Source organism: Camelus ferus, chromosome 16 (assembly GCF_009834535.1).
Source record: "Camelus ferus isolate YT-003-E chromosome 16, BCGSAC_Cfer_1.0, whole genome shotgun sequence".
Classification (NCBI taxonomy): domain Eukaryota; kingdom Metazoa; phylum Chordata; class Mammalia; order Artiodactyla; family Camelidae; genus Camelus; species Camelus ferus.
Genome location: NC_045711.1, coordinates 33,868,165 through 34,006,422, shown reverse-complemented (window position 1 = coordinate 34,006,422; position 138,258 = coordinate 33,868,165). Strand labels below are relative to the sequence as shown.

General features: G+C 38.1%; 2 protein-coding genes, 2 non-coding genes and 1 pseudogene across 9 annotated transcripts; 3 read left to right on the top strand and 2 right to left on the bottom strand.

Moving 5' to 3' along the window:
* The first annotated feature begins 2,665 nt into the window (after positions 1-2,665).
* METTL2A (methyltransferase like 2A) lies at positions 2,666-12,512 on the top strand. Of its 2 annotated transcripts, XM_032457163.1 has the most exons (9): positions 2,667-2,820; positions 3,026-3,117; positions 4,835-5,184; positions 6,215-6,264; positions 6,614-6,674; positions 7,939-8,078; positions 9,590-9,696; positions 11,275-11,340; positions 11,919-12,512. In XM_032457163.1, exons 1-9 carry the CDS (start codon positions 2,711-2,713, stop codon positions 12,071-12,073), a joined length of 1,131 nt encoding a protein of 376 aa, XP_032313054.1. In that variant the 5' UTR covers positions 2,667-2,710; the 3' UTR covers positions 12,074-12,512. The 2 variants fall into 2 exon arrangements, with proteins under 2 accessions (XP_032313053.1, XP_032313054.1); XM_032457162.1 differs by having other exon boundaries at positions 2,666-2,820; positions 11,275-12,061.
* Positions 12,513-36,141: 23,629 nt separating this feature from the next.
* Positions 36,142-137,788, top strand: TLK2 (tousled like kinase 2). Of its 5 annotated transcripts, none has more exons than XM_032457155.1 (22): positions 36,142-36,501; positions 38,334-38,416; positions 71,545-71,616; positions 72,470-72,539; positions 73,541-73,584; positions 74,308-74,403; positions 83,572-83,739; positions 95,383-95,478; positions 96,902-96,994; positions 101,130-101,240; positions 102,372-102,508; positions 108,177-108,329; positions 112,220-112,286; positions 113,339-113,436; positions 115,062-115,143; positions 118,718-118,809; positions 123,543-123,632; positions 126,096-126,265; positions 127,458-127,596; positions 131,146-131,257; positions 132,726-132,833; positions 135,032-137,788. In XM_032457155.1, exons 2-22 carry the CDS (start codon positions 38,336-38,338, stop codon positions 135,203-135,205), a joined length of 2,253 nt encoding a protein of 750 aa, XP_032313046.1. In that variant the 5' UTR covers positions 36,142-36,501; positions 38,334-38,335; the 3' UTR covers positions 135,206-137,788. The 5 variants fall into 5 exon arrangements, with proteins under 5 accessions (XP_032313046.1, XP_032313045.1, XP_032313044.1 ...); XM_032457154.1 differs by having other exon boundaries at positions 38,331-38,416; XM_032457153.1 differs by lacking the exon at positions 74,308-74,403 and having other exon boundaries at positions 36,369-36,501; positions 38,331-38,416.
* On the bottom strand, positions 53,279-53,385 carry LOC116656939. The gene has a single exon (XR_004311942.1). It is a non-coding gene; the product is annotated as a U6 spliceosomal RNA (small nuclear RNA).
* TRNAA-GGC lies at positions 63,587-63,658 on the bottom strand. The gene has a single exon. It is a non-coding gene; the product is annotated as a tRNA-Ala (tRNA).
* Positions 95,848-96,002, top strand: LOC116656916 (annotated as a pseudogene).
* Positions 137,789-138,258: the final 470 nt, after the last annotated feature.

The window sequence follows — 138,258 nt, the reverse complement described above, 5'->3', positions numbered from 1 at the left end:
TGCTCTCACTTCACAGAGCTTAGTAATGGAGCTAATTATAGCCACTGACTCAGTACTTCCACTTCTAGAATTAATCTGAAAGAAATAATCATGAATGTACAAAATGATTTAGTTATAAAGATTTTTTTCTCATGGTGAATTTTTGACAGTAAGAAACTTAAAGTAGCCTAAATGTCCAACAAATCATGATGCAACTATACAAAACAATACCAGGGTCATTAACATGATGTTGTAAAAGGATATTTCAGACGAAATAATAATATTCACAATTACAACTTCTAAAAGGCATGAGAGAACTTTATGGGGTTATTCTAAAACTTAACTATGATGATGGTTGCACAAATACAGATTTTTATGAAAACTTCAATCTATACATTTTAAATGGATGAATTTAATTGTACATAAATTATCAATGAAACTAAAAAGTGGGGGCACAAAGCAGTTTGTTCTAAAACTCTTTTTTAAGTTAATAGTTATTTCTATAAGTAAATTAGGAAAAAAACACTGGAAGGATACAAACCAAAGTGTTTAGTGGGTTAAATTAAGGATGGGGTGGATGTTTTCTTTTTTTCTTTTGTCTTATCTAAATTTTCTTTTGTCTTATCTAAATCTTATAAGTGTTCTATAGAAAACATATTTATTTTACAATGAGAAAAAAACCACAAAAGCTGTTTTAAAATTAAAGTTGTTAAACCAGTTTATTCAATATCTAGGGCTACTACAAAGACTGTCCAAGTTCTATGACATCTTGAGGGCAAATTAAGACACCAGGATCCCTTCCCCAACCCTTCAGCTCCAGAGCACATGCTTACACATCCCAAAACTCCTATTGATTGAAACTGAAAGAAACGCATGAAACAATTAACTACCCCTGTCCAGGGTCAACACTCAAGGCAATAATCAGTCCAGACTGATAGTTCTTAACTTTTCCATGCGTTGAACCCATGCCACCGACTGAACTGGAAGAGTTCTCACTACTCACCAGCAGAGGGACCCTGAGCCCCTCTGAAATGTAGTGCTTGCTGAGTACAGGCCAGGCTAAAATCTGATGCCACAGAGGACTCACAGCTGTGTCTTCCAAATTCCTTCTGAAATATTTTAGGTGCTTCAAAAGTTGGAGAAAAATGAGTTGTACAGGTCAACCAAAGACAACTGTATAAAAGTTAAGTTTCAGATACTTTACCACATTTTATTGAAAGGCCCAAATTGCTTGATATTTTAAATGTCTCTAATTGGAACTAGGGGGGAGGGTATAGCTCAGTGGTACAGTACCTGCTTAGCATGCAAAAGGTCCTGGGTTCAATCCCCAGTACTTCCTCTAAAAATAAATAAGTAAGTAAGCCTAATTACCTCAACCACCTGCCCCCCAAAAATAAAGTTAAAAATAAAGGAAAGAATTTAAAAAAAAATTATTGGAACTGTTATAGCAAGTAAGCTCAAGTGAAGACAGAGAGCAAGCTATCTACAAAAAGATACACAGTGGGACTGCTGATTGGGACCAGAACAGCTTTTGGTGAGGGGGCTGTAGGATGAGAGAACAAGATGCCAAGAATAAATATAAACCAATCACCTTACCTGCAAACTGCTGGCCTTGAGAAAAGATCAAAATCCTTGTCCTTGTTTTTTGGAAAGGAACTTGTGTTCAAAATGTTTCAAAAAACCATGAGAATGGCAAAACTATTTTGTCTTCAAATAAAGTACAAGTTCCTTACTATCTTATCTTTTTGATTCACTCCTATATTCTTTTGTGTGGTTAGAGAGGGTTTAGGCTTGTTCTTATTTTTTTGGTGGGAAAGTTATAGAACCTGTCATTGCTCCCTGTAGTTTTGCCCATGGAAAGACTCAGCAATGGAGTAAACTATCACTGGTTACCAGTGTGCTTAGTACTACATTACTTAAGTAGCTAATTAACGCTTCTCTTCTTCCAAGTGGTTGTCATCACTCTTCTCCTGGAAGTCTTCTCAACTAACCTTATGTTGACAGCATACTTTATTCTTTTGAGAATCAATTTGTAGTAATTACTGAAATAGAAATGTAAGGATGAAAATGTATTAATATAACGAATTATATGTGTGTATGTGTTACAATCCTGATTGTGCGAATACGCTCCCATATGGATAATTCAAAAAGGTAGATGATTATAAAACCTTTTAAAAGTTTATCCTTGGATATTACATTTGATATGATGGAGAAAACTTGTGTTCTCAGAATTCACTTCGCATCTTCCTCCCGAAAAGTAGAGTGAGGATATATGTATATATACATTTTTCCCCCTTTCTGACGCTAGGAAAATCTGACTATAGAAGCTGGAAAACTGCCCTTTCCTCTTCCTGCTTCCTCAAGTATCCTGGCCATTAGCTCTACAGTGGAACTAAATACTGTTAATTCTTAAAGTGAGTCAAGATTTTTCCTGTCTTACAACTTAAGGGAAATTGGGGAACCTGGTAGAGGATTCCAGCACTGAAAGGCGGATCAAACGTAACGTCCCCCACTTTCTTACCGGCCTGCACGTGTGTCAGCTCCTCCTCCGGGGCGAAACTCCGCCCGCCGGTTCCCTACTCCGCAGAGCCCTGCCCCACGCAGCTGAGCCCAGGCACCGCCCCACCCGCCTCCGTCTTTTCCCGCCCAGACTCTGCGCCTTCCGGAAGGGGCGTGGCCCCGTAGGAAGTTCTCGCGTTAGGGGAAGGTAGAGATTTCCGCTTCCGGTGTCATGGACGGTTCCTGGTCTGAAGGTGTGCCCGCCGCCGTCGGCGGGAAGAGGCAGCAGTTCGGGAGCCGGTTCCTGAGCGATCCGGCGCGCGTCTTCCACCACAATGCCTGGTAACCGCCCTCCCCCTCGCCTGGCCTGCGGCTCGGCCTCTGTCCTGCGGCCGCGGGCGCTCCGAGAAGCCCCTGACTGCCAGCCACGAGTCCAGCTGCCCTGCTCGAGGCGCTCTCCTCTCACGGGAGAGGCCCTCCTGGGCCAGCAGCTCACCTTCCCCAGAGGGAACCTGAGGCCTCTAAGCTGCCCGTTTGATTTTCCCAGGGACAACGTGAAGTGGTCGGAAGAGCAGGCCGCGGCGGCCGAGAGTAGAGTCCAGGAGAACAGTACCCAGCGGGTGTGCCAGGAGAAGCAAGGTGCGCCTAGGTGGGCCCCGAATAGTATCGACAGCCAGCTTATTGCTGGACGCGCGTTCTCAGAGAGGCCAGAGAACCGAGGCTGCCAAGAGTCCTTGTTACTGAACTGATACAGAACTCGCGGGTAGAACGGGAGGGGGAGGGGATGGGCAACGATGGAAAAGGGCTACACCTTAAAATCTTGTTAGAACAGAGAGTGTTCTAGTTTTGGTGTTTTGCTTGGAAGAAGGTAACTGTATCTTGAAAGTTTTTTCCAGTGACTCAAGTTTTTGGTTATGTTAATTAGACATTAATACGGCTGACCTATGGCAACCGTGTGGTCACATGATTGTCTTAGAGGAGTACTTTCTACATTATTACACTTTGCCTGAGGAAATGTTGCCACTGAAGCTAGATATGAGTGATCAGATTGTAAATATTGGGGGGTTGGTGGCTAATGGCTGGTGAATTTACATCTTTTTCTTGTGTGATGGCTATGAGGATTTAGGGCTTCTGCCAAGGAAAGATGGATGAAGAAAAGTGGAAATAAGACTGGTCAAAGAAAAAGAGGCCTCTTCTGGAGAGGTGGATGCTTTCATTGCAAAATAACCCAAGTATAGCTAGGACTGGTTGGGCCTCTGTCCTAAATGACAATTGAAGGTAGGACTAGAAATTGAAGAGTAGTAACCACTAAAAGGGTTCTGTATAACAATGAGAAGATTCCAGTTACAAAATGTTCACCTTACATAGTTTGACAAAGACTAGGTCAAAGTAAGTTAAAGTTGAAAGGGATTTTGAAAATCATGTAGTCCAATATCCTCTTTTTACAGTTAAAGAAACTTGGACCACAGGACATTAATTGCCTCACCCAGAGGTAAGCAGTTAGTAGCAGTGGTGGAACTAAATCCAATTTCTTAGGTTTTTATTCATCCTCCTACACTAGTCAAGGCCTTGTGTTAGCAGAGAGCAGAAAGCTGAAATTAAGTTATAAACCATTGTTATCTCAATAAAAAAATAGTAATTTTTTAAAAAGAAAACAAATCTAAGACTGCCTTGATCATGTTAAACAACAACTTTCTTTTAAACAGTCCATACTTATTTAGTCTCTCCTGTACCCTATCATCAAATCTTCTCGTTTGAAGACATTTTTCCCTCTTGGCAGCATTGTCTATGTTCCTTTTAGCTTTGTGTCAATTTTTAGTGTCTATTAGTAGCATTGAATTCATTTTTGGGCTCCTCATTTTAAAGAACCACAGACAGGAAGCTTACTTTAAAGATGAGCAACATATATTGTAACCATTGAGTTCATATGGGGAGTAACTGAAGAACCTGGGACATCTAACTTGTAAAAGAGGATTTAGAAGGAGAAATAACTGCCCTCATACAAAAGAGTTGTTCTACATAGCTCTGAGAAATAGTAGGACCTTTTGACCAGAAGTGATTAGACAGATTTTTTTCTTAATGTTAGGATTTTCTAATAGATAAGGGCCATCCAAAGATGTGGGAGAACTGATAGGTAGTAAGTTGCCTGGCAGAGGTTGGACTCTGGAAGGACGAGATAGAGAGCAAATTCAGGTGTGGTAGGCAGTCAGACTAAACGACCTCCAGCTCTGAGACTGTGGCTCTACCTGAATATAACTTTCAGTATAAAACTCGGTGAAGCAAGATGCTGCTCGACATTAGATACAAGTAAAATATTGACAGGTGGATCTTACAGTTCTTTCTTAAATATTTACAGTTGATTATGAGATCAATGCCCACAAATACTGGAACGACTTCTACAAAATCCATGAAAATAGGTTTTTCAAGGATAGACATTGGCTTTTTACTGAATTCCCAGAGCTGGCACCTAGCCAAAACCAAAAGGATTTGCTCTCAGAGAACAAGAGGAGTGAAGTACCTGAATGTAGAAGAAGTGAGGATGGACCTGGTTTAACAACAGAACAGCACGGATGTTCTTCAGACAGCCTTGGTGGACATAAAACACAGCTGCCTCCTGTGGAGGAGAATGTAACTCAGACACTCAGTCACCTGGAAATCTGTGCTGATGAGTTTCCTGGAGCCTCAGCCACTTACCGAATACTCGAGGTAACCTCCCTTTATTGTCCTGATAGTGAGGTTAGTGAAGCTGTCGTATTATGCACATGGGGTGGCATAGAGAGGCTGACCATAAAAGTAACTTCTCTCTGATTAAGCTGGCTAGACTTGACCTTATCTTGGTCTGGAATCACCTCCATTTTTGAACTAATGGAATGCTCTAGATACAGGCCAGCTATGGTGGTCATGGTAAACAAAGCTCACCTGAGGTACTTCAGAAAGTTGTAGCATGGTGCGCTACCTGCCATCTGGAAAAGAGTCCCAGGTCACAAGACAACTTCTGTTACTTCTCTTCTAATACACTTGTAGAGGTTAGTTGACATGATGCTACTCAGGTGTGGGAGAAATCATGTCCTCTCAGTTTGCATGGTGGGGCAGAGGCGAGGCTAGGCCTGGAAAAACATCTAGGGTGGGCACTGTAGCAGAAGTTCACAAATAGTGACTGCACATGCCACTGGAAGCCAATTAGCTTTGGGGCTGACTGAGTCCTATAACATGACCTTTTACTAGTCCCTTACTCTCCCCAAGCAGAATGGGACTTCTCTACCTCTTTCTGCCTCATAGCTAGGGGTGTTAGTTGAGATAATGTATGTAAAATTGCTAAGGATAGTGTCTGGCACACAGTAAGCCCTTAGTAACAGTCACTGTTTTTGTTATTAGCACACCTAGCACTGTACTTAGGACAGTGTAACTATGGTCCCCTTTTCATGAATTTTTCCAATAACATTATAGCAGAGTTCAGTAAGAAGATAAGTTGTCTACAGGAGCATTTGTCAAAACGCAGAAAGTAAAAGCAACCCATGCCCTTTTTTCCAGACCAGCTTCCTCCTGCTAATGAAAACCCATGCTCTCATCCTTTATGGCTGACTCTTCAAGGGTTCCTGAGGTCAAGATCAGGGAATGTCATGGTACTATTTAGGAATATAATTAGGCAAGATTATCTATTGTTGATTATTTATCTAGCTTCAGGTAGTTTATTCCTTGGAAAGTTCTGTGATTAATAGTTCATTTCTGTCTACAGGTTGGTTGTGGTGTGGGAAACACAGTCTTTCCAATTTTACAAACTAACAAGTAAGTTTGTTGTGACGTTTGACTCTGACAGCAAAGAAGAGCGAAGTAGGGGGTTATTTCTCAAAACTCTTACTACATCAAACTGTTAACAGTGGTTTTTGGGAGCCAGACTGGTAACAGTGGTTATTGGGAGCTGTGGGTTACAGGAGATTAAATGTTTACGTCATCCATTTATGAATTGTTTTGATTTAATGTGATTTATAAGTTACTTTTGTCAGATAAATTAGTGGGTTTTAAACCTGTTACATTGTTAATATTTGATGCCTTTGATATTTTAACAGGAAAGAGAATAGACCTAATCCAGCTTGTAATCTTAATTGTTCTGCTGGTTTTTTTCTGCCCATTTCAGTGACCCAAGACTCTTTGTTTACTGTTGTGATTTTTCTTCCACAGCTGTAGAACTGGTCCAGGTAAGTGCAGTGGCTCCTATCATTGATTTTCACTGATTAAAGAGGAAAGGGTCTGCTAAAAATCAAGATCTCTAACTATCTTCTTATTGTACTTGGTCTAAAAGTAAAAGATGCACTGAAACAGCCTGGAGTAGAGGAAAGGGCCAGATGTGAACACAGAATTTGCCGCTTGCTTGCTGTGAAACTTTGGGAAGGTCTCTTGACCTCCCCAAACTCATGTTTTAAAGATTGAAATAACTCAGGGTTCTTTGAGTTACAAGTTAGAGAAACTTCTATAATTAAAGGGAATGTCATAGAACTCAAGAGAGTATTGTATATCCAGGACTAAAAGGCAGGCCTGAAAGGCCAGCTGGCTGGCTGGTGAGATGTTGCTGCCCCCTTCTATCACAGCACCTCCATCAAGTTCACAGTGTCTTGCCTCTCATTGCCCATTTACCTTTTGCTTTGTTTTTCCTTTGCAGACCAGCTTTCTCTAGTAGGTTTTTCCTGGTTTTGCACATGACTCCAACATACTTGCCCCTCCCAGTCCTTTACAAGTTCCCCTGTTCAGATGGTATCAGAACCTCCTATCCCAATTCCAAAATCTCCAGACAGTCAGGTTGACACAACCCAGCTAATAATCTACTTGCCCTCTTTAAATTAGGCCAGTGAGGAACAAAGTCATGTTTTTGGGAAAGAGAGATATGAATGTGTCTGTTACAATCACATATGGTGCTCCTAGCACAGGAGCTCGGAATTGGTAGCTTTGTCTTTCTGGAATTATTCTTATGAACCTACACCAGATGAATATTGAGGCTTATCTTTAGTTAATTTTATGATAATAAAACATAGGTTAAATCTTCTACATCTGAAGAAATAGAGTTCCCTGGAGAATTCTGTGATCTGTATAATGTGTTGTAGTTGGGAGTTGTTTTAAATCATTTGCTTTTCATTATGTTTTGTTTCTCTCATGAGGTTTCTCTTTTCCCTTTCTGTCATTTACCTTCCTGATTATTTTCTGGTCCTGGGATCTAACTATGTCAAAATAAAAACTAAAATTAGAGGAATCAGGAATGTTCCGTTTAAAAACTACCAGTTAGATTCCACAGGCTCTTCTCTGGAGTAATTCCTTATTCTTACTCCTTGGGTGAGAACGTTTGCCATTAATGGCAGGAACTGTATCCTTCAGTGGGAAGTAGCAGGGATTACATTTAAAGCAAGATAGCTTTTCCTGAGGCTCTCTAACCAGTGTCCTCTAACCAGTGTCCTCTCTTCCAATCTGCAGACAAATTCAGCATATGACCCTTCTCGGTGTTTTGCCTTTGTTCACGATCTGTGTGATGAAGAAAAGAGTTACCCAGTGCCCGGGAATAGTCTTGATGTCATCATCCTCATATTTGTTCTCTCGGCAATTGTTCCAGACAAGTAAATTTTAGATCCCTTAACTAGTAGCATAGCAAAAACAAAGCTTTGATCTCAGGAACCTTGATATCAGAGTTAGGCCCTAAATAAAAAGGATTTTATTAATGTTCTGATAGACAGGAAGAAGCCATTTCACCGTACGTGATAGGAGCTTCTCAATCATTTTTCTAAATTTGTTTTGAAGTCTAACTGCTGTTCCAGCCTCTTAAACTCTAAACCTTTGCTTGTTGACTGCAGCAGTTGGTTTTTCTTTTCGTTGCTATGGTTTAACATCCCCAAAGAATTGGGGGGGTCCTTCTTAGTGGGTATGTGGAGAAATTCCTCACTGATGATCGCATAGCATGGTGTTCTAGAATTGTGGGTGCCACAGCTGCATCCCTTTAATGGGCTTTTAAAATGCTTTAAATAAAACAGGCTTTATTAAAAGCACAAAATTTACAGTGAAGCATAACTCAGGTATTCTCTGATATTTAAGTTCTTTGGAAAACTGTAGTACAGGAGGATTCCGTAAAATCAAGAGTAGCTAAGGAAAGTCAATTTCTTTACCATAAAAGATACCACTAAAGCCTCTAGATATAGACACCAAGTCGTCCTGATGAAATACTGTCTCAAGGAAGCAATATCAGTCAGGAGGTGGCAGGGGTGGTGGGGATGATAGACTTTCTCTAGCTGGCATTTCCCCGGAATAGCATTGAGTCATTTGACCTGAGAGGGATAGTATGAGTGCGAAGTAAAGGCAGATGGAGGACGCCCAAACAGCCTGGCATGGTTTTAAACATTAATAACTACAGAAGTTTACATGCTGCAAACTTTAAAAAACTGATAGACTAAAACAAAATATTAAAAATTTATTATTAAATAATTAAATAAATAGACTCAGTATTTCAAATGGTTTTTGTAAGTTTGAAGCATATATACTTCTGCAGTGGTTAAAGCTGAAACCTGCACTGAGATTCTATATATGGAAAGTGCAGTTAGAAATGTAAAAGCACTCTGCCCATAGTACTTATTTGCATATAGACTGTATCACCATGTAAATTGTAAGTTCTTGAGGTTTGGTCTGCATTTAACAAATGGAAAGATAAAGTCTGCATTCAGAGAACTTGGGCCCAGTGGGACAGGCAGATGAGTCCACTAGCATACCCCACACTGGGTGGTCAGGGGTCCACTCAGGGATTCATGGGAGCCTGGGGCAGGGGTAGCTTCCCCACAAGGAGTGGAAAGTGAGCCAGGCAGAAAGCAGATAACCTCCCACACTGAAGACGCAGCTTATCTTTGGGCCTCTTCATACTGAAGGCACTGGATCAAAGCCACAGTTGTGAGCAGGCATTAGAAGACAGACACATCAGAGGCTTGGACATGGCTTGGGTTGTAACTGAAACAAAAGTAGAGGAGCTAAGATTTCAGGGCTCTGTGTCAGGGTTAGGAAGTCCACTGGCTTTTCAGCATATAATGCAGGGAGAAGGAACCCTGTCCTTAAAGAGACCTGATCTTCATTCCCTGCTGCCGCACAGGATGCAGAAGGCTATCAACAGGTTGAGCAAGCTTCTGAAGCCTGGAGGGGTGATGCTTCTGCGAGATTATGGCCGCTATGACATGGCTCAGCTTCGGTTTAAAAAAGGTATTTTCCCACTATAGTTGAAGCAGTGGCTTTGCCATCAGAGTAGTCATACAAATAAGTAGAACAAAACAGAAACTCTAGAATTAGATAACTCAATATATAAAGTCATTTAATACATAGTAAGGGTGGTATGCTTTTGGAGACTCATATAATCTATTAGGGAGATCTTTTTTAGAAAAAGTCATTTGATTACATAAATAGTTTTAAGTGTGGTATGGCAAAAGATACCATTAAAAAGTTAAAAGACAAATGATGGATTGAGGACAAGTACTTTCAGTTAATAGAACAGATGAAGACTTAATATCTATGCTCTTCAAACGGGGCTGTTGGCAAATTGATAAGGGGAAAGATCAGTGACCCACCCAAAAAACAGACAAGAAGTGCTTGAGTTGATTTACTGAAGCGCATATCCAGATGGCCAAAAACAAAACGTCAAGAAAATAATAGCAAGGAGATACTAGTTCTTAAACCTATTACTGGCTGATTCAAAGAAAGAGATACGTTCCTCTGTTATTGGTAGAAATAGGAACTGTTAATGCCCTTTTCTTAGCACCCTGGTGTTACCTATTCAGTTCAACAATCCTTTGGGGAATTATTCAAGAACCAACACATCATATGTGTATAATAAGCAAAAAACAAGCACTGCCTCTGGACAGGGCAATGTTGTGCATGTCGTGAGGTGGAGCCCATTCCATTGTTCTCTGAGGGGTTTCCATTCTATATCAGCAAGTGAGAAAAGCAATGTGCAGATCAGCATTTTAAACATAATCCTGTGTATAACAGTAGCTGGAGGAAAATAAGTAAAATTATTTTGATACTCAAAAGGTTTAGGGGGGTGGGTATAGCTCAAGCTGTAGAGCGCATGCTTAGCATGCACAAGGTCCTGGGTTCAATCCCCAGTACCTCCCCCAAATATAAATAAATAAACACAATTACCTACCACCCATAAAGAAAACAAAAATCATTTAAAAAAATTTTTAAAAAAACCAAAAAGATGTAGAAGGATTATGTCAGAATGTTAAATTGACAAGATCAAGGGGCTTAGCAGCAGAAGGGGAATTGTGGTCATGATAAAAACAGTATCCATGTGGTCATATTTATGAATGTGCATGTGGACACATGGAGAGACATGCAAAAGGACAATCACTGAAATGGGAATAGTGGCTGTCCTGGGTTCCTTAAACTTAGCTATATTCCTTTAAAAAACAAACAAACAAACATGTTTTTAAAGGGGGCAAAATGCTATTTAGAAAGTTTTTGGTTTTGCTTTTAAACAAAATATATGTATTGTATTTAATCCAGAAAGAAACAAGTTGTTTTTATCATGAAACAACTTTAGAACAGCGGCTGATAATTGCCTGTGTTCGCTAACACTGAAGTTTGATTATTCCCCTTGGGCTCCTCTTCTTCAAAGCACCATTCATTTGTAGGCAAGAAATTGCAGATTCCTACAAAGTGTAATCCATGAAAGGATCTGTTCTCTGCCCAAGAAATTGATATCTTGATGCATATTTGATTGGCAGTGAAATTTAAAGAAGTGCTTTTGAAGTGTCTCTGGTCTACCCCATCACCCTGCAGGTCAGTGTCTGTCTGAAAATTTCTATGTGAGAGGTGATGGCACCAGAGTTTACTTCTTCACGCAAGGTATGAAAGCCTCATCTTTGTTTATACTGACAGCCCCCACAACACCAGATAAATGTTGCTCAAGGTGCTTTCAGAGGAGAAATCATCTGACCCCTCCTACCTTTTGCAGCTTCTTCCCTTCCCCACCCCTCACCCCTACTCTCAGCCAACCTGAACCACTCACTGTTCTCCAGATAAGCTCAGCCTATCCAAGCCTTCTGCTCCCCACTTTGCTCTTCTGCTCGCTCCCCTTCCTCTCTGTCACTTTATCTAAAACAGGAAACCTGTCTATTTTGCAAGACTCCACTGCAGCTGTTTCAGCCTCTAAGCTGAGTTGTACCTTAGGTGCACCTGAGATAGCGTAAACTCATTGCTCCCATCAGCTGAGTCTTAGAGAAGCTCTCCCTGTGGATTCCAGCCCTTCACACACGGTTGGCCTTCCCCTACCTTGCTGTTACCAAGCTACTACTGCATTTATAACTAAACAATGCTGTCCAAGCCACTTAAACCCTATAAATAAGGACATAATCTCAGAGCCCTGTTTAACATGGCAGATGGTAGACACGGGAAAATATGTAAACATCTCTTTTCCAAACTAGATGAACTGGACACACTTTTCACTACTGCTGGACTGGAAAAGGTTCAGAACCTGGTGGATCGCCGGTTGCAAGTGAATCGGGGGAAACAACTGACAATGTACCGAGTTTGGATTCAGTGCAAATATCGCAAACCTGTTCTATCCAACACCAGCTGAGAGGCACCTGCTCCTGACATGCGGGTTCATTGAAGCTTTTTAAAAGAACATCTACAAACAGGCTTTGAACCTAGGAAAAAACGTTTTTTATCAAGAGTCTAACCATTTTGCTTCACATTTGTAAAGCCCTGTGTTACATACTTTTCTCAAGTTTTTTCTATCTTGGAGATCTCAAAGAATCTTGCCACTTTGTAATTTAATAAGTGAAACATTATTTATGGAAATCAGTTTCTTTCCATGCTTAAGTATTATATATGATAAAATAAATGACTAAGTTGCATTAAATTATTTGGGGATTCAAATACCTGGACTAATCAATTGATGCACACAAAGATGAACAAAGGTCTCGTGCAGTGGTTGGGGAAGCAAGTTGGGAAGAATCATCTGTATTTGGATGTTTTCCTGACTCAAAAAGAAAAAAAAAAGCATCAAAATATGGTGTCCTTGTTAATTATTTGGTCATGGTCTCCGCTTAACCTTAGTTCCATAGAATTATAAGCACTGTTCCCCTAAGTAACCCATGTCTAAAAAATTGAAAAGATCTTCCCTTTTAGCAAATTGTCTCTTTTTTTGTGTGCCATTAAATGCTTGACAAAAAAGGAATTGAGAGAAATTTTAGCCATTTCACTTCTGAATGTGATCATTTCATCAGTGTTAGTTTTTTGCTGTGATGGTCCACGAGTTATATGATGTATTCTTAATTTTTACCAAATTAAGAATTTTCATTTCTTCATTCCTACATGTTGAATTTTTTAATGCAAACTTAAATATTCTCATAATTGTTTCAGTTATGAGAATGTGATAAGACAAGCAATTTTTTTAATGATTCCAAACTTAACAGTGAAGTATAGTACCAGGAGTATTACAATAGTCAGCTTCTTTCTGAATCATTTTTAAGAGTAAGTTGCAATGTGATATCCCAACACTACTCTATATTTTATAATGTTAAATTCCTGTAGCTGAAGATGTTCTGTATCACCAAATATATGCACCAGAAGTAGAAATTTACATGGAAGCACTACCATCCACAGATAACCAAGTTTTCCCAACAGTCCCACTAATATACTTTGATCATTTGAAAAAAAACAAAAACAAAAACAAAAAACTCTTGTGCTGCACTTGGTAGTCATGTCCCAGTCTCCTTTAGTCTAAAACAATCCTTCAGGTTTGTTTTCATGACCTTGACATTTGAAGATTACAGGCTATTTTGCAGATTTTCCTCAAGTTGGGTTTGTTGATGCTTCATCATGATTTAGTTCAAGTTATGTATTTTGGGCAGGAATATCAGAAGTGATGCTGTCGCATCTTAACACAGTAGGTACATGAATTTGAAGTACCCTGTTGGTGGTGTTAACCTTAATCACTTAAAATTGAGATTGTGCCTCCTGGGTTTCTCCATTGGAAAGTTACTGAGAAGTATTCTGTAGGATAGTACTTTGAGACTAAATATCTCATTCTTCATTAAACTTCATCCTTAGTTTCAGCATCTTTTGCTGTTTCTTGGCCGAATTACTACCACAATGGTAGCCAAGTAGTGTTTTCAAATCCCACATTCCTTCTGCACTTACTGATTGGCATTCTGCCATAAGAAAGGCTTTTTTTTTTCTCCACATTTACTTAACTTAATTTGTATTCATGGAGTTCTGTTTTAATCAATGATTATAGTACATTACTCTCACTCTATATTTTGATGCTCATGTTGTCCCTGATTTGGCCAGTGGGAGTCCCTTCAAATGCTTCTGTGACCTTTTGACACATGCAGGGGCTCAGGCTTTATAACTAAGCCCAAAGCACAAGGCAGATGCTGGGAAGGGGAAGAAAAATTGTTCCTGTTGTGATGAATGCTTCAGAGATGCCAAAGGGAGGTCTTTTATGGGTCATTTAATGTATTTGTTCTTCATTTCAAAAGACAAATGAAATATTCCAGTACATAAAGCACAAGTTGTTCCAGGCTCGTCTTGTATGTTCTCTGCCCCAGTCTGAACTAGCCATTATCTCCCATAGGGTTCCAGTTCTTTTAGTGGAGAAAGGTATTTAGAAACCAGCGTAAGTGTGCTCATTGCCCTTGGGGTGTTCTGTTCCCAGTCCCCCTTAGTGGTTAGAACTCAGGGATATATGTATGTATATATAACTTGCATCTATATTTTTATACTTCAGTACATATTGAAAACCATCAGTTCAGACCAGTACCTTTCATTCCAACCCAATACCACAGGATTTATTCTAGTTTTTATTCTTTCTCTCTATACATGTTCCCTTTTCCAACAATCCCAAACTCCCATGATCCTCAATATATCAGGCCAGTCTCCTCATACATAACCATTCTTTTGTCACTACACATGGATGCCCTCTCACTTCTCTTGGGCTCTGACACCACACGCCTCCAGCCACTGTTTCCACCATTTCCTCACAAAAACACCCTCCTCACCCTGCCCTGGATCCGACACCCCACAGGGCTGCCACCACCCCCACCACTACCCCTCTGCCCCTGCACTAACACCTACCCTGCTTGGCTTCACCTGCTGAATTTTAAAAGGTGGGAGGGAAGGAGGAAGGGAGTTTCCATCTTTTCCTTGTAATGAATTTATTTAAATCTAAAAGACTGAGTCACTGAAATGTATTTCATTTGTCTTTTGAAATGGAGAACAGATACATTAAATGATCCACTAAAGACCTTCCTTTGACATCTCTGAAGCATTTCAAAGCAACAGAAACAGTCTATTCCATCTTCCTAGCATCTGCCTTGGGCTTTGGGCTTAGGTATGAAAGTTGAGCCTTTTCCTGCCCCCTGCTAAGCCCTGTGACTTTTTATCTGTCAAGTCAACTTGAACTCCGTTAAGGACTTGGATAATTTTTTCAGCCTTGAAATCAGTAATTATGGGCAATTAAACATGGTCCAGGTAGATTAAAGTATGACCTCGGCGCTGCTCATAAAACAAAGATTACCTGGACTATCAGTCTGACTCCAAATGGTATCTTTATACTCTTAATGCAAGAAGAGTGCTGTGCTGGCTGGGAAGGTAGTTCCACATGTGAAACTGCTCAGGAAGTTGTGTGGTTTAGATTGGAGTCTAATAGAGAACTGTTTCTGAAACTGACTGATCTTCCTAAGTGGTGTTAATTTGGCTGAGGAGATAAATTCAATGTTGTTTGAAAAATAAGAGGCAGTTTAATTTGAGACAGGTGCACTGGAGCTATTGGAGAGGAGCCGTGTTCCTGAAGGCGGTGGCCAGGGTCACAGTATAACTCTGTCACCTGGAAAGCATAGGTTCTTACACCTCGGAAGTGATTCACTTCTGGATTTTGTGTGCTTCATCTTGAGCCTGGCCTCTGTGAATGCTTCAAACTTATGCTTTGCAATGGGTCTGCTACCTGCCTTCACGTGAGTTCATACTCTCTTGGGCTCTGGCTGGGAAATTAGGGCCTTGGAAACTTAGTAGGAAAAGGAAAATCTAATGTACTAAGACATCCTGCTTTTCTCTAACTGATTTCCTCTCTTTGCTTAAAGACACTACTTTAGTAGTAGTGGGGACTTCTATCTGTGGCTTGAAAGATGAGCTCAGGACAAACAGCTTCTTTCACTCTATTCACAAAAGGCCTGTTCTTTGGTTTGTGGCTGCAGCTGCTATTTTCAGAGCTGGGCTGCATCGATGCGTTGCACATTTTTATGTGCTTCTTAATTTCATATGCAGGGTGATTTGGGAACCTGGGTTGAGAGGTGGAAGGAGTGCTGGTGAATTTTGCAAGTAAAAACACTGAAATGGTACATCACTGCCACCTCAGTTTATTCCAATGAATTTCTGTGTTCAAGATTGGACATCGTCTCTTTTTTTTAACTTTTTTTTTTAATTGAAGTCAGTTTACAACGTTGTATTGATTTCTGGTATACAGCATAATGTTTTAGTCATACATATACATATATTCTTTTTCATTATAGGTTACTACAAGATTTTGAAAATAGTTCCCTGTGCTATACAGAAGAAATTTTTTAAATCTATTTTATATATAGTAGTTAATATCTGCAAATCCCAAACTCTTAATTTATCCCTTTCCACCCTCTTCCCCACCACCCCCATCTCCACCCTCCTGGTAACCATAAGTTTGTTTTCTATGTCTTTGAGTCTGTTTCTGTTTCATAAATAAGTTCATTTATGTCTTTTTTCAGATTCCACATGTAAGTAATATGGTATTTTTCTTTCTCTTTCTGGCTTACTTCACTTGGAATGACAATTTCCAGGTCCATCCATGTTGCTGTAAATGGTATTATTTTATTTTTTTGTGTGGCTGAGTAGTATTCCATTGTAGAAACATACCACAATTTCTTCATCCAGTCATCTGTCGATGGACATTTAGATTGTTTCCATGTCTTGGCTATTGTAAATAGTGCTGCTATGAACATTGGGGTGTGTTTATCTTTTCGAGTTATAATTCCCTCTAGATGTATGCCCAGGAGTAGGATTGTTGGGTTATATGGTAACTCATTTTTAGTTTTTTGAGGAATCTCTATACTGTTTTCCATAGTAGCTGCACCAAACTATATTCCCACCAACAGCGTAGGAGGGTTCCCTTTTCTCCACACCCTTTCCAGCATTTAACCAGTTGTCTCTTGACTGTAGTCAGTGAAGTGCACTTCATGACCAAGTTACAGGACACATAGCCACAGTTAGATTCCATGCTCCACTGGGGGGACCCCAAGACATAGGAGCCAGGAGACTTGACCAGGGGTTCAACTTGTCATCTTCACCTTGAGGTAAGCCCCAAGTTGCATTCAATCATTGGTTCCCTGCCTTCCTGTATCTGAGTTTGAATTTCTCCATTAAAACTTAAAATATCCTTAGAAGGAGCCATACTGTAAAGCTTTATCAGCAATAGCATGTTAGAGAAACACCTCCGGGGGAGGAGAGGACTGGAGAAAGCCCTCCCATACCGTGCTGCCACGGAGCCCCCCTCGCCCTCCTTGGCCTTGCTTCCCATTACTCAACGTTTATTACATGATTAAGGCTGACGCTCAGTGGAGCTCACTAAATGATGAATTCCTTGGAGGAACTTTGTATTCTCAACATTTAGCAGAGTAGCAAGCACCTGGCCCATGGTTGTGCAAAGTACATGAGGACTGAATGGCTAAAGAGCTGCTTCCTGCTCTTCCCCTACCTCCAACAGGCACACACTGACACACAGTTTTATTTAACACCTGAAGGCTGTGATGTACAGGGCAAGTAGCAGCAGCTCAACCTGGCTTCAAGAAGAAAACTAATCGTGGAAGGACACAGAGTGTCTCATGGACCCCCAGGCAGCAATGTAGAGGGAAGGGGCCTCAGGGGAGGAGAGGGAAGTGTGTACTCACCAGCACTCCCCAGTCTGTCCAGGGACCTTCCCTGCTCCTTGGTCCACTTGTCTCTGTAATATGCGTGTGTGTGTGTGTACACATGCACGCACATTTAGGAGTGAACGGTGCCAGAATGGGTTTACAAACCAAGCAGAATTCCCAAAAGGCATCCACAGAGCACCATTAGAGGGGAGCAGGGAGGGGCCCTCTGAGATTCTGAGATTGGGTTAGGGGGCAGCAGAGAAGACCTGGAGGAAGTGAATCCTGTCATGGGTTGTCTAGAGGCAGAGCCTTCAAGGCAGAAGGAGCAGCCACTGCAAAGCCCTAGGACCACGGTAGACTCCCGTGCTCTCCACCCCAAAGCCTGGGCAACACTGCATCACAAACAGAAGCTTATGGGACCATTCGCTGCTCATTCATGTAATAAATGTATCTGCCTTTAGCACATTTTAATAAGAGTTATTACCCAAATGCACTCAAATTCATGAGTTAAGGATGATTACTTTCTCCTTCAGACCCTCAGGTTCAGGATTCAGATTCTTCTCGGTTCCTTTAGCAACTATCAAAATTATGAAGTCAGCCCAAAACACAAGAGTCTGGTACACAAACCAGTTATTGATCTGTGATCTGAGACATAACGGACAAGCCAAGGGGATCTCCCCAGGAAAGGAAGCTGCTTGAGAAACTGAAGATCAGAAGTTCTTAAGAATACACCAGAGCCTAGGAGTTGGGGGCACCAAGAGAGGCTTCTGTCAAGCCCTGTCTGCCTTGAGTCCCCCACCAGCACCAATGAAGCACCTGCTGAGCAGACCTGTAGTAACGCTACGTGGCATTTGTTTAGACCTTAATAAGGTATTTTAAAAAGCTTTTCATATGTTTAATCCTCACAGCACCCCTTTGAAGTATAATTATCTCCTTTTTACAGATGAGGAAATCTAAAGTTCAGGGTTTACCAAGGTCACACGTCTAGTGTTAATCGTAAGGTAATTAGCCTAAGATTAAGGAGGGGTGGTTTGATATAAATGATATTTGACATAATATAGGGGTTTAAACATGCTTGGCTCCAACTGTGCCTGCCCAGGGACACATCACACCTGCTCAGAGGTTAACCCTGAGGAAGACTGAGGGAGGCTCTGGTCCCACCCCAACCCCAAGCCTCCCAAGGGAAAAGAGAACACTGCAACTCTCAGAAGTGTATTATAGCTGTCAAAAGCCCATGAAATCAGCTACATAAATTCTGTTGGTTTTGCAACATTGTACAATTTGCAACATTTTTTATCAAAATATAAAATTTTAATCTACCACCTTTACCCTGTGTGTGGGTGTCCTGCCTGTGAGGCTCAGCTCAGCCTGGGGTGAAGAAAGGATCCAGATTCTACACCTCATCTTCCCAGAGTCTCTGCCAGGCTGGGGCCAGTGTCGTGGGCTGTGTCATGTTGAGTGGCACTGGGCCTGGCCCTCAGAAGGGCCCATGCCAGCTTCAATGTTCTGCTGTCCCCATCTTGAAATTCTTAACAATTTTTTAGCAAGGGGCCCCACAAATTGTGCAGCCAGTCCTGCTGCTGGCTTTTTCTCTCCTTCCTCCCTCTTTCTCCTTCCTTAGAAAAGCACTCTCTCTTGACTTACTTATCTCTTCCCATCTCAGCTGATCCTTGACTGCCCAGGCTTGGGCCTTCTCACCCAGGGCAGGACCCACTACCAGCCTGGGCTCTTCCTGTCTTTCCAAGCCCCTCTCCCTCTCCTGTCTGGAAGATGGGCCTTCCCGATGTGCCAAGACTGGACCCCTGATGACTCATGGCTCTTGCTGGAAGGGCCCTTCACATACCCAATTTCCTCGTGGCTTGCCTTGTCCTCATTCAAGGCTCCCCACTCTGAGACCCCTTTCCTGCTGATGCCCTTGACCAGTGTCACCACCGCCCCTCAGAGCCCTCCTACGCCCCCACTGACTCTTTATTATGCGGCTTTATCTTCTTTATGACATACGGAACTATTCTCACTTGTTTTTTGTCTGCCTTCTGCCTCTAGACTATAAGCTTCTTGGGTTCAAAAGACTCTGTCTACTTTGTTCACAGTTGTATCCTCAGTATCTAAAATGGTGTCTGGCTATTATTTGGTGCTCAATAAATACACACTGGGTGGGCGAGTACATAGAATGCCACCCAGGTGCTGGGTCCATGTAGAGATAAAGCATCAAAGTGAGGAAAAGTCAAGTTCTGGCATCTTATCAAGCAAGAAGTGGGGCTAGAAGTGGAAGCCCAAGCCAATAGCCCAGGGCCTGTGGAAGTTGCCCCCTAAGGGTTTCTCAGGAGCCATGCACAAGTGGGGAAGAGTAGGGAGTGAGAGCCCATAAGGGAGCAAAGCTGCCCAGCTCCCTGAAGGAGGAGGCCCCCTCAGGGCGGTTTCAAGGTGCAGAATGAGTTTGAGGGAAGCCAGAGCCTCACAGTATGAAGAGTTTGCAACAGAGGGAAAGAGCTGATTCACTTTGAATGTTTAAGTGCCACCCACACTTGGATAATTTCCAAATCCATGTCACGAGCTAAGGATCTCACTTAAGCCTTGAACTAGTTTATCTAAATACTTCCCAATGTCTCTCTCCCCTAGAAGGCCTGCAGGCACCTAAAACTCAGTCTGTGCAAACTAACTCCTGAGAGCAAAGACAGGGGTTAAAATCCTGGAGTCACCATTTCGTTTGTTCTTTGCATCATCTTGACCCCTACCAGAGTCCTCTGATTCTCAGTTTCCTTGACTATCCATTGTGTATAAACAAAATAATCCTGCAGCCCTAACAGCACCCATAAGTCAATCCTGACTCCTCGCACAGAACAGCTTTGAATGGCAATCTCTGGGGGCTACTCTGTATTTACAAGACTCATTTGTGTAAGACACACTTCATCATATGTTTGTTGCGTATTTAGCAGCTATATAGATGGCATGTCTCTTGGCAACTTCTTGCCTGGAGAGAGTAACCATGTGTTATTGAGTGAATCTTGATAAGACTGTAGTAGGAAGCACTAATTTGCATTTCTTCTCTAAGGTCTTAAAGAGCAGTGAAGGAAGATAAAACCTTTGGGCTTTCAGTGAGTTTCAGGTTGTTGCCTTTGGTCAAGGTCAGCTTCTCAATGAGGCACAGGGCACATTCTCCTTTGTGGTGCAGTGACTTGAGCCCTCAACACTTGAGGGACCCTTGAAAATGTTTTAATTTTGATTTATTTTAAAAGCAGGATAAAAAAGTGATCATGAAGGCAGCCTAGATTATATTTGTTTTCACACCAATGTTTGTTTAAAAAAAATTTTTTTTTTCTTTAATGGAGGAAAAAGCCCATGACCATGAAATCAAAAGTGGCCAGGGCCCATGCAAGTCACAGTGTGACCAGGCCTTTAGGAGGCAACAGCCTCCCAGATGGAGGGGCAGAGTTGATGGAGGTAGATGTGGGTGAACCCCTCACTCTATCTTCCCCCTCTGCCCAACTCACTCTGTCTCAGGGAAACATATTTGTGGAGACAATTGTGTCAAGTCTCTAGCATTTCTATATGCATCTAACTGGGACAAGTAGAAGTGGGTGAGGAGTTTGGAATGGTGGCATCTATAGCATTGAGAAACAAAACAGCATTTTTACATTTATCCTTATGGATATGATTTCTATACATTGCATTTTCCTGGAGCACAGAAAGGCAGGACTTGTCGGGAGGATGGCACAGAGTAGGTGACCCTCGGGCAGGGGCTTGGAAGGTGAAGAGTTTTACAAGCTGGATAGGGATGGGAATGATGGTGTCTGGCCAAAGGAATGAATTTCACAGACTCATTTACGGGGGAAGAGCAGCAAACGGACAGGATCCTGGTTGTTCTGGAAGAATGGTGCAAGGCACAGTTCTGAGTGTCTCGGGAGAATCAGAAATGTCTTCGTCAATTCCTCCCAGACAGCTTGGAGACCAGACCACAAATGCCATGCTGAGGAGTTGGGGCTTTATCTTGCGGGTAGCAGACGGCCAGTGCAGAAACTGAAAAGAGAAAAACAGAATAATTACATGGACATTTAAGAAAGTTTCCCCAGCAGATTATTCGGAGAGATAATCACAGAGCATAGAAGTGTGTAACTGGTCCGCCTTCCCAAGCCTCCAATTAGAAAGGGAACCAGTGCGGTGCCTGGCAGCCATGTTTCTGCTCATGTTCTCTGGCCACAGATGATTGGACGAGAGTGTGCACGTGACATCGGCTAAGCCAATCAGAGCCCCTCCCGGGAGGTTGCCTGGAGAGGGCGGTAGGAGCCCGGGGCGGTCTGCCGCCATGCCGGCGGAGGAGAGGGCAGCCATTGAGACCCAGGCAGAGGCGAGAGCCAGGACGAACAAAAGCCCTCAGGTGGGAAAGCCCCCGCTTCGAGGAGCTAAAGGGAAGCCAGGGTCTGGTCACTAGAAAGAATGGTGAGGAGCCTGGAGAGAGCCAGGGCTAGACCTCCAAGGCCTCATAAACCCTGCTGAGTTGGAATGTTTTCTCATTACAATGAGAAGCTGTTGGAGAGTTTTAAGAGAGGGAGTGGCCCGACCTGAATGACAATTTTAAAACATGAGCTCTGCTGGAAAATGGGCTGTAGGGGTGGGGCAAGGGTAATGAACAGTTTGGAGGCTCCGCGCTATGCAGGCCGCCCATTATGGACCAGAAGTCCGAGGAGGCAGGGAGGATGGAGGGAGCGGGAATCCAGACGGGACCCAGTGGTTGGGGGGGCTGGTGAGAGAAGGGTGGACTCAGGACAGATGGTAAGTGAGGGTAATACTGTTACTGAGACGGGAGAGAAGGGAAGACGTCAAGACCTTCTTTTGGACATAAGTTTGGGGTTGTTGAGGGCACGTCGCAGGGGAGATACTGAGAAGAACGCAATGGGTACATCAGTCTGGAGTTGGGGGGACAGTCTGGGATAGACAGCCTCGGGTGCTGGAAATGTGGGTAGCAGCGGCATGAAGATGGTGTTAAAGCCAGGGCCCCCGGTGAGACCACCTCCTGGGAGCTGGAGAGGAGGGGCCCAGCACAAAGGCCTGGGGTCCCTCAACATTCAGAGGACTTGTAGAGGGGAAGGAGGGAGGACACTGGACGTGTGGTGACCCAGAAGCCCAGAGGAGACTGCCCAGTGTGAGTCCCTGCTGAGGCCAGAGAAGGACCCCTTAGATTTGGTAATGAAGTCACCCTGCACTTGGACACACTGGGTAGACTGCTGGATCTGGAAGTTAAATTGGAGTGGGTATCTTCCTTGACTGAAACCTGGATTAAAAAGTATCTATGCAGGACCTTTGAGGGGCAAATGAGAAAATCTGAAAATGGACTTCAGATTATTGTATCAGCATTTAACTTCTTGGTGTGATGGTGCTCTGTGTTTATGGAAGAGAGAAGCCTGGTTCTTAGGTATTTAGGGGTGAAGGAGCAGGACGCCTGAAACTTTCCAGGGTTTCAACAACAGACTAAACATATGTACGTGCATATATTGATATATATAAAACATAAATATATCTATTTTGTATATATAAATTATATTGCTGTTGTATATAGGTGTGTATTAGAGATAGAGCATATGTAGCAAAATGCTAACTGGAAAATCTAGGTGGAGGGTATTTTAATACTTCTTCAACTTTTCTGCAGGCTCAAATTTTTCTCCCCAAAATGGGGAAAAAATTAGAATGAAGGGCAGGTGATGAGGAAATGGTAACAGCAAAGTTTTCAAGGAGGGAAATGGTAAAGTAGCTGGAGGGAAACATGAGGTCGAGGAAGGGTCGTATACAAAAATTTTTTAAAGAGAGCAAGTGTATATGTTCACAGGAATGTTCCCATGGAAAGGGAGAGGTTGATGAAGTAAGAAAGGGGTGAGAGGTGCGGGACGGAGTCCTTGAGAAGGCCTGTGGGTGGCCCTGGGCTTGGAGGGGACACTGCGCTGCGGTGCTGCACTGGGCCGTGGAGTCATGGGTTGGGGCATCCACGTCTGATGGCTTCCTTTTTCTTCACGAGGTAGCATCTGAGGCTCTTGGCTGACAAGAGTCAGGAGGGCAAGTAGTTGTTTCAAGCAGATTGGGGCACAGAGCCAAGAAAAAACTGGCAAATTTGTTGTTTTGTGTTTAAGATCTGAATGGAGATTATTCATCGGCTTAGGGAAGGAGCCAGCAGAGGAGAGCTTTAAGTCCTTACACCTCTGCTACTTGGTTTTTCCATCTGTAACATGAGGCTGTTGAACTGGGGGCTCTCAAAGGACCCTGCAAACTCCTGTTAACTCAGGGTCCTCATGACACTTGATGGGGAGCTTTTACTGAATAGCATGTGTTTGGTGGTTTAAGGATTAAAGATGGCTAGTAAAAGTTGGACTCTTGCCCAAGAGGTTTCTAATTGAGGGTAAAAACCAAAAGATACAGAGAGATACTTGAAAGGAAGACTGTTTAAGGCTTGAGGGCACCCCTGGGGGAGCAAGAGGGTGGCCCAGAGGTCACTGGGGCTCTGAGATGCCTTGACGATGACTGGGTAAACGCAGTACGAGATCCCTTTGAGAGAAAATTCTGCTGTCTCCCGGCTCTCACTGAAGCTGGCATCGCACAGCGTGAAATGAAACAGCACATTAATGTGATTAACACTGAATAAACCTCCATGTGTGAGCAAATATAGCATGAAGTGGGTTCAGGAATTTTAAAATATCTATTATTAAAGACAGCCTGCAGGGCTGCAGTGGCATCTGATGACAAGCCAGAGGCTGCTACCGGCATCTTACATCCCCGCAGTCCTTTCCTTGGGCAAAGTGCGTTTGCAGGCTTCTATGCTACTGCTCTCTCCTGATCCTTCCAGGGGGATTATCACCACTACCCGTTTCATAGATGAAGAAACTTAAGAGCTTTGTCACCAGTAGGTTTCTAAGATGGTTGAAGGAAGAGACCACGGGTATCACCATCAGCTCCCCAGTGGCTGGCAGAGCATCAGGGAAAGGGAACGAGCCTCTCAGCCCCTGAGAACCAGCCCGGCGAGCCACGTGTGCTGTGCTGGGACGTCCACGTCTGGCGTGCTTTTCAGCCAGGCGCTGTGCTGAAAGCTTTACGCAGATGGTCTCACTTAGTCTTGATGACAACCCTTGGCTGTTGGTATTATTAACCCCAAGAGGAAACTGAGGGCAGACAGGTTAAATAACTTGCCAGAGGTCACCCAGCAGAATCAGGACGCAAGCTCAAATTTGTCTGAACTGAAGCATGTGCTCCTGACTGCTGAGCTGGACGTTGTCTTCCAGGAGAGCACGTGTGCTCTTTTGGAATTGTTGCAGCCACTGTGCCTGAAAGTGGTTAGCACAGTGCTGAGCACAGGTAATAGGCCATCACCAATGTCGTGACTGTTGACTGAGGGGCTGACAGTCTGAACGGATGAATGAGTAGAGCTGTGAATTCCTGTCTTGTGGGGTCTTTCTCTTCAAATTGAAGATTTCCCCAAAGCTTATGAATGCTCAATCTAATTAAGGCAAAAAGGCATCAGAGAATTGCTGGGCCTTTCCTTTATTAACTGTCAAGTCCAATCTGTAGGCTGTTTACGTGCCAAGGTCAGAGATCAGTCTTTAGCTGCTCTCCTTTCATTCATCTGGCAAAGCCCAGAACATAAAGTTTATTGATGCAAAACTGATTGGCAGGCAGGGGTAATGAGGTGGCAGGGACAGGGAATATCAGAAGGAGTTCTAAGCCACTCGGGTCAGTCCTGCTCCTTTGCCGTGCTAACTTCCTGTGCTCCAGGTTGCTGGATCATAGCTCATAGCTTTCCACACCATGGTCAGGATGAGCAGCAAATGCCTGGACCTTGAGAAGTGTTCACAGAGCTCATCAAGATGGGGAGGAGAAGGAGTCCTTTCTCCTCGTTTTGTCTGTTAGTTTGGAAAGGAGAGAGAGAGAGAGAGACACACAGGAGGTTAGGTATGGATGGTCTTGAAACTTCACAGATCAAAGGAATTCCGGTGTAAGCCTCCATCAGACAGGCCTGGGAATTAGGAAGAGGGAGGTCATTGTTACACCTGCAGCCTTCGGCCAGCCCAGGACTAAGTGTCTTACTGTCTTTGGCAAGCTCCTGCCAGGGCCTCCTCAGTGCCCACCCGGGTAGAGAGGTGGGGAAGCACGCATGGGTCCACACCTGGCTCTACTTGGCAGCGTGCTCAGGATCAAACCAGGATGTAGGCAGTAAGTTCCAAAAGAGGGAGGTGGACCCAGGAGTTGTGGCTCATGTCATGTAAAATGGGGGAAGGTCCCAAATGTTACTCCTTTTTATCAGGACCAAACTGAATTCTGTCCAATGTGAGAAGCCCTGATGGCAGGTCATTTTAAATGCCTACTTAGCCTCTATAACTCAGAAATAGTGGTTTTCCACTGTAGTTAGCTATCTGGATGTAAACCCTGCCCCCCTACTCACACATCACAAAGTTAAATAGTCCATTTAGAAGCAAAAAAATAACAAAGTTAAACAAACCAAACCCCCAACCCTGATTTTATTTCCTTAGAAAACAGTCCAGGTTCAAGGTCTAGTCTGAGCAGAGAATGACGACTCTGCTGGTCTGTTTCTGGACAGGCAGCAGGGCAAAGTCCTTTTCCCTCTTTTCCGTGGCAGGGCTGGGCCCGGGTTGCACAGAACTCCAGAGAGAAATATCTACTGAGGAGCAGGACCAGACCCAGGGCTCCCGTGGCCGTGGCCCCCTTGAGTTCAGTGATGATTAATGAGCACTCGCTGCTGTCAGGCCCTGGGATAGGAGGGTGATGAGGAAAGGATCCCAGAGACCCACACACAAACCACTAACTGTAATAGAACATCACAAATACTGTCTTTGCAGTAGGAATAAGTGTTTTAGGTGTACAGAGAAGGGAGAGGGAAAGGCTTCAGTGGTTCTCAAAGTGGTCCCCAGACCTGCAGCAGCAGTGTCACCTGTCACCTGCGAAGTTGTTAGAAATGTAATGTAGGCCCCAGCCAAGACACACAGATTCAGAAACACTGGGGCTGGGGCCCAGCAATCTGGGTTGAAAGACGCCTCCCCAGATGATTCTGCTGTGACCTAAAATTTGAGAATCTTGCAGGGGCTGGCAAACTACTCTGCCTATTTAAATAAAGTTTAACTGGAACATGGCCAACATCTTTACTTACATATCAGCCGTGGCTACTCTCTGGCCATGCTGGCGGAGCTGAGTCCTCATAACAGAGACAGTATGGCCTGAAAAACCTAAAATATTTACTATCTGGCCTTTATGGGGAACAAGGAGTGGGGTTGGAGTGACCCCGAATCCCCCTTCTGTGGCCAGTGCTGCTAGGGCCTCTGGTAGCCATGCTTCGGTCAGCTTGGGGTGGACTCAGCTCTAGTTTGAGGACTTCCTGAAAACGCTAAAAAGTCAATTTTAAGCGTGATAAATCCAAATTAGTCAGCACGATTAGAAAGGTACATTTTTAAAAAGTCAAATGAGCAAAAGAAGTCATAATTCCAGGAAACCCTAGTTACTAGCTGCCTGTGCGGCTAAGGATTGTGCTTGATGCCTTAGGGAGCTAACTCTACCCTCTAAGATGGGCATGTATCCCCGTTTTACAGATGAGGAAGGTGAGGGTTGGAAGATGAAGTAATTAGCTCAATTCACAGAGTCCAGCAGAGTAGAGCTTGGACTGGACCCAGGATCAGCTTTGCTCTTAGGTCAGGCTCTCTGCCTCATACCCCACCTCTGTTTTCCCAGTTATAAGATGGAAACTCCTCCCGTGGACAACAGGGGCACCTCCAAGAATCTGTTAACATAACATGCACAATTTTCGTACTTTTACAGTGGAGAAGACGAGTCACCAGGGGCTGGAGCATCCAACCCAGGCCTATATCCTGGGTGTCCAATCCTGTGGGGAGCAGGGCGAGGGGAGGGCAGGAGATGTAGGGCCCACAAGGGTGCAGGACCAGCTCTCACCTGTTCTAGCTGAACGGGGCAGGTGAGACCATGCAAAGGCTGAATCAGTGCCAGTTGTGATACCAGCCTCTGGGCAGTGTGACCACCAAAGGCCTCCCAGTGCAGCCCCACAGCCCACAGGTCGTTCTGTCCAGCTCCTAGGTTGTCATTGTGGGGTATGTATAAGGGGCGCCCCAGGGCAGAAGGACTTGGTGACTTAGGTGAGTCTTGTGTTCCTGTGAGAGGAGAAAAGAGCCTATCAGGATACCTCCTGCTCTGATACAGGAGTGGAACCATCAGCTGATCAATAAGATGCTAATTATGTAATCAGGCTGGGGAACCTGTTACTGTGTGCTTGCACCATCAATGCTGGTGATTCAAAGAGCAAAAGTAAAATCTTGTCCTGCTACCATTTAAGAAAACTGGGGCTGAAACTGGGTGGCTAAAACAGTGACCAACAAAGTCCGTTCCCCACCCCTACACACAGTATCTATTTTGGCTTCCAGATATTTTGTTACAATAGGAAGACAAAAAAACATTCTTAACAAACAAAAGAACTTGGTATGCCAAACTAAAGTTAAAACCTCTGAAGAAAGCAAGCCTTTTGAGAAGACTAATGATAAATTGCTTTCTCTCATCATCAGTGCCCATTTAATTATTTTAAACAAGCATCATTGGAGTGTCTTCATGCCAGACACCACATGAATCCTGAATCTCGGTCACCTCATACCGTCCTCGCATCAGCTCTGAGGGGCAAGCCATATGAGCAGCCCCATTTTACAGGCGCAGCAGCTGGGGCTCTGGCGGGGGAAGGACACTTGGCTGAGCCTCACCAAGCATGCCTGGCGGAGCTGAGTTCTGAAGCCAGGACTTGTGACTCTGTGTCTTGTATTCCTTTCACAGAATCACATTTACTCTGCAACTAAATCTGGACTTAGGAGAGAGCACAGGGAGACCAGGGAAACAACAGCCAGAGTCTGTGGATAGCTTCACATTGAGATAGTATTTTTTGGGGCAGTGGTTCTTGGATCAAATGGACCCACCCTCCCAATGATAACGGATGCTGCATAGATAGGCAGTCGAGGCTGTAGATCATGTGCAGGGCCAGCTGTACTGTCCTCTCGTTCCCTGTTGCAACTGTTTTAAGGAAAACTTGCCTAAAACTTGCTTTAGGGAAAACAGGCTCAGTCTCAAACCTGAGCCCCTGCCAGGATACCTGCAAAAATGGAGATCAAAACTTGGAAGGCTCCACAGTGATGGAGGAGAGCAGCCACCTGCAAAGCAGCAGCACTGACTAAAAATGGGGGGGTCCAGATTTCTAAGAAAATGTCATCCTATACCATGTGGTTTCAGAAGAGGTGAGTCCGAGAGAGGGGAGCTTTTTAAAGCAGGGCTTTGGTGTCTTTCCATGAGAGAGACAGACCCAATGTCCTGTTCCTGTCCTTTTGGAAGATAGTGCCCTATTTCGAGGAATTGGGAACAGCAGCTGAGTACAGCTGCACACAGTGGAGCCATTAAGATTATCCCCTTTCTCCTTGCTCACTGAGGAGTCTTCCAGTTGTGATTCGCCTCCCTGAGTAGCTTTCCTGTGAGGAGAGTCTGCTGACCAGTGTTGCTACTTGGCAGTCACATTCCCCTTTTAAAATGGACAAATTGGCATCCAGGGTTGAATTCCGTTCTTGGTATTTTGATGATGTTCTTCCTGAATTGGATTAACTAGGGTAAGGGGAGCCTGAAGAACTGAGAACCAGATTCTGGGTGGTGATGAGTTTGGTAAGAGTCTGACCTAAGTTACTAACCAACTGCCCATGTCTAAGCCTTCAGAGGAAGCAGAAGCTAACTGCCAGGTAGGAAAGTTTTGGAACACAATAAATATGGGGTAATGAAGCAAGAAACCAGAACGAGATGACAGAATGTTAGAGTTAATTGACCAAACTAAAGGAGCAGGTGGAACTGGAGAGGACCAGGAGGGGCAGAATTGAGTCCTCGGTGCCCCTGACCCAGCCCAGCAGGGCAAAGGGCAGTGGCCCTGGAGCCGGACCACCTCTCAGAGAATTCCCCCAGCGGCCCACGAGCTGTGACACCACTGTGCTCCCTCCTCCTCTTCATCTGCCTGGTCGGCCGCCCTCCAGGTTGAAGGGATTAAATGTGATAATGAACATGCTCTTATTCCAGTGCCTGCCCCATAAATGCTCAATAAGTGCTTTTTGTTATAATCCTTACCCTTTGGGATTAGGCATTAAACACAGGCTCAAGACATTGAAACTCACTACAGCACAAAGCACCTTGTTATGCCGAAGCCCTGGTGAAACTCTGGTCTGCCTGTGTGCTCAGCTCTGCTCAGTGGCAGGCACTTTTCTCACCCTATCGTGCAAACCCCGCAGGCCCAGAAAGACCCTGCAGCTGTGCCTGGCAAGCCGGCCTCCTGCAAACACGTCAGTTCTGGCCCCAGGCCGTTTTCACTCACTGTTCTCTGCCTGGTAGGCTCTTCCCCACAACAGTGACAAGGTTTGCACCTTCATTTCATTTAGGTACTTGCTCAGATGCCACATAATCAGAGAGCAGCTACCCTCCCTTTATAAAGTAGCATCCCTGCCACCACTGGGGTCTAGCACTATGTGTATGCCCGGCTTCCTATTTCTCCATAGTACCCGTCACCTCTGATGTATAATTATGTGTTTATTGTTCATTTTTCTCACCAGCATACACATGAGAGCAAGGATTTGCTTTGGGGCTCTGCCCTTTCTTTTTATCTATTTTTATTTTGTTTTTTCCTTCCAGTTTTATTGAGATATGATTGATACACAGCACTGTATAAATTTAAGGTGTACACCATCCTAATCTGACTTACATCATGAAATGATTATCACAATAAGTTTACTGAACAGCCATCATCTCATATAGATACAAAATGAAAGAAACAGAAAAAAATGGGCTTTTCTTGTGATGAGATGCTCTCTTTTCGCACTGTCCTTCTCACTTTCTTCTGCTCAAAAGCCTAGCATGGTTCTCTTGAAAGAGCCTGGAGGTTCTTCTCACTCTATCACAGAAAGGCAGCTACTTGCCAGCTCTATACAGTTATCACACATATGCAGAAGATAGGACATACTTCATGCAATGTAATAACATGTGTCTGCACCTGCTAGGTATCTGGTGGCAAGTGTTCCTGGTAGAGAGATAGTAAGTGCAAAGGCCCTGAGTTTGGAGCAGGCCAGTGAGCCTGGAGTGGAGGCACTGGGGGTAGTAGTGTAAGAGAGGATAATTGCAGGGTTTTAATCTATGGAATGAAAGAATGGAATTGATATTTGTTAAAATCAGTCAGCTGCAAGGAGCAGGTTTTGGATGTAAGTTTTATGATGCTTTCAGGTTAGAAACACCTGCCATGAATCCAGCCAAGTGCTTTACATACATTACACGGATGAGGAAACTGAGGCTCCAGAATCATATATCCTTGGGTCTCAGAATGTTTATATAGAAGGGCTGGGATTTGAATCCAGGCCACTTCTCCAGGCGTTTATCACCCTGAGAAGCACTGGTCGCTGAAGAAAGAGCTGAGAGAGGACTTGCCTGAAGTTGGAAAAATCAAGACCATTTTGGATAAATCAGTGAACTCAGACCTTTCCAAATTCTGGGATACCAGGACACTGAAGCCCTTCTGTAGTTGGACTGACAAGTTTAAGGCAAATATAAGGAAGCACCACATCATAAGAGCGTTGGGGCGACAATCTCTGTGGCCTTTGTGAGGTTGCTGGCAAATCCATTTCCACGTCTATTCAGGCTATCACATGATGCAACAATGGAGTGAAATGTGGAAAATTCGATTGAGGTTATTATCACGGGTTACACTCCAATTTTTTATATTTTTAGAAATTTGCTCACTGTACTTAGAAAGCATTCACAAAGAGCATTCGCTACTAATGTAACAGACAAGCCCTTCAGAGCCTCAATACCCTGTGTGGTGCGCAGACCAGCAGCAACAGCATCACCCGGGGGCCCACAGAAATGCAGACTCTCAGGCCCCCCCATTCCCCCAAGATGCTCAAGGGATCTGTATGCTCAGTCCAATGAGAAGCCCTGGCCTAGAGCAGGGGTTGACAAACTTTTTCTATAAAGGGCCAGATAGTAAACATTTTAGGCATTGCTGGCCTGTCACAACTACTCAGTCCTGATAATGTAGTGAAAAATCAGCCTCAGATAATCAGTAAAGGAATCAGTATGGCTGTGTTCTAAAGAAACTGTATTTATGGACACCAAAATTAGAATTTTGTATGATTTTCATGTGTCATGCAATACTATCTTCTTTTGATTTTCTTTCAACCATGTACAAATAAAATTCATTGTTAACTCAGGCTATACAAAACCATGCCCATCTTCTGACTTGCCTTTCTGGGCCAACCATCCCCAACCTCCTACCACTAGCCCAGTGATCCCCTTTTTCTCCTCTGGGCACGGGGCCTGGGCCCCCTTTCTCTCAAGGTTGATTACTTAAGCCTAATATGACAGGTCAATGGAAGAACAAAGATCTACGGAATATACTTTGCCAGTTTCCACAGATGCAATGTGTTTACTGTTGTTTTCTATCCTGACGTTTTCGGAGGAAGATCAATATGGAGGATTCGATAGTCAGGGGAGGGGGCTTGTTCCATTTAAGTGGCATTTATTCTCTTTGCCCATCTATTTGTCTATTTTACATTTCAGCTGCTGAGAAGAAGGAACATAATGCAAGGAAAAGACAACTGTTAAAAAAATAACACTTGGGGAGGGAATTGAAAGAGGAAATTAGAGAAGGGAGGTGCTCTCCAGGAGAATAAGAAGATTGTTCTCGCATAAGTGGGCTGTGGGGAAGAATGCATGACTTGATACTGTGTCAAGGAGACTTTCCCAGGAAGAGTTTCTGAAGCAAGTTGGGCAGAAAGAGTGTATGAAAAACCAGAGATAGGAGGGTGATTGGCAGAGAATCTTATGAACACTGAGATCTGAAATTTTTTAGTCTATACTGTACTTTCATGGCAACCAGGTGCTTTCCCATTTTGTTAGGAATGGGGAAGAAGGGAGGAAACAACATTGACTAGATACCTACTGTACATCAGGCACAGTTGCAAGGCATTTCCCATCACGTTTGCAATTTAATTAAAGTCATTCATGGAATGAGGTATGCTGGCCACAGTTTTCAGATGAGGAGCCTGAGAGGTGAAGAGACAGGATTAAAACCTGGTTCTGTCCAACCACCAGTGCCTGGACGTTCTACATTGCCTTACCTAGCAGAACTTATAGTGGAAATGTTGCCTTCACAAAATTCCTTATTTCTTCGCACCATTAGAAACCCTCAGTTCTCAAGGGTGTGGGAAGAACATAAACAGACCAGATGACTTACATCTTCTCTACTCTCCCCCTAACAAATGTAAAGAGACATCAAGTCCTTTTTCTGTTACAAGGCAAATAGCCCCATAAACAACTCAGTACATTGACATCCTGGTTTCCGAGGTTAAACTGTGTGGTGCCAAATCAATCTAATGACAAATGCATACATCCTTGGCAGAAATTTGAAGTCTGGGGACCATTTATTGAGGGATTACTCTGTCAGGCACGATGTTACCTCTTTTTTTCTTCAACAGTCCTGTGAGGTTTTAACACCACTTTATGGATAAAGAAACTGAGGCTTAGAGAAGTTAAATATCTTGCTTAAGGCTACACAGCTGGCAGAGGCAGGGCCAAGATGACAACCAAAGCCCTTGACGAGGAAGTTTGTCCTCTTAGCCACCACACTGCAGGCTCCTTTTAGAAAAGCTATGAGTTAAGGTCCCCAACCACTGTCAACCTACTCAGTAGTAAATGCCACCATTTTTTACTGAAGACAGGGGATATTATGAAACATTCAAGAAGATGTGGACAATCATTAGTGTGGTACAGGTGAAAGGGCAAAAGGGAGCTAAACTACTTTACATCTCCCCAGTGTCTTTCTCAGAACACCTCTCCCTGAAGTACCTGAAACCACTGACCAGCCAACCAACAAAAAAACCAGAGTGTTGGTTCCCAAACCAAATAGGAAAATACTGAATACCCCTCCTGGAGACTGTCACCTGCATATTATATACTTTAGGCTTTAGGTATTACTGAAATAAAGGATTTCACTTAACTTTAACCCAGAGTTTCCCAAGGACCAATTACACCCACTCCCTTTAAAGCATGTTTTTTATGCTTTAAACCTGCAGAGCACACATTGGGGAACACCAGAACTAGCCTGAGGTATGTCCAACCAAGCTCCATGGTCCTCTCTGTGACTATGAACATGAACCTGGAGGACTTGTCTTACACTACTCTGAAGGCAGGAAGGACCACACAATCAACATGCACATCTAGATAAATCCACGTTTGAGCCTTCGGAAGCTGACAGTAATTGGGACTTTGCATGGGGAATGTCACCATTTGCCAGCCCATGACAAGTTGAGCCTCACAAAGTTGCCCTGTGATCAAATACACTTTAAACAAGTTGGTTCATGAACCCAAGGTTAAATCACATTGTAAGAAGAACCATCAGACAACAACAGAATTTATTTTGAAATTATCCAGCTACTGTTCTTTTCCCTGTTGATATTTGATATTTTTACTTATATGATGCTTATAATAAATAGAAGCACCCCATCTTTGTGGTAAGCAAATTTATTAAATTCCTAGGAGCAATTCCTATTGGGATGAGTGTTAAATCTGGAGTAGGGCTGTGAACAGACCTATGACAATGTAAGTTCTTTGACAGAGAGAAATGCACTAGGCAAAGAGAAACTAAAAATCTCATCTTTTTCTGAATTTCAAGATTACTTTTATTTTTTAAAAAATGACTTCAAAAACAGGAATCATAGTCTTTTAGAACTGGAAAATTCTTAGGAAATCCTCTAGTACAAACTCCTTTACAGATTAGGATGGTGAAGCTTGAGTTCAGGTAACTGGTCCATGCAGCTTGTCTGTGGAAGGGCTGGACTGGAACTCAGCTCTAAGTCTGCCCAGTGTTCTCTCTCTTAATCTCTTTTCCCCTCATTTGAGACATTCCACTGTTATTTTAAAGAACTACTTTCTTGATCATACACTGTGACAGAGCTTGCCTCATTTGCTTTTTTTGTGTGTCATAGTGAAAGGCAAGTCGTATGTACACTATCTACCTCTTGGTTCTCCTGCTCTCTTGATAGTCTTCCATCCTGCCCTTTTTTCCTACCTTTTGCCTGGAACTTGCTCTCCCTTCCCCTTCAAACACTATTATGTTTGGAAATTTGTGTGTGCACGTCCCAACCTGGCAGGGATCTAAAGCAAGGGGACTCTAGGTTGAATGGAGTTTTTCCACAGTGCTTGAATTTGCCCAAGGGTATGGAAGGCCGGACAACTAACAGAAAGTAAATTGTCATCCTTTGCCTTTTCAGCAGGCCTGTGTTCCATTAACAAAGTAAGAATTAAGAATTAGGAAGAAAAAAAAAAGAAACTCCACTCGAAGTCTATCCCCTGGAAAAGTTCAAGGCTGTTGTTCAATGTCTGAATGTTTCCCTTGTGATTCGCTTGTAGTCCTTAAGTCATCTTCAGACATCTGATCGAGGAAGCATCAGAGGAAAATTTAAAAGTTGGGTATTTGCGTTGAAGTCAGTGTCTTGGCTCATGGCTCACAGAAGTTGGTGGGGAATGTGATTTTTCTCTCTGGTGCTGGGTGTTCAGAATGGGAGCTTTTTCCAGTGCAAGAAGTCTTCCTAGCTGCAGGGGCTACTGCACGGGCTACTGTACTCTTTTATATTTCCCATTCCTCAGTAGACACTGTGAGGGACAGGCCTTTCTCCATTCTAGCACCTATCCTTAAGAGCCCCCTAAGTACCCAAGAGGGCCTTGTTTTTAATCAGAGGTTGAAATGGAACCTCCCTCTGGGTGCACCGGAGAGTTCCTCTGGGGCAGTGCCCCCCCTTCCGGAGGGCAGCATCCCGGTGGGGGTGGGGGCTCAGCCTTGATCTCAGGGCATCTCTTGTCTCTGGAGACGCCCTGCCAACCAGGTATGTAGAGGTGAAGCGCTGTCCGCTTTCCATGGCGGCAAGTGTTGATTTTGGGAGCGGGACGTGGGTTTGGAGAGTGGCGTGGCGTGAGAGCCAGTCAACACGGGTGGGCACCGCGAACTCACTAACTGGGCGTCTCCGGCGAAGTTCGGGCGGGGTCCTCCGGCTCACGGGCTTTCTTCCTCTAAAATCCATCCTGGGCAGAGCAACCCCACTTCTCACCCAAACTCGTGGAGACGAGGGATTAGGCGGGTGCAGGGTTCGGCGAGACGGATCAGGGAAGCGATCAGCCCAGGCGGTGAGGCCCCGGTCCGCGACCCAGGGCGCCGGCCCAATCTCCTCGGCTGGGGCCGGTCCTGCGGGGCGGGGGCTGGTTTTACGAAAACGGCAGCGGGGGCACCGGGAGTCTGGCCCGGGCCGGTCTCGGGGCGGCCGGTCCGCAGGCGCCGCCCGTCCGCCCGCCCTCGCCCGCCCGGCGAGGCGGCGGCCTCCTCCGCCGGCGCGGGGTCCCCTGGTTAACCCCTGCCCGCCAGCCCGGCCGCTGATTGGAGGAGGCGGGGCGCCGGGGCAGCGGGGACCCCCCCACCTTCCTCGTCCCCTCCCCCTCCTCCCCCACTGTCGGCGCTTCCCCCACCCCCCCAGGACCCCCCCTGCCTCCCAGCCGTGCAAATCTCGCGAGGAAACACGCGGTTTCACTAGTGTGTTTACACCGATCACTACTAATCCGGACCGAACCGATCCGGATTAAGGGGCCGGAGGCGGGTCCTGGGCACCAGCGGTTCCGATCCCCCCGCCCTCCACGCCGCACCCGAGTGGCCCCTAGCCGAGCAGGCCCCCACCTCCTGGCCCGGCCTGGGCCCTTCTGCGCCTCCCTTGGCCTTTGTCCGGCGCCAGGAGGCCGGTCCCGCGCCCCCCGCGGCAGCCCGGGCCCGGGCCCGCGTCGGGCGCCTGGCTCTGTACGCGAGCCCGGGGATCTGCGGCCTCCGAGGTCCCCCTCCCCCGCCCGCCCTCTCGTGGAGCCCGGCGCCGGCGGCGGCTGCCCGGGCGGGGGGTTGCGGCGCTCAGGAGAGGCCCCGGCTCCGCCCCGGGCCTGCCCAGGGGGAGAGCAGAGCGTTCCGCAGCCGGGTCGGGTCGGGGCCCCTCCCGGGAGGAGCGTGCAGCGGCAGCGGCAGCGGCAGCGGCAGGTGAGAGGCTGAGCCCCGGGCGGGGGAGGGCGCCGGGCCTGAGGCATTAACCGTCCGGGCGACCCTCTCGGCTGAGGAGGCTGCAGCCCGGGCCCACTCGGGGGCCGGCGCCGGGACGCAGCTTTTCGGCACTGAGGCGGGAGGGGCTTCCCGAGGGCTGCGGGTCGCCGAGGGGCCGGGCCGAAGATGGGGGAGGCCCAGGCGGCCCCGGCCTGGGAGTGGGGCCGGCGGCCGGCGGAGAGAGGGGGGCGGCTCGGCAGCTGGAGGCCCCGGCAGCCTCCCGGGCGCCCCGGAGAGCTGGCCCGCCCTCCCTCCGTGACAGGTGGGCCTGGAGTTGGGGAAAGTTTGGAGCCGGCGGGAGGCGAGGGGCGCCGGGACCAGGCCCCATCGGTCCTGCTTCCCGGCTGTGGGCTACAGGGAGGATCCCAGTCCAAGGCCCCGCTGGAATGAGACAGAGTGGATCTTTCCTTAACATGAGTTGACATTAAATGGAATAACCGCTGGGGCGTCATTTTCCGGGCCAGGCCTGGGGATGGAGGTTTAGGAAATGTGCTGAGAGACCCTGGGGCTTGAGGGAGGCTGCAACCTCTGCCATTCCGGCCTCGATTAGGGCAGGGCGAGACGCTAGGAAGGCCACTGAGGAGAAACACTCCCTCAATCTCTCCTCCTCCTTAAAAAAAATTTTTTTTTCTTTTTTAAGATGCCTTTCCACCTTTCTGAGAATTTCCTAATTCCCTCTCTAACCTGCACTTGTATGTGTGGGTGAAACTTTAATTTGCCACCCTTTCATTCCCCTTTGCCCCAGGCTCTCAGTCCAGGAAGGGAAATGAAACTGGAGGACTTAGTAGGGGTTGTTTCTGGAAATTGTGGAGTTGTTAGATTGCAGAGGAGAATGTTTAATTCACGTTTTCAGCGAACTTTTAAATCTTGCCAATCATTCCAATAACTATTTAATAATGTGTTCAAAGGGGTTCTAATATATAATATATGTTCCTTTTACACTTGATATTAGAGAGGTTTCCAATGGGTTTTGCAAGAGTTGATTTCTTGCAAACGATGGACGTATTTGCTGAGAGTAGCCTGTGCATTAATTGGTCATGGAAGGAGTTTAAAAATGGTGTCCTTCTGCCCCTCCCTGCTTGGAAGGAGTGCTAAAAGCAGATGTCTGGAGAAACCTACTGCTCCAGGGAGTGGCAGGAAAAGATTTTGTACAGGGATGGTTATGGAGCTATACTAATTTCCTGAGTGAATGCAGGTTGATGGTTTTACCATGGGTTCTCTATTAAGTTTGAAATAATTAATTCCTTTTTTCATAAGCTACTGTGTGCTCTCCAGAGAAAGAAGGTATATAATAGCGTTATTTGAAGTTATTTGTAGCTTCTGATTCATGCTGTTTTATTTTGAAGTTATTATTAATGATTCATATTTTAAATTTAAGGACTAGTTCCTGTCTGTTTGGGAAAGAAATATCTGAAAGTACTTACCTAGATTTAAACGTTTATAGAAGAAATTTTCCTTTTTGTAAGCTAGTCCTTGCTTATCTTCTACAGAGATTATATGAAAGGTTTGAGGTTTTTTTTTGCTGTTAAATCAGAACTAGAGAAGAATAAGTGACCCTTAGAAGAGGACTTTTGAGCCACTTTATAACTTTAAATATATTACTTTTTGATGCAATTCATTGTAGCGTATTACTTGTATGCTGTATTTACTTGAGGTTTACCTGTATGTGACCACTTAATGAAATAATTACTGCGAGTTTTGTTATATCTAAAAATCAGTTCCTCTTGTTCTAACTTTTATGGTCTCACAGCCTGCTTTTTCTTTTTCAGTAGAAATGATGGAAGAATTGCATAGCCTGGACCCGCGACGGCAGGAATTATTAGAGGCCAGGTTTACTGGAGTTGGTGTTAGTAAGGTGAGTAAAATGATAATAATGAACACTGCTCATAGTCTAATTTAAACACATTTAAAAACGCAAGAGCAATAAGAGACCGTACTGGTACCATCAGTGTAGATATCAGTGGGGAGAAGATTTGGTTCATGGTACCAGTGAACTTTTAAATACTACCAGTCATTCCAGTCATTTAGCAGTACATTTGAAGATGTTCTGTATGAGAGTATATACTTCTTTTTCTCTTCTGATACGAGAGAGGTTAAACCCATGGGCCTATTGAAAGGACACTAACAGGCTGTGTATCTAGGGTCTATGCCACTTTTTGTCAGAACTCCTCAGTCATACAGATAAAAACTGTTAGTGAAAAGGTATTGGCTTAGCTTCATTACATTGGACTTTTTGGATAGTTACATGTAGAGTTTTGAAAAATCAGCCTCTGTGAAGTCTGTCAGTTCTTCAAATCTGCAATTCAGCAGATTCCTCCTGGTTGCACCCCCAGACTGCTTTCTCTCTCCTCCTATTTTTCCTTTTTATTCACTCTTTATTTTTGTTCCAGAAGCATAAAATAAGATCAAGCCCCCATTAATGGGCAAGCGTTAAGCAGTGTTATGGCTTCCTATGCATCCTTGTGTACCTGTTACCTCACCCCTCTGCTCTGACAGGATGGTTTTAGTATAATACACATATTTATGATTTTAGTACAATACGTAAAATATATTTATGATATTTTATCTGAAAGCTTCAAGATGTTGCCTTACTTGGGCTTGAGACTCGAGAATTTTTGATCTTTGACGTCATGTGATATATTTCTTCCTGCGCTTTTCAAGAAATCTTATTTCTCATGGTGCCGTAGATCTTACTAGCATGCTTTGGTCAGTAGCTTTTTAAAAGAGGTATTTGTCAAGGTTTAGTTGAGAGAACTGGCTACTTTGATGACTCTCGTAATTTTGGTGGGCTAGAGTAACTTGATAGCTTTTGTTCATTCAACAAACATTGAGTTCCTACTGCATACTAGGCATTATGCAGGGTGTTGGGGATGACACCTCAATACAGTGCTTCCAACCCCTCACTGTGGAGAGAGTGAGTGTGGCAGACAGAGACGATACTGTGATGAGAATATGTTAGAACTGGGATAAGGTACTGTGGGAACAGGATTTCATGGTTCTTGGTTTCTTCAGTCTCTTTGATTCAGTAATGGACTTCAGTGGCACTTTGGAGTGGCCATTACTCCTGACTGTTGTTGTATATTGAGTTACATGTATAAATGTAAATTTTCTGATCTAGGTGAAGTAGCTTCAACTGTAAATGAGCAGTTTATTTGAGTATTAAATTGATTTCTGTTTCAGTTGATTATCTAACAGTGACCTTTGTTGTGTCTTTTAACTTGGGAATTCAGCAAAAGGCTCTATCCAAATTTGTGTTCAAATGGTCACCTACTGAGTAAAAGTAAGTTTGTATTCAAATTGTATGTGATTTAACCTCATTGGGCTTCGTTGTTAGGATGCTTCTCTTTCCTTCTGTTTCTAGGTTCATGATAGCTATATCCAAGTATACTTTTGATGGAGTAGAGCTTAAGTTATGGAAATGAGTGACATTGTGAATTTTGCTGCCCAGGCCCAACTGAAAATCACATAACTAAGGTGTCAGAAAACACAATCTATCTGTCTAATAGGCAGTTCTACCTTTATATGTATAGAAAGAAGTTCATTTACATCCAAATGTTTTTATGCCATTAATTTTATGTTATTTTGATATTTCCAGTCATGGTAGGTATAATGATTACAATAAATACGTTATTCAAGGATTAGCAGGACAGTATTTTTTTCCCATAGCAAAGAAACTTAAAAGAGAAAAAAAGCAAGTAAATTATCCTGTAGCTTTCTTCCTGTAGTTAGGAAGAAGAAAACAAAATCTCCATTTTGTAGGACTTCTTTTGCCCTCAAGACATGGTATCTCTCAGATACACTGTTTTGAAAGAAGAGTGGGGAGGAGGCCATGGTACTGGGAGAAAAGGTGCGTTTGGATAAATTCCTTCCAGCTTTGAATTCCTCATTATGAACCATAATATTGCAGTGACGATGTCACTGTGTTGATGACAGCTTTCAGTTTTGCAAAGATCAAGAGCACTTTCAGCTCTTGCTCCAGGTGGGAGAGCAGAGTGACTTTCCTGTGATAGTGCCATCTAGTGGGACTGCTGCAGCCTCATGGGCTGTCTCTTGAGTTTCTCCTAGCTATTCATAACACTTTCAGTACTTTTTGATGTCCATAGAAGGAAGAAAGTCAGTGCCACTGTGGATTCTTTCCTAGTGGACAAAAGTGTTTCATGTTTTAAGTAGCTGCAGTCTCTGAACTTTGTGGTTATTATAGATCTTCTGTCATGTCGCCTCAAGTATTTTGCACCTGCAAACTAGATATGCATCACAAAACTTATGCTAAAAGAAAATGACCAAGCCACTAAATTTATACTTACAATATTTAAGTTGCTCTTTACTTATATTTAGGTTATTTGTAAATTTAAAAGTTTTTGTATATTGCATTTATATACATTGATTTTCTTTCTAGCATATATAACTTATAATAACTGGTAAGCCAGAAACACTTGTTTTGCACTTTGGGATACACCATGTGGTTTTTGTTTAAGAGGTTGATGTTTTCTGTCATTAGTGAGTTGATAATAGAGGAAAGTAGCCTAATGTGCTACTGAGAAGCTACAGAAGGAGGACTTTCCTCTTCTAGTCTAACTGGTACTTTTCAGGAGGACCTGTGACTATCCTCTTAGCATTTTTTTGAGGTGATAGGTTAATTAGATTTTGAATCTCCTTCATTTCTTGTTGACCTAATATGTGAGCTATCCTTTTTTTAAGATCTCTTCCTTTAAGTACTAGTACTCCAGTAGTGTGAAACTAACTGTACCTTATATTCATATGTTTTCAATGAGGACTTAATGCAGTTTATATTTCATGTTCTACTCCCTTTTGGTAATTTAAATATAGGTAGTTTGTGATTCTAGAGACTGTGTAAAGTAGGTGGAATTCCACCCTTGGGTGCACAGTTATCTACCTAGTTGAATTTTAATGCTAATATAGTAGCAAATACTTATATAGTACTTTCTGTGCCAGGTACTGTCCCAAGTACAATGAAAGAAATAAGTGAATAATTCAGATCTTTCATAACAGGGTACTAGTCTTAATAAACATTCTTTGTCTTTTTATAAGACATACTGACTAATGCCTACTGCATTGTTCCCACCAGTTGATTTGTAGACTTAGAAAGGATCACTTCATGACAACTTGCACTTGTATTATAATTACATAATTTTTTATAATTTAATACAGAATTTTGTTAACCAGTGACGTATGATTGATTGTAAAATGAAAGAATTATTGATTCTGTGAAAACTAAGTAAACTGTGTTGGAAAGACTGCATATGAAGTGAGTCAATAAGGAGTATCTATAGAAATTTATTAAATTTTTTTTTGATTTGGAAGAATTCTTCATTTAGGTCTTTGGCAAGGATCTTTAAAGTTCTTGCTTCACTTTTAAAGAAATCGAAACTGGAAATTGTAGATGATGCATTGTGGGTGTGGTTTGTGTAAGACAGTGTGAAACTACAGTCAGTGCATCTGTAACTCAAAAGGCCTGTATCAAAATGTTGGCAACAGAATAAATGTTTATATGTTTTAAGTTTAAGGAAAATGTTTAAGGTGTTATTTTTTTAAGATTCCTTATTATAACTTACTTTTTTGATTAACATTATGGGTTTCAGTTGTATTGAAGAAAAAGGATTATGCAGTATGTTGATGGTATTGAAAGGCATAGCAAAATGAGAAGGCATGAAAAGTGGGAGTGTCTGTTTTGGTACAGTAAGAACCTTCACTTTATAAGAGCCTGAAGCAAGACCATGTAGTTCAAAGTATTACTACTTAGTAAATTTTTGATGTCTTCTTTTTAAAAAGAGATCTCTTTTCTGACCTTTTATGAATTTGTGAGCCTGGCACATGATCATTTTAAATGATCACATTTGACTTCTGAAAGGATCTTTAACCAACTAATACTTTTCTCTTGGTCATTTAGTGAATTGTATCAGTGAGAAGCTGTGAGTTATGGATGTCTAGTGTTAGCTATTGCACATATCAATGCAAGTAATTTTAAAAAATGTGTTTAGGTGTTTATATTTAGAACATAGATGCTCAGTAAGCATAAATGCTGAAAAATAGTCTATGATTATATTGGTGGATTTTAAGGAACTGTTGCTAAATTTATTATTATGTTTGCTTTTCTGTTGTTTACCTGTTTCATTTACAGTTCTTTCTTGACTTAGAATGGGGTTATGTCCTGATAAACCATTGTAAGTTGAGATATTGGAAGTTGAAAATGCATTTAACATATCTAACCTATGAAGCATCATAGCTTAGTTTAGCCTACTTAAACGTGCTCAGGACACTTACATTAACCTACTGTTGGACAGAATCATCTAACACAAAGCCTATTTTAAAATAAAGTATTGAGTATCTCATGTCATTTATTGAACACTATACTGAGCGTGAAAAGCAGAATGATTGTATAGGGACAGAATGGTTCTAAGTATATTGGTTGTTTACTCTTGTGATAAGGAGGCTGACTGCTGCCCCAGCATCACGAGAGAGGATTGTACCACATATTAATTACTAGCCCTGGAAAAGATCAAAATTTGAAGTGTAGTTTCCACTGAACGTATCACTTTCGCACCATCATAAAGTTGAAAAATCGTGAGTGAAACCATTATAAGTTGGGAACCATCTGTACTTTAGTGTTTATTTAAGTCTACCCTCATTTCACATGTAGTCAGGTATTAACTCATTTCTCTTCTTTCTCTAGAATTTGTCTGTCCCACTGCTGCTGCCTTAATCCAGACCTTCCTCATTTGTAACTGTAATAGCCAGTCTCTTCTACCCCCATTCATCTTTTTGTAAACTGCCACCAGTTACAGTTCTAAAAATACCAATATTGTTGTATTACTTTGTTGCTTTAAAGGCTCCACATTGTCTCCTGGGTAAAGTTAAAACTCCCTATCCTAACTTTTCAGCTTCACGGCCAGTTGTCTGCTTCCCCTCCCCACTGCTGTGCTCTGCTACCTCAAACCATGACTGCTCTCCTAACCTGTCATGTTAGTACTCAGGCTTATGCTGTCTCCTCTACCATTCCTTTTTATTTGTCAAATGAACTTTCAGCTTACTCTTCGAAGCACAATCCAGATACCTCTTCTGTATAGCTTTTCCACATAGCCTCACCAATCTGGTTGCATTATTAGCACCTGATAACCTACTTTTATTATAACACATTTGTTTCCCCTTTTTGTCTCCTTGAGAACATGGATGATGCCTTTATTTCTGACTATTCAAATGCTCAGCACATTGTATACACTGAATAAATCTCTGTTGAATTGGAAAGGAGTATTAAGAAGATGAAAGTAGAGTTGTTGCTCATATGGGCATGGTCTGTTCTAGTTTCTTGTTTTAATCTAGTCTGAAAACTCTTGTCTTTTAATTGGAAGATTGCATTTAATGCAGGGATGTATATTTGGGCTTAAATCTTCCTTGTGTTTCTTATATCATTCTGATGCTTTTACCTTCTTTTGAAATAATTTTTTTCATTTATTAATTCTCTGCTATGAAAGATAAATAAATATTCTAATAACTTTTATCCCCTACCTTCAAATTTTTGTCAGTTATATTATTATTAACATTGCATTTCCCCCCTTCTAGTTTGTAAGTTACACACTTTTTATTGGTTACTACAGAAATTACAACATGTATTTTTAACTTATCAAAGATTAGTGTTAATCAGTACCTTTGCCCTCCTTTTTGTCAATATAAGGGCCTTGAAGATTTAACTCCATTACTCTTCTCCCACCTCACATGCTATTGTTTTATCTTTAATTATATATGTATGTATATTTAATCAATAGAATTAATTTTTTACAGCAGTTTTAGATTTACAGAAGATTGAGCGTTAGTACAGAGAGTTCTCATTTACTCCCACCCCATCTCCCCAGTTTCTCCTATTATTAACATCTTGCATTAGTGTGGTGTATACAATTACAATTGATGAACCAGTATTGATACATTATTATTAACTAAAGTCCATAGTTTAACAATAGGGTTTATTCTTTCTGTTGTATAGTTCTGTGGGGTTTTTTTTCTTTTTTCTTAAATTTTTATTTTTTATTGAAGTGTAGTTGATTTATGAACAAGTGTACAGCAAAGCGATTCAGTTATACATATACATACATATTTTTTCAGATTCTTTTCCATTACAGCTCATTACAAGAAATTGAATATAGTCCCCTGTGCTATATAGTAGGTCCTTGTTATCTATTTTATTTATAGTAATGTGTATCTGTTAATCCTAAACTCCTAATCTGTCCCTCCCCCATTCCTTCCCTCCTGGTAAGCACAGTTTGTTTTCTGTGTCCTTGAGTCTGATTCTGGTTTGTAAATAAAATTTGCATTTTTTTTAAGATTCCACATTAAAGTGACATCATACGATAATTTGTCTTTCTCTGACTTACTTCATTTAATATGGTAATCTGCGGGTCCATCCATGTTGCTGCAAATGGCATTATTTCATTCTTTTTTTTATGGCTGAGTAATAGTCCATTGTATATATATACTACATCTTCTTTGTCCATTCATCCATCAGTGGACATTTAGGTTGTTTCCATGTCTTGGCTATTGTAATCAGTGCTGTCTGTGGGTTTTGATAAATGAAAAAAATGTCATGTATCTACTGTTTGTATGTATATTTAATTTTAAGAGTCCACAGACTATTATTGAATCTGTTTTATATAGTTATGTTCATTTAGCCTAACCTACATGTTTACCACTTTTTTTGTTCTTCATTCCTTTTCACATCTTTGACTTTCTATCTGGAATACTTTTTTTTTTCACCTGAAATACATCCTTTGAAATTCCTCTATTGTGGGTCTACCAGTGATTGTCTCCCCATTTTATCTGCTTTAAAATGTCTTTTTGGTTTTATTCTTGAATGGTGGTGTTTTTGCTAGGTTTAAAATTCTAGGTTGGCTGTTATTTTTTTTCAGTACATTGTCTACTGTTGTCCACTGACTTCCATTATACCTTTTTATTTTTAGTCTCATTGCCATTCTGTTGAAGGTAATCTACATTTTCTTTGCCCATTTTTGAGATTTTCTCTTTGTCTTTGATCTTCTGAACTATGATGTGGGGATGAGAGCTATGTCTAGGTTGGATTACTTTATTATTTTCCTGAGCTTTGTTTACATCTGAATATTCTGGGGGGGACCTATATACATTTAGCAAAAATTTTAGTTTTTAGAGCAGTTTAAGGCTCACAGCAAAATTGACTAGAAGGTACAGAGATTTTTCATATACCTCTTGCGCCCCCCCCCCATGCATAGCTTCTTTCATTATCAACATACCCCAACAGAGTGGTGTATTTATTATAATTGATGAACCTACATTGACATAATCACCCAAGCCCATAGTTTACATTAGGGTTCACTCTTGGTGTTATACATTTTATGGGTCTGGTCAAATGTATAGTGATATATATATCTATTATATTATCATACAGAATAGTTTTACTGCCATAAAATCCTCTTTGCTCCAGCTATTCATCCCTCCTTCCCCTAAGCCTAGGAAACTACTAAATTTTTTACTGTCTCCATAGTTTTGTCTTTCCTGGAATGTCATATAGTTGGAATCATACAGTATATAGCCTTTTCAGATTGACTTCTTTTACTTAGTAATATTCATTTAAGTTTTCTCCATGTCTTTTTCATGGCTTATTAGCTCTCCTTTTTTTAAAAGCACTGAATAATATTCCATTGTCTGGACGTACCACAGTGTATTTGTCCACTCACTGCTAACGAACGTCTTGGTAACTTCTAAGTTTTAGTAGTTAGGAATAAAACTGCTAGAAACATCTATATGCAGATATTTGTGAATGGTTGAATTACTTTTACTCTGCTTGGAATTTATTGGACTTCTTGAATCTGTGGCTTGCTAATTTTTTTTATCAGTTCTGGAATATTTTCAGCCATTGTCTCCTCGTATACTGCATCTGCCTTTTACTCTCTGTCTTCTCCTCCTTGCACTTCATTTAAACACATGTTAGACCTTCTTGCTGTATTTTCTCTGCTCTTACCCTGTTTTCTGTATTGCTGGTCTTTATTTCCCAGGGCTGAATATGGGATAGTTTGCTCTGAAATTTCCTTCCACTTCTTTATTTCTTCTGATACCTTCCACTTCTTTATTTTCTCGTTAAATTTGTCTGATCTGCATAATCCTATCCTTTGAGTTTTCATGAGGGCTGGTTTATTTCTAGGTGGCTGTTATCTTGAGAGGCTATCCCTGTGCTTGTTTAAAGTATAGGATGGGTTTCCCAGAATCCCCTCACTGGGCAGGTCTTGGGCTTTGACTTTCTTCTCTCTCCACACACTTAGGCCTCTTCAAGTATAGCTAGCTCAGTTTAAAAGCCTCTTCAGAATTTTTAGAATCAGCAAATGCCCTCAAATAGAAACCATATTTTTTTGAGTGATCTTACCTTCCTGAATTCTTGTCTTCTCATGGATTTTGGTGTGGTAATACCTTATTTTTCTTTATCACAGTCAGTAATGTAAAATTATTTAACACTTATAAAGTGTGGATGAACTCTTGTGTCAGAGTGGGTAAAGAATACATATCTAGTTTTTCCTCTTGTGAGTTTTCACTTTTCATCTGATTTCTTCCTTCTTACATGTGATCAGTGTTGTCATTGTCATTATGCCTATTAGTCATTTATGTTATTTTTTAATTTTCTGTTTACTTTTAGTTAAATAAAGATTAAATTGAAGTGTTTCTTAAAACTTTATTTTTAAAAAAGGAAAGAAAACAAATATGGTTATATTATCAGTGATTTCGTATTTCACACTGGAGTCTAGGGATGATTTGGCTTGGTCTGTCTTGTTCTTCCTCTCTACTTTGGGTGTCAAATTGCTAGGTGCCTCTTGATGGTAGGTTTCACGTGATTCTAACTACTACTGTATGTAGTGTGTAATGAGATGGATTAGCTTAGAATCTGCTTCCTAGTGTATTAGCCATGTTTAAGCACTTCTTAGACTGTTCTCTTTGACTTTTTACAGTCCAGTTGCCCTGTTTCCCTAATCTAGAAAGAGACTGTTCTTTTCTAGCTCCAATTATCCCTTTATTAGATTTTAGGCACATTAAAAAAAAATGATTCCTGGAGTATTTGGTAACTTTGGCCTGGCATGTAGAAGGTTTACCTTCCCATCTTTTTGTTATTTTTGGTTCATTTGAGGGTAGCTTTTGGCTTAGTGTGGGGCCACAGAGCTTCTGTTGTAGAGTCATTTGTCCTAGCACTTGCCCACTGGTCAGCTCCCCCCCACCCCGACTTTCCTGGGAAATCTTGTTTCATAATTTAGACTGTTCTTGCTTTCTACCAAGGAACACTCCTTTGCAGATTAGAGCAGTCTGAGGAATCTGGAGTTTTAGTAAAAGCTCTTCTTATTTGGTTGATTAGTTTTGCCTATTTTCTAAGGTTCTCATGATGAATCAGGCTCTTTGCTTCTTCCCACTCCTCCTACACTAGTTTTGTAGAATCTTATTATCTTTACTGTTTAACAATAGAACATAGTTATATTACATTAACCATCAGATATAAGAGGTGCCATTCCCTTCACAGATGAACCTTGTGCTGAATAATGTTCACGGTCAACTGCTCACAGTAAGAGAGAGTTTTAATTGTTTTTAATAGTTTTAGAAACTCAGTTGGTAATTTCCTGGGCAATTTGGGATATAGAGCTAAGAAAAGAATTTCATTATAGTTACATCTTAGTCTTTTAACTTACCCCCCCCCCCTTTTTTTTTTAACTCATATGCTGCAAAGTGTACTTAAATAGGAAGAATCTAGCTTTGGCCCTAGTACCTCCTAAGAAGTTGAATAACTAACTGTATGACTTGGAAGTCAGTTCAGTTCTGGGTGCTTCTAGTTTAAGAAAATTATTTTTATTGTGCTGTATACTAGAATTTGACACAACATTGTAAAATGACTGTAACTCAATAAAAAAAAGTTAAAAAAAAGAAAATTATTTTTGATGATCTGTACCAAAAGAGGGAGCCATATTTGAGATAGGGGAAAACAAAACTAAAAAATTCCATTTAGGCATGAATACTATCAAGGAACGAATTGTGGTTAAAATACAAAACCGTAAGGCACAAAGGCTAGAACAAAATCTTGCCAAAATTCTTTCTTTACAAATTTCTTCTTTATGCATATATAGACTTCTGGAAATTTGGGTGGCAATACCAAAGGAACAAGAAAAGCACCTTGTTCTGCCCATTAAATATACTCTAAAGACAGAAGCCAGAAAAATAGAGGTGGGGTATTTTTCTTAAAATATTCTTTAAAAAAGAATGATGTCTGTTTCCTAATCCCAACTCAATGAGGGAGATAAAGGAAGAGGTTGGTTATCAAACTTTACTCTTTTTTTAATTGTGGTAAGTATACACAACATAAAATTTATCATTCTAACCATTTTTGAGTGTATAGTACATTCACTTTTTTTGTACAACCATCCCCACCATCCCCCTCAAGAACTTTTTCATCTTGCAAAAATGAAACTATACTCATTAAACAATAACTTCTCAATTACACCTCCTCTCAGTCCCTGGCAACCACCACTCTACTCTTCTGTTTCCATGAATTTGACACTTTAGAAAACTCATATTAGTGGACTCATACAGTATTTGTCTTTTTGCAACTGGCTAATTCACTTAGCATAATATTCTCAAGGTTCATCCGTGTTGTAGTATGCGTCAGAATTTCCTTCTTTTTAAAGGCCAAATACTTTTCCAATATATGTACCACATTTTATTTATCCATGTATCTGTCACTGGACACTTGGGTTGCTTCTGCGTTTTGGCTTCTGTGAGTAATGCTGCTATGAACTTGGGTGTACATATAGCTGTTTGAGCCCCTGCTTTCAGTTCTTTTTGTGTATACATAGAAGTGGATCGTATTAAAATTGACTCTTTTGTTGGAGCTTGACCCCTCCTCATCCTTATCATTGACAAAGTGCAGCCAGAAAACGATGATTCTTTTTCTTTTAGTCCATATTCAGCAAAAGCCTTAGAAGTCTTACGAATTTTGTTAGTATCTGCAGAAGAACTAGTAACAAAACTCAAATTGCAGTTATTTTTACAAATAGTATTATTGGTCTAGGAAGTTGAAGAACTAAGCCATTATGTAGTTTGGTGAGTTACATAGGATGGCCTTTTTTTTTTTTTTTTTAACCAAAGCGTAGTTTAACTGTAGCATGATAACAGCAAGTGGCTTTCCAAATTTGCTGTTTTAGAATTTTATTTTAACCAGTATTGCCTCAAATATTAAGTCCTATGAAGATTGTTAATAAAGATAACATGGTGATGGTATCTGTTGTAATGGATGTGACCGTATGACTGATAAATTTGCTTCTTTCTATAAAGAGTAAATATGTGACTTTATAACAAACTGTGCCAGAGTTGGTGTTAATTTAATTCCTATTTTGCCTGACTCCAGAGGAATATTTAGGATTAATTGTGGAATTAAAATGTAATCTGAAGGGCCAGCTAATATCAGGAGATGGTACCTCTGTCTAGTTAAGGATATATTGTTATGTTAATTAACTTTAGTAGCCAGATTTAAAATTCAGATTTGGCAGAAGCTACTAGCATCAAACCGAAACTAACTTATCCAGTTTCCATTATATTAACAATTAACTAGTTGGAATCAAGGCACAAAATATTCCATCAACTTCTTACGAAAAGGTGTTTGATTTGCCTGTGTGATAATCTGGATAAGTTGAAGAAAAAGAGACATAATAGCTATATTGAAATTTAAGTTCCCAGATTTTTCAGCAGTTGAGTTCAGCTAACTTCTATTGATTCTATACTGTGTATAGGTGTTCCAGAAGATTAAAAAAAAAATCAACTGAGTGCACTGTATACTCTTGAGGCACTTATAATCAGGGAGGCATGGACCTGTGTGACTGTGGCATGCAACTGAGAGTAGTTATGGAGATGTGAAAGTCTTATGAACTTAAAAGAAGGATGCACAGATATATATGTATATTCACTCCCTGCATTTAAAAAAAATGGAGATGTGAAGGAATTATAAGCCTAAAAGAAGAGAGTGTAATTAATTTGCTCTGATGTCAGATTGTGCGTGGAAAGATGAGACCTTTTCTTAGTTAAACAATGTAAGAAGAATTCTGATAAAATATTACTATGAACAAGTCACAGAATGATAGTATAGAAAAACTGGGTTTTGAAGCTTAGCAAAAGTGCTTAGGGTCGAAGACAGAGTTTTATTTTGTTTGTTTGTTTGTTTTTAAGAATTTTGATTCGGTGATATAGTCACATAGTACAAAATTCAAAAGATTTCAAAGATACACGGTGAGACATTTCTTCTATACCTTCCGTGTATCCATCTGGTTTCCTTCCCTGGTGACAGCTATTAAAAGTTTCTTGTATTTAATATGTGTGTGTGTGTGTATGTGTTTGTGTGTATCTCATATGTATATATCATATGACTATATATTGTGTGTGCCTGTGCAAATACATATGTATATTCACTCAATCCATTTTTAAAAAATAGAGACAAGTATATTATGTGCATTATTGTGTTTTGCTTTTTGTGTTTAAAATACTTTAGAAATTGTTACATATAGAGCTAATTAAATTAGTACATATAGAGCTTCCTTATCCTTTCTTTTTTCAAGGCTGCCTAATATTCCATCATACAGCTTAATCATAATTTAACCAATTTCCTATCTGTGGACACTTAGATGGACAACAGTCCATCTTTATTGACATAAGCAATGCTATAGTGAATATCCTTGTACATAATGTCATTTCACACATGTTTATGTATGTTTACTTGGTAAATCCCTAGAAGTGGAATTGCTGGGTCAAAGAATATGAGCATTTGTAATTTTGGTACTTATATCCACATTCCTCTTCATAGAGAAGAGGAATATAACTATATTCCTTCATCAGTGAAAGAGAACATCTGTTTCCCCATAGTTAAGGGAGTCACTTAAGGGAGTCCACAAACAGATGTCAGGGTTCTTGAGCCTTGTAAAATGATAGGTAAAAATTTGTATATACGTGTTTATGGATGTGTCTTTTTCAGAGGGACAGGCCCATGGTTTTCATTGCATTCTTAAGAAGTTCTATGATTGAGAATAGGGTTAAAAACTGTTGTCTGGCAGTTGTTTCAAATTAGAACACATTGCTTTGTATGGTATTTCTCTTTTACAGGAAGTACTTGAGCAGGAGCATGTAAGTAATTATTAGAGATGTATAGAAAGTTATTGTATAGGAGAATGGACTAAATCTTATCCCAGTCTTTTATTTCTCCCTTCACTCCCTGGGAGGCCATGTTTTACAAGCCCTGTTTTCTATTAAACTGAATTTATTTTAAGCAATACCTTATCTCTCCAATTTTATAATTAGAGCTTTAGAGAGGTATGAGGTGAGTTTTACTACGTAGAGTTGAAATCCTTTCATTTATAGTGAGTTGGTAAAATTTTACCAAAAGTGAAGTCAATTTGGCATTTTATTTTATTTTTTAAAAGTACATTTCAATTTTATTTATTTATTTTTTATGGAGGTTCTGGGGATTGAGCCTAGGACTTTGTGCATGTTAGGTACACACTCTACCACTCAGCTGTACACCCCTTCCTTCCACAATTTGGCATTTTAAATGGGCTGTGTGGTGAAAAATAGTTCAGGACTCCCATTATGATCTTTAGGACTTATTGGGGAATCTAAGAACAAATCTCTATACCAGATAACTTCCAAGGCCCTTTTGAATTTTGTGTCAATAGTATATATTTTGTGGTTTAGACGAAGACATTTATTAAGCTCTGCTACAAGTACTATTACAGATAAACTCTCAACCATAATAGACTTTCATATTTTGAGATAATGGAATTAATTTGTAATTATACATATTATTGAAAGTCACAACTCTGTAGGTCCTGGAGAAAAAAACAGGAGCTCTCCATAGTGAATTAGAAAGTTAAAAGATTTAATTTATTTAGAGATAATTGATGGCATATAATGCCTTTTATTTTTTAATACTATATTATAATTTGGTGACTTGTTTTGAAGGATTTCTCTAGAGGTGATTTTAAAATGTTTCGTGTGGGGAAAGGTCAGGTGAACCTGTATGTCATGCTAGACACTGGAGCAAAGCTAAAAGGTCTTACCTAATAGCACTCAATAAGGAAAATTTTTTAAAGAATTGTTACATATTCTGGAGTAGAGCCTGAGGATCTGTTTGTTGAACAGAATTATTTGTTGTAGGTAACTCATTTTAACTAGTTTTCCAAATTCTTATTTATTTCTGAAATAGAAATTTAAAAGAAAATTTTTGTTGTAGGCTACCTGTATAGAACTTTTTATAGTGATACTTGCTATAATGAGATCCTGCTTTTACTAACAAACCTTTGATCACAATGAAATTCTAAGATCTGGTCTATGTTATTGATTTCAGATAATATTCAGATTACTTGGAGGTAAACTATGGCAAGTTAAATATGCATACCATTAAGAAAATAACAAAAATAATAGCTAATGCTCCCTTACTGAAGATGAAATGAAATACTTAAAAAAATACACCTCAGTCCTAAAGAAGGAAGAAGAGGAAAGGAAACAAAAGCTAGGGGAAAAAAATAGCAACATAGTAGATTTAAGCCCAAGTATATGATAAATAAATTGTAAGTGGTCTCACTGTTACATGATCCAACTATGTGGTATCTACAAGAAGCCCACTTTATTTTTAACTTGTATCTTTGTATTTTATTTTTATTTTTATCTTTTAAATATGGGACGCCTCACAAATTTGTGTGTCATCCTTGCACAGGGGCCATGCTGAGTTTCTCTGTATTGTTCCAATTTTAGTATATGTGCTGCTGAAGCAAGCACTGTATCTGTGTTTTAAAGGATGGGAAAAGATACTGTATAAACACTAGGTATATAAAAAGGTTGTAGTTACTATATTTGTGTTAAACAAAGGAGACTTAGGAACAAGGAAACTATGACAAGGGATAATGAAGGGCATTTTATAATGAAAAAAGAATCGATTCATTGAGAAGACTCTGTAGTCCTAAGTGTTTATGCATCAAATAACAGTGAAACAAAAACTGACAGTTGGAAGGAGCAATAGATGAATCCACAGTTACAGTTGGAAATTGCAATATTTTCTCTCAATAACTGATGGAACAGGTAGGCAAAAAAATCAGCAAGGGTATATAAAAGACTTGAACAATACTATAAATGGACTGTATCTAATTGACATTTATAGAACACTATGCCCAAATTCTTTGCAAGTGCACATGGAACATTTACCAAAATAGACTATAGACTATATCCTGGACTATGAAACACATTTCAACAAATTTAAAAGGATTGAAATCATATAGAGAGTACTCTGACTACAACAGAATTAAATAAGAAATCAAAAAGATACCTGGAAAATCTCCAAATATTTGCTAGTTAAATAACATACTTCTAAGTAAACTTTAGATCAAAGAGGAATTCAGAAGGGAAATTGGAAAATATTTTGAACTGAGTGAAAATGAAACACAGTCTGTCAAAATTTGTGGTAGGCAGCTAAAGCAGTGCTTTAGAAGGAAACTTACCACTTCAAAAGAAAGGTCTAAAATCAATGACCCAAGCTTCTGTCTTAAGAAGTTAGAAGAAGACCAAACTAAATAGCAGAGAAATAAGGAGTTGAAATAAATGAAATAGAAACCAAATTTGAATAACCCTGTATTTATTAAAGAAATTGGGTTTGTAATTAAAAGTGTTTCCATGAAGAAAAGTTCAGGCCCACATGGCTTTATTGGTGAAGTCTATCAAACATTTAAGGAAGAAATAATAACAAAATTTTCACAATCTTCAGAAAACACTTATGAGCCCAGCATTACCTTGATACCAAACCAGGCAGAGATATTATGAAAAAAGAAAACTATGGCTTAATATCCCTCATGGATATATGTGCAAAAACTATTAACAGAATATTAGCAAATTGAATCTAGCTCTCTCTATATAAATATAATAATACATCACGACCAATTAGGCTTAATCCCAATTAATTGCAAGGTAGATTTAACATTAAAAGTCAATGTAATTCACCGAATTAAAATAAAGGAGAAAAGCTAAATGATCTTGTAATAGATACATAAAAGGCATTTGAACATAGTTCAGCACTAATTTGTGATAAAAGCTCTCAGCTAACTAGGAATAGAAGGAAACTTCCTCAAGCTGATAAAAGGCGTCTGTTAAACCTATGTTGAACCTCATACTTAAATGGTGAAATACTGACTGCTTAAACCTAATGTTCAGAACAAGTCAAGGATATTTGTTCTCATAACTTCTGTTCAGCATGTTCTGAAGGTCCTAGCCAGGTGCATTAAGGCAAATAAAAGGAATAAGCTTATATTTTGCAAAGGAGAAGTAAAACTATGTTTATTTTTTTAAATGTCTTATAGGTGACATGATTATGCATATAGGACGTTCTAAGTAATCTATAAAAAACTTCTAGAGCTTCAGTTTATCTAGGATACAAGTTCAATCTAAGAAAATTAATTGTATTTCTGTATGTTTGCAGTGTATAATTGGCAGTTGAGATTTAAAAAGTAATAAAATTTGTAACAGCGTCAAAATAGTATAAATATAAAAACATTTCCCAAGAACAGACAAATGAGAATATTTCTTAGAGTTCCTTGTAGCAGAAGTTGCCTTGTATTCCCATTTCATTAATGAGGACACTGAGGTACAAAAGATTAAAGAACATTCATTTGTTTATGAGCACACCTTCATTAAACGCCTATTATGTAGTAGATACGGTGCTAGGGTTATAATATAATATATAGTAGTGAATAAAAAGATTATACCTTCCCTCATGGAGTTTATCATCTAGTGGAGATTGAAGGGAGATATAGATTTAGGGTGCTGAGTTCTCAGCTTTGGTTTAGCATTTTTGATTTAGATGAACAATTTAAAGCCTTTATGTTTTAGTTAGATCTTTAAGTAAATACTGTAACTTGTTGAATAATCTGGCCTCTATGTGGGGCAAACAGTTTAATTGTAGTATGCTTGGAAATTTAGAAAGTGTTAAAACTGGTTGGCTTGATTGGTTAAAGTTTCATGTTAAGGATGGTTCATGCATATCCTCCCATACTCCCATTGAGCACCACCTTTATTTCAGGCACTATTTTACCCACATCCCCAATATATAGTATTACTTTATTTAATCCTTGTAATACCTCTAAGGTGGGTGGTTTTCCTTTTTTTTTTTTTTTTTAATCACAGATGGAGAAGACCAGAGCTAATAGAGCTTAAGTGATTTGCCTAGTTTCATACAGTGGTTCAGTGATTCAGTCCCATACCGATTTGACTTTAAACTGTTGGTACCAGCTGTTTTCAGTCATTTTTCTATTGGTCACCTGGACCACATCCCGTTTTTCCCCATTCAGGAAATGCAAGTAAGTGAGATTAATTTTTATAGTGCTAAGTTTGAATCTATTCTTTATTTCAAAAGTAAATCACTCAGAAGGAAAAAGTTAGCAATATAATTTGATACTTTCACAGCTGATAATGTGGAGACACCAGTTTTAAAGTGGCTTTAGTACACTTTAATCCATGTCACTGTCTAGTTAAATTTCAGTGTTTACGTCTGAGCCATGAGCCGTGTGCCTTGGAAAACAATGACCTAAAGGGACATAAGTAACGGTAACCTAGCTAAGAGTATTTACATGGTTTGAACCAAATGTACTACCATCCTTGATAGGTTAGTAGTGTGAGTTTTGGAATTGAAAGGTGAGAAGAAGAGGTTGCCATGCCCTGGTAGAAAATCTCCCAACTGTCTTTCCCCCAGCCAGATTGGTGGAAACTGGAAGCAGCTAAAATGTGTGTGGGAGGGAGAGTGAATGATTATATAAATTTAAAACTACTATCTTAATTTCTAGCCCTTGAGGGTGCATAAAAGGCATTAGTGATGTCTGCTTGGCTTTTTACAGATGAGTAAATTGAGGCTTAGAGAGAGCAGTTGATTGGTTAACAGTTATGCCACAATTAGTAAGTGGCAGAACTGGAATTTAGACCCCTGCCTCCTATCATTATACCAATATATTGTGCTCTGCAGTAGGAATTTTGTTACATTATTTGCTTTAGGGGGGGAAGTGGGTTTGTTTTACAGATTAATGATCTCCTCAAAACAGTAAAAGCCAAGAACCTAAACTTAATGGTCATCACACTTTTTTGAGGGTTATGTATCTCTTGGATATTTTAATTCTGGATTATTTTATGACCATTTCTTCCACGTTATCTTTTTTTTTTTTTAACATTTTTTATTGATTTATAATCATTTTACAATGTGTCAAATTCCAGTGTTCAGCACAATTTTTCAGTCATTCATGGACATATACACACTCATTGTCACATTTTTTTCTCTCTAAGTTATCATAACATTTTGTGTATATTTCCCTGTGCTATACCGTGTAATCTTGTTTAACTTCCACGTTATCTTTACTATAAATGTGCTCCAGGATTTTGTATCTGTTTTTTATATTTTGTACTTGATTTTGTTCCTTTTCTATCTGTAAATATTGAATTTGTAGTTTTTAACCAATAAAGGAGAGAGTTTTTTTTTTAGCAAGAGGAATAAGGCTAAAGGCTAAATTGTAAGCTTTCTAGTAAGATATGTAATCCACATGACAGTTGCTTCTGTGTTTATTGAAGTCATACTCCTTTCCCTTACAGTTAGTTTTTTAAATGGTTAATTTTCAGTTATGTAAGGAATGCATGCTTACTTTTATAATAATAAGAACTGTAATTGCTCTAAGAAGTTTGGTATGTATCCATTTAGATTTTTTAAATACTGTACTTGTCCACTTGCATACATATTTATCCATGTACTGATTTTTATGTGTGATTTTGTTAAAAAAAATCGAATTATACTATCACTGTTCTGAACTTATTTTACACTCAGCATATGATTTTGAGATCTACCATAGAGATGTTATATGGACCTCGTTTGGATCGCTATTCTTCAAACAATCATCCTGTAAACACATTTGTAGAATGGTGTTTTGTCACTTATTTAAAGAAATATTATATGAGATAAAGGATTTGAAAATTAGAAGGAGAAAACGGTAACCTAATCCTTTCCGTAGATGATGAGGAAGCTTTGGAGGGCAGGATTATGTTTGATGCTCTTCTGTATCCATGGTTATAAGTACTTCCCTGTAGTGAGCAAAATGGCAATGGATTATTTTTTAAACAGTTTTATTGAGATATAATTTTCACAACATACAATTTACTCTATTAAAGCACACAGTTCATTGACTCCAAGTGTATTTATAGAATTGTGAAACCATTACCCCAGTCAATTTTAGAACATTCTCACCTCAAAAACAAACGAATCCCTTATCTCTTAGCTGTCACCCTCAAAAGCCTCACCTCTTTCAGCTCTAGGAAACCATTAATCTACTTTTTATCTGTACAGATTTTGCCTATTCTGAACATTTCATATAAATGGAATCATACAATATGTGGTCCTTTGTGACTTGCTTCTTTCACTTAACATCATGTTTTCAAGGTTCATTCATGTCTCAGAACTTCATTTCTCTTTATTGCCACATAATATTCCCTTGTATGGATATACCACATTTTGTTTATTCATTCTTTCTGTTGATGGACATTTTTGTTGTTTCCATTTTTTGGCTATTATGAATAATGTGCCATGAACATTCATCTGCATGTATTTGTTTGCACATGTTTTCATTTCTTTTGAGTGTATTCCTGTGAGTGGAATTGCTGGGTCTTATGGTTAAGAGCTAGTCCATGAAAGACTGGACCTAATGTAAAACTAAGGATCTCTCTATGGTTTTTTTTTTTTTTCTGTCATTAGTTTAACTATTTGAGGAATTACCAGACTATTTTCTAAAGTGCACCTTTTAACATGTCTACCAGCAGTGTATGAGGGTTAAACTTTCTCCATATCCTTGCCAACATGTTATTATGTGTCTTTTTGGTTGTATGTGCCAGATCTTGAATGAATACATAGACTTCCATACACAAGTTTTCCAGAAGACAGTTGAAGAATTTCTTGTTCTAACTTTTGGGCTTGCTCGTCTGGAAATGGATGTTATTAAATTATATGGTTAGGATTTTGCATGACTGAAATATTACTAAAAATCATTAATATTAGTTAAAGATTTTCTTGGCAGTGTACAATAATATTTTGTTTCCTTGCTAAAATGCAAAGTCGTTTGTTAAGGGAGGTGGTATAGCTTAGTGGTAGAGCATCTGCTTAGCATGCACGAGGCCCTGGGTTCAATCCCCAGTACCTCCATTAAAAAAAAAAGTAAGTAAACCTAATTACCTCTCCCCAAAATAAAAAAAAAGTCATCCATTTGAAATCACCCCACTGATTTGACTCTGCTATTGTGCAAAAGGTAGTGATACTAATGACTAAAAAAAAGTATGGAGACCCTTAGTTTTCATTCTTCACTAGGTCTTGTCTTTAATGGAATATCTTTTGACTACATCAGGTAGTTTGACCCTACTGTCAGATGTCCTCCTTTATACTTAATCAAGGTTAACTTTTGTCTGCTGTTCTGAATGCCTTTCAAGATGCCAATTTAGTTCAAGGAGGAAATTAAGACTAGAAACTCAACAAATGTTGACATTTAAACTTTTAGAGGAGTGAAAGATTAACCTTTGGCTGCTACTTCTACAAATTTTTCTTCGCTTATATAGGTTTCATTCATGTGCTAAAGGCTAGTTGTCAACATTGGTAACTTAACCTCAGTTTTCATGGGTTTATAACTTATCTGCAAGGTTTTCTTTAGGCTTGTAACTGAAGTATTTTTTAAATGTCCCCAAAAGTGCATTTAAATATATTAAATATGTGTCTTGTTTTGGGGAACCCTTCTTTTTTTTTAAACAAGAAACTTGACTCTTTTCTATTTTTTAAATAGTCCATTTGGTGTTTTACTTTAAAAAATCATTATTAGCAGGAGACAGGGTAAACAGCTTAAATGTTAGTATAAAAAATGGGACTTTTACTGTGGAGTCTTAACTTATTTTTACACTTTGTTTAAAAATTCTTTTTTTCTCTTATTCTTATTAAAACAAAACATGACAAAACAAATCATATGTCGAGGGCTGACTTTCAATAGAGTGAAGAATAGGAATTAATCCAGAGTTGGAAAATTAGGAAACAAAGAAGAAATTGGGGGAAGTAAATGGGATATAACAAAAGACACTGAGGACCTACAAAGAGAAGAAACTGGAAATGGATGCTGTTAGTAATATATTACTATGAAAATCTCACTGAAGTAGATAAATTTCACTCAAAGATAGTAGAAATTAATGTTGACAAAAGTAAGATGTAAAAATCAGAATAGACTCCTATAACCAAGGGAAAATCGAGGAAGATTATAAAATTATTTTCTCTTCCTTCTCTTCCTCCTACTCCTTGAATCAGGGCAAAAAATTGCACTCCCAAGTTATTGGTGGTCTCCTAACCTTTCAAGAAATAGGTAATTCTCATGTTAAATAATAACATAGGAATAATAAACTCTGATAGCAAAACCTGACACATATGAAGGAATAAACCTAATCTCATTTTATGAATATATTAGATGTTTAAATTCAAATAAAAATAGTAGCAAATGGCTCCCAGAGATAATTCCTTTATTTTGTTTCAGGGAGTTTATCCTGAGTCAGACAAGTTCAATATTTTAAAATTTTATTAATACATGTAATAGATGACTATGTACTAATGTACCTAGAGTATAGCTGGCTGGTTAGTAGCACTTATTTTGAAGCCAGGTCACTTTGGTCCAGATCTTGGCTCTGCTTCTTCCCAGTTGTGTAACTTTGGGGAGTTGACTAAACTTTTCTTACAGTTTCTTCATCTGTAAATGAGACTACTAATAGCTATCATATGAAGTTTGTCATTAGTTTGCTAGGGCTTCCATAACACAGACTGGGTGGCTTAAACAATAGAAATTTATTTTCTCACTATTCTGGAGTCTAGACGTTCAAGATCAAGGTGTCAGCAGGAATGATTTCTTTTGAGGCTTTCTCTTCTTGATTTGATAGCCATCTTCTCACTGTGTCCTCATAAGATCTTTTCTCTATGCCTGTGCATGTCTGGTGTCTCTGTGTCCTGATTTCCACTTTGTATAAGGACATCAGTCATATTGGATTAGGGTCTACTCTAATGACCCATTTTAGCTTAATACGTCTTCAAAGGCCCTGTCTCTAAATATATTCTGAGGTATTGGGGGTTAGGGCTTCAGTGTATAAATTTGAGGACACAGTTGAGCCCATAATAGTTTGTTAGGAGGATTGACTGTGCTAATATAAAATACCTGGCCTGTGTAGCAAGGGCTACCTGAGTATTGTTTACTATTTTTATTTCTTAACTACAGCAAATAAATAATACATAAAAAACTTTTTGTTTCAAAATATTTTTAGATTCAAAAGAAATTGAAAGAAAAAAAAAAAAGAGCAGGGAGGTTCCATGCACCCATCCTCTCCCAATGTGAGCATCTTGTGTAGTTAGAGTACAATATTAAAACCAGGAAATTGACCTTCGTAAAATTAACAGAACTCATTCAGATTTCATATTATACTTGTATCATTGTGTGTGTGTGTACACATGTACTACTTTGCAATTTTTTTATCACTTGTGTAGCTTTTTGTATCCATCACCACAATCAAGATGCAGAACTGCTCCATCACCACCAGACTCTCTCCTGCTACTCCTTTGTGTCCTTCCCCACCCCTCTCCTTGAAACCCTAACTCTGACAACCACTAATCTGTTTTTCATCCCTGTAAATTCATCATTTCAAGAAGTGTATATATTTTTCATATATATACACATAAGATCATACAATATATAACCATTTAAGATTAGCTTTTTTCACTTAGCCTAATTTCCTTGAAGTTCATCCAAGTTGTTGCATATGTAAGTATTCATTCCTCTTTTTGCTGAGTAGTATTCTATTCCATGGATATACCACAGTTTGTTTAACCATTCACTCACTGAAGGATATTTGGTTTGTTTCCAGTTTTTGGCTGTTACGAATAAAGCCACTATGAACATTTGTGTGCAGGTTTTTGCATGAACATTATTTCTCTGGAACAAATGTCCAGTAGCATAATTGCTAGATCATATGATAAATGTTAAGTACACTTTTAGTTTTAAAAGAAATTGTCAAACAATTTTCCCAATTGGCTGTAGCTTTTTATATAAATTCTCACAGCAATGTATGAATGATTCAGTTTTCTTTTAATACTTGCCAACATTTAGTGTTGTTGCTGTTGTTAGGTGTAATGAACTCTTACTGTGGTTTGAATTTGTGTTTCCCTAATGGCTAATGATGTTGAACATCCTTTCTCATGCTTATTAACCATCCTTATATCCTCTTCAGTGAAATATCTGTTCATGTCTTTTGCCAGTTTTCTAATTGGATTAAAAAAAAAGAAAAACTTGAGTTTTTAGTTCTAAGTTGAGGTTCGTAATTTTGTGTCCTTTGTCAGATATGTGGTTTGCAACTATTTTCTTCCAGTTCATGATTTGTCTTTTCATCCTACTTATAGAGTCTTTTGCTGAGTGAAAGTAATTTTGATGAGGTTCCATTTATTAATTTGTCCTTTTATAGATCAAGCTTTTGTGTCATATTGAAGATCTCTTCACCTGATCCTGGGTTTTGAAGATTTTCTCCCCCTGTGCCCCCTCCTTTTTTTTTTCCTAAAAGGTTTCTGGTTTTCTGTTTTGTATTTAAGTTAATGATCTAATTTGAGTTACTTTTAAAAATAAGGTATGAGGTTTAACTTGAGGTTCATATTTTTGCCTATGGATGCCTAATTGCTTCAGTACCATTTGTTGAAAAGGCTTTTGAATTGCTTTTGTACTTTTATAAAAAAATCAGTTTGGTTTTTATCATTTGTGAGAATCAAATGTGCCAGTATAGAATGCCCAGCCCATAGAAGTGCTGCAGAAGTGCTGGCTATTATTATTATTAGAGCAAATAAATAGTAACTTTTTTAAAAAAGCATTTGGTTAAACTCAATAGCCATCTCAACTTTCTAATTTAGAAAACAACAATTAATGTAGTTTTATTTTTTAAAAAAGTTTTAATTGTGGTAAAATAAACATTACATAAAATGTGTTGTCTTAACCATTTTTAAGTGTAGAGTTCAATATTGTTAAGTACATTCACATTGTGCAGTCAGTCTCCAGAACTCTGTTCATCTTCCAAAACTGAACCTCTGTACTCGTTAAACACGAACTCCCCATTCCTCCTCTCTCCAGTTCCTTAAACCACCATTCTACTTTCTGTCTCAATGAATTTGACCATTTTAGATGCCTCCTGGGGAGGGTATAGCTCAGTGGTAGAGTACATGCCTAGCATACACAAGGTCCTGAGTTCAATCCCCAGAATCTCTTTTAAAAATAAACAAATAAGTAAATAAACCTAATTACATCCCTCTCCAAGTGATTTTTAAAAAGTAATAATAGATACCTCCTTTAAGTGAAATCACGCAGTATCTACCTTTTTGTCACTAGCTTATTTCACTTAGCATAATGTCCTCAAGGTTTATTTGTAGCATGTGTCAGAATTATCTTCCTTTTGAAGGTTGAATAATACTCCATTATATGGATATATATCACATTTTGTTTCCATTTATATTAATGGACACTTGTGTTGCTTCTACCTTTTAGGTGTTGTGAATAATGCTGCCATGAACATAAGTGTGCAAATAATTCTTTGAGACCCTGCTTTCCATTCTTTTGGATATATACCCAGAAGTGGAATTGCTATATCATATGATTATTCTATTCTTAATTTTTTGAAGAACTGCCATACTATTTTCCATAGTGGCTGCACCATTTAAAGTCCCAGCTAACAGCACACAAAGGTTTCAGTTTCTCCACATCCTTAGCAGTGCTTATTATTTTCTGTTTTCTGATAGTAGCCATCCTAATGGGTGTGAAGTGGTATGGTATCTCATTGTGATTTTGCCATTAACTCTCTTTTTTATCCTATTTATTTTTATTTGGGGAGGAGGTAATTAGGTTTATTTGGTTATTATTTTTAGTGGAGGTACTGAGGATTGAACCCAGGACCTTGTGCATGCCAAGCACACACTCTGCCACTGAGCTATACCCTCCTCCCCCATTTCATTGTGATTTTGATTTACATTTCACATGATTACTGATGTTGCATCTTCTCATGTACTTGTTGGCTATTTGTATACCTTCTTTGGGGAAATGTCTATTCCAATCCTTTGCCCATTTTTAATTGGGTTGTTTGTTTAACTTTTGTTGATTTACAGGAATTTTAAAAATATATTCTGGATGTTAACCCTTTATCAAAAGATACATGGTTTGCAAATGTTTTCTCCCATTTTGTGGGTTGTCTTTTTACTCTTATTGATTGTGTCCTTTGATGCACAGAGGTTTTAAATTTTGATGTAGTCTGTTTTTTTTTGTTTGTTTTATTTATTGTTCTTTTGGTGTCATTCATTTTGAATTCATTTTTGTAAGATAAGGGTCCAGCTTCATTCTTCTGCATGTGAATATCCATTTTCCCACCAGTTTGTTGAAAAGACTATTGTTCATTTTGAGGGGTCTTGGCACCCTTGTCAAATCATTTTATGTGAAGTCATTATGTGCCTGTTAAACTTATACAGAGTTGTAATTATATCTCAGTAAAACTGAAAAAGAAGATCAGCAAAAAAAAGAAAATCATTTGACCATATATGTGAGGGATTATTTCTGGGATCTGAATTCTGTTCCATTTGTCTATATGTTCAACTTAATGCCAGTGCCATATGTTTTGATTATTGTAGCTTTGTAATAAGTTTTGAAATCAGGAAGTGAGAGACCCCCAACTTTGTTCTTTTACAAGATTGTTTTGGCTCTTTGCAGTCTTCTTATAGTTTTTAATAGTAAAGCACAAGAAAGTTACCTTGAAAAAGAAGAACAAAACAGTGTTCTTTCTTTATGATGATTATGTTGTTTTATTCAAAGCAGTAAAATGTGAAACAAATAAGAGATATAAATTGTGGAAATGAGGATATAAACTTACTTTAAAATGCTGTAATTTATATGTAAATAATGAAATCAAAAGGAACAAATTGAGAGATGATTATGAAGAATAACAATTCAGTAAAGTGGCTAAATGAAACACATGAAAATTATATAATTCCTGAATGTCAGCAGTATCAAAAAAATAGGAAAAATTGAATCCCAGTTATTCTAGTTTCTATATGAAGATGTCACAGTGGTGAATGGGAGTTAGACTTTGGTAACCCATAAGCTTTTAGGCCTTGCGATTTAATTTACTCCTGGGAATAGTAATTGAGGCTAAAGACTAGAACTGGCTCTGTATAATGCTGGGAATTGGAAAGGGGCAAAGTTGTCTATTAATTAGGATTAGTAAAACTGCCCACCATTCCAAGACATAGGACAGAAGTGAGCCACTAAACTGTATTTTATTTTTTATAGATTTATAATTTTTTTATTGAAGCATAGTCAGTCTACAGTGTTGTCTATTTCTGGTGTACAGCATAATGTTTCAGTCATACATATACATACATATATTCGTTTTTATATTCTTTTTCATTATAGGTTACTACAAGAAAGCCACTTAACTTTGGATTGTGGCTGTTAAAATTCACCCACAAGAAATGGAAGCTCCAACCTTGTGTGGAAATCCTGGGCAGAAAAATAATGTATAAATATGTTGGAACTAATATATAAATGTGTGGAAATCCTGGGCAGGGAAAGTAATATATAAATATGATGAATGTTGTAGGGCACTGGCATAGGTGACCATTAAAATTCCCTTGGGACTGACTGCTCCTTGACCCCTGAAATGTGGAGGACACTCCCAAAACTGAATATGAACTCATACAAAACTTACAAAAGCACCTTAGTAAAAAAGATGCAGCAAATGGGAAAATTTACAACTGAGGAACTGACCATAATAGACTGAAACTTGATTATCTAATATATAGTCCATATTCAGTTTCTGCCTTTGTCCCAGTAATGTCTTTTGTTTTTGCTTTGTTTTGATATCCAGGGTCAAATCAAGGATCATACATTGAATTTAGTTACGCTTTTTTATCTATTGAATTTAGTCATGCCTTTTTATCCTTTAATTTAGTTCATTTTTTTCTCCCTTATTTGTTTTTTAACGATAGTAATACTTTTGAAAGATAAGACTGTTTGCCTAAAATCATTTGGTTAGCTACTTTATTAGACAGCTGTTTTAGAACAGGGAAGGTATATCATTATCCCTGTTAATTAAATTTAGTCTAATGATGTTATAATAATTTGAGATGCTGTGCATCAGAAAAGGACAGGGAAAGGGAGAATTCGGTAATTCTTAATACTTTTTTTCTTTTAGTTAGACACACATACTCAAGGAACCACAAGGATCTTTGTGCCTCTTGCAAATTTCTTTCAACTACTAGAATGTACACCACTGTTAAACACTTTACAGTTTATGTTATTATCAGTAATTGCTAATAAAAATAGATTCTTCAGTTCTCTCTTGTCTCTATTCATCACACTTGTCATTTCCTTTTTTTTTTTTTTTTTAAATTTCTTTTTCGTTTTTTAAATTTCTTTTTTGATGTTCAGTGGAGGTACTGGGGATTAAACCCAGGACCTTGTGAATGCTAAGCATGTGCTCTACCACTGAGCTATAACCTACTCCTACCATTTCCTTTTGAAAGTGAGGAGTAGTTGGCAGGTAAAGCAAATAATTAAAATGTAGTATATGGTATTATTACTATCCAGGGAGGAAAATGCTTCATAACAGTTACAAAAAACATTTTATGAACAGAATATTTTAAAAATTTGAACATAGAAAGATTCAGTTTCAATAATTATAGAATTCTTAATGTAAATAAAGCTTCCCACTCCCCACCCCCCAGTTAAAACATCATGAAACTCTATCATTATAGGAACAGATCATTTGTTGATTTATGTCGCTGGGAATACATGATTTGATTTTATTCTCCCTAGTTTCACTTTATTATTTTTCTTTGTAGTTTCACAAGCATCTCACTGTGAAGCTCTCTGATATATTGTGTTGATTACAGTTTAAAAATAGTGCTTTAAGGATACAGTGAAAGGAATACTTAATGCACCCTATTGGAATATAAATTATTTTTGACTCTAAGCCTGGTAACTTGTTTTTTAAACAGTTTTATTGAGATACAATTCATATACAATTCACCCATTTAAATTACACTGTTCATTGGTTTTTGGTATATTCACACATACATACAACCACCAACACAGTCAATTTTAGAATATTTTTATCACCTCAAGAAGAAACCCCATACTCTTTAGCTGTTCCCTCCATGTACCCCCACTCCTACCCTAAGGAACTACTAACTTTCTGTTTGTCTTAGATTTTCCTCTTCTGGATTTTCATATGAATGGAATCATTTGATATGTGATCTGTTGTGACTGGCTTCTTGTACTTAGCAAAATGTTTTCAGTGTTTGTTTATATTGTAGCATGTATCAATACTTGATTCCTTTTTATGGCCAAATAACATTTCATTGTATGGGTACACCAGATTTTGTTTATCCATTTGTCAGTTGATGGACTTTTGGATTATTTCCACCTTTTGGCTTTTGTGAATAATGCTGTTATAAAAATCTGTGTCCAGGTTTTTGTGTGTCCATGTTTTTTATTGCTTTTCAGTATGTGCCTAGGAGTAGTATTCTGGGTCATATGTAACTTTGTGTTTAATTGTTTGAGGAACTCCCTGACTGTTTTTGAAAGCAGCTACACCATTTTGTGTTACCTCCAGCAGTGTACAAGGGTTCCAGTTTCTCCATATTCTTGCCAGTACTTCTTGCTGTCATTTTGATTCTGACCATCTTAGTAGGTATGAAGTTGTATCCCACTTTGGTTTTGATTTGTATTTCCCCATTGGCTAATAATGTTGAAATTCTTTTCATGTGCTCTTTGGTCATTTGTATCTCATCTTTGGAGAAGTGACTGTTTAGACCTTTTTGCCCACTTTTAAATTGAGTTAACTGTCTTTTTATTTCTGAATTGCAAGAGTTCTTTATACAGCATACAAGTACCTTATCAGATATGTGATGTGCAAATATTTTCTCCTGTTTTGTGGGTTGTCTTTGTTGATAGTGTTCTTTCAACGACAAAAGTTTTTAAATTTGAATAAGTCTAGTTTATCTATTTTTCTCTTTTGTTTGCACTTTTGGTGCCTAGTTTGAGGTCATGAAAATTTACCTCTATGTTTCCATCTAAGAGTTTTATAATTTTAACTTACATTTAAGTCCTTGAACCATTTTGAGTTAATTTTTTTGTATGGTGTGAGGTAGGGGTTCATCTTCATTGCTTTGCCTGTGGCTGTCCAGTTGTCCCAGTACCATTTGTTAAGACTATTCTTTCTCTTATTGAATAGTCTTGGCACCTTTATCAATAATCATTTGACCATAGACTATGGATTTATCTGTGGACTCTAAATTCTATTCCATTGACTTGTCTTTATGCCAGTATTATACTGTCTTTATTACTGTTGCTTTGTAGTAAGTCTTGAAGTCAGGGAATGTGAGTTCACCTACTTCCTTCCTTGTCAGGATTGTTTTGTGTATTTGGGTCCCTTATAGTTCCCTATGAATTTTAGAATAAGCTTGTCAGTTTATATAAAGAAGTCAGCTGGAATTCTGATAAGGATTCTGTTAAATCTATAGATCAGCCAGGAGAGAACTGCCATCCTAACAATGTCAAGTCTTCTAATCTGTGAACATGGGTGTTTTTCCATTTACTTAGATCTTTAATTTCTTGCAATAATTTTTTGGGTAGTTTTCACAGTGTAAGTTTTATACTTCTTTTGTTTATTACTAAGTATTTTGTTCTTTTTGTTGCTAATGTGACTGGAATTATTTTATTTATTTCATTTTCAGATTTTACATTGCAAATTTATAGAAATAAAATTGATCTTTGTATATTGGTCTTATATCCTGTAATCTTATTAAATTTGTTTATTAGTTCAAGTAGTATTTTAGTGGATCCTTTGGGGTTTTACATATATAAGAGTATGTCATCTATGAATTGGCATAGTTTTACTTCTTCCTTTCCAATCTGAATGCCTTGCAAAATTGCCTGGCTAGAACCTCTAGTATAATGTTTAATAGATGTGGGAGAGAAAAAACATTCTAGTCTTGTTCCACATCTTAGAGGAAAGCATCCAGTCTTTAACCATTAAGTATAATGTTAGTTGTAGGGTTTTGGGGTTTTTTGTTTGTTTGTTTGTTTTGTTGTTGTCAGGGTTTTTTTTTTTTTTTTTTTTTTTTTTTTGGTAGATGCCCTTTTATCAGGTTGAGGAAGTTCCTTGCTGTTTTTCTGAGAAATCTCTCTTTTGCCTTATTTTTAAAAGAACAATTTGCTCAGTATAGGATTCTTGGTTGACCCTTTCCCCCTGTACTTTGAATATTCTATCCTGCTGCCTTCTGGCCCTGCATTGTTTTTGCTCAGAAATCTGCTGTTAATCCTATTGGAATTCCCTTGTAAGTGATTCCTTGTAAGTTATAGTTCTGTTTTCAAGATTTTCTCCTTTGCTTTTGAGCATTTTTCCTACAGTATATCTGTTTATGGGCCTCTTTGTGTTTATCCTACTGGAAGTTCATTAAGCTTCTTGTATTGGTAAGTTTATTTTTTTTAATGAATTTGATAAGTTTTCAGCCATTATTTCTTTAAATATTTTTTCTGCTCCTTTCTTGTTCTCCTCTCCTGATGTCCGTTATGTGCTTCGTGATGTACTTAACCATTTTCCACATTTCCCTGAAGCTCGAGTTTCCTCTCCCAGCTTGCATAATCTCTGTTGATATATCTTCAAATACGCTAATTATTTCTTTTGCCAGTTTAATTCTACTCTTGAACCTCTCTAGTGCATCTTTTATTTTGGTTATTGTAGTTTGCAACTCCAGAATTACCATTTGTTTTATGTATATATACACATACATACATACGTTATGTGTATGTATGTGTATACACACACACACACACACACACACACACACACACACATACACACACAAACTTTCTGTATCTGTATTGATGTTCTCTTTTTGATGCAACATTGTCATTCATACCTTCCATTACTTCTTTATTATTTCCTTTGGTTCTGTGAACATATTTATAGTGGCTATTTTGAAATACTTTTCTGTTAAATTCAACATCTGATCATTCCCACAGGCAGTTTCTTTCGCCTACTTTATTCCCGTGGTGTATGGCTCATACTTATTTCTTTGCGTGCCTCATGATTTTTCTTTGGAAATTGGTCATTTTAGATGATACATTGTAGTAACTCTGGGTACTGATTTCTCATCCTGTTCTTTGGGGACTTGTCCATGTTATTTGCTTGTTTATTTGTTTAATGATTTGCTGGATTTTAGTGAAGTCTGTTCTATCACCCTGTGCCCCCAGAGCTAATCCTCTGATGGTGTTCTTCAGGGAGGCATGGCTTTAGGGTTGCCTGCAGGCACCTTGGGAAGACTGGTACTTGGTAGAACTCTCTTTTCCTGACCAACCCAGCTGTTAAACTCCACTAGTTACCCAGATTGCTCTCTTGTTTTCAATGATGCTCTGAGGCATAAATTCCTCTACAAACTAATCCAAATTGGGGCTCCTTGTAAGGAAAAGTTTCTGAGGTCAATGTTTGCTATTTGTTCTGACCGAAGGGCGGCTCTTGAGTGTCTTATTCCCTGGTTCTCTCTTGGAAAGTAACTGACCCACAGTCTAGACTGTATGTTCAGTACATGAATTGCTTTTCATTTGCCTTTTACCACAACCTCCAGTTGAATACTCTTAGACTTAAATTTGTCCACACGTTGTTAAGAATGAAGTCAGGTCCTTTGGGAAGATTTGGTACTGTGTGTTCCTGCTTTTTCCCCTTTGGCAAAATATCTAAGCCAGGGTTCTGGAGCTGGGGATGAGGACAGTGGTGAGCTTCTCTGTGACTGACATTCAGGCTGTAGGAGCTGAGTGCTGGGGAGGTTAGGGTGGGGATGGGGCACGCAAAGCAACTTGTCTCTCCTGGTGTGGAAGCACTATTTCATGAGCTGGGCAAAAGAGCTGTTGGGGTCCTAGCATTCTCAGTGTACCATGCCTAAGGCAGGGCCTCTGTTCCACAGGTATGCGGGGGCAGAAGGGAGATGCCTGTCTTTGATGTACTTGCTTGGGACTTATTCTCAGCAATAGAAGGCTGGGGATAGGATGAGAAACTTCAAGTCCTGCTGCTCCCAGGAAGAAAGCCTGTGGACTGAGCTAGGGAAAGAGGGAGCCTTGTGTTCTTGGCTGCAGCAGTCTGGAGCCTTGATGAGATGGGAGGGGAAGGGAGGGCATGGTGTTGATTCAATACCACTTTTTACCTTTCAGACTGAATTTTTATAGATTTTATTGTATAGTTGTTTCTTCATTTGCTGTTTGCCCTTAGGGACCATAGTCAGAGGCTTTGAATGGTAGTTTTTAAAAATAATTTTCATCAGTTTCACTGAGGAGCAAATGAGCAGAGATCTTCATGCTGTCAACCTCTTTAACTGTTTTTTGAGCCAGCAGTCATGCCTTTTTAATGCATGATTCAGAAAAGTGTTTCCTTCATTAAGGTCTCTGACCAACCTTCATAAGGAACATCCTTAACATCTCAACTTTCAGATATTGCCTACATGATACAAGAGGCCAAGAGAATTGATTTCCCCTGCTTGTTTTCCTTAAAGAATGAATTTGTGACATGTGGAAGTACTCTAGAAGGTTTGCACAAGTACAGAGTTTGTGAAGGAAATGAAAATAATAGTAGCTAGAGAATTTTAACATGAGCGCCCTGTACCATGTGGTTGATTGGATTCTTTTCAAGTTGGCTCAGAGGTGTTACAGTTAATTCTTGGCTTCTTTGACTTGACTTAGATATCAAAATCAACAGATTTCTTCCCCAGTTTTGCTGTCATTTTAAATTAGTTTCTTTTTATTTATTTATTTATTTATTTATTTTGTTTTTCCTTTCTAGGGGCCACTCAATAGTGAGTCTTCCAACCAGAGCTTGTGCAGCGTGGGGTCCTTGAGTGATAAAGAGGTAGAGGTAAGAAACCACATCCATTGCAAGACTTTTCATATTTCCATGCTTTCCATCTCAGTTAAACAATAGCACTGCATAACTCTGGGACACTTTTAGGGTCTCTGTGAATGACTCCCCTTTGAGTTGCATGCTGTTTGTGTAGTTGTGATGTGGCCCTAATAGGTTTTTATTATGATAATCATGTACGGGCATTATCTTTTAAAGTTTTGGTTTAGTTGCCATCAATAAAGGGTAGAAATTTGTAGTTGTAGCTGAATTGGCTTAGGCGCATTTGAATTTTAGCACTTGTCAGTACTTCAACACAGTGGGTCAGTGTGGCCTGGCAGACTTTGGTAACAAAATTTGAAGATTTATTTATTTGTTTTTTAAGGCAAATAGCCTGGCTGCGTGGATATGTAACTACCTACTTTGCACTTAGATGCAAAAACTTTCAAAAAATTAGAGCTAGTTGATTATACAGATTTTTTTCCTTTTTGGAAAAAAGTGATTGAATTTAAGCTCTTTTAAATTAGAAATATTTTAATAGCTACTGTCTGAGAGCCTATCGTATGCTAGATGGTTGTACTACATTTGTGCTTTATAAAATATCTTATTTAAGCTTTGCAGCAACCCTGATTTACAGATGAGTAAATTGAAGTTCTGACATTTTGAATAGTTTGTCAACAATGGTGTAGATGGTTTGACTCCAGATCCTGTACACTTTGCATGACCCTGCCCTAGAGCAGGACACTAGTTTAGGGCTTGTCCGTGCCAGTTAAGTCTTCTTATAGATTTGATATTTTGTACATACTGTCTGATTTTCATAATGTGAAAAATTTAACAAAATGCTAATTGTGATGTATATGGTATTTAACAGACTCCTGAGAAAAAACAGAATGACCAGCGAAACCGGAAAAGAAAAGCTGAACCATATGAAACTAGCCAAGGTAGTAGTAATTTCACACCAATAAAAATACTAAATTCTTACGTACTTAGAAAATTTCCAATCCATACTAAGTAATTAGTTTGTGTACAGGGATTCCTAACAAAGGAGATTTATATTCCTTAAGGGAATATCAGGCTGTTTATTATGGACTTGCCATTAGATACACACTTGACAAAACAGTGATAGTTCTTTGTGGACTCTGCTTTTCCATGCTGTAATTTAACAGTCTTCTTGACACAGGTTTTAATTTAGATTAAGCATTTATTGTACAGAAAAGAGGTTACATTGCAGTTTTAACTGTCTTGCATTAGATCAGTGATTTGTTAATAATAGGCAAGCAGAAATGCTTTCATTTACATGGTTGTCCTTTTATCTCGTCTTCTTCAATGTCAATTATTTAGTTGAACATCAGTGCCCAGTGGAATAAATCTGTAAATATGATGGTCATAATGCCAGATTTCTTTTAATAATTAAAGAGACAATAAATGAAATGGAAGGACTTCGAAGAAAGTCCTAGCCTTTTTTTTTTTTTTTCATTTTTAAAATTTTTAATCTTCAAATCATTTTTTACTTTTTTGGGGAAAATCCTCCCAAAGTGAGAAGGCCTAAAGTTTTTTTTTTGTGAAATAGAATTAACCCTTTAGTTCTGATGAGTTTGTTTTGAATTCTTTGTTCTTAGTTGTGGGTGTGGATTATAGTTTAGTTTTATTTTGATTCAGAGTTGTAGCGTAAGTTTTGTTAGTGTACTTATAAAAGATTAGTGAATCTTAAATGAAAGCAGGCTCTCAAAAAATGTTTCATTGCTTACTTAGTCTTATTTTCTGGAGGAAATGGTCTCTGTTCTTAGGATACAGGTATTTTGACTAATATGTTAAAAGTAAAGTTGACACTTGAATTGATAACAGTATGTGCAGTTATTGAATACATAGTACATTTTAGTGAATGATGGTTTACTTGTGTGTGTTATTCGAAAAACTATACTTACTTTGGTTTCATTTTCAGGGAAAGGCACTCCTAGGGGACATAAAATTAGTGATTATTTTGAGGTAAGTTAAGTTTTTTGAAAAAAAAAAACACAACTAGTGATTTTATAAAACCTAAATCCTTTCATTTAAGGCTTTAGAAAGCAGTATTTTGCCTTTGTGCTCTCCTCCCCTTCCTCCCCATCTTCATCAATCTAATGGTGCCCCATCTCTCTCTATAAGAGGAAATGGCTGCTGGCTTCCTAAATTTAAATTTGTTGATGATGTGTCTTGTCTGTGATGATATAAAAATTCACAAATGAGGTGATTTTTCTCTTGGTCAGACTAGGTTTCGTGTCTTACAAAGATTGAAGTGGAGTGGCTTGGACTCTTCTTTTGTCCTCTTCCCTTTAGTCCAGTGGAACCTGTAGTGAGCTCACTGACCCATCGTTAGTGGTTACTAAAGAAGACACTAACATCCACTGTACCACTGTATTCTTGCTTCGTGTATTTTGAGACAAGAAGGGAAAACATTCTTCTCTTATGTCCTTTCAAAACCATGTGTACTTTCAGCTTCCTAGCCATGTTTTCTTTATACCTTGGTACATTTCTGCTGGAGCTCCTCTTTAAATTCTCATTGAAAATTTAGTAGAATTTGGCTTACATGGCATTTTCTCTCTAGAATAAGATTTGTTGACTTAAAGGGGCCATATGTAATTAAGACCTGTTGTGTTAATCTTTTACTCTCCTTATCTGAAGCATAGTACTGTTGTGAATTATTCATATCCATTTTTCCCTGTTGGCCAGTTTGCTGGGGGAAGCGGGCCAGGAACCAGCCCTGGCAGAAGTGTTCCACCAGTTGCACGATCCTCACCGCAACATTCCTTATCCAATCCCTTACCGGTAAGCATTCACCTGGAGAAATTTGACACCTGTTCTAGGAGACAAGAAGCCCAGGAACACTCAAGCAAAGTTTCTCTTCCATTAATTACCCAAGGGGAATGAGGCATTAAGGAGAAACATTCATAGGACTGTCTATGAATCATTTAACTTAGATTCAAATCTGTATCAGTAAATTTACATTTTAAAAGAGCTAACCCTATTCTCCCAGTATAATAAATTACCTCTAGGCCTGCAGCTCAGTGTTCTGTCAAGGAAGTGATTTCCAGCTCAGACACTAGGTTTTTATCCTTGTCAGATTTATATGTTCCTGTAACTAAATTCCTTTAAAAAAAAAATTGGTCAGCTCCTGGCTTTTGAATTATTTTTAAGGCTCTCTCAGTGATGTAGCAGAGAAACTAATGCTACACAAATTTGGGATAGGTTTGTTTCCTGTGTATAAGTGAGGTCTGAAGCTCTTAACAATATTACGGTGTTAATAGTGGTTCTCAGCCAGGAATAGTTTGTCCCCTCAGAAGACATTTGGCAATGCTGAAATAATTTTTGGTTACTACTAGGGGGTGGGTGGAAGGCATTTAGTGGGGAGAGGCCAGGGATGCTGGTAAACATCTTACAGTGCGCAGGATAGAGCCCACAACAAAGAATTATCCAGTCCAAAATGTCATTAGTGCCGAGGTTGAGAATCCCTGAGCGAGCTAATGCAAGATTTTGTGTTAATTTGCTTGAGTGCCTTTAGATAATTTGTGGATACCACATAAGAACTCTGTACTTAAGAGTGTTCAAGGGCAGCAGGGGGTCGAGGGATATAGCTCAGTGGTAGAGTACAGCTTGGCATGCATGAGGTCCTGGGTTCAATCCCCAGTACCTCCATAAAAAATAAAGAAATAAATAAAATAAACAAATAAATGAATAAACCTAATTACCTCCCCCACACAAAAAAAATTTTTTTTTAATTTAAAAAAAAAAGAAGAATGTTCTGTCCACTGATGCCTCAGGTATTGCTGTGGGATCTTAAAGAAAAGGGAGAACAGGAGTTTTCATCCTAAGTGTCTGTTTAGGAAAGTTGCTTTTCTCTGCCTTGGCAGAGTTGGTTAATATTGCTCTTTTCCTAAGTGATTTAATGTTCTATATGGTTACAGTATTTTCAAATACACTTCTTGCCCTTCTCTGTTTCATAAAAACATGCATTCATTGGGTGGTTATAATTATTAAAGGACTTAGGAAAATGTATTCAACTTCAAGATTTTTGCTATTATTTTGTCGTCCTTGCTATGCTTAAAAATGTTAGAAATGTTTGATGTATAGATGTGTTTAGTTAGGTTGAGGTTTGTTAGATAACTTTTGAGGAGGCCCATGTCTTTATTTTTATTAACTTTTAAGCCAATTAAAGTTTTTTACATGTTAAATGAGATTGTAGAATTACCTATTTGGGACACATATGATTTGTAGAATTTTGTTGTCTGTTACTGTTTTCTTCCTGAAAAATATATTTTTTTCATTTGGTTTTTAGTAGTATGACTCCCCCCCTCCCCCCATCTATCATGTGTCCAATTTAAGTCATGTCTTATCTGAAGACAAAAGAGATGTATTCCATGGTCTCTAGATAGTTTTACCAGCTCTGTGAATGGTGGCTGGGCCTCATCAGTATTATGCAAATAAGTATATCTTAGGTGTTAAAATAGGAACCAAACCTTGTTTTCTTTTTCCATTGCACTTAGAACTCTGTGTCCTCCCTAATTAGATTCTGTCCTTCATGGTTATAATCACTGATTTATGTACACCCTTCAGTTCCCTTTCCCCACTCTCTGTCATACTTGCCTGAAAAAAAACCTGGCCCTGGTTAAATCTAATTTTTCACCTTTTCCTTGCCTGTGTCTAAGCAGCTCAGCATGGTTAGAGGAAAATACATATACCCTTGCTGACTGATCTCACTTTAAGTTCATGACCACTAACCCCATGAACCCTCTAGTTGTCTGCCAGTCCTATTATATTTCCATAGTTTGGTCCCTTTCCTAGGTGAGTATTACATATTTTTATCATTTCTTGCAAGCCTCCAGCAACACTTCCTTTCCGTTTACTATCTCAACTGATGATGGCTTTACTTTTTTATTTTACTGAGAAGATAGGAGCAATCAGAAGAGAACTTTTCACATGCTCCTACCCCATATCTACCAAGCTACTTGCATCATTATCCATATCTGCCTTTTAGGATGAATGAACTTGCCAGGCCTTTACTTGTTGTGCTCTGGTCTCCCTGAAAATTACTTACCCAACTCTACTTGACAGTTCCACTTGTATAACTAAATGGACAGCATAAAAACATCCACAAAGGAACTCTTGCTCCCCTTTCACCAGCAGAACAACAGCAACAACAAACTGCTCTTTCTGCAGTCTGCTCTGTCCTGGTGAATGACAGTTTACTCTGTCCATTTTTTTCAGATCATAACCTCATACGCCATATCTAATCCATGGGTAAATTCTATTTTTTTTTTAATACCCAAATCTAACAACTTTTCTATTCTTTTAGTTCTCTGCATTAATCTCCAGAGTAGTCTCCCTATTTCTCCCTGTGTCTCACCTATTCAAATATAGTAGCCAAAGTGATTCTGTGAAAACATTAAGACAGATCATGGCACCCCTCTGCTCAGAATTGTCCAGTGGCTAGTCCAAACCGTTCTAGGCTTACATGGCCTAGATGCTCCTACATTATCCTTGCCTCCTCATCCACCTGACTCCATCTGCTCTCCCTCCCCCTCGTGCTGTTCCAGCCACAGTGGCCTCCTTGAAGTACCCCGAACACTGTGAAGCACTCTTTTGCTTCAGGGCCTTTGTACTCCCTATTCCCTCTTCCAGGGACAGCATGATTAGCAATCTCTTCATCAGGCTGTTACTCAAAAGTGACCTTATCAGAGAGATCTGTTCTGTCTAATTTCTTTAAATAACAGTCCCTCACACCTTGTAACTCTGTTCCTAATCCTGCTTTAATTCTTAGTTATTACCACCTGACGTAATATATTTAAATTTTGATATGTATTTAAATTTTTTCATTGATTCATATTTATAAATATGGAAGAGTATACATATAAGTCTACAGCTTAATGAATTTTCACAAACTATACCAGAAATCCTCCAGAAACCCCCTTATGCCCCACTACAGTAATAGCCTCCTTCCTGCCATTAGGAATAGCCACCATCTTGACTTCTAACAGCATAGATGAGTTTTTTCTGTTTTTGTACTTTGTATAAAAGGAATTATATAGTATATACTCTTGTGTCTGGCTTCTTTTATTCAACATTACTTTTGTGAGATTCATCCATATTGTGTGTTGTTGTAGATCATCATTGTTACTGGTGTGTGGTATAATTATAATATTTTTATTTAATAACTTACATATTTTAGTTTTTTTAGTTTTTGACTATACAGTTAATCTGTTGCCCATTTTCTCCTACCAGAGTGATAACCCCATGAGAGCAGGAATTTTGTTTTTGTTTATTGCTGGTTCCATCTCTCACAGTACTTAATTACCTAAGGTGTAATTGTTTTAACTACTTCCCCCAGTTGATATGGAAGAGATAATATCTTGTTCAGTTTTCAGGTGGGCACACAGTGGGTGCCCAAGACTGTTCACTGAAAGAGAAGAATGGATAAAGAATTACTTAAGCTTTTTTCCCCCAAGTGATTCTTTTATATTTTTTTGATAAATAGAAAATAGTAGGTAAAACATGAGCCTTTTGATGCAGGAGTTGGTGAACTACAGCCCACAGCTGGCAAGTTAAGAATGATTTTCAGATTTTTTTAAAGAGTTATAGAGAGAAAGGGGAATATGCCACAGAGACGACATATTGCCTAAAAAGCCTAAAATATTTCTGTCTGGCTCATCACAAAAAATGTTTCTGGGAAGTCATTATGCAGTTAACTCCATGTAATCACTGCTTAGCTCAGAAAGTAACATATTTCCAGCACCCTGGAAATCTGTGTGCTCTTCCCTGATCACAGCTACCTCCCTCCACCCTAGAAACAACCACAGTTCTAATTTTTGTGATTATTATTTGCTTTTCCTTATAGTGTGACCATGTATGTATCTCTAGACAAAATAATTTCGTCATTAAGTCAATTTTGTTAATCCTAGTGTTTAAATCTTCTGTATTCTGACTTTTGTCTGTTTGTTCTGTCACTTACTAAGAGTAGGTATATTCATGACTCTCATGATTGTGGGAGTCGTTTGTTTCTTCCTATATTTATATTTTTGCTTTATGTGTTATTAAGTGATTCTCTTCATTTTTTGTGACTTTTTGCTCTAAATGCAGTTTATCTGATACTTAGCATATCTGCACCATTGTATGGTATAAATATTTCCATTTTTATACTATCAACTTTTCATTATTATGTTTTCAGTTATTATATTTTCACTATATGTTTCTGATAAATATATAGTTGAAATTTTTTTCTTTATTCAAAGATCTTTTTTTTAAACTTCCCTGTTTACATTTAATGTACTTATCATTGTATTGAGTTTAAATACACCATCTTTTAGTGTATTTTCTATTTATTCTGCCTGTTACTATTTTTTTAATTTCTTGCTTTCATGGATTGAAAAAAAAACTTACTTCATATTTTACTCCTCCACTAGTAGGTAGGTCCTGTGTGGTATTTCTCTTAGAAATTACCACAGGTATCTTTAATGTGCTGAAGTTTGATGTTAATAGTATCTTTACCCTCCTCCCAGATAAATGATAACCTCAGAATGTTGATTTCGTCTGCTACTGATTAGGTAGTGGTGGTGTATGTTTTTATTTTGCCCTTTTTAACCTCATAAAAAGTTGTTATTATTTTATACTGTCAGTGTTCATTTGGATCTGTTTATATACATACCCCTTCTCTTTGTACTTATTTCCTTTTTGCATATTACACCTTCTACTCTAGGGTCACGTTCTGCTCTCACTAGTCCTTTAGTATGCTTTAGTACAGTATGTATCTGCTGGGGGTTAACTCTCTAGGTTTTTATTTGCTGAAGTAACTATTTTGCTCTTGAAAGAGGTTTTTGCTGTGTATTTTATTTCTAGATTGGCTTTTTTTTTCTTTTAACACAAATGAATATATTATTACCATCTTTTGGTTCCTATTATTACTACTAAGAAAACAGCTTTCATTTACTTGTTACTTCTTTTGAAAGCATCTCCTCCCCTCTTCTCCCACCCCTGCTGCTTTTAACATTTTTGTCTGTGGTGTGCTGCAGTTTTACTATCATGCATCTTTTTATTTCTCTTGCTTGTGATTTGCTGGGCTTTTGGTATCTGAGGGTTGGTGTCTTATACCATTTCTAAATAATTATTTGCCGTTGTCTCTTCAGATACTATCTCAGCCCTGTTCTCTTTTTCTTCCTCCTGTAAAATTTAAATTGTCTCCCTTTATCGCTCTGCCTCTTCTTTTTTTTCTGTTTTCTTTCGGTCTCTGTATGCTCCATTCTGGATAGTTTCTTACCTTTCAGTTCCAAAATTTTCTGTTTTGTTATATCTAATTTGCCCCATCGAATTCTTAATTTTGTTATTTTATGTTCCCTACAGATATTTTCAAGCCTGCTTTTATTTTTTTTAATCTAGCAGACATAGTTGTTTTATAATTTGTATCTGTTAATTCCGGTATTTCAAGTTTTTTGGTTTTTTTTTTTGAATCTTTTCTGCTATTTCTTCTTTTTCCTAGTTATTGCTCAGGGCTCTATTTCTTTTTTGCTTCATTATTTCGACCGCATGCTGCTCATTGTTCTTGAAAAATTATTTGTGAAATTTCTTTGAGATCTAGGATGAAGATATGTTCCTCCAGGGAGAATGTTTGTCTGTTTCTTTCAAGTGCCTAGAGATTCTACCAGTGCAATATTATATTACTACAAACTCCTGAGTTCATGGCTTGTATTTCTTTTGTTTGGTTTGCTTATTTTGTTTGTTTGAACCACCCAGGCAATATTGATACGGATTGTGTTAACATTTCTCAAGAAAAGTGTCCCGTCCCCCCCCCCCCCCCCCCCCCGGGCGCAGAGCTAAGGCATCTCTGTTGCAGTTCCTTGAAGTGGGAGAAATTTTTCTTCTGGATTACATTTTCTGTGAGATTGTAGCCCTTTGGAAGTGCAGCATAAAGTGGGAAGGGTTTCTTACTGAACCCCCTACTCTGGATGGGTTTGCCCTGTGACTGTTCTCTTGACAACATGGTGCCCTGAAAGTGGAAATTCAAAATCTGTAGGTACTCTTAGGGCAAATGTGACTTTGGTGCTTCTTTTACCTTTCTTGTGTTCCTAATTTCCCTTAGATTTTACTGTGACAGATCTCTACTATTTTACCAGCTTTTCTATACTTTTTTCCCGCAACTTTTCTATACTTTTAATATCTTTTTTTGGTCCTGTTTTTATGGTTGTTTTCTAGGGGAGGTTGGTACAAACATTCTAGCCTGCTGTATTAGATATATTTTAAAATCTTTAAGCCCTTGACAAATATTTATTGAATATATAACAATGATTTATTTTACTGTTGCAGCTTCAATGATACATTCTCCCAAGTAGTGAGAATAGTGTGAGTGGGTATCACAGGTGTTCTGGAGCCTGAATTAAACCATTTTATTCAGTGGGGTAGGAGTATTGGTCTTAAGGAGGTAGATTTAAAAAAAAATATTCTTTTGTTAGGATCATTTTTATTTTATTTTCTAAAATGAGAATGTTCATTTTCCCTAATAAAAGGGTACATGCTGATTATGAAAGTCTTAATTCAGAAGTGGTAAGATACAAAGTCCTCTCCAGAAGAACTGTTATTAGAGGGTTTAGTGGGCATATATGTTTATATGTATGTTCATACAGTACAGTTCCTCACTTCCATTGTATTAGTTTATTTAACCAATAGCCTCTAAGCATTTTGTATTCTATAAATAATGCTGTAATGAATGTCCTTGTATATACATCTGTGCTGTATGCATTTTTTCCCTTTGGAAAATTTCCAAAGTATAGCTCTTACGTCAAAAAATATGCTCAGTTTAAAATGTCATCACATAATTGTTAGCAGGTTATCAGCAGTTTGAGAGTCCCAGGTTTTACATAACCTTCTAATACTGAATTTTATCATTATAATCTTTGCCAATGAGAAGAATAACCTTGTTTTAACTTGCATTTCTTCATTAGTGATATTAGACATCTTTTCATATGTTTAATTGGCCTTTTGAATGTCTCTTAATGCTTGTTCAGTTCCTTTGCCTATTTATTTAATATAGTATTTGTTTTTTCTTACTGATGAGTAGGAGCACATTATTTATTAAGATTGTTAACTCATTGTCATTTACACTGTAAATACTTTTTGCCTGTTTGTAATTTGTCATTTAACTTTCACCATTCAAAAGTTAAAAAAAAAAAACTGAAGTCAAATTTATTAATGTTTTTCTTTCATGACTTGCTGGTTTTGTCTTATTCTTAGATGTTCCTATATGGTTTGTATTTTTAATGTCATGTTTAAAAAGTCCTTTCCCACTAGAAAATCATAAAAAGATTTGTTTATATTTTCTTGTAATTTTTATGTATGATATAAGAAGGCAATCTGCTTTTCCTTTTTTTCTAATACAGCAAATATCCTATTATCTTTGTAACAAGTTCCCACTAATTTGAAATGCACTTTAATAAATTATATATCCATATTGTATGGGTCTGTTTCTGAATTTTCTGTGCCACTGCTCAATCTGTCTGCTCTTGTACCAGTATTATACTGATTTAATTAATACTGCTTTGTAGTAAGTTTTAATAGCTAGTCAGGTTTCTCTGATATTCTTTATCAAAAATTATGTGACTAATTTTGATTATTTTTCCAAGTGAACCTCAGAATTAACTTGTGAAAATCCAGAAAAACAATCCCCCAAAAGAGAGCAAGAGAGAACCTAGATGATCACTGCACCACCACAACACTCTCTCTTGCAAAAAACAAAAACAAAAACAACCAGAAAGCCCTAAACATTGGCTTTTTGAGAAATTTGACATGTATAAAATTTGAATTCAGGATCATAGTACTGCTATTTAATTTGGGTAATATTTTATATTCATCAGTGAAGCTATGGTTTTTCTTTGTGTGTAATCTGCATGGTTCTTAAGTTTTCTTCTAAGTATTTTTATGGATATTTTGAATCTGCTTTTTCTTCTGTTACTACATGCTCTGATTATAATCAATTGTTGCTGATACATGGGGAAGTTAATGATTTTTGTATATTTATTTTATATTTGGCTGTCTTACTGAACTCTTATTTGTTATTTTCCAGTTGATTTGTTTGGTTTCCTTTGTGAATAGTTATATCATCCAAAAGTGACACTTTTTAAAATTTTCCAGTGTTTATATTCCTCTTATTTTTTCCTTATGATATTGGCTAAAACTTGTATGATACTGTTGAATGATTGTGATTTTAATGTGTTAATCCCTGTCTAGTTCCTAATTTTAGTGAAAATGTCTCTAGTATTATATATTTTTTTCTGAAAAAATACTAACAAAGTATTAAAAATGGATACTTCCAGTATTTTTTTTTTTAATGTTACCCAACAAGTGCAAATCTTTTTTGGCATCTAAAGGGAAGAATCTTGATTCCTCCCTCCTCCCACGTTAATGAATTACACTAGGAGACAGAATAATGAACCATCCTTACATTTTTATAATAAATCTACATAATTGCAGTGTGTTATTCTTTAGTGTACAATTGAACTTGTTTTACTTGTATTTACTTTAGATTTTCACATGTAGGTATATAGTATGGTAAGAGTAGAATTGAGAGCGAAATAAGCTCTACCTATAAAGTACGGGAGAGATGTCTTAATCTTCATTTACCTGGAGGATAGCAATAACATTTCCTTTGCAGAAATGAGGATATTATGAAGTTGTTTGTTGAACTCTACAAAGTAATTTGCAAATTCAGTGTTATGTAAATATAGAACCATTAAAATGTAATTTTATGGAATTTAAGATATTAACTCAGTTTTATAGATAGGTTACAATCCAGTGATAATGTTATTATGCTTTCCATATTTGCTTTCAGATATATGTGTATATATATTTTTAAATCTTTCTCATATCTAATGCTGTATTTTAATCTGTCACATGTTTTGGCAGCATCAGATTTTCTTTCTCCTGTAATTTCTGTGGTTTTTTTTTAATGTTTTCCAGCGGCGAGTAGAACAGCCCCTCTATGGTTTAGATGGCAGTGCTGCAAAGGAAGTATCGGAGGAGCAGTCTGGTCTGCCAACTCTGATGTCAGTGATGCTAGCAAAACCTCGGCTCGACACAGAGCAGCTGGCACAGAGGGGAGCTGGCCTCTGCTTCACTTTTGTTTCAGTGAGTACTAAGGCTAAGTTCTTGCAGATACTTGTTGCCCTGGGGCTCTGTGGTGAAGTTTGAGTAACTATTTTGGTAGAGAGATGATGATTTCTAACTCTGTGTTACTTCTAAAGGTATGTGCTTTAACTCTCAGACCCTTGGTTCAAGGGGAGAGAGACTGTTCCGTCAGTCTGAGCGTACCATGGGAAGGAAAACACAATCTTAGGTTGCCAAAAAGAAAAAAAATACTGGTCAAATTCCATTACAAGTAAAAATAAAATCTCTGAACTCCAGCCATCACTTATTTAAAGCAGTATTCAGGTCAATAAAATTTTAGTGTGGGGGCAGGCATTCTGTAGCATGCTTACCAGTCATTTCCCCCAGGTGGTATTTGGGCAACCTACACGCTTGCCTTCTTTCACCTCTTCAGAGTGTTGGTACAGTTACTTTTTCCAGGAATTTTTGGCTGCCTGTTGGCTCCTTTCAGCTCATGTCTGTCTTCTTCCTTGAAGAACAAGAATTTGATCATTATAAAAATTTGACCTAATTTTTTATTTTCAAGACTAATGCAGTTTGGCTTAAAAGTTGTTGCATTTCTTGGTTTCTGTGCCCTACCAAGTACCTATTTGTTGCCAAGGATGGTATAAAGCAAGAGAAGTCCCCATTTTTGGGGGCATCATTCAGAGCTAAAAGTCACCATTGATTCAGATTTCTTTCCCTCTTAGTGGTTCATTTTATCCAGTAATAATCTGTTTCTTTTTTATTTGCTTTGTGGGTTCTGAGTCATTAACCCACATGCAATTGTATTTTTAAAAAGGGCTGTAAAATAGTGGTGTCTAAAGGAAAGGAAATAAAAATAACAAAATAATTAGGTAGAGACCATTGTCCATTACTTGGACTCCCTTCGTTCCTTCCTCCCTCCTTCCCTCCTTCCCTCCTTCCCTTCCTCCCTTCCTCCCTTCCTCCCTTCCGTCCCTCGTCCCTCTCTCCCTGCCTCCTTCCCTTCCTTAAAATAACACCCATTCCTCACAGTTCTCTAAGTTTGGGGGTCATCTGAGCAATAGAGGAATAGAGAACTAATATGCATGGCTTTATCCTCTTTTTTTTTTCCCTCACATTCTACAACTAATCTATCAGAAGATCTTACTGTCTCTACTTACATATCCAGAATCTGATCATCTCTCACCATCTCCACTGCCACCATGCTGGCCCATTATCTCTCTGCTTTGCTTATCTATTATTGCTTTCCCTCAAGAAAGGGTAACACAGCTTTTAAAAAATGTACAGATTTTTTTTTAAACATCAAAGGAATGGATAAACTTCTTGTATGAAGACAGTATAAATTTATGCTTGGGTGGCAAAGGAAATAGAACATAAAATGGGAGAATTGACCAGTACAGTATTTTGGGTGGGCCTGATAGCAGTATGGAATAGTTTGTATGAAAATACAGTAGTATTGTTTTAGAGACTTTGTGTAACTATGTATGCGTGTATTTCATTGTGTGACAGGCATACAGTCAAGTACACAGGATTTTAATTAGCAAGAACTCGTTCCCCTAATGCAAGCCTTCCGTAAAAGGTATGGGCGCATGCAGGCTGGTGGCAGGGTGCACGTGAAGGACAGCCACCTGCTCAGTCCTGTCAGCTAGTCCTCAGGCTGTCAGAGGAGTTGCAGGTGCTATGGTCAGATTGTTCTCATGTGAAAGAGTGATGGCAAAGGAGTGAAAGAATGATCATGTCTGAAGAGGAAACATGGAAAAAACCAAAGGCCTCAAAGCTTTGGTGTAGTTCTGTTTCTCTTTGCTTCTCTGCAGTTCCAACCAGGATGTAAACATAGTAATATAAAGAAAGAAAAAAGCAAAAGAGTTAACATTAATATACAACAAATGTTGTTAATTAATAGATAAAGACAAGCAATTTCCTTTAAAAAAATAAAAGGCAAAGACTATGAACAGGCAAAGTTTACTGGTGGAAAAAAAGACAAATGACTAATAACATGAAAAAATGGTTAACTTCAGCCGTAGAGAAATGCAGAATAAAACAAGACAACTTTTTTGACTTATCAAATTGGCAAAGGATTAATAAATTTGTAATTCTCAGTGCAGGTAATAGTTTAGATATACACACAGTTTTATACTGACTAAAACTTGGTACAGTGTATCTCAGTGTTACGTTTATATATCTTTGGGTCCAAAAATTCCATTCCCATAAAACTACACAGATGTTAATTATACTGTTTATAAATTGCAAAAATCTGGAAGCAGTGTCTCTCCACCACTGTTTCAAAGGAACTTAGAAAAGGAAATCTGTGATGACCTGCATGTTGCTAAATCCAATCATCAGTTCTTAGAACTTACTCAGCGTAATTCAGTTGAGTGCTCCCTTCTCCAAGCACTCCCTTCTCCAAGGCTTCTATTCTTTGGTTCTTACTCATTTCCCAGATCTCTAAACATTGCAGTGCCCCAGGGCTCAGTCTTCAGATCTCTTGTCTATCTTCATTCTCTCATTTAGTTTCTTTGTTTCAGTTGTCACCCATATGCAGAGGACTTCCAAATTTGTATCTCCAACCCAGAGCCCTGCCCTGAATTCTGGACCTAAGTAGTCAGTTGCCTCTAGGAATGGTCTCTATCATATCAATTTTAACATGTCCAAAACTAAATTCTTCATTTTGTTCCCCAACTCCAAATCTCCATTTCTTCCACATCTCACTTATTGTGAACTCTCTCCTAATTGTTTAAAAACCTTGGAGTCGTTCTTGTCTTTAGTCTGTACTCCAATCCCAAATCCCATTAGCAAGCCTTACTAATTTTACTTTCAGAATATGTTCAGAATCCTGTCATTTCCAACCCTCTTTACTACTACCACTAAATCTGGACTATTGTCTCCTATTGAGATAATGGGGGTAGCTGCCTAGCTGGACTCTGCTTTTGCCTCTGTTTTCTTTTAATCTATTCTCAATAGATCAGAGTGATCCCATTTAAACATAAGTCTAGTTTTGCCACTCCCCTACTCAGAAGTTTTTAAAATGGCACATAAGGCCCTGCATGGTCTGTTTCTCACCACGTTGACATCTTTTACTACTATCTGCCTTCCTCACCAGGTTGCATCCACATTGGCTACCTTTCTTCCTCAATACTATACTGTCACCTCTGGGCCTTTGCACTTGCTGTTGTCTTTACCTTAACATTCTTCCTCCAGATTTCAGCATGCCTTGGTCTCTCAATTCTCTTCTCGTCTCTGCTTAAATTTACCCTATTTAGAGCAGCCTACCCTGACTACACTGTATAAAATATCACTCCTTCCTCCCTCTTCCACCATATACACCTTATGTAGCTCCTGTGCCCTACTTTGTTCTTCATCTTAGTCTTACCACCAGCTGGCCTGCTACAATTGACTTCTTTGTCAGACTCCCCAGCCCCACCCTGCCCACCCTCCATTGGAATGTAATCTCCATCAGGTCAAGGACTTTGTTTTGTTCACTTCTTTATCTTCAGTGTCTGAACAGGATCTGCTCTCATAGACACTCAGTGTAATTATATGTCGTATGAATTAATAAAAGCATCTTTCACATAAGGACTAGTTAAATTAAAAAAATATATATATACAATGGAATGCTCTACAGTAGATCAAGTAAGTGAGACAGATATATATATGCTAACAGTGAAAAATCTATGGATAAGTATTGACAAATAAAAACAAGTGGCAGAATATGAGTTTGATCCTTTATATGTTTAGAATCATATTGTTATATAATTTTACATAGTTTAACATAGGAAATTTGATTTTTAAAATTATGGATATGTAATTTTCTAAATTTTAAGAATAATGCATGTACATGGCCCATAAAAAATTGAAGTGATGAAGAGTAAAATTCTTTCCTTTGCATCATTCAGACAGATAACCACTGTTAAGTTTCAGATTTTCTACTGATAACCATTTTAACTTTAAATAATTTATCCCTTATGTAGTCAACTTTTAACTTCAATTTATTTACTCCCCATTGTAAGAGTTGAGTTTAACATACTCATAACGATCACCCAGCTTCCTTTTTCATCTTTCAGTTTTTAATTATTATTACACTGTAAGTGTGTGATATTTATTTTGTTATTTTAACTATAATAGAGTTGTTTCTGCTTAATAAATTATTCTAAAACTTGAAAACACTCCGTGAACATTTACAATATTATGATTGTTTCATTATTAGACATTGTAAAACCAAGTGATTTTATTGGATTCATTGAGAGGAGAAAAAATAGTCCTAGTCACTGAATTAGTTTTAATTGAATGAGGCAGTTCTTCTTGTCAGGATCTACCAGATTTTTTAAAAAAATACGTGATCTGTTATTTCCTTGAAAGCTACATCCTTTTTTTAATTTAAATATAGTTGATTTACAATGTTGTGTTAGTTTCTGATGTAGAGCACAGTGATTCATTCGTACACATACATATTCTTTTTCATAGTCTTCTTCATTGTAGGTTATTACAAGCTATTGAATATAGTTCCTTGTGCTGTACAGTAGAACTGTTTTTTTTATCTATTTTGTGTGTATATTAGTTTGTATCTGCTAATCCCAAACTCCTAATTTGTTCCTCCCCCTCATTGTTTCCCTTTGGTAACCATAAATTTGTTTTCTATGCCTGTGAGTCTGTTTCTGTTTTGTAAATAAGTTAATTTGTGTCACTTTTTAAGATTCCACATATAAGTGATATCATATGATATTTGTCTTTCTCTGTCTGACTTACTTCATGTAGTATGATAATCTATAGTTCCAGCCATGTTGCTGCAAATGGCATTGTTTCATTCTTTTCTACCGCTGAGTAGTATTCCATTGTGTGTGTGTGTGTGTGTGTGTGTGTGTGTGTGTGTGTGTGTGTGTGTGTGTGTGTGTGTGTGTGTTTGTATACACCTAGACTTCTTTATCCAGTCATCTTTCAGTGGACATTTAGGTTGTTTCCATGTCTTGGCTGTTGTAAATAGTGCTGCTGTGAACATTGGGGTGTGTGTATCTTTTCAAATTAGAGTTTTCTCCGGATATATACCCTGGAGTAGGATTGCTGGATTATGTGGCAATAAAAAAAAAAAAAAAAAAAGCAGAACACCTAATTACCTCCTCCACAACAAAATAAATAAATTAAAAAAATTTTTTTAAAGTAGGGAGTAATAGCTATATCAAATAGTGACAAATAGCTTTCTCTTTTTTGATTATCACTATGGCCTCATGAATTTTCATGGATATATACCAGTAAATATAGTCATTCATTTTGGTGCTCAGTTGGTCACAGCTTTATTTATCCCTTTCATCAGTGATGGACATTGGGGTTGTTTCCACTTTCTGGTTATTATGAATAGTATTGCTATGAGTATTCATGTACTGGTTTTAGTATAGGCGTACAATTTTATTTCTTTGGGATATGTACTGAAGAGTGGAATCGCTGGGTTATATGGGAGCTGTTTTTGAGAAACTGCCAAACTGTTTTCCAAAACAGGTGCACCATTTTATGAACCCAGCAGCAGTATGTGAGGGTTTTCCACATCCTTGTCAACACTTATTTGTTTATAGCCATCCTAGTGAATGTGAAATGATACCTCACTGTGATTTTGATTTGCATTTCCTTATACTAATTATACTGAGCATTTTTTTTTGTTTGATTATGTCCATTTGTTTATATTCTTTGGAGAAATAGCTATATAAGTCTTTTGACCATTTTTTAATTGGGCATTTGTCTTTTTATTGTTGAGTTGTAGGAGTTGTATTGTGGATATCAGACCCTTATCAAATATATGATTTACAAATAATTTTCTTCTGTGGGTTGTTGTTTTACTTTCCTGAAGGTGTCTTTTGAAGTATAACAGTTTCGAATTTTGAGTAAGTCCAATTTATCTAGTTTTTCTTTTGTTGCTTTTGCTTTTAGTGTTACACTAAGAAGGCTTTATCTTACATAAGGTCATGAAAATCTACTATTGTACTTTGTTCTAAGTGTCCTTTTAGCTTTTATATTTAGGTCTGTGATCTACTTTGTGTTAATTTTTGTGTATAGTGTGAGGAAGGGGTCCAACTTTATTCTTTTGCATTTGAATATCTAGTTGTCCCAGCACCATATGTTTGAAAAATTGTTCTTTCTCCGTTAAGTTGTCCTGGCACCCTTGTCAAAAATCAGTTGACTGTAAATGTAAGGAGTTTATTTCTGGACCCAGTTCTTCTCCATTGATCTATATACTTGTCCTTATGCCAGTACCACAATTGTCTTAATTACTGCAGCTTTGTAGTAATTAAGTTTTCAAATCAGAAAGTGTGATTCCTCCAACTTTGTTCTTTTTCAAGATTGTTTTGACTGTGGGATCCCTTCCATTTCCATGTAAGTTTTAGGATCAGCTCTTCAGTTTCTGTAAACAGACCAGATAGAATTTATAGCAATTGTGCTGACTCCGTAGATTAATTTGGGGAGTATTGCCCTCTTAAAAATACTGTCTTCTAGTCCATGAATGTATCTTTCCGTTTATTTTAGGTGTCTTTAGTTTCTTTTACTAAGGTTTATAATTTTCAATGTGCAGATTTTGCCCTTGTTTTGTTCAAATTATTTCTAAGAATTTATTTTTTGATGCTATTACAAATAGGTTTCTTAATTTTATTTTCATTGCTCATTGCTAGAGTATAGAAATACAATTAATTTTTATTTATTGATATTGTATCTTGCAGTTTTATTAAGCTTGTGTTTTACTTCTGAAGCTTTTTTATAGGACTTCCTGTATAAAAAATTATGTCATTGATGAATAGAGACAGTTTTACTTTTTTTTCCAATTCGGATGCCTTTTGTTTTATTTTCTTCTAATTCCCCTGCTAGACCCTCTACTACAGTGTTGAATAAAAGTGGTTCAAGTGGACACTCTTGTCTTGTTCCTGATCTCAGGGGGAAAGCATGTGATCTTTTATAGTAAGTATTATGTTAGCTGTATGTTTTTTAGAGATGGCCTTTTTGGGGATTGAGAAAGCTCCTTTCTATTCTGAGTTTGTTGAGTGTATTTATGAAAGGATATTGGATGCTTTTTCTTCATCTGTTGAGATGATCATATGGTATTGTTGTGCTTGAAGTTTATATACTATTTATCTTCTTATGTTGTCATATCATAGGCCCTTTCACTTTTAAAACTTATATTTTTATCTCGGAGAAACTTTTTTTATTGTTCTTTGATTATTTCTTTCCTTTTGTTCTTTTCCTCTGGAAAGCCTTTTGGATAGTTTTGGAACCTCTTGCTGTTCGTGTTTCTTAATTTTTGTGTTTCATTTGACTTTTTAAAATCTTTTCTGGGAGATTTTCTTGACATTGTCTTCCAGATTTTCTGTATTCAGTAACTATTATGTCCATTTTGTTATTTAGCTTATCCGGTTTTTAAAACTTTGATAATCTTATTTTGTCATTTATTTTTCATGTTCTTTGGTGCTTTTTCATTTTCATTTTGACCTTCTCTGAACATTATTTTTAAAGTTGTTTTTATATGAATTGTCTGTTTTCTCTTAGATCAGGTTTCGCTTTCTCATGTTGGATCTTTTCCTTTTGTGCTGTTGGTTTTCCTGAAAATGTGTATTTAGCTTTAGTTGAATGCAGTACTGTTAGGTTGATTTAACATGGTTTGTTGGCATGGATTTTTCCCTGCAGTAGCATAGTATTGCTTCCCAAATAACTCACCATTCGAGGAGTGAGGGGCAGCTTTTATCTCTCTATAAGTATCTGGAAAATTCTAGGCAGAAAGACCAACCCCTCTACAGATGTGGAAATAAAGAGGGCTTAGTTTTGATAGGTAAACAGTTTCACTCTTTGTGGCATATTCCATTTCTTCCTCCATTATGTCAGTTGTGGAAGGCAGGGGTACTGTACTTTGCTTTTTTTCCTCGAGACATAGTATTCACAGCAGGAGCCCTCTCCCTGGACCCACTTACTTTTCATTTTTAAATATTTACATTAAAAAAATTATTCTTATTTAAGAGGTCAGTTAATGTGCATTACCCTTGGGTCAGAAGCAGTCGTATTCAGGACCCTCATTATGCAAAGGGGGAGATCAAGAGGGACCCTATTGGGTTGTATAGATTTTGAATGTCTGATAATTGTCCCATGGGTCCCTCCTGGTTTTTCTGTACACATAAATCTGAGTGTGGAGCTTTGTAGGAGCTCCCTTGAAAAGACCCAGCCTGTTTTACCGCTAATGTTTTCAGCTGTGAATTTCTTTATTTTGCTTTCTCTATCAATCTGATCCCAACTGCTTTTGAATGTTTCTTAAAATTCTCAACTTTTAGAAATTTCTGATTCTTGACTCTTTCTCCTTCGTTTCCTGGTGTTATTTCATTTTAAAACATCTCTGGGAGATCCAGCCTATAATCATGAATTAGAAGCCAGTGTTACTTTTATAATAGGAACAAAGAATACAAACAAAGAAGTCTAGGGAGAATGTTTTATGAAGTAGGGGTTGGACTAAATTTACAACTACAGTGGCCTTCTTGACAAGGCCGTCGACTTCTGTTCTCATCTCCCGAGGACATGATTCTATAATCATGGACGTGTTGGGAGACTCTATGCTCTTTTTGTTTTCCAGTGTTGCGTTCCTAGTGTTTAGCACAGTACCAGGCACAGAGGTTCACAATTAATATCAAATGAATAATCAGAATTAGAGCATTTTTTTCTACCATAAATTCACTTATCACAGTAAGTCCTTATATTTTTGTAGTTCTTTTACCTTGTAAAAGTGGTGTTTTCATTTTCACAATGATTTGCTACCTCCTTACCTGTGTCCCACTTGCTCAGTTAACTTTCTGCATTTTTACTTGTTATTATAGGGCTATTTATATATACATTTTTACAGAAGGCTTTAATTTCAAAACATCCCCCTGAATCACCTTCTAGCACCCTTGGTTTGCTAGGGGAAAACTTAGAAGTGAGCACATGTTTAAAAAAAAAGCATTTAAATAAAGCCCATATACTGAAATCTAGACGTTCATGGAAGAAACTTTTAGTCTGTCATGCGATTCATACTGTCTCTTATTACAAAGGCAGCTCAAACAGTCGTATTTGTTTGGAGACAGGTTTTAGAAGGAGAAGATTGTAAGAGCAATCTGTTGTTAACTGAAGGAGGTAATGCTTGTATCATAGTGCAGTATAATATGTGAGGCTTATAATGATGACCCTTAATCAGTAAGAAAAGTTTAGTCTTGCCACATTGTACAAAGGGTAGAGAACATTTTCAATTTCATTCTCTCCCAGACCTGGCTCTGATCACAGCTCTGCCACTTATAGCCTGTGCGCGTTGTTCAACCTCTTGGAGACTGCTTCCTCATGTCTTACTTCCTTGATCCCCACCTCGGTCTTCTCTCTTCCCCTAGGGTTCTTGTATGGAATGTGAGAACCTGGAATGACCTATCATCTCCCCTCTTTGACTGCTTATTTCCTTCACATCTTAACTCTGATATTACTTTCTCAACAGATTCATCGCCGACTCTCTATAGGTTAGGTTATGTACCCTGTTGTATATGTTCCTGTACCATGTATCCTAATTATAAGTTTGCATGTATTATATGATTGTTTATTTAAGTTTCTTTCAACAGGTATTTATTGAGTGCTTAATATGTCTTCTCTTGGACTGTAAGCTTTATTAAGGCAGAGAAATGACTGGGTCTGGGTTTTGCTTCTGTTTTTCTTGGCCACTGTGTTCCCAGCAACTAATGTAATGCTTAGGCTTAGGGAGTTATCAGTGAGTACTTGTTGAATGAATAAATGAAAATGAAGATGATAATACTGTACCTTACAAAGCTCTTGGGAGCCTTCAGTGTATGAAGTGCTTAGCTTGCTTGTGTCCTGGCCATGACAGCACCTGTAATGTTTGCTGATGTGGGGCAGTCAGTCTGCTGTGGTCATTGAGAACAGTTATTGTGGACACCGATGACCCTTGATTCTTGTTCCCCCACCTCCAGGACCTCACATAGATGCTTAATATTTCTGATTTGCATTTTCTTTATCTATAAATGGAAATAGTAACAACTACCTTGTAGAGTCCTACTTTGTAAGGATTACATGGGATTTTGACAGTTAGCATTTTGACAGTAATTGCCTGATAGGTAGTGGTAATACATTGTTTTAATGTTAATAAACAAGAAAATAATTAAAGGAATATATAGAAAATATCAGAAAAAAATTACATGTGTGGAAACACTGCAATTTCTGATGAGATAATAGTTCTGTATTTACATTACCCCTTAATCCCCAGAATATTCAATATTTTCTAATTATGTCTGTGATGGGTTATATTGTGTTAGGTGCAATTTTGTTTTTAAAAGAATTTTCTGGAGTACAGATCTTCTTCGACTTACAATGGGGGTAGGTCCTGATAAACCCATCATAAGTTGAGAATACCACTCATAAGTCAAAATGCATTTAATACACCTAATCTGCCAAACATCATAGCTTACCTTAGCCTACCTTAAATGTGCTCAGAACACTTAACACTAGCGTACAGTTTGGCAAAATCACCTAATGCAAATCCTGTTTTATAATACAGTGTTGGATCTCATGTGATTTACTGAATACTGTACTGAAAGTAAAAACCAACATGATTGGGTACAGAATGGTTGTCTGGCTACAAAATGGCTGTAGGTGTATTGATTGTTACCCTCAATGTTGTATGGCTGACTGGGAGCTGTGGATCGCTGCTGCTGCCTAGCATCACTAGAGAGTACTGTACTGCCTGTTGCTAACCCAGGAAAAGATCAAAATTCAAAATCTGAAAGACCATTTCTACTGAATATGTATTGCTTTCACACCATTGTAAAGTTGAAAAATCAAGTGGAACCATTGTTAAGTCAGAGACCATCTGTATAATGATTGCATGTTCTTGAATAGTTGAATTATATTAAATCCTAAACTTTATACATCTAAAAATGCCTTGGAATGCCCCATCATTTATGTGTAAAAGTCACTGTCAGCAAGTGACAGTATTGGAAATCAGCCTGGATTTTTGGACCACTGTGTATTCATGATAATATTTGCAGATTTAAGACACTATTCTGAATAGTAGTTCATAGTCCTTACCTGGAGTCACAAGCATCCCCTGTGCTCTAGATGCTTCACCAGCCTTTCCAGACGAAAGCATATTAAAATACAGTTGACCCTTGAACAACGTGGGTTTGGACTAACTGCTCAGGTCCACTTATATGTGAATTTTTTTTCAATAAATACATACTACAGTATCATAGCATCCAAGATTGGCTGAATCCTTGGATGCAGAACCATGGATATGGAGGGCCACTTGTAAAGTTATGTGTGGATTTTCTACTGCATTGCGAGGGGTGATAGGCACTCCAAACCCATAGTTGGTTCAAGTGTCAAATGTATAAGTGAAAAGGACATTTACATATTTAATAATTTATACATTTTAAAAACTCATTTATAAGCATTTGGTAGTTTAAACTAGTTATAGAAACATGGTCCAAGCCTCCATGTCTAGCCCTTACTTCTCATTTGAATTGTTTCTACTTTCACTTTGGCTATTTGACCCTGACTTCTGACTTTTATCCGTAAGTGTTTGTTTTATATAGAGTTCATTGTTTGCATGCATACAAATGTTTGTGGAGAAAGATGCAAAATTTTCTTGTGATTGGTGGTACACCTTTATTACAGGCTCAGCAAAACAGTCCCTCATCTACGGGATCTGGCAACACAGAGCATTCCTGCAGCTCCCAAAAACAGATCTCCATCCAGCACAGACAGACCCAGGTAGGTCAGTGATTGATAAACAGAGGAGGAAGAGAACTGCTTAGGAATAATTGCTAATAACTACATATAAAATCTTTGAGTCCTCTCTTTGTCTTCCATTAATTTCTCTGACTTCACCTCATTATTTGTGTGTATCATATCCAGAACGTGCATTATGAATATTTAAAGTCTTTTTAAAGGTGCCCTTAACTTAGCTTTTTGAGGTGTTTCTTTACCTTTCTGGTGTATTGCAGCAGCAGTGCTTATATTATGCTGCAGCATGGTGTTCAGGAAAGAACATTTGCTTTGGAGACCTCTAGGCCTAGATTCAAATTCTAGCTTTGCAACGTACACTTTATCTTTTTTGAGCCTCAGTTTTCTTCAAGCTCTATAAAACATGGTTGACGTGGTCACAGAGGTGGTTTTCCCAGGGCAAGCCTTATCCATTGTACTCTGGATGTGCTGACCCCTGTGATTTCCCCAAATGTGGGAAACTTGACTGCATAATTTGTGGTGGTGAGGGACTGTGTTTGCGCTCTCCCCTGTAAAAACAAACAAACAAACAAACAGAAAACCATGGTTGATTCTTACTATCTCAGACAGTGTGTACAAAATGCTTGTAGGGACAGTGCTTATGATGGGCTTCAGTGAATTTTATGAAATAAAGAAGTACTTAATTTATTCCTTGTACCTACTCATTTGACAGGACCTAGCTAAACTTTTTTAATGTCTGACACACCAATATAATTCCTCCTTAAACAGTCTTCAGAAACTTTAATTTAGGGGATGTTGTGAACATTGAAAGATAATATCTGAAAAGGATAGTGGGTGTGTCTTCTATTTTGTAGTATTGGGCTAGCCAAATAATATACTGGGTTTTCTTGAAGCCTGTTGATATTGTGTTGCCTTGAAGACAGGATGCTTGGCAATCTAGGATAACTTCTTAAGTCTAAAACTAAACTTAGAGCTCAACTTCTTAAGTCTCAAATCCTCAGGAGTAGATTTTAATTTTATTTGAATTAAATTGCTTTTGAACAGTTAAACAGACTTAAGATAGTTGAGCATTCATCTCTCCCCTTCTGATTGTTCTTTGTTTCCACTAGGTGGCGTGTTTGTTCTTTAGAGATTTGGATCATGTCTCCTCTGATGGCCTTCTATTCAGAGTTAGTTTCATTTCTGGAGTAGTATGTTTCTGTATTGTTCAGTGCACTGTAGTTTGAGAATCCATATTTTTGATTCCTCAGTTAACATAGTTCTGAAGCACAGGTGTAGCAGAACATAATGCTTAAAGAATGGGATGATGAAAGCAGGTTTAATTTCTTGAGCCATGTGATTCCAGGCTATTTGTGCTATTAAGTGCTTTTTTTTTACAGAAAAGTAATGAGAAAAATGTGATGACATGTAATATTTTGAGACTAATCCTAAATTTGTTTTCTCTTTATAGTCTGACCTCACAATAGAAAAAATATCTGCACTAGAAAACAATAAGAATTCTGACTTAGAGAAGAAGGAAGGAAGAATAGATGATTTGTTAAGAGTAAGTATTAAAATGTGGTAAGAGAAGGGGAGGGTATAGCTCAAATGGTAGAGCGCATGCTTAGCATACACGATGTCCTGAGTTCAATTCCCAGTACCTCCATCAAAAACAAACAAAAAAACTAATAATAAATAAATAAATAAATAAATAAATAAATAAATAGACCTAATGACTCCCCCAAAATGTGGTAAGAGACTTTATAATAAACACTGATTGATTTTATATATATCTGAATTATGTGCATACCATAGAGATAATTACTATAGCCAAATAACAAAGTTAAATAATACACATTTGGATATCTTCCTTTAGTCTGAAGGAATCTGAGTAAGAACCAGGATCACACCTATATTCTAAGCACTATCTTTAACTTGAAATTTTTTTTTGGTAATTTAATTTTATTTAAAATTAAAAAAAAAATTTTACAATTTTTAAGGGTAACTTTCCATTTATAGATAGTACAGAATATTGGCTATATTCTCCGTGTTGTATAAATTGGATATCTTAATGAGGAAATTTTAATATTTAAATGTATACTGGAGAAATATATCTGTGGAATATTGTATCTCATTTGGAACTGTGAGAATAGGTATAAAATGTTGTTTTCCCATTTCAGAGAAACTTTTTTTTAATATTCTTGAGTTTTAAAAACTATTTCACAAGTACTTTTTAGCTCTGATTTTGCATTTTGTATGTTTTATAACCTATTCATCTGAAGTTTTTTGTGCTTATAAGAGATATGTTAAAAATAGCTAATCTGGAATTAAAAATATACCCCTAGAAAATATACCATGATATTTTAAAATTAATTTTTTAATATACAATTTGCCATATTGACTGACCTATTATTTTTAAATGTTTTAAAATTTTTATTTATTTATTTTTGGGGAAAGGTAATTAGGTTTATTTATTTATTTTAATAGAAGTACTGGGATTTGAACCCAGGACATCATGCTTGCTAAGTGTACATTCTACCACTGAGCTATACCCTCCCCCTTAACTGACCTATTTAAAAAATGTTTTAAAATGTTTATTGTTTTCTTATTGTAACAGCAACGTATGCTGTTTGTAATTCATTTAGAGAATACTAGAAAATATGACACCCATAATTCCATTTAACTGAATAAAGAATTCTGTTCAATAATAAAGAATATCACTGTATTTTTTATTATCTCCTCTGTAAAAATTTTTACCTATATTCTTTAAATTATCAAAATATAGTATTAAATAGTATACTTGACTCACTCCTATGTAAAACTTGGAGTTTAGCATTGATCTAACCGTAAGCCTGGTCTTTATGAGTAAAATATGATGTTTTAAAATACCTTATAAAGAATAATTCTTACATTTACAGGCAGCTTTAAGACCAAATTTGCAATAATTAGTTACACAGCTTTGTTGAATGGTTTCACAGCTCATTGTTAGTGCTGTTCTTTTAATCACAGTTTTTGTATTCTTTATCTCTTGATTGACTGGAATATATTTTTAAGTAATTATTTTTCAAGGATATATCATTGTTACATTTTTTGTGACCTTGTAGAGCTGAATTTTCTTTCTCTTGCCTTCCTGTATAAAAGATAGCACTGTGTGTGAGAGTTTTATGTGATAACCTCTTGGCCATCTCTTCTCACCTTCTTAATATAACATGCACTCACTCCTTTAAAATTTTTCTAGCATTTAATCTTTCAGAGAAGGCCATGGTCATCTGTTTTCTGTGATAACTATTAACCACCCTTACCCCCCAACCTCCACCCCCATCTTTATTCCTGTTTTTCAAAAAGATTTGCAGGGTACATCTACATAGCTCTATTTTTATTCTTGAAATGCATAGTTATGCTTAATTTTTGCCTTTTTCTGTCTTATGTTGGCCTCTTCCTTGGTTTCTAGCTTGGATCTCTGATCTCTCTTATTCCTGTCATTTTATGTCTCGTTTAATATGATTACCCTTCTCTTCTGAGTCTCATTAAGTTTTAATTTTGTCTTCCATGTATTTCCTGCAGCTCCTGTGAATTTTATTATTTACATTTTTATTTACCTGTTTTTTTCCCCTTACCTAATGCACTTTCTTATCTCATTCTGTACATTCTTTATGGGTTTTGGCTTCTATTTCATGGATACCATGTCTTTGCATTTTATGGAATTGTTCTTTCTTATGGAAAATGTTCTTTTGAATTCTGTAGGGAGATCATTTTCACTGTTCTCAAGCTGATGTTCCTTTTCCTATTCAGATATATTTTTCCTTAGGCCTGTTTTTTAAATTTGTTTGTTTGTTTGCATTTTCCATCTTTCAATAAGGAGATCCATGTTTAGACTCAGTACCTACTTCCATCTTTCATTGTTAGCACATATACTTGCTTGGGATTGCTCTTACTCCTGCTTTTGTTCATTTGGGTGCTGGTTGACTTGCCAAGATTTATAATTAGATACTGTGGGTTTAAAAAGCTCCTAACCCAACTCCAGTATTGGCATATTTTTGTCCAGAGTAGTGTGCTAGACTGAAAAGGGATCATGGACTTGTCTTCTTCCTTCATCACCTCACTTTCATAAGATTGAGAAGCTGGAGTATATGAAAAACTAATCCTAACTTAGTACTCTTCTTCTGGGTTAAAAAAAAAAGTCTGCTTTCATCTTCCAGGAAGCAAGTGTGTTCCCTTTACTCACCACTACTCCCTTGTTTCTGAAGATTGTAGTCTTTCTTTGGAAAGCAGTGCCAGTGGAGTGGATATGTCAAAAAAGAAGACACAAAAGGACATCTGCCATTTTTTCAAGTTGAACTAGAGCTTGTGTTTCTGATCTGGAGGGACAGGGGGAATGACCTCTGCTGTTCATAGCTTTTTTCAGGCAGGCATGGACCATTCATTGAGTTTTTCCATGTTAGTGAGATGTTGGGTAATGCTGCATCAGAAGCTGCTAGCCAGGTGCTGTTTTAAACCTGAACACAAAATTGTTAGTGTTAGTAACCAAATTTAGAGTTCCTAAGATTTTAAATGAGCTGCCAGAGATTGATTATAGATTTCAAGGGAATGCTAATCTTCCAAAGGTAGATTGAATTTCACAGAAACATTACTAATTTTTGGCTTGCAGAGTTTTAAGTATGAATTAGTCACATTTATCCAAATATGCTTGTACTTTGCCTTTGGTAACGTCCATAGAACTCTCGGACTCTATTAGAAGAACTAATAGAAATTGTGTTTATGAGGAGAGTAGAAATGTGGGGGTGGAAGCTGTTGTACGCTGGTCACTTTGAAATGAAAGCTGAAAAGTCTCAAAAATTGAGTGTGCTGTAATATCTTCCATTTGTGCTTTTTACTGTTTCAGGAATACATGTATCATGTAATTGGGAAATACTAGCTTTTTTCCATAATTCAAGCAAGTTATTATAAAATATTATTTATTTGCTAAAAGAGTAGATATCTTTTGTTTAATGCAAGAACAAATTCAGGAGTTGCAAGTCAAAATTGACCTTGGGTTAGTGGTTCTTTCCTTCTCTGTTATTGTAGGAGGCTTGAATTTTTCAAAGTATTTAGCCCATCCTTCTGACCACAGCTAAATTAACTGTGTATTTACATTCTGGTGTTCTTGAACCAAGACCTTGTATTCAACTTGTTTGTTAGTTCTGTCTTATGTGGGCATGGGTGTGCCTAGCTTCTCTGGTAAGAAATATTTATGTAAATCCATGTCTCTTTTTCTTTGGAAACAAGAACAGAAAAACAAAGACCAGTTTTAAAATAAAGAACATTTTTTTTTAAATTCTGTAATTTTTTGGTAAGTTCTTAATCACCCTTTGTATGAATTTTAAACATCTCATTCATTATGTTTTTTATTTCATGACAGTTTAAGCATATGTGATATACTAAATTCACCTGTAACTGGCTTTTGGGAGGAGTAAAATATGATCAGTAGGAAAACATGCCACTTCTAGTAACAGAATTCATCTTTAATAAATGATAAGTTTATTAAAAATCAAGGAGTGAAGTATTTACCTTCTTTTTTAAAAAGACAGTTACTCTTACCTCTTGGCACCTTAGTTTTTCTTTTAATTGAACAACAGAAATGATTTTCCGACTTTGTAAACTGCTTTTGTATTAATCTGGCTTCCTTGGAGCTAATTAAAAAGTTTTTTTTTCCATTGAAGGCCAACTGTGATTTGAGACGGCAGATTGATGAACAGCAAAAGATGCTAGAGAAATACAAAGAACGATTAAATCGATGTGTGACAATGAGCAAGAAACTCCTTATAGAAAAAGTAAGTGACTAATGGTGGCCTGAACTCTATCCCAAGATGCTTAGTGTGTGTCATTGTTGTGGCTTCTTACTCTTTACCTTAGATGAACATACTTCAGAGTAGTACTTTTGCTTCTTAAGAAAAGACATCTTGGGGGAGGGTATAGCTCAAGTGGTAGAATGCGTGCTTAGCATGCATGAGGTCCTGGGTTCAAGCCCTAGTACCTCCTCTAAAAAATCAATAAACTTAGTTATCCCCCCCAAATAACTAATTCAATAATAAATAAAAAATAAAAAATAAAAAAAAAAGAAAAGACGTCTAATGATATGACAATTAGAATTCTTTCTTACATGGACATTGAACCAAGCATTCAGAGTGATAATTTTGGGTTTGTTTTCTGATTGTGCGTCGCTTTGAGTGTGATGTTGCTTGGACAAGCGCAGCTTGTCCTAGTTGAGAATGTTCAGGGTATTGCTCTCCTAAATTCTTACATTCATCCTATTAATTAAAGTGCATATCTTGTTACTATTACAAACATTTTATTTCCATTTCTGAGATGGTGTTTGGAGTAACATATATATAATAATGTGATAATTAAGTTGGCATATACTTTCATATGAATACTTTAATTGGATGATGTTTCCTTTATTATAGTTAATGATTAGTTGCAACTTAGTAACTGTTTCTTGGAAGTTTTTTTAAAAAATGACATTCCCCAGTACTTATTTATCTCTTAGTGAAGGTTTTAAGATGGCAGTACTTTTTAATGAAATCATTACAAGCTAGAAGTTTGAGACAGACTAGTGGTTTCTTTTGCTGAAATATTTGAAATGCTGTTAAAAAGACAGGCAACAGTGATAAAAGTGAAGTAAGTTATTTTATTGCTGTCAAAGATACTGAGGAGAATTTTGCTTCATCTCTTAATCTTAATTTTATAGAAAGGAAACCACTTTTTTCCATTTTTATGACAGAAGTAATAAAGTATGTGTTAATACAGAATATTCATTTAAAATTTTAGGTTACTTCCTAAAGTCGATGTAGATTTAGCCAGTTGTACTAAACTTTGAATAGTGTAGTAGAAAAAAAATAAACATAATGCTGTATCTGAGTTCTCATAGAACAATAAAATTATTTTCTATTTGTCCCTCTAAGTCAAAACAAGAGAAGATGGCATGTAGAGATAAAAGCATGCAAGATCGCTTGAGGTTGGGCCACTTTACCACTGTCCGACACGGGGCCTCGTTCACTGAACAGTGGACAGACGGTTATGCTTTCCAGAACCTTATAAAGTAAGTGAAATGTAATGATTAAATTGAGAATTGAAAAGTTGGTTTGGATTTTTACAAAAGTTTTTGTAATTGTAATCATTAATAATCTTAGTACTGGTAGTCATCTTTTCATTCAGTTTTTGTCACCATGTGTGTAAAGAAATACAGGGAATGAGTTGAAGTCCTAGGAAAAAATGACACAAGTAACAGAGGATAGAAAACAAGTTGCACCTTGAAGCTTAAAAGGTTCAAAATTGGCAAAACTAAGGAAGAAAAATCTGGAGCTTGACTCAGTATCCTTTTCATTATGTAATGGATTTTCATGAAGAATCAGCTGAGCATTTATTCTGGGCCCAAAGGAAAATGAAACAAGCAAAGACCCAAGGAAGAATTTCCTGAGTTAGGTATAAAACAAAATAAAGCACTGGAAGAACCTTATAGGACATGTCCCTGATGCTCTTGAAGGGGACAGTATCCAGTCATCAGAGATGGTCACCTCTTTGAAGGCAAGGACTGAGCCAGCGGTCAGGCTGTAGACTAGCTCCACTGTCTGTGCCTGTCAGCAACTTGGAATCTTGAGCACTTTTTCACTTTATTATAACTTTGGTTTGAAACATTCAAATATTTACTCCAAGGAGGGAATTGACATTTAAAATTCTAAAATTTCAACTATGTAAATAGCTAATATTAGCTTAGGAGTTGAAGTATCTTCAGGTTGTAGTACCCTTTGGTCTGTCTTTCTTTCTTTCTTTCTTTCTTTCTTTCTTTCTTTCTTTCTTTCTTTCTTTCTTTCTTTCTTTCTTTCTTTCTTTCTTCCTTCCTTCCTTCCTTCCTTCCTTCCTTCCTTCCTTCCTTCCTTCCTTTCTTCCTTCTTTTCTTTTCTTTTCTTTTCTCTCAAATTTTTATTGAAGTATAGTTGATTTACAATGTGTTATATTTATTTTGATTGTTAGATCATTTCCATCTGAGACTGGGTTGGGGGGGTGACACATTGTATTTTTAATCATGGGCTCTCAAACTGATCTGTAGATCACTGTGACTTGAAGGGTTCCGTAGACTGCCTTTCCTACCTTTTTTTTCTTGCCGAAATAACTTACTGAGCATTGATTTGAAAGGGTGGAACTACTTTTGAATAGTAGTGAAACATAAATAATAACAGATTTATGCCTGAAAGAAAAGTACATATACTGATGTTATTAATAATGCTTTGTTAAAACTAACCTCTGGTCAGTGCTTTATATGTGATCCTTTAACCTCCAACTTGGTTTAGGTGTATTTTTGCCTCATAGATATACCTCACGTATGCATATTTTGGTGTGATAAGAGGCTATCAGTTAGAGATACGGTACCCTGGAAGAAAAAAGTCTTTTGAATTAGGTCACATACCAGAGGCTCAGAGCTGCGTCCATTCTGAGCTCTAAGCATAGGTGGCTGGGTACTTAGCAGAATTGCACCAGGGCAGTGTAAATGGCTGCTGCACGGGGAGCATGATGCCTATTGCATAACACCCTGACCAAGATGTGCAAATTGCCCTGGAAGTGACACACCACCCAGTTTTGCTGGAATGGGACAGAAAGTGAAACTTGTATCCCTGGTTGCTGGTCAGAGCTTCCTAAGCTCAGACTGGGTCCCACATGTGATTGTGTCAACCAGCCCTTGACAACGGTTACTCCTCAGATGGCAGTTTTTAAAATGTCTGCAGACTTAGTTAGGCATAAAAGGTTAGTGGATTTGTATAGAGATATAAAATGTAATTACTTTTAAGAAGTGATTACAGTTTTTGCTGATAGTAGCAGTGTTTTTTTCTTTTTTTCTGTAAGTAGCCTGATGCCCAGAAGGTTCTAGAAGTCTTATGTAGTAAAAGTACAAAATGATGACTTTGCTGTAGAGCCATCAGACCAGAGAAATTGGGACTATCTAAATGAGACCCATAACCAGGATTCTTTCTTCTAAGTGGATAGCATGTTTTCATGGTTTTAAGTCATGTAAATTGAAGAATATCCATCCCGTCTCTTGAGAAGCTGTTTCTGGCTGATATCTATTAATTATAGGTATAATATTTTATAAAGTTTTACTTTAATAAATTAATTCCCTTTCTTAATTGTAATGCAGAAATTGAAGTTCTTTAGTTGTAAAAGACTGTATCTGATATCCTCACAGATAATAGTAACCTGTGTATAAGAAACTCCACAACATAATTTGGTGTGTAAGGTAGCTGAAGCAGTACTAGGTTTTATAGGAAGAGACAAACCTCAAGACATTAAAAAAATTAATCAGATGATCAAAAATATAGTCTCAGCAGGAGCTTCAACACAGTTCTTTTATTCTCACTTTGTTCCTTGCTTTTTTTTGAGTGATCTTTTTAAGCCCCTAAAACAGAAGATTTGTATCTAATAGGGAGATCATATCAGATTTGTAATATTTTTTTTTTAGCCAGGTTAGTCATTTTTCCTGGTAATTTTGAACCTGTTGAAAAAGTAGCTTATTTTACAGTTCTGAGAAAGTAGTGACGTTAAATTCCGTTGTTATTCAGTATACAGTTTTTTATTTAAATAAGTCTCAAAGCCTCAGATAGTCAATGATAAGGCAATAAAAAAATTCTTTATGAAGATTTTCTTTCTATTGCAATAGGCAACATTAAAGTAATGGGATTTGACCTGTATACAAAACTGTGGTCGTTTAAGATGTGGATGATCAGAGGGAATAAATTAAACTTTATAGCTTGTAATGCTAGTCCATGTATTTAGTCTGATGTGTAAGGAATTATAGAATCCCATTTTAACGTGATTTCTTGTGAACCATCTGATTCTTGGTCACATGATCCATAAAATGAGTGACAACTCTTTTTGTTGATTCAATAAATGTCAGATCTCCCTTGAGTAGTACATACCATTTCACAGTTCCCAGTAGACACAGAACATATGAATCTTTAAAAATTCTTATCTGAGGTATTCGGACACTATCTGTAGATCACCACTAAAATTTTTTTGGCTAAAATAATGTCTGAAAATATGTATATTTCAATACCTCTCCATTCTTTGGTGTTCTCTGGCTTGTGGCAGCATCTTCACAGTGTGTTCCCCCGTATGTCTTTGTGTCTTCTTTTCTTATGAGGACACTTTCTTATGAGGACACCCACCCTACTCCAGTATGATCTTATTTTAACAAATTATGTCTTCAATGACCCCATTTGCAAAGGTCATAATCTGAGATACTGGGGGTTAGGACTTTTAATGTATCTTTTTGGGTGATGCAGTTCAACTGATAATGGTACCTACAGCTGATTGTCTTGTTTTCTTTTACAGGTAATGGCTTTTTAAATAGAGTTACTTAGATTTGAGTGAAGTAAATGTATCAGATCATTAATACTATTGTAAAAGATGGTAGAAAAAGTCTTTCCATGGGTGATGAAGGGTGAGCATTCTCTAAAATTGATGCAGTGCAAGAAATATTTAAGAGTCAGCTGTTTAAAAGACACTGTCATATGTGTTGGAGATATGAGAGTTGATAAGACATTGTTCTTGTTCCAAGAGAAGTTAAAGTATGATTAAGTCAATAAACTGTGTTTTCCCAAAATAAACCTAAATGAAGTATCACTGATAGACTATTTTTAGATGACTTTTATTTATAAGTATAAATAGCTAAATAGTTTCAAGAACATCCAGGATTAATGTAGGAATCCTTATCATATGTAACGTTGATCTCTGGTGCATCAGTTTTCAGGTCCAAGCAAGCGCTCTCATTTTCAGAATATACAGTTTAAAGATGTCTCCAGAGGCATTTTGGCACAAGAGCACCCTGTGTTTATGGTTTATATATGATGGTTGTGGGGCTCCTTTCTTTGTGAATTTGGGAATTAAATGAATGGATTCTCCCTGAAAACTATAAGAAATCAGTTTTATTTTATATTTAATAAGGATAGTTGCTAAAATTTCAATCTTCCAAAGCAGTTAGTCTTCAAAGACAAAATGTTGTGGCACACCACTAGCATACTGTAGTTTATAGTTAAACTGTATATTGTATGGTTATCTTCAGAGAATTCAGAGTGCGTTGACATCATGGCCCTGAAAGAGTAGAAACAAACTAAAGATATTTTATCAATTTTTTGATTGGGAAACTCATATTTAGAGAAGATAAATGTTTTCCTCGAGAACACTCATTGAGTGAGAAGGAAGATTGTGATTTTACCTAAGAATTCTGTACCTCAATCCAGAATTCTTTCAAGCTATGAATTATTTATATACATATATTTTGGAGGAAAAGGCATGTCTCTAATGATAGTTAAAAGATTTTTTTCAGACAAGCAGACAACTCTTGAATTAAAATGTCCACTTTGCTCTTAAACTGACATCTAATCAGTGAGTCAGCTCCTCTTAAAGCCAAGAGAATTGTATTAGATGAATAGATATTTATTTGCAGTGTTTTGATTAGGTTAACCTTGCTAACACTTAATTGCCCTTATAGATAATGGCAGCATAAATTGTATGATGGGCATCTTGTTTTTTCTGGTTGCCATTCTTCTGAGAAAGATATACTGAATCTGGAAAAAGTCTAGAGACTGTTGACTATAGTGTTCAGGGAAGAGGGTGGAATAGATTTCATTTGAGAATATAGATTTGAAAAATTAGATTCTATCATTCTAAAAAAGTAAAAGTTGGATCAAGAAAAGGAGATGGGGGAAAAGACATGGTAGACAGAGAAGGAGAAGGGAGCTAGCATTTGACTGTCAAGTCAACTGTGATACATGATTTAAAGATTGTAGTCTATTAAGTGGTTAATCTCCAATCTTGGTATATTTTTATGTACCAAGTCTATAAACCTTAGTGTCTGTCAGGTATCAGTATATATGAGAGAAAGTGGATTACTTATATGGGTATTTTTATTGACTCCTAGTTTGTAAACTAGTTTATTATAGAAAAATGCAGCATCATATTTGAAAATACTCTATATCTTATTCAGAAATACATTCCCAATGACAATGGTATTAGATGTTGCAAGTCTTTATATATGTTTTTTATTAATTCATTTTAAGTACTGTTTCTTAAGGAGTTTTTTACTAGTTGAAGGGCTTCATTTTACTTTCTCTAAATGTACATAATTGTTCTTAAAAAACTTAGTGTAGGTTTCACCATATCAGTGACTGGTTGGTAACAGTTCACTTAGACTAAAATAAATGAAGACCTTTTTCCACTTTGTTTAGCATCATTCAAATTTTGGTATCTTTCTAGGTAGAATTTGAGGAAATGTTACTCCAAATAAAAAGACACTTGGGATCTTTTATACCTTTTTTCTTATGTAAATACAGTTCTTTACTTTAATGGGTTAATTACCAGAGAGTTGTTTTCTAACTGTTAAAAAGGAATCAGCAATTTTTTTCCTTTTGAGTTAGAAAATAAGGTCACAGTAGAAATTTGAGATTTTTCCTTCCTGCCCACATTCCTATTCTGAGAATAATCATAACTGGTGTCTTAAAGCACGAACTCATTCCAAAAAATCGTTCTTTCACCATATATTTGGCCCTTCCAACCTGAAGTTAAAATCAAATCTCTCCTTACTTAAAGGGGCTTATTTTTTCTGAAGTCTATAAGATATACAGTCTATCAAATATAAAGATATTTGTGTTTATTCTATACCCATCTTAAAGAACTTTTGACCTTCTTCCTCTATGCAACATCTTTTGTATCTCTAGGCAACAGGAAAGGATAAATTCACAGAGAGAAGAGATAGAAAGACAACGAAAAATGTTAGCAAAGCGGAAACCTCCTGCCATGGGACAGGCCCCTCCAGCAACCAATGAGCAGAAACAGAGGAAAAGCAAGACCAACGGAGCTGAGAATGAAACGTATGTTCTGTACTGATGTGAACTGTGAGATTCTACATTCTCCTCTGAAATACAAATGTCTTTTTGAGTGCACTGGAAAAAAACGATAAATTATGGAGATTTCTGGAGCTTAAGCTTTCTTTTTAGTTACATTAATGGATTTGCTTAACTCATATAAAAACCCTATAAAATTAACTCATTTTCTTAGTCCTGATCTTCTTCAGGGAGTTTCAGATAAGAGGTAGAAATAATGACATTTAAGTTGATATCATGGTCTTTGGTCACTCTTAAAACAAAAGTAATGTCATTAGGTATTCAAATAATATAATTGCTGATGTGCAGTTTTAGGTTATGATACATTGGTATCATCTTATGGGGATTACCTGGCTACCGTTTCAGACTCAAGAATGCAACTGAAGAGTGCTCTTCAGTGGTCTAAAGAGCACTTAGTTAACAGCCACAAGTTTAGGCGTAACCTCAGGTAAGTTAGACACTACTTTAGGAAAAGGATGTTTTCCCAGTAAGCCAGTTCTTAACATTCCCAGTATTTTTTCCTGGTCTGGGGACCTAAGGAAAACACCAGTATCTTAAATTGCAGTGTAGCCATCTTTTTCACTGCCAGTCAGCAGTTACTCCATAGCTACCATGCATAGGAGGAATAGAATGCTTAGAGCACAGGTGCCTTCCTTTTTCACCCCAACCCCGTGTCAAATTTCTTTAATTGATTTTTGAATCCTTGACCACTAAGAAAATCTTCCACTGGGAAAGGAGTTGGTAAGCTTTTTTTCTAATGGGCCGAATAATAAATACTTTAGGCTTTGCACTCTTGAGGTTCTCTGTTGCAACTACTCAGCTCTACTGTTGTAGCTTGAAAGCAGCCATAGACAGTACATCAATGAATGAGCGTAGCTGTGTTCCAGTAAAACTTTATTTACGGAAACAGACTGTGAGCTCAATGGCCCACAGGTTATAGTTTGCCAACGAGGCACGACTGCTAAACAGGATTGGCATGAAACCTGTATGTTACTCACCTATTTAAAATATCTCTTATGCATACCCTGAAGATATTTAAGCCATCACCTCTATCTTCAAGAGGCTTTCAAATTAAAAAGGGAAAAAAGACCTACAGATAATAGTGTAAAAAATCTCTATAAAGAATTGATGGTAGCTGCGAAGTCAGGTTCCGAATTGGATGTTTGAAATCTAAAATATTTTTTTCATAGAAATAGTCATTGGTATTGTAATCAGTATATTTATAGTGGCTACACTGGTTTTTTTTCAAGGGAAAAAGAAATATTGTAAAGCTGTGATTGTGGGATTTATTAGTACCACGCTCTAACCATCTGAGCTAACTGGTCACCCCTGTGTGATTGTGGGATTTAAAGAGAGCCACAAATAAGGGATAATGATACTGTGTAATTTATTGACTAATATGTCTTTTGCCTTTAATGTTTTCATATTAGTTCACAAAAACAAATTAACCCTTAATCCACCTCAAGTATAATAATACTTACATTACACCATTATTAAAAGTTCATGACATCCCAGAAATGTATCTTTCTTCATTCCAGTGAGAAAGATGGCTTAACACCAGTCCTCACCCCATACATACCTGTTGTGTTGGGGAGCCTTTTCCTTGACATTCATTTAGTAAGTCTCTGTTAAATGCTTATTATGTATTTGGCCCTGTTCTGGACACTAGGGATGCAGAGCTGAAGGATACAACCCAGCCTTAGGAGCTCACAGTTTCTCTAGGGAAAATGAGCAGATGAATAAACTAATAATTACTTTAAGTATAGTGATAAAAGTATGCACAGTGAGTAAATTTGGAAAACATCTTCACTCTGAGTATTTTAAAACTAGATTCTAAGAAAAAATATTTCCTTTCAAAAAGTCCAAGTAGGAGCCCATATTTGAAGAATTCTTTAGGCAAATGCTGTACACATTAATCTGATTATTTTCTCTTTCCTGGCTCCTGTATTTAGTTTGTGAAGGGACTCTCCTTCCAGTATTACTTGACAATTATTTAATGCTACTGCATAAGACCGTTGGCTTAGGAGTGATAAAGCAGGCACAGGTTGTTTTTTTGCTGTAGAATAATAATTAGAATTCAGTCTAGGCCAGTAGTGTGTCAGTAAGCAGTTGCCATCTGGAGTCCTGTGTAAAATCCAAGCTGGAAGGCTGTGAGTCCAGTCTTTAATTACAGTATGTGACTTGGCTCATTCCTTTGGCTAGAAGGCAGAAGCAGTCCTCTGGAGTCTTGGAGTGAGTTACATTATCCTTTCCTGGTACTGAACCTATTTCAGGCAGAGAGAATTCTTAGCTGTGATTTTTCATTTCTTCCTTTTTTACTTGTGTGATGTGGAGTAATGGATGTAAATATTTCTGCAACTATGAAAAGATAGGTGAAACAGCCCTAGTGGGTGTATTTTTCTTGTTATTTTAATTTTCTTTTAGTCAGACCTCAAAAGGCTCTATTTTGTGGCCCTTCCTGGTTGATAGGATAGCTGTTCCTTCTTTCTCTTGCTATTTAGAAAAAACTTTGAAATACATGTGTGTGCTTCTAGAATGTGAAGAGGTTTAAGATGGAGGAGTAAGATAAATCACTTCTTACATGTTCATTTTTGAGATAAGAGGATGCAGTTGAGGTTAGGTGGAACATGAAGTGAGTGATGACCCATCAAGTCAGTCCTGTGAGAACTGAGAACTGTTATATAGAATTTTACATATTATTTCTCTTCACATTCTCGTTTTAATAGTCACAACAGCTTTTTAAGATAAGTGTCATTACTTGCTGCATTTTTAGGAAACTGAGATTAAAGTTGCTTGCCCAAGGTCACATGGCCTGAGTTGTACTTTGAACCCTGGTCCTCAGACTCCAAATCCTGGACTCTTTCTTTTCTTTAATTTTATTTTTTATTGAAGTGATTTACAATGTTAGCTTCAGATATACAGCAAAGCAATTCAGTTATACGTGTACATACTTAGATACATATATATTTTTTTCAGATTGTTTTCCATTATAGCTTATTACAAGAAATTGAATATAGTTCCCTGTACTGTACAGTAGATCCTTGTTTATCTGTTTTATATATAGCAATGTGTATCTGTTAATCCCAAACTCCTAATTTATTTCCATCCCCCCTTTCCCCTTTGGTAACCATAGTTTGTTTTCTATATCTGTGAGTCTATTTCTGGTTTGTAAATAAAATTCAGACATATATAATATATATACACACAGACACACATTTTTAGATTCCACATATAAATGATACATGATATTTGTCTTTGTCTGGCATACTTCATTTAATGTGATAATCTCTAGGTCCACCCATGTTGTTGCAAATGGCATTATTTCATTCTTTTTTTATGGCTGAGTAATAGTCCATTGTATATATACATCACATCTTCTTTATCCATTCATCTGTCAATGGACATTTAGGTTGTTTCCATGTCTTGGCTATTGTAAACAGTGCTGCTATGAAGCTGGACTCTTCCTGCTATGTTGTTCTTCTCTTAATATCAAGATCAGAGAGTTATCAAAAATAATAAAATACATTGGCTTACTATTTTCCCCTTTAAAAAAACCTTAAGACATATAATTTTTGGTTGTCTCTTCTAATGGATTTTCATCTGAGTAAGGTATGAGATAAAACTCGTTTCATAAGGAGTGTAAAAATATAGCTCATTAATTTTTCTCATTTTTTACAAATTCGACTTCTGGCTTTGAATTCCTTCCTTCACATCACATCTGATAAATCATAGAAGTTTTTCTCTCGTCAAAAGACTGCAGGATAATCTGTCTTTTGGTCATTTTAACTACGAGATTCAGTGTACTGTATAACATGCTTTGGCATTAAGCACACTATGATTTCAAATAATTTACTGAAATTTCTGTCATTATTTTCCAGGTTAACTTTAGCAGAATACCATGAACAAGAAGAAATCTTCAAACTCAGATTAGGTCATCTTAAAAAGGTAAGTATGATGAGAAAATCTGTCTGGAGAAAAACAATTTTTAGTCTACATTTGTTGTTGAAGCTATTTGGTCATTTGGGCAAATTAATAGCTTCATATATCTGCAAGAATCTTCAATAGGTACTTTCACTATTACACCTAGTCTTCTAATAGTGGAGCTCTGATCTTTCAATTTTCAAGTCAACTGCAGCCACGCAGTGAGAGTGCTTTTCCCACTAATGACGTAACCAGTAGATAATTCTGTATACCTCATAAGGCTTCACAAGTGATTATCTTTTTGGCAAAAATTAAATGTAAAAATAAGAGCAGATGGTGCTGAAATTGATATTTAACTTATTATGATATTTTAAATCACATAGCAGCTCTTACCTCTTGCCTGAACTAAGAAGAGCCATATTGTAACACAAAGGCACCTACAGAATTTGTTATTGACAGTGTTCACAAGGGTATCTTAGATATAGATGGCTCATGTCTTTAATTCAGCAGCCTATACATTTTTGGTGTTTATTGCTTATCTTGAAGATGGTCAGTAAGCATTCAATAAACTGCTATTTATGTGTGTGTGTGTGTGTGTGTGTCTCCCTCCCGCCTCCCCCAGTAGGTTCTCAGATCTTGTTAAGTCAGTAGAACTTAAGGCACCAAGTGTAATCCACACTTAGAGAACAGAACCCAATAGAGAACCTGGTTTTTGTTTAAAAAAGAAAAAAGTGCATGCCTATACGTATAAACGCAAAACAAACGTTTCTGGAAACTAACGCAAGAAACTTAAGTGTATATATCTGGGGAATGGGCATGGAGAAGAGAAAGGGGGTGGCAGAGGACTTTCATTTTTCCTGCTATACTTCTCTGTGTGGTTTGAATTTTATTTATTATTTTGCTTTGGGGTTTTTTTATGATTAGAATTCTGGTTCTTAAAAAAAAAATCTTTTTCAGTGCAAAACATCTTCCTTTAGCTTTTCATAAGAGAAGTGTCTGCTTTTGTTTTTGAAATGAGATTCTGAAAACGTAAAATTTCCTGTGTTCTGAGTTGGTTTTTTGTCTTTTCATTTTAGGAAGAAGCAGAGATCCAGGCAGAGCTGGAAAGGCTAGAAAGGGTTAGAAATCTACATATCAGGGAACTAAAAAGGATACATAATGAAGATAATTCACAGTAAGCAAGTTGGGGGTATGTTGGGTTGGAGATTGCTGAGCACTTTCTAGCATGAATCGAATGGTCTAGAATGATATTTTTGCTTAATGTAAATTTGGTATATGATTCCATAGTGTGCTTAGCGCTATTATAGTATGTAATACAGTTTTAGGAACAGAATTATGATTTGTGTTAGTTTAAATATATGTAAATATATTAGGTTTATATATTAAATATATATCTATGCATACAGTATAGCAGTTTTACACAAGTAGAGGTTACTAAAGCAATATGCTTTGTAGTCACAAATGGTTTGGTTGTAGTGTATGTTCAGATTTACCTACAGAGCCTTATTAGGGTGAAGCGAAGGGTGACAGTATGGTGTTGTGGAAAGATCACTGGGTTGAGATGACAGTTTCTCAGTGACCTTTACGGGCCATTCAAATGTTGAGATGTTTAAGAAAAACTTTTAAGTTCAGCACAGTAAATAATGATAAATGTTCACCTTTGTTTATAACTCATTTAAGGGGTTGAAACTATGAAAAGTAGATTGCAAGTGGGAAATGGCTTCTATCCATAATCTGTTCTTTCCCACATTTTTCTGACTCTGAAACATGATTTTATTTTTGACATAGCTACAGCTTGTGTATTTTTGGCCAGTATGAGCCCTGGACTTTCCTTTCTGTAAAGTGGCAGGCAACAACAGTTCCCATTACTGAGCACTATGTGTCAGGCAGGGTGCTAAATGTCCTTATGTTGTGTCACTTAATCATCACAATAATCAAATGAGATAGGTCATCTTCAATAAATAGATCTGGAAACTGGCTTAGACAAATTAACTTGACCAGGGACCAGGGACTAGTGTGACCAAACAAAGAGTTGATATGTGGATCTGACTCCCAAGCTAACCACAATGCAGAAATGTCACCTCTCTCCACAGGCATGCCATTCTCTCTCCACAGGCATGCCATTCTCTCAAAATCAAAATAAAGTAATTTCAGGATTATTAGTGGGGCTGTTTAAGATCAGGAACTAGGCAGAAATATTTTTCAAGTTATTTTTGCCAGAAACTCTAATTTCTTTGTCTTATTGTTAGAAAATGATACAAGGTGGACTCCTATATGGGGAAAACATTTATATCACGAAGACTTAACATCTTAAAGAGAAAACACGTAGAACATGTGACTCATAATGAAATCTTTTTAAAGGCCAAAAATCTTAGAATTTTAGTTTATGTAGTTCTGTAATGGCAGAAGCATGTGGTTCTTGAATGGTTTGGAGGAACCAAGTAGCGCAGTTTGAAAATCTCTGTTCTAGTGTATAGTTTGCCCCCCACAGTTTATAGCAGAGCAGAAAGGGAGGGAGGTCAACAAATGTCACTAGTCTAATTGTGGCTATGCTGAGGCTGGCACCCATGGTGCATGACTCTACAGCTAATGCTGTTCATTGTACTTATGCTGTCTCGAAACTATAGAACTTAACTATAGAACATAAAATGCTCAGAATTTGCTGTATTGGTGATCATTGCCAAGCTGTTGGCAGTAGCTGTAATCATGTGTATAACATGTTAGATTTTCTGGGAAACATGGAAAATTGTGTAGTCCTTGACCTCTGGGTGTTATTGTTATATATTCCTGTTTCCACAGATTTAAAGATCATCCAACGCTAAATGACAGATATTTGTTGTTACATCTTTTGGGTAGAGGAGGTTTCAGTGAAGTTTACAAGGTAAGTATGAGGAACTGGGTACAGAGACTGAGGGTTAAATTATTGATTATTATCAACTTGGAGAACATTAAGAATAGTGATAACTGTGGGTTGATAGCTATTGGTTGAAATTCAAAAACTTTAAGAACCTGTACCTTTGGGAGAACTTCTTCCAATAAACTTAAGTAACTAAGCAAAATACAATACTTTACCCTGTTTTCAAGTTTGAAAAGTAAATAATTATAGATTTAAAAAAAAACAGGAAGAGAAAATAACATTCATGTCTGGGTAATGGAATTATGGCGATTTTTATTCTAGTTTTGTACTTTCTGCCCATCTTCATTTGTTAGAAATGAATGTTACATTTAAACAAAATAGATTTGTTAAAATTAATTCTTTGAAAACGTGGTTTTTATTTTTAAAATGTTCTCATTTTCTAAGTCAGCATTTAGTAGCGCTGGCATTCTGAAGGAGTGTCCTGGCTTAGAGTACTTCAGTTGGGCCAGCAAAGTACAGGCTGCTATGCCTCCAGTTGATTTTTCCTAAATGAGGAATTCGGTCTGTTTTAAATGTAACTGCAGATATATCACACATTAACCAGTCACGGCCTCCTTAAACTTCTGTAGATGTTTCTAGCACCTAGCTTTTAAATGCTGAATTGGTTTGTTAAGTGTTCTTTACTGCGTGGCCCTGGTAATTCCCTCTTTCCTAAGGTGTAGCCTTTGCTGTTGTGATTTATGTTATGCCCATATGAATTTTTATATGGGAGATCTTTTGAGTAAAATAATTTTTCATTTCAGATAACAATAAAAACTAGTTGTACTATTTTCCCTTTTTATAATATTTTTCATTGTGGTTATATATATATATATATACACAAATATATATATAAAACATTGGCCATTTTAATTAACCATTTTTTAAGTGTACAATTCAGTGGCATTAAGTACATTCACAGTGTTGTGAAACTGTCATCACTATACATTTCCAGAACTGTATTAATTAGTTTTAGTGTACTGCTGGGTTTGATTTTCTAATATTTTGCTCATATTTTTAGTCTGTGTACATAGTAGGACTGACTCATAGTTGTCTTCTGTGTGCAAGCAGCATTGTCTAGCTCTTGTGTCTTAGTTATCCTAGAACGAGTTGTGAAATTCTCTTCTGTGTTCTGGAATGCTCTGCATTACATAGGAATTGTTGGCTTCCTAAAAGTTTGTTAGAACTGAATCATAAAATCACCTAGGTAGATGTCATTTTAGAGGAAAGCTATTTGACAACCTTTTCGGTTCCTTCTATAAATACTGATCTATTCAGATTTTCTTTCCCTTCTTAATTTGGTTTTGGTAATTCAGTTTTTCTGGAAAATCACTCTGTTTCATCTTGATTTAAAAATATCCATACCTTAGTTATTTCTCTTTTCTTTTGAAATGTTTATTTTTGTTGATAAAATATACTGTTTTATGTTTTCTATTAACTTTTGCTTTCAGTCTTTCCTTCTGCTTTCTTCTTTGTTTTCATTTTTGAACCATATGCTTAATTTATTTTTTATTTTTGGTAATTTTTAAAAATTGTGGTTAAAAAACATGTAACAAATTTATCATTCACTCTTTTAATGTGTACAGTTCAATAGTGTTAGGTATATTCATGTTGTTTTGAAACAGCTCTCTAGAACTTTCTCATCTTGCAAAACCCACTAGCTCTACTCACTAATCAGTAACTCTTTTTCCTCTCTCCCCAGCCACTGGTAGCCACTGTTCTAGTTTCTGGTTTTATGAATTTGATTACTTTTAGATACCTCATATGAGTGGAATCACACAGTGTTTGTCCTTTTGTGATTAATTTGTTTCACTCAGATTAATATTCTCAAAGCATCCACGTTGAAGCATGTGACAGAGTTTCCTTCTTTTTAAGGCTGAATAACCTTCCATTGTATGTATATACTTCATTTTCTTTATCCGTTCATCTGCCAGTGGACATTTGGGTTGCTTCCTCCTCTTGTCTGTTGTAAACAATGCTGCTTTGAACATGCATGTGCAAATATCTCTGAGACTCTGCTTTCAGTTCTTTTGGCTTTATACCCAGAGGTGGGACTGTTCCTTTTTAAAAACCATTAAAATTGGTTCTTGGTGCTTTCCAGTTACCTGTTAGCGATTTCTTCATCCTGTTTTTTTCCTAGTATATTCTTCAAACATTTTAACATTTCTGAGATCTAGATGCTTCTTAGAGTGATGTGTACATTTAATGTAGTTATTGTTTTGCTGTTTTCCACTCCCCAGAAGCCCTTCTTAATTGAGTGATGGATCATAGTGTCTTGGATTCAAAAATATGGTGTGGTAATTGGAATAAATGACACTTACAGTTCATTAGTGCTCTTACAAATTAGGTGATATTTAATCTGGTTTTTAATAGTTTGAAATGGTTCTCTACTATAAAGCCATGATGCATGCATGCAGGTGGACTTCAGAATTTGAAACAAAAATACAGTTCAAAAGTTTCCATTTCCATGAAATAAGATGTTTGTTCTGTTTGAATTGTTTGGTTTTTATATTTTAAAAAACACTGGTTTAAATTTAATATAAATTAGAAGTTTCTTTTATAAGCAACCCTCTTTTGTATCCTGTGCTTTCCTAGAGGTAGCTTACATTTTAAAAGATCTGTGGAACTGTAATTACCACTGTTCACGGACTGTTTATTCTGTGCCTGTTGCCTTCATCTGTTTGTACATCTGTGGAAGCTGGCAGATAGTTGATAATAATGTTGGAACTGAAGTAGTAAGTTTTTAATCCGAACTTTTAAAGCCCAAGAAAATCTATTCATTCTGAAGGAGTTCCCTAATAAATTCTTTTGAACAGGGGAAATCTGTTGTATTAAAGTGCTACTTACTTTGTCAAATTGTGATTTACACCAGGCATCCTCAAAAACCTGTTACCTTTTTTCATTGCATAAGATAGCACTGTGTAGCCAGCAGTGGTGGGGATCAAAAACTGCTTTTTATTTACTAGCATTTAGGGGTGGGACTAAAGGTAGAGCTGTATTTTTATTGTTGTTTTTGTTTCTGTTTTTATTTCAATAAATAGTATAACAAATTAAAAGATTATTTTCTAGACAAACAGCAAAGAGAGGTGTATCTTGGGGGATTGTTTCTCAAGGAGGCAGACAGTCTGTGTCCCTAGCGTTTCAAAAGTGGCAGGACTTACTGCTGAAGCTTGTCAAGTCCTGGTGTCAGCCGAGGGGCGAGAATCAACCTAGGGGAGAAAAGTCCCAGCTAGGGTATAGGATGTCTGGGAAGAGAATTGTTTGGGAGTGACTGTTAAGGCATGGGCTGTCTTTCTGTTTGTGGTGTATGCTTGGTTTTATTTTCTAAACCCCTTGGTGCCAGTGCGTCTGGAGACTTCTAAATTATCTGATCACAAGTTTCAAGAAGATGATTGCAGCTCTGAGACAAGTGTGTGCTGTGTTGTCCACCACTATTGTTACTTAATAATGCACTTTGGACTTTGAATATGTTAGTCTTTTAAATAGAAGTTTCAAGTCAGTTGCCTGTAATTCTTGTTTAGCATTTATCCAGAATGTAATTTATTCCTTTTCTTTACAGGCATTTGATCTAACAGAACAAAGATATGTAGCTGTGAAAATTCACCAGTTAAATAAAAACTGGAGAGATGAGAAAAAGGAGAATTACCACAAGTAAGTGATACTAGAGTGCTCATTTTTTGAAATTTAGTAATAATAGATGTAGTTTGAGCATTGTGTTAAGAGCTTTACATGCTTTATTGTTGTTTCATTTAGTCCTCATAACTGTCCTAGGAGTGAATACATTTTCTGTTTTACTGATGAGGAAACTGATACTTAACAGAATTTGAGTAACAGTTAAGAAATGGCTAAGCTGGTATTTAAATCTAGACTTCTCTTAACCCAAAGCCGATGCTTTTAACCCTCCCCTTCCATTGTGTCTAAAATTAGCTGTAATAAACAAGTAAAGCCTTAGAAATTATTGTTGCTTGTTTGTAGAAACCAGATGAGAGTGTTCTTTAGTGGTCTGGGAAGCTTGGGAAGCTTCGGGTGGGTTTTTTTTTTGCTGCTTCAGTCATTTCACTTTGGAGGAGATAGTTGGGGGGGCATCTGCTGTGCCTCAGTGGTGCCTGTTTGACTTGTTCAGTTCCTCAGTGCTGTGCTCACTGACCCCATTTCAAAGTTCTTGGTCTTCAGTGTCCCAGTTAGTGTGCTTTCCTGTGTTTAGAATGTGCTTGTGGCAGCCCTTATCTGTACTTGGGGTTGGAGGTGGGAGGGTGACTTCTTTAGAATGAATAGTTATTACATGTGCAGGTGTGAATTTCTTTGTTCCACTAATGTCAGGCTTTGCCTGTCCTGACACTACCCACCCCCACCTCCTCCCTGCCAGCATCAGAACATTGGTGTTCATGGTTCATTTGCTTGGGAGGCCACGCAGACTTAATTTGCTATTAGGATCCCCACCGGGCTTAATATTGTTTCTTTGTTGTACTACCTTAGTCATGTCCTACCCCTGAAAGGAGGAGATAGCCCCTTTTGATATAAAGCAGTCTGCCTCCTTTCTATAAAAGCAGTTTTGTTTTTTTCTTATAAACAGTACTTTGAGGGGAAAGAAGCAGTGGACTTTGAAGTAGCGTTTTAGTAAGCGTCTAAATCTCCTGGGGAAAATAAAACATTTCTACATCATCAACCTGTTCTTGGGGCGTGGAGCAAGGCAACGCTTGCTTTATACCTCCAGTTCACTGGGGACCCGAGAACTCTTCCTCTTCCATGCAGACTGGTAGTGGTTCTCAGCACTGGGCAAGAGAAGGTTCCTGTGGCATTAAGAGACATAGGGCTTAGCAGAGGTAGGAAAAGGGATGGTGTGTGCTCTATGCATGACACCCCACATGTGTCCCTTATGTGACAGGCAGCTGTAGTCCAGATGCTTCTGAGGAGCAGTTACATTATTGTAAGTGTATTCCAGGCACTTGACATGCAGGGACGAATGGCACGCCGCAGTGAATGCCAGGGAGCCCGTCAGAGAAGGAAACCACATGTTGTTCTGACTAGTTAGAAATATGGTGAGAAATGTCCCCATTATACTGAGAGTCTCAGAGTACCTGAGGGTGTAGGAACAGTACATGCATCTCTCTGAAAATGCCCTCCAGCAATCCTTGGAGCCTGTTCTGCATCTTCCCTGTATGCTGACCACTAACCCAGTTGACTACCAGAGGTCAACGGTGGTCAAACTTGAGAAAATAATTCCTGTGCAGAGTTTTTGCAAATCTATATGTGCTTTGCATATTTATGCATATTTTGCTAGTCTCAGTATACAGCTTTTAGGCTGATCTTAAAATGAACTCTTGAGGGTTCTGCTCACCCTAGCCTTTTTGTTTGTTTGTTTTGGGGGGAGGTAATTAGGTTTATTTATGTATTTACAGAGGAGGAACTAGGGATTAAACCCAGGACTTCATGCATGCTAAGCATGCACTCTACTACTTGAGCTATACCTGCTCCCCCCACACCCTAGCCTTTTGAAGCAGTGAGGGATTGAAGCCAGGACCATGTGCCTCCTTGACACACTTGGCAAGCTGTTTGTGTCCTGGTGGGTGTGGATTGGGTGTCGTTCCACATTTGTCTACCAGATGGAGTCATAGAGCAAGTGAAGGGAATTGTCTCATTTTTCTGATCTGTTTACCAGTTCAGCTTAGGTTTGCAGTGTTGCTTCCTAGTCTTTGTATCCTCACCAGAGGTGGGAATTATGGCACTGGAGCACCTTCTGTGGAGTTGTCTGGGCAGGGGCCATCTCTGAGCTGATAGACACACTTGGGGAGGGAGTATGCAAAGTTTTTGTGACCTCCATTCATCCTTGGGGGAAAATTCTTAAAACGCTTCCACCTTTCTTTGAAAGGTTTTGCTTGCTAAGTGATACGAAACCATACTGATGAATTTCAGGCTACAGATAATAGTCAATTAGCAAAATGTTATTAATTCCTTTAAACTTACTTAAATTAAGGAGGCTTATATTAAGAACCTAACAGATTTCAGACAATGCTTCAAAAATTCAGTATTAAACTGAAAAGTAGTATACTTCACTGTTGTGGTAACATAAAATAAGAAAATGCTACTGCTATTACCCTACATAGTAAGGTCTTTTGATTGCTTTTCCTTTTGAGGGGATGACTTCCCAGCCCCATCTGGAATCAAGATATTTATTTGGGTAAAAAAAAAAAAAAGGAAGAATTCAAAGAAAATAAAAAGTTGTTGTAGTGTTTATTTTTGAGTTCTGTTCTTTACCCCCTCTCCTCTCCTTCCCCCACAAACAAGTAACACTGATTGTTCTACTTTGGCATTATTAACGCATTAATAGGTATTACTCGATTACTCCCCAAAATAACATATTAAGAACTTTACAGTAGAGAAAATTTCATATAAAGCTATCCAAGGATGTAACTGTGTCTGAAGTAGTTAGTATACACTTGTATAATACTCTTCTAATTTTCTAGGGTAAAATCATTGAAAGTCTAAATATATATCCACGTATAAGAGAGCAAAAGACTAACACTTTTAGTGAAGAAGTTTTTCCTGTTTCTATTAAAGTTCTGTATAGTGCATTAATCCTTTGAATGCTAAGTTGAAAGTTGAACATATGAAGGACATGGCAGAGCCTCTGCTTTAACTAGTAAAGTGAAAGAAATGGCCTTAGAGCCTGACGTGACGTTCAGGAAGTGCTTTGACACAGAAAAGTTTTCTAAGTTGGTGAGGACTTTGAATGACACTTCCTTTGATTCATAATTCTTGCCTCCTTTATTTTCCTCTATTTTTTGTACCTTGATGGAGAAATTGTTCTCTACTCTGAAATGCACAAAATCAAAAAGTTAAAAAAGGTGGGGAGCTATAGATTTATAGTGTGTTTGAGTAAGAAATGACTTAACAGTGATCTATTTAGTCCATAGGTTTCTAAACTTGTGTTTTTAGAAACAGCATCACCTTTATTTTAGCAAATGAAGTGCTACAAGGAATCTTGTTATATGAAAAAGGACGGTGTGGAGTTGCTTTCGTGAAATGAGGGGTTTGGTAGAAGTTACATTTGATTAGCTTCTCTCCGGATGCATTTGTATCCAAGGAGCTCCTTTTAAAACTTCCAGTCTGCTGCAGAGATGGGGCAGGCCAGAGAGGTGCTGTCACAGAGCTCAAACTTGAAGCCAAGGTTTCTTGGTCCCAGTGTGACGTGTGTTCCAACAGTGCTCTGCCTCACTGCTGGCCAGTCTTTTCTTTTCAGAAGGAAATATGTATGCTGATTAAATAAAGCATCAGAAGAAGCAAAAACGGCCAAAAAGTCGCAACTTGAAAAATAAACCTAATCAAACAAAGTTTCCATTGGGGAAAAACAATTACTTTTAGATTCCTTTTCTTTCCTGTAATTGTTCATCAGCTTTTCATTGGTTGAGTACTTTCTGTGTATTTTTGACATGCTGGAATACACCAGTTTCAGAAAATGTCGTGTGTGTGTGTGTGTGTGTGTGTGTGTGTGTGTGGTTTTATTTTACCATACTGTGGAAAGTTTCTCTTTTCTGTCTTTCCTTATAGCTAAATGCCCCAAACTAAATGGTGCTATATTACTTATAGTAATATGTAATAATATATATGATATTTATAATATGTATAATATATAATATCCTATTGCTTTCTTTGTAAATAAGAACTAAATACTTTTAAAATTGGTAATTCCATTATATTAACACATTCTACTATTCTTTTAAAATTCAGTATATGAATATGTCAGATTATATAATGCTTTCTTGTTCCTAATCTTCCTAAATAATTTTACATTGGAAAAGTACCAAAATAAGATGTTAATACATATTTATAAATTCTTGTTTTAAGAAAACTAGGGTTTCCATAATTTCAAATTTGTAATCAGATTTGCATTTTCTTAGAAGGAAGTAAATCTGATAATTCTTTAAATTATTTTTTGTAAGGAGTAAGGTTTAAAAACAAATTTAAAGTATCATTAATTGCCTTATCTAACTGGTAGTCCTTTTACCCAATGAGTTTACATGCTAAAATCGGTCCCCTTGATGTAACCCCAGAATATAAACTTTTATACATAGGAAATATCAGCTTTAGAGGAGAGAAAAATTGCTGTCTGTATGCATTTTAAAGCTCTGATATTCAGATATAAATATAAAAGAGGTGAGATTGTCATAGAACGAACTTGAAAGGGTAAAAGGTGAGCACCTACTATTTTCTGAACAGCTTGGTAGATACTGGTAGAGAAAACAGGGTGAAGAAAGGACGAGGTGGACCTGAATGGAATGAATATGCAAGAATAGTGGAGAAGTCAGAGAATATTTAGGGTATCCTGGAAGAGTACTAAGAGACCGGCCAAAATACACCATGTTGATTTTCTGTTTTATTTACAGGCATGCATGTAGGGAATACCGGATTCACAAAGAACTGGATCATCCCAGAATAGTTAAGCTGTATGATTACTTTTCACTGGACACTGACTCGTAAGTGCTTTCTTTACCATTTTAGCTTAGCAGTTAATGTTATTTTCTTGCAGTGTATTGATGACTCAAGGAACAGAGTTTTAACTATCAGCTCTCGGAAGCTGGCACAAATTGGTGCCAGCATACCACTGACAAGCACCAATCAAGAGAGTCTTACCTCACCCTGGAGACTCTGATGAGCACTGACTGGCCTTTTAAAGAAGTACCAGCAATGTGACTTTATCGTACAATGAGAATGACTGTGGCATAGCCCAGTGCTGCATCTTAAAATGTAGGTTCGTAGGCTTAGGGGGATCTCAGTTTAGCCTTCTTGTGTTGTAGGTGGAGATTTGAGGACCAGAGAAGCCCAGTGACTTATCTGAGATCTTTAATAATCTTAGACATTGTTTTGTTTTATTACTTGGTGTACATAAGCTCTAGCACCTCTGGGTTTATCCAGGGAGTTTAGAAATATTTCAGCATTTGGAAACATTTTCTCTATAGGAGCCTGAACTAAGACGGGAGAACATACCTAGATCTGGCCCACAGGTGTTTCTGCCTCCCAGGGTAATTTGGCCTGTTCCATACAGCACGTGTCTCAGATTGCTGCTCAGAGAACCGGCCCACATTTAGAAACGGCCCCAAAAGGAGACCATAATTCCCTTTGGAAACATCCACTTAGGGATTTCCCCTTTCAAGTCGGAGGCACCCGGCCTTTGTATCCAGCCCAGTTGTGTGTAGCATGGAGTCAGGTTCAGAAAATTGTCTAGTTAGAGAGCAGGTTTCCACAGGGTGGCTTTATTGCTTTGCTTTGAGAAAGTTCCTTGAATACTAGGAAGAATACCCCCTACCCCCAATGTAAATACAAGTCATTTCAAAGATGATGACTTAAGATTATCTGCTGTTTTGAATTTTATACACACTTTTAATTAATGTGAGAAATTGAGTTGATTCTGTGCTCTTCTTGAGTTGTTTACTTTGTTCTTCCTATTGTGTATGTGGTGAGTTTTCACCAAAAATAAGTCAGACCATGTTTCAGAAAGTCTTCTGAGAGTTGTTCAGGTATTAAAAGTGAGATTTTATTTTCAACTTGCATTTGGGTCAAAAATTAATTCACTAAGCTTGAGAGTCTCAGATTTCAGCATCTCAGATCAGAGAAGCTATAAATTTTAGACTGTTTTCTCAAATAGGGTGCTAGCGTGTTAGGACATGCTGTGTTTCATAAGAAGCATAAGCTGTTACTCAGTTTGGGGATCCCACAGGACTGTGTCCACATTTCATTGCTGTACTTTTTGTAGGCCTCAAATTGCCCAGAGCCCTGTAGTGCTGGTCCTGAGTCTGTTTGCTCTCAGGTCTGCTTTTCACCCTTCCCCTGTGCTACATTTTAAGTGTGTTGGCCCTTGTGCTTACCTGTGTCAGTTCTTGTTCATCGGGGTTCAGCCAGTGGGGAGGCAGGTGGTGGTGGTGGGTGGGGTCCCCTCCCCCCAACTGTGGTTCCAGTTTCCTCTGGTGACCCTGGTTCTGTTTGTGCCATCTCCTCCCTCTGGCCCCTAGGGTGCTAATGACTTCCTGCTCTAGATGATTTCTGGGGTGCTCACTGGCTGCTTTGTCTTCTCAGCTCCTCCGTCATCTGTGTGATCAGTTCTCTGAATTAAAGCCTCTCTGTTTTAAATTCTCAAGTGGTTTTTATTTCCCAGCTTGACCCTGAGTGATTTACCCACTTTGTCACAACTTAGACTAGTTTAAAAGGTATCCATCTCTCAGGAAGCCTTACTTCAGCTTATAACTGCCTTAGAAGATAGACACATGACCCTTAATGCCACAAATGGTATGTAGTTCTTAATTTGGGTCTATATGATTTATTGATGTAAGTGAAAGAAACAACTAATTCTATGTAATAATACATTTATTAGAATCACAAATACTGTACTTTAAAAAGCTCTTTTATGCCTCGTATGTTTAGCAAAGAGAAATTATAGAACAGTATGTGCTAAACTGCCAGGAGAGGTAGTTGCAGTCAGCCCTTGGGACCTGGGCAGATCCTACATTTTCTTCCTCACTGGCCACACTCAGGATCGTATAAAATGTTTGCAGTGAGAATCGTGACTTGGTCATAATGTAGTTGTTTAGAAATGAAGCATCACGTGGATAGTAAAGGAGACCCCTCTGAAAAGATACCTCGCTTAAATATGTGACAGTTCTTGTTGGTATTCTTAGTCTGGATTCAAGAAGGGGTGTGCCCTGGGTGAACTTGAGCACAGCAGGTTCCAACATGAAAGGTGTGGAGACTTTTCACCAAGAGAGTAAGCAGTTTTCTTCCTGGAAACCACTCAGGTAACTGATACTGAATGAAGAATAGAAGAGTAGTTTAAGGAGCAAAAGAAAGAAGTGAGAAGCTAATTAACCTGATGTTTTCACTGGGCTGATTTAGTTAGACTTAATCTACTTGTTCTTATTGGTCAATGTTGGTTTATTTGTCTTTAGGTTTTGTACAGTATTAGAATACTGTGAGGGAAATGATCTGGACTTCTACCTGAAACAGCACAAATTAATGTCGGAGAAAGAGGCCCGATCCATTATCATGCAGATTGTGAATGCTTTAAAGTACTTAAATGAAATAAAACCTCCCATCATACACTATGACCTCAAACCAGGTATGTCTGACTTTTAGGAGACAGTATCGGTAGCTTTTCTTTGGTCTTATAAGTGACTTTTAATTTTATAAAGTTAGGGGATTTGGCGGGAGCCAAGAAGGCCTAATAACATCTGACTAAATTCCCTGGGTAGGTGTGGGAATACGAGAGTTCTGGCCACACAGCACTGGGTTTAAGAGGGTGGGTCATATTAAATGCTCTGGAGAAACAATGCTCTTGTCTTTAGAGCCAGGGCAGTTCATGATGTAAGTCCGATTAAGAAAGAACTGCTCTGGCAAGCTCGGTTTTGTTCTTTCCCATTACTCACACTACATAGCAGTTCCTCTACTCCAAGTCTCTTTGATAAGTGACCCAAAGTTAACAGCTTACTTTGCACATATGTCTCCCATTTCATTTAATTCCAAGCAGAGTTTTCCATCTTTTCCATCACTTTGATAGTTATCAGCTAAGTAGAGAGCAGTTAGACTTCTTACTTCCGTTTGTGATTGTCATCCTCGGCTGTTTTTTAGAAGTCTGCACGTAGACAGCTTTAACCAGCTGAGCTTGTTAAAGGAAGATGCCCATTTACCTCCTGGTGGGCACGGTTGTTAACTTTTCTTTCCTCTTCTGATAGCTGCATATTAAATCTCACTTTTCACTATTCTTTAATGTTCTAGTATAATTCAAATGACTAAAAAATTCATTAAAGAGATGGGCATTGTGTGATTATGGGTTTTCTGTCACTGAATCCAATACATTTTCCTTTCCTGCTGCAGGAGCTGTAGGTGGCACTGTGGTACTAGCTTAGAATCCTTTGTATGTTTTCTTTGACTTTTTTCCCCCTGAAACTACTGTTCTAAACAGGGTGGTTTAGAGATTCTTACTGAAAGTTCAGATGAAACTTTCCAACTATTTCTGACCAACCATACAAGTGATATTTTACTTTGGCGAGTTAATTATTTTTTTCCACTGCTCATAGTGGTGGTTTTGGCACATTAAGCAGGTGATTCTTGGAAAATGGAAGTTTTCAGCCAGACACTTAGGACTCTCCCCTCGCATCCAGAGTCCAGATCATTTTATTCCAGAGGTTGAGGTGTTTGCTACTGCGAGCAAGAGTTTGAGTTCAGTTCTCCCCTTCTTATCTATCATTACCTTGGATTTTTCTCTTAATTTATAAGTCTCTTTTTATTCATGAAGATTTTTATCTTTCTAGGTAATATTCTTTTAGTAAATGGTACAGCGTGTGGAGAGATAAAAATCACAGATTTTGGTCTTTCCAAGATCATGGATGATGATAGCTACAATTCAGTGGATGGCATGGAGCTAACGTCACAAGGTGCTGGTACTTATTGGTAGGTATCTGGGAGATCTGTCAGGTTGGCTGGTGGAGATGTGGCTCTGCTATACTGATGTGCTGGTAATTATTAATTAAATTACATCCTGTCTGCTTAGGCAAAAATGCTGTAACCCGTAGTAGACTTCCCTCTCCAAATAGTTACTGCCTTTTCAGCAGTTTGACTCTTTGGATTTACATTAATTTGTCTCAATTTTTCTTTCTATTGTAAGAGATTATGTGTGGTCAGGGGTTTGAGTTGTGGATTTCCTCCATAAACCTGGCCCTACCAATTAGGTAGAGAATGAAGTTGTTCATATGTATGTAAAGAATGGCCCTAAATTCTTCTCAGTACAAATGCAGGTCTCTCTTTATGAGTTAATGGGGTCTGGGATTGCCTGAGGATGATGGACTCTCACGAACTAGGTTGTGAAGCTCAGGTTGTAAAATAACCACAGCATCCCTTGAAATCTAAACAGGAAAAAGTGAGCGCCATTTGCCAAGAAATTTACCCATTTCTGGCAGCCATGTTCTAAAAGGTTTTGAGCCACATTTCCTCCCATCTGTTGTCACTCATCTACCCCCAGCCACCCTGCCCACCTAGCTCTACCTGCCTGTGCTATGCCTGTCCTGCTTCTACCTAGTACTACTTCTGATAGTGAGAACCATAAAGGATACCTGCAGCTCAGGCATTTGTCTTTGTGATTATACGGGGGTGGTAACACAGAGCCACACGTTGGAATGTATGATTCTGAACATGGAAAAGCCTCTAGTAGCACTAAGGGAGGGGGACACATGCTTTAAACCCCAGGGTCAGTTGGTCAGATCATTTATGTTTGAGAGTGGAAGGCCCTGCCCTGCCAGACTCTTAGCAGAATAGTGACTGCCTGGGAATGAGGTTGTTGATGTGAAGGAGTCAGAGAAGAGGGGGATGTCACAACACGCAGGAGCAGCCCTGCTCTCATCAGCCCGCTCATGTTTATGTTATGTATATTAAAGAATCGATCCGGCCCTGCTAAAAACACCACGTACACAAAATGTCTACTTTCTGTTGCTTCTTATTGTTTGTGGAGATGGTACCTATAGTGAAAATCAGTCGCTAAATTAAAACTTTGAGATTCTCAGCTTAAAATAGAAGCTACATTTACAGTGTTTATTCACTGGGGTGGTTATTGTGGGTTTAGTGTTCCTGTCACTAAATGATACAAAAATATCTGCTGTTGGAAATTCTGGAAACAGGTCTATACCTCTGCTGTATAAATTCACTGGAACTTGGATTTGAGCTTTTCATTTGATAGCTTGTTCTTTTTTAAAGGTAAAGATTTTTCATGTTTAAATTAGTTCTCATTGCTGCCTATTGCTATATTTGCTAAGCTGTAGAAATTCAGTGGTTATAATTTAAATAAAAATTGTAATGTTTGGGTGTTGCTTCAGAGTAATCTGGGGAAGGTGGAGAGGGATGTCTATGAACAAAAGTTAGCCACGTATTGGTAATTACTGATGATAGGTAATGTTTATTTGCAGATTGATTTTACTACTCTTTCTACTTTATATTTGAAGATTTTTTTCATAATAGAAGGGTAAGGTAGAGAGGGAGCTGCTGAGAAAATTAAATTTTATGGATTTCTGTGTTTAAAAAGTCTCCAGATTGGTGTTTATAATCAACACCCTCAGTATGTCATCATCTTCTTATGTCTGAGAGAGGTACAGATAGGATGGAAAGACATTAACAGATCTTAGGTGACTATTTGCAGTATTTGGTTGTTCCAGACTTCTTCTACTTTGAATACTACTTTTCAGTAAGTAACCCATAGACTAGGCCTTGAGAATAATTTTTCTCCATGAGGACTTTATCATGATGGAATATGCAAATTATGTTTTGTTTTTTAAACACAATTTACTATATAGTATCTTAGAACTGTCTTCTACTCTCCCTCCCAAAGTCCTTGATAGGGAATTAGAATGTTTATTATTTTCAGTATTATATGGGTGAAGACTTAGTGTGTTTTGTCATTTACAGATGGGGAATCTGAGACCTAGAAAGTAATATGCCAGGCTGGTACTGTTAAGGGACGATGTCTTTTGTATTCTAAATATTTGTCCAGATTATTGCTCTGCATTTGGACAAGTTCAACAATTTCTGTTCTGCCTCACCACAAACAAGAACTTCTTCCCTACCACCTCCACAAAAGTCATAAATACAGTAAAATTACCATTTTAGCATCAAGGTTCTATTTGTTATTTATCCAAGATCATATTTAAATTATTTATACTAAAGAATCAAGGACCATGAAAACTTAGGGTTCAGGGAGGTTTTAATGGCATTTGGAAGAGCTGTATTTTTATAAATTCTTTTCCTATATTTTTACTGCCACCGCCCTCCCTCCCTCACTTCATGAGTTCTCTATATTTTCATTCTTCGATGTGTGTTTTGGCTGAAAGCTTTCATTGTGAAATAATAATCTAGGTCTGTGGTCTTAATCATCTAAAAATGACTGTTAAAAATAATAAATAAGAAACAAGAATGTGAAACTAAACTTCTATTTAAAAAAAAATCATCTGAACCTGAACATTTGCCTCTTAACTCTTGTGATCCCGTTCCAGCTATACATTTAGATTTTTATATCAGAAGCACAGCAGGGTTTAAAATAAAGAGTTTTCGCAGAATTGATTTTGCCAGCATGAAATCTGCAGAAATTGATCTGTTATCTTCAGAATTCTGCCTTCCAGCTATGCCATGGCTAAGACTCCAGGCAATGCGTAGAAGCATATTTCTTTGGTTTTCTAAATGCCAAGAGGCACTTACCTTCCACACCATACAATTTGGTGTGGTTGGCTGTCCAGCTAGTCTCTTTAGAGGCCAGGGGTGGGTAGGGAGGGGAGGAATTCAGATGAGGAATGAGTTGGGCTAACAACTAGTAGTTTGTTTGACTTTTTATGCACTATTTGTTATTCTTCCAGTAAGCCCCTGATCACCCTTAAAGTAGGAAATGTTGAGATATCCTTCGATAATTTGAACTTTAATGTCACCATTGATTATATATTGCGGTTATTTCCACTCTCGATTTCCAAAAGAGGCTACCTTAAGAAGGCAGAACAGCCACTTCCCTCAGAGATTTGTACTGGGTCTTGAGTTCATTTGGACTTTTAAAATAGTTGTTTATTATATATATGTGGGTGGGGAGGGCCATGTGTGAACGCTGTATTTTCTGCTCAGTTCTGCTGTGAACTTGAAACTGCTCTAAAAGAATAAAGTGTATTAAAAAATAGTTGTTTATTTTAGCGACATCTTCAACCAGCATGAAAGGAAATCACATCACTTCTAGTTACATTTTAATGTTTGTTGCTGCAGCTGTCATAAAAGAATACACTTCTTTTGTGCTCCTCCCTCCTTGCTAAAACTTGTTGAATGACACTTATATTAGGCACAGCCCTGGGAAAGAAGGCGGAGGTGGGTGAAGCAGGAGATAGGGAGAATATTTACCTCTTTCAGTAAATTGAAAAGTATATTTTAAGGCTTAATAATAGGGCATTACTCTTAAGAATTTTTATTTCCCTTTTGTCCCAGGTATTTACCACCAGAGTGTTTTGTGGTTGGGAAAGAACCACCAAAGATCTCAAATAAAGTTGACGTCTGGTCAGTGGGTGTGATCTTCTACCAGTGTCTTTATGGAAGGAAGGTAATGAAGAAGGTTGGATATGGTGGCTTCCGTCGTGGGTGGTGCATGTACACGGTGGTGGTGTGTGGATTATTCTTTTAGAATTAATTATTAGGTTATACAAAAGGGAATCCTGAACTGACTATATACTTCAGTAAAAATTTTTTTTAAAAAATGGGGGGAAATTCTGAAAGTTGTGGTTGGAAGAAAGTAGAGTTAATTATAAAGGCTGTATGCATAAACAGAAATTCTCAATCTTAAGGGAACCTAATGAATTCTGCTGGGCTGTTGAAAACATTCATTTTTTACCTTTGTCAACTAGATCCAGTCTATGTTTTGATTCTGATAATATGTATAGGGAATTATATGAAATAGTTTATTAAAGTATACGTCTTCCAGGAGCCATTCCTAAGGGTCCCAAGAACTGAAACTTGAAGTATTTGCAGCTCTTTATTCCCAACCACTATATTAGTTAGAGCTTTTATTAATAAAAGCATGCTTTATATTTCTGTACTGGGAGGTGATGTCAAAATATTTGTTGTTAGTTCTGATAAAGGCAGTATATTACTTGAACAAGTAAAACCCTAGGTTGTAAACTACACCTAGTGAATTTTCATATTTGCATCTTCCTTGTGAACATGATATCTTATAAATGTATATATTAGAATCCAGTTGGATATTTATATTCCTGTTCCTGCTGTCAGTGTGTTTGTATGTTTTAGTGTTCCCCTTTAGACTTCTCTAATATTTTTTATTACAATTTCCAGACCAAAATGTTAATTCAGATTTCAGCTTCCTCTTTAACTTTCCCTTGGTGTTTGTTTATCTTACCTACCTAGCATGGGGAAACTGTTCAGAACTAGTTGGGGTTAATTGTTATTTATACTCTCATATTGTGGAAGTGTTGCTGGTAATGGCGGTAGAGGTTAGCTAGAAAGAATTGTGATCTCAGTGGAAACACTGTAGAGATGAGCATGAACTTACTTTTTTAACAATTTATAGAAAATGGCAGTTTGTGGCACAGATGAAGCCATTGAGTAGCCCTGACTCGGTTTTTTTCCCACTTTGTCCTTATCCTTTTTCTTCTTGTACTTCCTTTCCATCTCTTTATCTGTGTCTTGGGTCTGCCAGTGGCACACATATGTATTGTTTAGGCTCACAGGTATCACTCAGAGCAAAGGAAATTGCCGGTTCCTGCTCTGAATCTTTAACTTTGCTGTAAGCAAAGCTTAGCAGAGGTACCAGGATATAACAGATGCTGCTTCTGGTCCCAGCTCTGCCTTAACCTGATGTAGGACTATGAGCAAGTTACTTAAAGTCTGAGCCTTTCTGTCCTTTGTAAAATAAGAGAATTAGAGGAGATCATCTCCAAAGTTCCTTCTAGCAGTTCTTGTTGAGATGTTTTCTTCCTCTTCCCTGTGGTTTTTGAATTGTGTTTTCTTTAATTTTAAGTAGAGACCTACATTTGATTTTTGTTTTTATATGATAGCCTTTTGGCCATAACCAGTCCCAGCAAGACATTCTACAAGAAAATACTATTCTCAAAGCTACTGAAGTGCAGTTCCCGCCAAAGCCAGTAGTAACACCTGAAGCAAAGGTAAGTTTTAACCCATTGCCCAGCAGAAATGACCGCTTTGCTTTTTCTATTATTTCTCTGAGTAATTTCTCCAACCCCTGACCTTCTCCTCCTCTCTCCTGACACAAAACAAGTATTTATTGAGTGCCTCTTAAGTACTAGACACTGTTCTGGGAGTGGAGCATGAGCTGTGAACATGTAGCAGTGACCTACACAGACAGGGTCCCTGCCCTTAAGATTACATTCTATTAGGTGAGATAAACGATAGCGGAAAAGGAATACATTTCAGATGGTGATAAATGTTATGAAGGAAATAAATCAGACTAAGGAGTGGACAGATGGGAAGTCCTTTTTTGATAGCATGGTCAGCTTCGGCCTCAATGATGAAGTGACTTTTTGAACACTCTTGACTGATGAGAAGGGGGGAGCCATGTATAGATTCAGAAGAACAACATTCTGATTAGAGAGAAGCGAATAAAGCTCAGGTGTGGGTGTGAGCTTAGCAGGTCCACAGAGCAGGCAGAGCAGGGGGAGAGTGGTAGGCGAGGCAGTAGGACAGACTGAACCGTGATGGAAAGCACTTGAAGGTTTTACTCAGGGCAACTGTGTGATTTGATTGCTGTTTTAAAAGCCTACTCTGGCAGCTCTGTAGAGAGAAAACTCAAGGCAAAAGGAGTTTGATTGGTATCCTACCCAAGAACACCTATTTCCCACCAGCTGCAGGTGTCTCACTAAGATAACTTCATTTTTAAAGGCCAAGGATCATTGTATTCATTTCTGTGAATTTGTTTTTATCTTCCAGATGCTTTAATGAAGCAGCTACCTATAGGTGTCTTTGCTTTTGAGAAACCAGAATTGGTGTTATACTTTTGTGTTTTGTTAATTAAACATGTTAAAAATAGAAGATCAGTAGTTCATTTTATGTTTTAGGGTTTTTTTTTTTTTTTAGTGTACCTTTATTTTTATTTTTTTAACAAAGAAAGGTTTATTTTTTGGCCAAACAAGGAGAACTGGTGGCTCATGCTCAAAAAACCCACACTCTAGACTTTCAGAGCAGTTTCAGATTCACAGCAAAATTGAGTGGAAAGTAAGCATTTCCATATACTCCCTACCCTCCCGACTCTCTCTCTCACACACACACACACACCCCTTCCCCACTATCAATACTCCCTGCCCTCCCTCCGCCGACACACACACACACACACACACACACACACACACACACACACACACACACACACACACACACACACACACACACACACACACACACACACACACACACACACACACACACACCCCAGAGTGGTATTTTCGCTACAATTGACACACCTGCATCGAGGCATCATCATCACCCTAATGTAAAGTATGGACTTTGGATGATACTTATGTTTTAGATTTTTTAAAATAAATTCAGTTATTCAAGGTAATTATGTTGTAAGACTTTGACTTAATAGAACTGTCTGGATAAAAAATAGAAAAAGACAGATCTATGTAAGGGCCTTTGTGATAAGAATTGTAGAAACTGAGGCTACATAACTCTTCATACCTAGCACAGAGGAAACCTCTGTGTTGGTAGTAATTTAGGATTCTGAATCAAACTCCACTCACAGTATGTTTTTATGTCTGCAGTGCTCTTGGGGAGACAAGTTCTGTTCGTGTTTTCCTTTACTACTTAGGTGTGTGCCTGATCATTTGCTTCATGATCTTTCAGGGAAGAATGAGATACACAGAGAAAGCACTTGCCAATCTGTGACACACTGTAGTGTTGGTCAGTGTTGGTCACCTTCCCCTGCATGTGCTGACAGTCTGTCACTGTAATTCCCACTTCCTCAGGAAGGTCACATGAGACTGTGGTTGTAGATGCAGGACTGTGAAGTTAGACTGTGCCCATGCACACCAGCCAGGCAGAGAGATTTTTGTGCTGGTCTTTGTACTTTGGGGGCAGAGATATTAGAGGTCATGCCCTGTTCTCCTTGGGGATGGCTCAGCCACTTTCGCTGGGGAAGGAGTCAGTGGCCACAGAGAAAGGCCGTTGACAGCATGTCTCCTCCCTTACTCGTCTCTGGTCTGCCTGGAGGTTTCTGGGAAAGGCCCTGAGCCCCTTCTCTTTAGGAGACATTGCTCTGGGCCCTGGCAGCCGCTTCAGAACTTCTGGGTTCCCTCTTGGGGTGCCAGGATTATCTGCTCCATGCTTCTTCAAGAAACTTTCCTTTCAGGCGTTTATTCGGCGATGCTTAGCCTACCGAAAGGAGGACCGCATCGACGTCCAGCAGCTGGCCTGTGACCCCTACTTGCTTCCTCACATCCGGAAGTCGGTCTCCACGAGTAGCCCTGCTGGAGCTGCTATTGCATCAACCTCTGGGGCATCCAATAACAGCTCTTCGAATTGAGACCCACTTCTAGGCCACGGACTGTTTGACACGCACAGAGTGGACACATGGCATTTAGCAGCGGGTTTGGAACATAGCGAATCCGAATGGATCTCATGAAACCTGTACCAGGTGCTTTTATTTTCTTGCTTTTTTCCCATCCATAGAGCATGACAGCATCGATTCTCATTGAGGAGAAACCTCGGGCAGCTCTGGCCAGGCCTCGTAGGAAAAGGCCCCGCCCAAGGTTCCGGCATCAACGGCCACTGCGTGTGGCTGCTCTGAGTGAGGAAAAAATAAAAAGAAAAACTGGTTCCATGTACTGTGAACTTGAAAACATGCAGACTCAGGGGGGTCCCTGATGCAGTGCTTCAGATGAAGAATGTGGACTTGAAAATACAGACTGGGCTAGTCCAGTGTCTATATTTAAACTTGTTCTTTTCTTTTAATAAAGTTTAGGTAACATCTCCTGAAAAGCTCGTAGCACAAAGGCTCAGCTGGGGATGGTGTTTGACTTTGGAGGAAAAAAGTTGCTATTGCCCGTTAAAGGCACTAGAGTTAGTGTTTTATCCCTAAATAATTTCAATTTTTAAAAACATGCAGCTTCCCTCCCCACTTTTTTATTTTTGAAAGGATACATTTGGTCATAAAGTGAAACCCGTATTAGCAAGTACGTGGCAATGTTCATTCCAATCAGATGCAGCTTTCTCCTCCGTCTGGTCTCCTGTTTGCAATTGCTTCCCTCATCTCAGTAGGGAAAAAAATTGAGTGGGAGTACTGAGATGTGTGGGTTTTTGCCGTTGGACAAAGAATGAGGTTAGAACTGCAGCTTGGAGTCTCTCTAGGTTTTCGACTATTTCTTCACAATTTGAACACTTGACGGTTGTCCCTTTTAATTTATTTGAAGTGCTATTTTTTTAAATAAAGGTTCATCTGTCCATGCAGTCCTCTTGGATTCTCTGAATGTAGTAACTATTGAAACTGTTCCAAAGGTAGGCAGAAAATGGGCTGGGGAGCCAAATGCTCCAGGGATCAGGAATTCCTACCCACAGTCTCTGTGTGCTTGCTAAATGGTGTACATTTCTTGTTAACATGATATTAAAACTTGATCAGCACATAAGCTTTCCTCTGTTAGATCTTTTGGCAGGAAACAACCTTCAAGCCCCTAAATTTTGTGGGTGTGTGCTGCTGTGTTTGTGTGTGCAATTATGCACACACGCACTTTGTCTAACTCACTTTAATAGATTCATTAATGAAGTTAAAAAATAATGTCAAAGGAAATAGGTATTTCAAATATGAACATGCTTTTGGATCTAATTTTTTTTAAATGTAGTTGTTTCTGAGATGTACGATCAACTGAAGACAGAGCTGAAGTGGGAGCTGGGTGGCCCCATCGTGCCCTTGAAACAACAGAGCGCTCGACAGTCAAGGGGGACGGAGGCCAGAGCCTGAACATGTGGTAGCCAGCTTGGAATGTTACTGACATATGTGGCAAGAGGGCTCAGCCAGAAATATTTAAAGATGCAGCGTTCAGGCATGCGAGTTCCCCGGGCAGGGGAAGGGAAGTCAGGAAGGGGTAGAGAGCGCTCAAATAACTCACAACTCTAGTATTTCTTTTACATGTGAAAAATGCCAGGGGTAACACAGTTTTTAGGACTTTTGTTTGTTTTGTGGAGCTGTCCCAGTCTCCCCAGGATCAGGCGACCTTAAGGAAAGATGGAGTATTCCAAACTGGAGACAGGTTCATGGGTAGATATTGTGGAACTCTGAATGGAAGGAAGTCAGTTCCAGAGCCCTCATTGCCCCCAGCTTTCCAAAGCTATTTGATTGCAATATATATTTGTACACATGTGTGCACACATGATATATGTATGTGTGTATATAGTGTCTTTTTTTAAACTGTTACTTTCAAGCTGCTAAACAGAGTACCCATGGGGTCTCCAAGGTTGAGCATAACAGCAAAAGGATGGTGTCTGCATACATGAAGAGATGGATGAGGTTGAGACCATGTTTAAATTAACTCAAGATAATTAAACTTTATTCCTGTTTTCCTCCCTCTCATTCAGTGATCTTGCAGTTTTTTGGGTTTTGTCTTTTAAAATTTTTAACTTTCTTTTAAGGGTGAAGGAATGCTGCATCTTTAAACCTTCCCTCTAGCTTCCTGCCCTCTTTTCCCCAAGCACTATGAGTGAAGCTGCAGGACTTTTATTTGGTGACCTACCTTTTCTGTCCTCATCCTGTAGAAGGGATGCCCTTTCTTCCTGCTTTTATTGGGCCTACAGCTTGGTTGGAACTGACTGGGCTTGGTTGAGTCTGGGCAGGGCCTCTTTCCACTGCATGGATAAGCCCCAGGGAACATGCAGAATGTTGACCTTTTCTAGACTTGTAAGTAGCCAGTGAAATCACTAAGTGGAGTTCTTCCATGACATATTTTGTTAATATGGGTTTTACTTTTTCCAAGGATAATCCATTATTGCCACAATGTTGATTTACTTTAAACAATGACAAAAAAATGTGTATTAATTTGTAATTAAACCTAGCCAGACTGTTTTGGCCTTTCCCAATTTGGGGGGGTGGGGAGGATATTAAAATAAGTTTTAAGAAGTGAATTTCCCAGCCTCTTGATTTACTCTAGTTCTCCAGCTTCAAACAGGGCCCCTACCACCTAGGGTGTAGCTGGAGGCCTCCTGGCAACTGGCTGAGTCCCAGTGGATGTCACAGGCATGATGGGAATATGTGGATTCATGCAACACCTTTTGTAACCCTGATGTGCCAACAGCTCTGCTTGTACGTGGGAATACAGTGGTGAACAGAATGGGGAAAGCCTAGCCATGAGTTCACAATCCAGGGGTAAAGGCACTGGGCCCCAGGAAAGGATGGAATACAGGGGTCAAGGGGAAGGAATTGGGCTCTGAATTTCCCACTGTGACACGGAGAGCTTTAAAGAAGACTCACCAGTTAGAGCCGTAGGCTCCCCCCTTCTGTGCCTGACCTGGACATGTCTGCTGTCTTTTTTAGAGGGCTTGTTTCCTGCCTGCTTTCTAGTCCAGGAAGGACAGGTTTTCTTCCAGCTG

What these genes read in the sequence shown, in the direction of transcription:
- TLK2 (XM_032457155.1), top strand. Translation starts at nt 38,336, where the DNA reads ATGATGGAAGAATTGCATAGCCTGGACCCGCGACGGCAGGAATTATTA. An exon ending in GTTTCAGTGAAGTTTACAAG is followed by an intron (nt 115,144 to 118,717) that starts GTAAGTATGAGG and finishes TTTTCTTTACAG; the next exon opens with GCATTTGATCTAACAGAACA. An exon ending in ACACTATGACCTCAAACCAG is followed by an intron (nt 126,266 to 127,457) that starts GTATGTCTGACT and finishes TTATCTTTCTAG; the next exon opens with GTAATATTCTTTTAGTAAAT.
- METTL2A (XM_032457162.1), top strand. Translation starts at nt 2,711, where the DNA reads ATGGACGGTTCCTGGTCTGAAGGTGTGCCCGCCGCCGTCGGCGGGAAG. An exon ending in CCAATTTTACAAACTAACAA is followed by an intron (nt 6,265 to 6,613) that starts GTAAGTTTGTTG and finishes TGCCCATTTCAG; the next exon opens with TGACCCAAGACTCTTTGTTT. An exon ending in CAGCTGTAGAACTGGTCCAG is followed by an intron (nt 6,675 to 7,938) that starts GTAAGTGCAGTG and finishes TCCAATCTGCAG; the next exon opens with ACAAATTCAGCATATGACCC.